Source organism: Amblyraja radiata, chromosome 2, assembly GCF_010909765.2.
Source record: "Amblyraja radiata isolate CabotCenter1 chromosome 2, sAmbRad1.1.pri, whole genome shotgun sequence".
In the NCBI taxonomy this organism is placed as follows: Eukaryota; Metazoa; Chordata; class Chondrichthyes; order Rajiformes; family Rajidae; genus Amblyraja; species Amblyraja radiata.
In genome coordinates, this window is record NC_045957.1 from 113,962,516 (window position 1) to 114,106,694 (window position 144,179).

The 144,179-nt window shown below is 44.2% G+C and overlaps 1 protein-coding gene and 1 long non-coding RNA gene across 4 annotated transcripts in view; both read left to right on the top strand.

Annotated features, from left to right (window-relative positions):
• Nucleotides 1–12,290: 12,290 nt before the first annotated feature.
• mboat1 (membrane bound O-acyltransferase domain containing 1) lies at nucleotides 12,291–99,681 on the top strand. Of its 3 annotated transcripts, XM_033013668.1 has the most exons (13): nucleotides 12,291–12,631; nucleotides 27,353–27,498; nucleotides 48,995–49,072; nucleotides 53,672–53,767; nucleotides 61,056–61,111; nucleotides 64,492–64,546; nucleotides 64,703–64,886; nucleotides 67,344–67,536; nucleotides 69,562–69,665; nucleotides 80,928–80,992; nucleotides 83,353–83,485; nucleotides 91,340–91,491; nucleotides 98,963–99,681. In XM_033013668.1, exons 1-13 carry the CDS (start codon nucleotides 12,542–12,544, stop codon nucleotides 99,126–99,128), a joined length of 1,518 nt encoding a protein of 505 aa, XP_032869559.1. In that variant the 5' UTR covers nucleotides 12,291–12,541; the 3' UTR covers nucleotides 99,129–99,681. The 3 variants fall into 3 exon arrangements, with proteins under 3 accessions (XP_032869559.1, XP_032869568.1, XP_032869578.1); XM_033013677.1 differs by lacking the exon at nucleotides 48,995–49,072 and having other exon boundaries at nucleotides 12,297–12,631; XM_033013687.1 differs by lacking the exon at nucleotides 27,353–27,498 and having other exon boundaries at nucleotides 12,557–12,631.
• A 24,429-nt stretch (nucleotides 99,682–124,110) lies between these two features.
• The window catches only part of LOC116967235, a 25,475-nt gene continuing 5,406 nt past the window's right edge, over nucleotides 124,111–144,179 (top strand). Inside the window, exons 1-2 of the long non-coding RNA XR_004410186.1 lie at nucleotides 124,111–124,188; nucleotides 125,279–125,285. This is a non-coding gene — a long non-coding RNA (uncharacterized LOC116967235). The remainder of the gene's footprint in view (nucleotides 124,189–125,278; nucleotides 125,286–144,179) is intronic.

Consider the following 144,179-nt stretch of genomic DNA (forward strand, 5'->3'; position numbering starts at 1 on the left):
ATATGACAGTCCCACCATCCCGGGAATTAACCTTGTAAACCTATGCAGCACTCCCTCAATAGCAAGAATGTCCTTCTTCAAATTAGGGGACCATAACTGCACACAATACTCCAGGTATGGTCTCACTATGGCTCTGTACAACTGCAGAAGGACCTCTTTGCTCCTATATTCGATTCCTCTTGTTATAAATGCCAACATGCCATTTGCTTTCTTCACTGCCTGCTGTACCTGCATGCATACTTTCATAGACTGATGTACAAGGACCCCAGATCCCGTTGTACTTCCCCTTTTCCCAACTTGACGCCATTTAGATAGTAATCTGCCTTCCTGTTTTTGCTTCCAAAGTGGATAACCTCACATTTATCCACATTAAACTTAATCTGCCATGCATCTGCCCACTCCCCCAACCTGTCCAAGTCATCCTGCATTCTCGTAACATCCTCCTCACAGTTCACACTGCCACCCAGGTTTGAGTCATCTGCAAATTTGCTAATGTTATTTTGAATCCCTTCATCCAAATCATTGATATATATTGTAAATAGCTGCGCTCCCAGCACCGAGCCTTGCGGTACCCCACTAGTCACTGCCTGCCATTCTGAAAGGGACCTGTTAATCCCTACTCTTTGTTTCCTGTCTGCCAACCACTTCTCTATCCATGTCAGCACTCTACCCCCAATACCATGTGCCCTAATTTTGCCCACTAATCTCCTATGTGGGACCTTATCAAATGCTTTCTGAAAGTCCAGGTACACTACATCCACTGGCACTCCCTTGTCCATTATCCTAGTTACATCTTCAAAAAATTCCAGAAGATTAGTCAAGCATGGATTTCCCCTTCGTAAATCCATGCTGACTCGGACCGATCCTGTTACTGCTATCGAAATGTTCGGCTATCTCATCTTTTATAATTGACTCCAGCATCTTCCCCACCACCGATGTCAGGCTAACTGGTCTATAATTCCCTGTTTTCTCTCGCCTGCCTTTCTTAAAAAGTGGGATAACATTAGCATTCACTGACATTCGCTCACTCTCAAACGCATTCAGGCTGTTTGCCACTCCGTTTGACGTGGACATCGAAATTGCACCAGAAAATGTTCAAATTGAACTTATTGAGATGCAGTGCAGCGATTTATTACGATCTAAATTTAATGCAACGGACATATCTCTACTAGAGTTCAACAAGAACTATCTTCTTGAAACTGGTATGTACACCAACTTGGTAGATCACGAGAAAAAAATGACATCAATGTTCAGCAGTACTTACATGTGCGAGCAACTCTTCTTAAAAATGAAATACACGAAGAGTAAATTAAGAAACCGACTGACTGATGCCCATTTAGTTGGCATCTTGCATCTGGCCTCTGCCAGCCTATCACCTAATATTGAGTGAATGTCGAGCGAAAAAAGACACCGAGTGTCACACTGACCGCTATGAGACAAACAAACAGACAGAAAGTCCATCATGGCCATCTCACAAGCAGCCTGTTGTGGCCCTTCTCTGTTTTTGTTGTTTTGAGTGTGTGTTAAGGGTATGTTTTGGTGTTTTGTCATATGTTTTATGTGGGGGAGGAGACGGAGAATAGGGGGAAATGTTTCTTGTTGTGTTGCAATCCGTCCCGACACCGGAGTTTTGATCATCCCGACGAGAGGGTCTGAACATCGGGCCATTGTCACAGGGAGGGCTCCACTGTAGTCGATGCTTATGTTAAATTGTGTTAAATGGTTGTGTTAGATTAAATCGTTTTTTTTGCACAATAAACGCAAAGTTGATATTAAGGTTCTTGAAGGTAGACAAAAATGCTGAAGAAACTCAACGGGTGAGGCAGCATCTATGGAGCGAAGGAATAGGTGACGTTTCAGGTCGAGACCCTTCTTCAGTCTGATGTGGGGAGGGGGGGGGGGGGGGGGCGGGAAGAAGAAAGGAAGAGGAGGGGCCAGGGGGCTGAGGGAGAGCTGAGAAAGGGAGGAGACAGTGAGGGCTACCTGAAATTGGAGAAGTCAATGTTCATACCGCTGGGGTATAAACTGCCCAAGCGAAATATGAGGTGCTGCTCCTCCAATTTCCGGTGGTCCTCACTCTGGCCATGGAGGAGGCCCAGGACAGAAAGGTCGGATTCAGAATGAGAGGGGGAGTTGAAGTGTTGAGTCACCGGGAGATCAGGTTGGTTATTGCGGACTGAGCGGAGATGTTCGGTGAAGCGATTGCCAAGCCTACGCTTGGTCTCACCGATGTAGATCAGCTGACATCTAGAGCAGCAGATGCAATAGATGAGGTTGGAGGAGGTGCAGGTGAACCTCTCTCGCACCTGGAACGACTGCTTGGGTCCTTGAATGGAGTCAAGGGGGGAGGTAAATCGACAAGTGTAGCATTTCTTGCGGTTGCAAGGGAAAGTGCCCGGGGAGGGAGTGGTATGGGTGGGAAGGGAGGAATTGACCAGGGAGTTACGGAGGAGAGGTCTTTGCAGAAAGCAGGGGAGGAGATGGAATGAGATGGAAAGATGTGGCGAGTGGTGGGGTCACGTTGGAGGTTGCGAAGATGACGGAGGATTATTTGTTGAATGTGATGGCTCGTAGGGTGGAAGGTGAGGACTAGAGGGACTCTGCCCTTGTTTACGAGTGGGAGGATGGGGAGAGAGAGCAGTGTTACAGGGTATTGAAGAAACCCTGGTGAGAGCCTCAGCTATAGTAGGGGAGGGGAACCCCTGTTCCCTGAAGATTGAGGACATCTCCGATGCCCTGGTGTGGAACACCTCATCCTGGGAGCAGATGCGGCGTAGACGGAGGAATTGGGAGTAGGGGGATGGAGTCCTTACGGGAAGCAGGGTGGGAAGAAATGTAGTCTAGATAGCCATGGGAGTCAGTGGGTTTATAGTGGATGTCGGTCAGAAGTCTATCACCTACGATGGAGATAGTGAGGTCAAGAAATGGTAGGGAAGCGTCGGAAATGGTCCAGGTGTATTTGAGTGCCGGATGGAAGTTAGTGGTGAAATGGATGAAGTCAGTCAGTTGTTTGTGGGTGCAGGAGGTAGCACCAATGCAGTCGTCGATGTAGCGGAGGTAGAGGTCGGGGATGGGGCCCTGGTACGTCTCAAATATGGATTGTTCGACGTACCCTACAAAGAGGCAAGCATAGCTAGGGCCCATGCGCGTGCCCATAGCTACACCTTGTATTTAGAGGAAATGGGAGGAGTCAAACAAAAAGTTATTAAGGGTAAGAGCCAGCTCCTATAGGCGGAGGAGAGTATCTGTAGAGGGGGATTGGTTGGTTCTCCGGTCTAGGAAGAAACGGAGGGCTTTGAGATCCTCCTGGTGGGGATGGAGGTGTAGAGTGACTGAACGTCCACGGTGAAGATGAGGGGATGGAGGCCTAGAGAACGGAATTCCCGGAGACGACGGAGAGTGTCTGAGGTGTCTTGAACATAGGTAGGGAGGGATTTAACCAAGGGAGATAGGATGGTGTCGAGTTATGTGGAAGATTCTTGTGGGTTGTTTCAATACCAGTGTCTCAAACTAACTCCTATGTTCAGTAGACATAATACTTCTTAAATATATAAATATGTCAAAGTTTATCAACTATGGCAATAGATGTGGCCCTCAACCGCTGACAGACCTGGGATCCGGCCCCTAGGCAAAACCGGGTTGCCGACCCCTGATCTAAGGTTTTGGTCTCACTGAACACTGAGGGATGTGGTTCTGCTTAACAACATGTTAAGCACTTACATAGATACATAGAAAATAGGTGCAGGAGTAGGCCATTCGGCCCTTCGAGCCTGCACCGCCATTCAATATGATCATGGCTGATCATCCAACTCAGTATCCCGTACCTGCCTTCTCTCCATGCCCCCTGATCCCTTTAGCCACAAGGGCCATATCTAACTCCCTCTTAAATATAGCCAATGAACTGTGGTAGAGAGTTCCAGAGATTTACCACTCTGCGTGAAAAATGTTTTCCTCATCTCGGTCCTAAAAGATTTCCCCCTATCCTTAAACTGTGACCCCTTGTTCTGGGCTTCCCCAACATCGGGAACAATCTTCCTGCATCTAGCCTGTCCAACCCCTTAAGAATTTTGTAAATTTCTATAAGATCCCCCCTCAATCTCCTAAATTCTAGCGAGTATAAGCCGAGTCTATCCAGTCTTCCTGAGTGTTTAAGTTGAAAGGGATACATGAGTGGCTTTAATGCATTGTAGTGAGGACAGAATGAATATAAAGAAATATATTTACTGATTGTATTGTATTTCCTATCTCTAACTTATGTACAATGTTTATTTTTGATATAAACAGTGTAAAAGTCAAATATTAGAGGGCATAGTTTTAACATGAGGGAGAAAGTTCAAAGATGTAAGGCAAGGATTTTACACAAGGAGTGGCACTCTGCTCATGTGCTGCCTGTTGGGTGGGGGAAGTGATGGAAGCAAATACAACAGCAATGTTTAAGAGGCATTTAGAAAGGAGCATGAACAGGCAAGGAATGGAAGGTTATAGACCATGTGCAGGCAGATGGGATTAGTTCAATTTGGCATAATGGTCAGCACAGACACCATGGGCTGAAGGGCTTGTTCCTGTGCTGTACTGTTCTGTGTTCTCAATAAACTTCTGTACTTGGGTTCAGAATTGCTCTGGTTCTATCCTCAGTGGCTATGGTCTCGTGTTGAGACCCTTTTTCACGTCTTCCCTTGTCTTGAGATTTTCCTGCTCTGCCTGTCCTCTGCTCATTTTCTCAGTTACAGTGGACTCTCAGGAATCCTCAAGACACAAGAGTATTTTATTGTCATATGTCCCAGAGAGAACAATGAAATTCGTACTTGCTGTAGCACAACAGAATATGTAATCATCATAAAAAATATAACAAAAACTCAGAAAAAAAAGAAACAATATCAGTGCAATAATAACAATAATGTCTATTTTAGTTCAAAGCTTATGAGGTTGTAGTGTTTAATAGCCTGATGGCTGTAGGGAAGAAGCTGTTCCTGAACCTGGACGTTACAGTTGTCAGGCTCCTGTACCCTCTTCCCGATGGCAGTGGTGAGATGAATGTGTGGCCAGGATGGTGTAGGTCTTTGATGATGTTGGCAGACTTTTTGAGGCAGTGACTACGATAGATCCCTTCGATGGTGGGGAGGTCAGAGCTGGTGATGGCCTGGGCAGTGTTCACAACTTTTTGCAGTCAACTCTTAAGTCAAGACCAAAGTTTTTCTGGACTATATACTAATGACAACACGGATGGAAGCCATTCAGCCCATCGAGTCTATTCCAGCTCCCAGGAGTTCACTCCCATTTTGTCCATGTACCTCTTTGAGTTATTCTCTCTCACATATGCCCACCAACTCCCCTTTGGCTCTAATAGACAATAGACAATAGGTGCAGGAGTAGGCCATTCGGCCCTTCGAGCCAGCACCGCCATTCAATGTGATCATGGCTGATCATCCCCAATCAGTGCCTCGTTCCTTCCTTCTCCCCATATCCCCTGTCTCTGCTATTTTTAAGAGCCCCATCTAGCTCTCTCTTGAAAGCATCTTGTTGCCATTAAAGGGTAATCCACACCAAACCAGCTCTAAGACCGCGAGGAGGGGGGCGAAGAAGCGACAAGGAAGAAAGTCGCCTCACTGCCGAGATAGGTGCCTGAAAACGATTTCCCCCTATTCTCCTCCACCACTCCCCCACACAAGACATACAGAGAAACACTAAAACATACTTTTGGACAAAATAAAAAAAACAAAAAAAGTTGAAACACCGAACCCGCTGCAGGCGAGGCAGCCAACTCACAGTGCCACTGGAACTCTATTCTAAAGTCCCTTCAATGACATCAAGTTTGTTGAAATCAATAACTGACTGAAAAATAGACAATAAATATTTGAGACAGTCCTGTTCGAAGAGGCTTTTTTCCCCAGAAAAACAACTTTTTGTTTTGCAAGGCTATTAGAGTGCCGAGTTCCTGGCAAGTGTTAAGTTAGCACAAGAATAATTTAGTCTTTTACTTAGACCCCAAATACATTGTGCAGAGCAATTTGCAGTCTTACAAAACTGCACAGGACACTATAAAATTTAAAAACAATAAGACCATACAGTTTCTTCAAACCAGCTGCCTCGTTGTCTGTTGATCCATTGGAATCACGCTGTGAAGAGATTTCCAAATAAACAGAGCAGATAAACACCATGTCCTTGCAAAATTCTAGCCTGCTTAACTGCTTCATAAGAGCAGTATATCAAAGTTTTTGTTTGAGTGAAACCAGTTTACTTGATTTTCAGTTTGCAAATAAACTTGAAACATTTGGGCACAAGTCCCATCTATTGTATGATAAGAATTGAGCATTGAACACGATGAAGACATTTCTTTCAGGTGGCAGTGACCCAGGAACTAAAACAAACCGAATAACATCAAACCCCTCTCTGGAACGTAAATTCAATTATAACTAAAATAAACTGCTTATATGTAGACAGGTTCAAACTATGATCAGAAAACAAATAGGAAAGTTAATTGCAGGTAAATGCTACGGATTCTAAGGTTAATAAAACATATCATTTCCTGTTCGGTTGCAACCTTTCTTTTGAATGACTGAAAATCGGAACATTATGTTTCATAAAGCACAAGTTGATATTGATATTGATGTTGAATTAACTTCACATCATGCTGTCAAATTTAATTTAATAAAAATATTAATGATATTTTAAAGTAATCTAATCAACTGCAGTGAATAGAAATGACCAAAACGACAAGCAGAGGGAACAAAACAAGAACATTAAATTTAATAACAAGGAACTGTAGTTGCTGGTTTACCAAAGAAAGACACAAAATACTGGAGTAACCGTGCGTCAGGCAGCATCTCTGGAGAACATGGGTAAGTGAGGTTTTGGGTCCGGACCCTTCTTCAGACTGATTGCAGAAGGGGATGGAATGAAAGCTGGAAGAGGGGAGGGGCAGGACAAAGCGTGACTGGTAAAATATGAACACAGGCGAGCGGCGTTTTTGATAGGCAGATTGCTGGACAAAGGCCAGAGATAAATAAAAATTTGTGAGCCAAAAGGATAAAGAGTTACGAATTATGAAGTTCAAAGATAGAAAACTTGCAAATTATGAAGCTGGAGGAAGGCATGTAGGTGGAGTGGGAGGGGGAAACTGGTGCAAGGTCAGCATGGTGGGGTGAAAGAAGAGGAGGGCAATTTGGAGGAGGAATGGGCGTGTTTGTAGAAGTTACCTTAAATTGGAGAATTCAATTGGAGAACTCGGGTAAGTTATTATGGGGAGTGTTGGGGGTTCAGAGATGGGGGCTGTGAACAGTGAGTTTAAAGAGGAAGAGGGCAGCAGGACCCAGTAATTCCATTATAGAGGTTCCCTATTAAAAGAGTGGAACAGTAGAATACGAAATTGTAATAAATAACTGCAAATCTGAAACAAAAAAGAACATGCTAAAAGTATTCAGCAATTCAAACAATATATGTGGAAGCAACTAGTATTTCACAGTAATGACAATAACTGTAATGACAAGACTGACTCATCATAACTGGAAACATTAAAAATTGAAACAAGATTTAATTGCAGAGAAAGGGGGAGATTCACCTCATCATTTTTCGATTCATTTTGCAAGTTTATAACGAGTCGATCAATATTTTTAATTGCTCGTTTGCCTCCAATAAAACTCTTGCTGAACTTAAGTTTTACAATGTTATATTTAAAGGGATTTTAGTAGAATTTTTTTGTAAGCTTTTTTTTCATTGTTTTTGTACATGGTGGGTCCAATGATACTCTTTTACACATACTGTACTAAGCCCAAAGGAAACTATTTGTGTTGACTTCCAAATTTTAATATCAGGTATTCAACTTTGGAAAATTAAAAGCACAAATGTGTACTTCATCATTGTGATATAAAACTCAAAGGAGTTGCAATATACTGAAGAATAACATTTTATATTGAAAATGTCTCATTTTAGGGCCTGCCTTATTTACGCGTCTCATTTATGCGCACGTGATGCACACATGGTGCATGGTGACGTAGGCAGTGATGCGCAGTCGCGCGCGGCGCCCCAGGATTTTGGGATGTACAAAATCTTCGTGCGCCATCTGTGTGACGTGCAAATAATGCCCAAGTGGGACAGGCCCTTAAGGCCTGCAGTCAACTCTTCTCTTGGAGTTGCCATCAAATTTAAGATGAGACCGAGGCTATCTCTCCCTGAGGTGGACATAAAAGATCTGTGTTATTCCTAGACGGCCAATACCTCAAACGATCTTCAATTTTTTTAATGGATTATTATCCGGTCCTTTTCAGACTGGGGATCAAAATGTGGAGTTAAATAGACATTCCTCACAACTCCTGTGAATCAAGTTCAATCCTAACCTCCGGTGCTTAACTGTGTGAGTTTGCATGTTCTCCGTTTGACTGCATGGATTTTCCCAGGTGATTTGGTTTCCTCCTACATCCCAAAGACGCATTGGGTCAATGAAAATTGCACGGAGTGTGTAAATTGTATCTAATGTGTAGTCAAATGGTAGAAACTGGAGGGGATTGATAAGAATGTGGGTGAGATTTTAAAATGGGATTAGCAGAGAATTAATGCAAGTGGGCATTTAATGGTCAGTGGAATGAAAAGCCTGTATAATTCTATGGCTTCCATAATTACCATGTTTCCTACATTACAGCTACAAAACATGATTACCATGTTTCCTACATTACAGCTCTGATATATTTTGGATGGCACAGCAGGTAGAGCACCTGTTCATAGCGTCAGAGACCTGAATTTGATCCTGACATTGGGTGCTGTATGGTTGAGCTTGCACATTCATCCTGCAACTGCATAGGTTCCTTCCAGGTTTTCCAATTTCCTCCCACCTCCAAAGACTTGTGGTTTTGTAGGTTAATTGGCACCTGTAAAATTGCTCCTAATGTGCAAGGAGTGGATTAAAAAAATGGATAACATCGAACCAGTGTGAACGTGTGATGGATGTTTGGGGTGGACTCGGTGGGCCGAAGAGCCTGTTTTCATGCTGTATCTCTAAACTAAACATGCTCCATTATTTGGAAATATGGATTTGGGGCATTCTAAGGTTGTGAATTAACTGTATTTTGCTCATCTATTCCATCTGGTAAAAATGAATAAAGATATACTAATGTAAAGATAATCATTCAATAGATGTCAAGTTTGCAAGTCTCCAGATGTGTCACAATGTTGCACAAAAGTTTTCAAATACTTTCCTTGCCTTTCAGCTTGCCCACTTGACGATGACACTGCAGGTTTGAAGGTTATTGACCCAGGCACTTTGGAATAACCATTTCAGTTGGACATAATTTTGATAGAAAATGCCAGATTGAAAAAAGATAAAAAATGATAGAACAAAAGATTTAGTTTAGTTTATTATTGTCATGTGAACTGAGATGCAGTGAAAAGCTTTTGTTTGCATGCTATTCAATTAAATCAGATCATACTGTACATGAGTATAATGAAGCCATTCACAAGGACACCAGTTATAGTGATTTAGAAGAGTGAAACAATTGTATTGGATGAGAGTGGATTTTCTTCTGGGACCAGTACACAATGGTCAATGGTTCTTTATTTTACAGTGAAATTATTATTTTTTGCATACAATCAGTAAAGAATTGCCATACCTATGCACAATCCCCAATTTGTACCAAGTGTATAAAAATAGTCCACTGAGACCACATGCAAGAGTCGCCAGGTTTTGGACCCATCTTCAAATGGGTCCAGTCCGTGTTCGGTCTCCTGGAGTGGCCCGCTATCCAGTCGATAGTTGCCATGCACTGGCATCATCTATGAATGGAGATGGATATATCTGTCTTCTTCTTGGGTAAAATGGTGAAATTCACTTTACTGATGTACATTTTCCCTGGATATGAGAAATGGTCTAAATTTTCCAGAGACTCATAGTAATAAATTAAGGCATTGGTGTACAGCAAGGGAAGATTGGTAAATTAATGTACTCTTGCAGTTGTTGCATGTAAGACCTAACCGTTTAAATGATTCAAAGAAACGTTAATAAATCTGAACTTGGCTTCCAGATGCGCATGACCATCATCAATTGAGGTTTGATTCTGGAGTGCAACGAATTGTTTGTTAAACAGTTTCCCATTCGTTTTTAACATGGGACAGGAGCAAATTGGTCCGAAGGGTCTGTTTTCACACTGAATGACTCTTTCAGCTCCATTCCAGCAGGAATATTGTTGGTTGTAAAGTACAATATTACAACAAGAAAGAGCAATGATGCAGCATGTTTGGACAATGGTCTTCATTGAGTTTGGCGATATAGTGGAGCCATTAGTTAGGATCATGGCTTTTAGCCATCATGAAATAAACTTAAGATGAAGACAACATGTAGAAACAAGGAACTGCAAATGCTGGTTAACAAAAAAAGACACAAAGTGTAGGTATAACTCAACAGTTCGGGCAGGATCTCTGGAGAGCATGGATAGGTGATGTTTCGGGTGGGACCATTCTTCAGACTGAGTCCTGAACCGAAATGTCACCTATCCATGTTCTCCAGACATGCTGCCTGGCCTTATAAGTTACTCCAGCACTATGTGTCTTTTTTTAAGATAGAGACAGTCGTCTTCATGCATCCCAATTTAGGGATAGTGCTTCCCAAGTCAAGTCAAGTTTATTCGTCACATACACATGCGAGATGTGCAGTGAAATGAAAAGTGGCAATGCTCCCGTGTGGTGGAGTCAAAGTTCCATCAGAACTAATGACTGGAGGAAGGAGGAACTGTAGATGCTGGTTTACACCAAAATAGACACAAATTGCTGGAGTAACTCAGTGGGTTAGGAAGCATCTATGGAGAAAATGAAAAGTTTCCGAGCGATACCCTTCATCAGGCGACTTAAACTATGCTTCTAAACCCAACAGCTGACCCTGTTGCTGTTTTATGTCGCATTTTCTGTCCCATGTTTGTGACAACAGGGTTTCTGGAAGTAACACAAAGAGATGAAATGAGGAAAAATTGCCTTTGCATTCTAATCAGTGTTTGGGTAACCTTTAAAACGGATAATGCAAAACGGGTTCCAAGCTCAGCCAAATCGAGTAATTCGTTTACTTTGAAAGCATTGTCTGAATACAAACAATCTTGTTGTTGTTTTGTGTGTGGTGGGGGGTAAATCGTCTTTTGAATTACCAGGCATCCACAAGGTTGAAATTTCCAAGCCATTTACCGAACTATGTGTGTGATATGTTAAACCGACAATCAAGGGCTTGGCATTTGTACGTGGGAGTTATACTTAATCTACACAATCATTAACACTGGAGTGCTGGCTAAATTCGATTTAAGAAGGGTGCAAGCTTTAAACTCCCTTGGAGGTTTGTCAAAAATGCAATTAATCAGGTAACTGGAGATCGGCTGGTTTACCACAGGTCATCGCAATAGGTAACAGCCCGGGAACTCTCGTTAAACGCTCCAAAGTCTCTTTGGCGGCGCGGTAACCTAGGATACATTTTAAAGCATTCATTCCTGGCAGAGCTCGTTCTTCCTGCGGCCGCTTGGTAAAGCAAAACTTACTCGACATAAAACGTTAGACACAACATTTCTGGAGTAACTCAGCAGGACAGGCAGCATCTCTGGAGAGAAGGAATGGGTGACGTTCCGGGTCGAGACCCTTCTTCAGACTAAGAGTCAGGGGAGAGGGAGACACAGAGATATGGAAGGGTAAGGTGTGAAAACACAGATCCAAGCAGACGAATGATCGAGGAAACGGGGTCTGAAGAAGGCTCTCGACCCGAAATGTCACCTATTCCTTTTCTCCAGAAATGCCGCAAGAGCCGCCGAGTTACTCCAGCAATTTAGTGTCCATCTCTACAACAATATCCATTTGTGTGGCAGCCAGCTCCCACAGTTAGAGTCAAATCTGTCCCATCCATCATGTACCTGTCTTAACTGTTTCTTAAACGTTGGGATCGTCCCTGCCTCAATTATTTACCTCCTCCGGCAGCTTGTTCCATACACCCTTCAGCGGCCGCTCGGCAAAAGCAAAACTTACTCGAAGTAAAACTTCTCCGGGCAAGTTCCAGCCACATTTGGGTTTTTTTATTTCCCTCAGAGATTAAGCCAATTCTCCGTGGTGACGGTGCAATATTTTCATGACACAGACGTCGACTGCGGCGGCGACGGCAACTCGACCCCACAGCGGGCGGGCGGGCGCCCCGCTCCCCCACACACGCCCCTTGATTGACAATCCGGCCGGCCAATCAGAAGGCCAATGGGAGGCGGCGGACGTCAGGGAGCGGCGCGGGATTGGCTGGAGTCGGGTAGGGGGGCGGGACTTTGGGGGAGCCCGCCCTCCCGCTCTCCCGGCCGTCGACGGTTGAGGCTCAGAGCGCGAGCGCTGCTGGTTCGCTCGCTCGCTCACTGGTTGCACGGCGGCGGCGGCAGCGGCAGCGGCAGCAGCAGCAGCTTCGCGGGCATCGTGTGTCAGGCAGGCAGGCGCCCGTCCGTTGACACTCATCCATTGCCGCCCCCCCCACCACCACTCCTCTCTCTCTCTCCCCCGGCTGGCATCCCCCACCCCTCAAGCCGAGCCGCTCAGCTCACCACAATGTAGGATGGCAGAACAGCCAAGCATTCCTTTCAGGACCACCGGTTCCACGCTCTTGCACCCGCTCAGTGTCCTCCTCAAGGTGCCGCTCGACCAGGTAAGGGGAAAACCGCCAGCTACTCCAGCCGAAGGTTGCAGGACATTTAAGTTCATAGGTTCTAGGAGCAGAATCGGCCCATCAAGTCTACTATTCAATCGTGGCAAAGATCTATCTTTCCCATCTCAACCCCATTCTCCTGCCTTCTCCCAATAACCCCTGACACCCGTACTAACCAAGAACCTAAGAATCTCCGGGATAAGATATTTCAAGGAAATTGCGATCCTTGCGGAAAGGGAAGGTTCATAAGTTCATTAGTGATAGAAGCAGAATCAGGCCATTCGTCCCTTCAAGTCTACTCCGCCATTCAATAAATTATGGCTGATCTATCTCTCCCTCTCAACCCCATTCTCCTGCCTTCTCCGCATAACCACTGACACTCTTCTGATCCTTCAGCCCATATTCTCTCCTGGCCATCCAAGTTTACAGTCAGAGCTTGTCTTGCCTTGCATGCATTGGCTTCCTTTGCCGTGGCAAGACCAGCCAGATCGCTTATGTAGGTGTAAGGGCTGGACGGGATGCTGTCTCAGATGAATGAACAGAGGTATTGCTGTGAAATTGGCTCATCTCCAGCAGGTGTAATCAGAAGGTTCCCGACATGGCACTCATGAAAACACAACCTTGTTTCTGACAGAGTGAAACGTCCCAGGAGAGCAGCCAACAAAATTTAACAGGAAGGTCGATTATGGGGACAGAAATTATGAATTTATGATTATGAACTAATGAACAATGGGTTCAACCAACTTCTTGGATGAAATCAAATTATTGTGTCTGGATCATGTACAATTGAGATTAGTTTATCATGGCATCATGTTCAACATTGACATTATGGGCTATAGGGCTGGATTTTTTGATGTGTAGGAAGGAACTACAGATGCTGGTTTAAACTGAAGATAGACACAACAATCTGGAGTAACTCAGCGGTTCAGGCAGCGTCTCTGGATAAAAGGAATAGGTGACGTTTCGGGTCGAGACCTTTCTTCAGACTGTGTCTGATTGAGTCTGAAGATGGGTCTCAACCTGAATCATCACCTATTCCTCTTCTCCGGAGATGCTGCCTGAGCCACTGTTCTCTGTCTCGGAAGGGAATTCAGAGCTAAGGGCTGAAGGCATGATTGATTTTGGTGCAGTAAAGGAAACTGGAAATCGTACAGGAGATAAGTATTGAGGTTGAGAGATTACAGAAGTGGTGAGGCTGGAAGATGGTGGGGGAAAAGAAAAGGGAAAAGCCACATTGGGATTTGAATTTGATGATGAATTTAGAAGTGGTACTGCTGGATCAGGAGCTATTGTGAATGAGTAATTATCAGGGTGGTAGATTAATCTGGATTTAGCCTGAGTTAGGAGAGGGCAACAGAGGTCTGGATAAATTCAAATTTATTTGGGTTAATAGGCAGGATGATGACAGCAAAAAAGATATGAATAAGCAAGCGCAATAGTAACAAAGGTGTGGATTAACATTTCAGCAGGAACTAAGGTCGGAGGAGGGACAGGTGATATTACAAAGATGGTTTTATAATAGACAATAGGTGCAGGAGTAGGCCATTCGGCCCTTCGAGCCAGCACCACCATTCAATGTGACCATGGCTGATCAGCCACAATCAGTACCCTGTTCCTGCCTTCTCCCCATATCCCCTGACTCCGCTATCTTTAAGAGCCATATCTAGCTCTCTCTTAAGATAGACACAAAATTTAAGTATCCAGAGAACCGGCCTCCACCGCCCTCTGAGGCAGAGAATTCCACAAACTCGCAACTCTCTGTGTGAAAAAGTGTCTCCTCATCTCCGTTCTAAATGGCTTACCCCTTATTCTTAAACTGCGGCCCCTGGTTCTGGACTCCCCCAACATCGGGAACATGTTTCCTGCCTCTCGCATGTCCAACACCATAATAATCTTGTATGTTTCAATAAGATCACCTCTCATCCTTCCAAATTCCAGAGTATACAAGCCCAGCCACTCCATTTTCTCAGCACATGACAGTCCCGTCATCCCAAGAATTAACCTTGTGAACCTACGCTGCAATCCGTCAATATCTGGTATATAATGAAGATGGTAATCAAAAATTACGGCAAGATCTTGATCAGTTGGGGAAGTGAGCTGAGGAATGGCTAATGGAATTTAATGCAGATAAAAGCATTTTAGGAAATAACACCAGGGTGGACCTTAGAGTTAATGGCAGGGCCTTAGGGAGTGAGGTGGAGAAGAGGGATCTTGGAGTTCAAAGTTCCCTGAAAGTAGCGTCACAGATAGATACGGTTGCTAAGAAGTGTTTGGGTACATTGGTCTTCATCAGTCAGGGTATTGAGTATAGAAGTCGGGAGGTTATGTTATGATTCTGCAACACGTTGGTGTGGCCAACCGTGGAGTATTGTTTTCAGTTTGGGCGTCCTGCCGAAGGACGTTGTTAAGCTGAAAAGAGTGCAGAGAAGATTAACAAGGGTGTTGCCAGGTCTTGCGGGCCTGAGGTATAGCAAGAGGCCAGGCAGGCTAGGACTTTAATTTCTTAAAATGCATGAGGCTGAGGAGTGATCTTATGGAGGTGTATATTATCACAGTCTTTTATCCAGAGTAGAGGAATCAAGAACCAGGAGGCATATGTTTAAAGGGAGAGGGCAAAGATTTAATGGGAACCTGAGGATCAACATTTTTGCACAGAGAGAGTTGGGTACATGGAATGAGCTGCCAGAAGAAGTAGTTGAGGCAAGTCTAATGACAACATTAAAAGGACATTTGGTTTTGAGGGATATGGGCAAATGCAGCAGGTGGGACTAGCGTAGATAAAGCATCTGGTTCGGCAAGGGAAAATTGGGCAGAAGGGCCTGTTTTTATGCTGTGTGACTCTATGCCCAAAACTAAACACAATACTGCAAGTACAGTCTAATCAGTTATTTGTAGAGTTGTAACATGACATTTCATTTTTTGTACTCTATGCAGAGACCTAGGAAGGCAAGCTTCCAGTAATTACCACTTTAAGGGAACTGTAGCCTTGAACAGCAATATCCATCCTTTGTTCATTAACGCTCTTTATCACCCTATCATTACTGTTTCTGTCCTTTTCTTATTTGTCTTTCCAAAATTCATCATTGCATGCTTTTCAGAATTAAATTCCATCTGCAATGTTCCGGATGACTATGGTTGGCTCTCGGATGCCACCCTAAACTTCAAGAATCATAGTCATCGACAAAATGGTGCAGTACAATTTAATCCCATGTAGATTGCCCGCTTCTAATCATGCTGTTGAAAGTCTGATCACAGTTTCAATCCTCTGGGGCTCAGCTTCTGCAACTACCATTTCTTTCTATTTCTGTTCCATCCAAAAACAATGTGTACATGATTTCGACTTCCTACTTAACACCGAACAAGTAATGGAGTAGTGTTTTTTTTCACTATTTGCAACCCAGGCATACTTTGTGCTAAAAGGTGGTAAATTGTGTCGTTTAGAGAAACAGAATCTCATATTTCGCTTGGGCAGCTTGCAGCCCAGTGGTATGAATTTTGATTTCTCTCACCTCAGATAACCCCAGCATTCCCTCTCTCCATCCCTCCCCCACCCAAGTCGCACTTGGTTCTCATTTTCACCCTACAAACAGCTTACAATGGCCTGTTGCCTTTATCATCATTACTTTTTTGCATATCTTTCATTCATTGTTCTTTATATCTTTGGGGTGAACTGGGGATGGGGACTGGACATTGTGCCTTTCCCCACAGTGGTATCCATTGTGGGGGGATGATTTTTTTTGTCTAATGTAATCCTGTAAGTCTGTGTCCAAGATGGCTGCCGTGAAGAGAGAGTGGACGCTGGCACGAATTGGTTGCCGCTGCTCTCTCTTCACACTGTGTTTTTGATTTTCTGTTTTTGGAATGAATTCTGTTTTTAATTTGTGTCTCTGTGATGTCTTTATTACTTATTTTATTCTGATTATATGTTTTACTATGTAAGGTGTCCTTGAGATTTTGTATGAAAGGCGCCCATTAAATATAAAATTTATTATTTTATTATTATTATATCTCCACATCACTGTCTATATCTCTCGTTTCCCTTATCCCTAACCAGTCTGAAGAAGAGTCCCAACCAGAAACGTCACCCATTCCTACTCTCCAGAGATGCTGCCTGTCCCGCTGAGTTACTCCTGCTTTCTGTGTCTATCTTTAGTTTTATGAAGATTGCCAAGAATAATTTTGTCACACAACAGAACAATTTTTAGAAGCAACATCTCCCCAGTCACCTCGATAATATGATCTAAAAAATATTTGCTCGATAAACATTTTCAAAAGGAATTGGTTGGAAGAGCATGCTTCAAGGTCCATCAATAGATTTTATTGGCAAAAATTTCATGGTATTTAATTTCAACTGGAAGCATGGCCAGTATTGTGGGTGGTGCTCGAAGCTCAATGTTTGCTTTCCATCAGCATAAAAGATCATGGAAACTTAATTGGTGCCAGAAGTAACTTCCGTTCAAACTTTCTCAAAGTTTTATGGTGGCTTGGTCAACAATGGTAAAACCAGAGAAAGCTGTTGAGAGGGACTTCACATCCCAATTTTAAGTCTGAAGAAGGGTCTCGACCTGAAACATCACCCATTGCTTCTCTCCAGAGATGCTGCCTGACCTGCTGAGTTAATCCAGCATTTTGTGTTTACCTCCAATCTTTACTCCTTCTATGCCAATTCCCAATGGCATATATAAATCCATAAATATATGTAGCTTTTTTTTCATTTTTAGAGAGACAGCATAGAAACAGACTCTTTAGCCACTGAGTCCACACCAATCATCAATCAACCATTGACAGACCATTTTCTCATCCACTTCCGACACATTAGCAACTTTACAGAGGCCAATTAACCTCCAAACAGGCACGCCTTTTGGATGTGGGAAGAAGTAAAGAATATGTTTCAGTGCTGCTAAAATAGTCTGAATTTCCGTCTTACAGAAATTTACAGTCGATTTTATTTGATGCATCTTTCCAATGAAGACATTTTAATTGAAACTGCAAATCTGTTTCAGACATGATCATATCCCCCCTCAAAAACTATATTCAAAATATTGCTAGTTCTGAGAAGTGTATTTGTGTATGCCTTGCGCCAAAGTGTCAAATACATCACAAATCTTTTCAATGTTGCCCAATTGCAAATTAAATTTTAAACAAGGAGCTAGGTACAGAATAGTTGAATAATTTGCATTTATTACTGAGTTACTCCAGCTTTTTGTGTCTATTTTAGATTTAAGCCAGCTTCTGCAGTTCCTTCCTATGCATTTATTTTAATATTGGATTGGCAGCTGGTTTGGCTCATTCTTATTGTTTAACAATCTCAGAGCATAAATTTGGAATTGCTGGATTTGAGAATCCTGGTGGAGAAATCAGTTTAGATTTATTATTTTCATGTGTACTGAGGTACAGTGAAAAGCTTTGTTTTGCATGCTATCCAAAGGACCAGTTACACCATACATTCGTCAAACTTGAATACAGTAGATAGGGGAGATAGAGTGCAGAATATAGTTCCCAGCACTATCACATTATAATGCATCAATTCCATAGACAACGTCCAATTTCTACATTGGGGCAGAGATGAATTGGACTGCAGCCTAGCTTATGAAAGGACCGTTCAGAAGCATGATAACAGAAGAAAATAAGCTAGTTAGTTTCTGACATATGACATTGACTCCAGATAGAAGGCCCAGTTTGAGTTTAGGAGCAGACCAGAAATGGAGACGTGAGATATTTTGTGGTAATTCAGTGGAAGAGAAGTTTCAAAAGATGTATTGATCCATTGGGGCAGTGATATTTGTGAAGTGGAATATGGAGAAGGTAGTTGCATCAACTCTGCCAAACTTCAAATAAAAAGGAGGGAAAAGGTATTTCCATCATGTACCTAAGTTTTTGGTAGCCATGATCAATACAGTCCTTGATATGGACAAGTCTGAAATTAGACTTAAAATGATTGTTAAGGAATGGTGATAGAAGTATGAATGCCTTACTCTATAGCAAGGAGGTAAATATACTATCTAGTGATATACGGGAATAACAAATAAAGAATTGTACCATAAAAACACCAAATGTAATCACAACAAGGCTTGAGCATCCATGTTCTCCAGTGATGCTGCCGTACCTGCTTAGTTACTCCAGCACTTTGTGCCTTTTTTTGTAAACCATAATTTGCAGATCTTTGTTTCTACATCCAGATTTGCGTACCTAATATTTCTATTGTCCGCAAACAGGCCATTTCTAAAAACCATGAAGAGTAATGGTGGATACGGCTCCAGGGTTCATCTGCACCATTTGGACATGTAAATTGCAGCCTGGAGCAACTGTGTAGGTTCTTAATCTTCTCTATCCCCATGACAGTAATGCCCAAAGGTTGGTTGTGTGGTTATTCAGAGGAGCCGGGAGCTGTTCTTGGAAAACTACACCAGCTGGTTTTGACAGTCATAATCCCAATCAGTGCTAACCCAAGCCCAGTTCTGTTCAGATTCTGAAACTCAACCAGGTTAGGATTTAGAAAATATTCCTCATGTATACGCTCCGGAAGTCAGTTAAGAAAAATGAGCATGAAGCAGAGGATGAAAAAATGTCCGAATAACATTATCGATTGGAAATGGAGCAATACTAAGATGGAATTGATTGAAAATGGGCCTCATAAGAGGAAGGTGCAACTAAGGGCGTGCAAAGAGAATGATTATTGGCAACCACGTCGTTTATATACATAAAATATTCTTGTGTTTTTTTGATACAGTCTGTTTTTGGAGAACCACATCGTTCTACTAAATTAATATCAATGCCTGTCAAATTCCAGTTAAGATAAGGATTTTGGCTCTATCTGTGTTCATAGTGAAATAAACTTTAATGCACAGAGCCAGGAAATTAGATTATTGGCATAATATTGACTTTTTAGAAATGGTTCCAGGTTTAAAAAACAATGCTGGTAGGGGAAGGGTTTATGATATGTTTTTTGTTCTGCTAGCTTATTTGTTATAAATTGTGATACATTTATATGGAGGTTTAGGGCATCCAAAAGTGCCTACAAATTAAAAAAAATGCTGCAGATGCTGGAAATCTGAAACCGAAACAGAAAATGCAGGAAACTCTCAGCAGGACAGAGATTGATAAACTCACAACTATTGCGTATCAGGGACCGCACTGAACTGACATCTGGCAATAGGAAATACCCGAGAAGACGTTCTCACAACAGAGGTTGCCAGATTTTTGTCACAAGCTCTTTCAAAGTCAGTAAAATGAACTTCTCTGTTTTGCCATCAACCACAAATTCAGGCCATGCTGTAGCAATCATCCAATGTGTATTGATGCAATGACGGATCTCCCCTGTATCAGAATCATGTTCTAAATTGTGGAAGAGAATTGTAAGTACTTTTAATCTGATTTTTTTGAGACGGAAGGAACAGTTTGATTAGTATGGGTGGCAAGGGTTATGGGGATAAGGCAGGAGAATGGGGTTGAGAATAATCCATGTTCTCCAGTGAAAGATTGATCTGCCATGATTGAATGACGGAGTAGACTGGGTGGGCTAAATGGCCTAATTCTGCTACTAGAACTTATGATCTTATGAACATTGACGTAATATTTGTGGCCTGAGTGCAGCACTTTTTATGTAACCTCTCTAATGCAGCAACGGTGTAGTTGTAACCAGTTAAACCGAGTGGGTGAGAAATAGATGATTGAGTTTCCGCTCTATTATTCAATATGCCTTTTGGCCAGGATTTTTGGTGGACTCTGAACTTGACTGTATGACAAAGGAAAGTGGACAGACTTTGATTGTTCTCTGTGGAATGCGGAGGTTGAGGGGAGACCTGATAAAAGTTTATAAAATTATGAGAAACATAGATAGGGTAGATGTCAGAACTTTTTAACCAAGATGTGGAAAAAAATCAAATACTAGAGGGCGTAGGTTTAAGGTGAAAGGGGCAACATTTAAAGGGGATATGCAGGGTAACTTTTTTTATATAGAGGTGGTGTGTGCCTGGAATGTGCTGCCAAGGATGGTGTTTGAGGCAGATTTGATAGCGTCATTTAAGAGACTTTTGGATAGTCATATGGATATCCAGGGAATGGAGGAAAATGCCCTGGTAGATAAGAGTTAGTCTTGGCACCATGTTCAGCACATACATTTTAGGCCGAAAGACCTGTTTTGTGCTGTATTGTGGACAGCATGTTCAATGATGTGCAGCCTCTCCATTACAGTAAGCATCAGCAAATATTCTCCTTCCACCAATGTAATACCTGTTGTAACCTGCATTCTAAAGCCGTTTTCCCTCCCTGCAGGAAAAGACCATGTTTGACCCTATGTTTGATTACGCTGTTATCAACAAAGGAGCTGGGACCTTGGAGATAACAGCTTCACTTGCATTGGCTACATGTTTTTACTACTAGATAGGCACAAAATGCTGGAGTAACTCAGCGGGACTCCAGCAATTGGGGAGATTTCGGGTCAGAAGAAGGGTCTCAACCGAAACGTTACCCATTCCTTCTATCCAGAGATGCAGCCTGTCCCGTTGAGCTACTCCAGCATTTTGTGTCTATCTTCGGTTTAAACCAGCATCTGCAGTTCCTTTCTACGTACGCTTTTACTACTCCTTGGTTGAAGTGCCCCTGCGCTCTTCATTGTTTTGGGACGACACATTGTTACCTGGATTTCAGCCTTTTGACAGTTTTTTACTCGCTGGAGTTTAGAAGGATGAGGGGGAACCTCATTGAAACTTGCCGAATAGTGAAAGGCTTGGATAGAGTGTATGTGGAGAAGCTGTTTCCACTGATGAGAGAGCCTAAGACCAGAGGTCATAGTCTCAGAATTATAGGACGTTCCTTTAGGAAGAAGATGAGGAGGAATTTCTTCAATCAGTGGGTGGTGAATCGGTGGAATTTTTTGCCACGGAAGGCTGTGGAGGCTAAGTCAATGGATAATTTTAAGGCAGAGATAGATAGATTATTGATTAGTACGGGAGTCAAGGGTTATTGGAAAAAGGCAGGAAAATGGGGTTAGGAGGGAGAGATAGATCAGTCATGATTGAATGGTGGAGTAGTCTTGAAGGGCCGAATAGCCTAATTCTTCACCTATCACATTACCTTATGACATTATTTCACATGTTTCCACATTTATCCAGGTCTCTGAAGTGTAATTTTAGTGTGCTGATGGCTTGCTCACCAGCATTTCCTTTGATTGTATTACTCTAGCATTGCAGTGCGGAGTCATGATTTAGTCATGATTTAAGGGGAATCTCCCTTACACGTGGTAGCTTACTAGTCTTCTTTGAGATGGGAGGTAATCATGGGTGGATTGTCATAGGATGAAGGCATCATGTTAGCTTCTGGGAATCTTGTGCACACTCACAGAAAGATCTCTTTGTAGCTATTTATTCTTTCATGGATTGGAAGCCCTCCATTCAGGACCGTTCCTGAATGGTAAGTTGATGGCCACCTGTAGACACCTGTGGGAACCTGGTAGAGTCAAGATTAATTTGTTCTCTGACTGTCCTAAAAACGTAAGTAATTGCCTGCTGGGAAAATAGAGCATTAGTAGACTGCCCGTTGCACTTCTGCTTGGCCAACCATATTGAATTCAATCTGTCTGCAGCACATACCTGGAAGAATCAAAAAGAAAACAAGTTGATGAAGTGGTGACTTTGAAAGTCACCAGATCTGTCAAGCCAATTTTGTTCCTGGTATGCTGCATGTCATAGCCACAGTCTGATTCAACATCTGAGCCTCCTGGACTTTCCCTTTCCCGTGATGTCTCGACCCGAAACATCACCCATTCCTCACTCCAGAGATGCTGCCTGTCCTGCTGAGTTACTCCAGCATTTTGTGTCTACCTCCTGGACATTCGTGCTCAAAGAAGGATCCTAGCAATAGTATCAAAGAAAATGTATAACCCAGAAGGAGACTTCCTGGTCTGTCTGGATGAAATGGAGCTGCTCAACAATGTCCACATTCCAGCCACTGGTCTGTAGCCGTGCAGGCCATGACTATCCAAGTGCTGGTTCAAGTAATTTTTTACTTCTCGTCCACCCTTCCCTTCTGAGAGTTCTCGACCCTGGCCACCATGGCGGTGGTGAGAATGTTCCTCGTAATTGATCTAATCCCTCGACCAATTCGTGGAAACCTGCAATCCCGGTTTTTGAAAATAAAGGATACTCGATCCTCACCTTTACACTCTGATTTAAGGCCATCCACCAACTGGGCATTCCTGTTAATATCTGTCCATCAGGCGTGGAGAAGCAGCTTGTTTGCTGTTATCCTGAGGTGTTGGGCGTGGCCTTCTTCCAGGCCACACTGTAACATGTTTAGCCTGCCTCTTAGCCTGAGGAAAGGTCTCTACCTGAAACGTCACCTAACCCTTTTTACCGGAAATGCTGCCTGACGCGCTGAGTTTCTCCAGCTTTTTGTGTTTATCTTCACACTAGCATAGCTTGGTAGAACCCATGAAAGACACAAAGTGCTGGAGTAACTCAGCGGGTGAGCGGGCATCTTTGGAGGAAAATAATTAGTTATGTTTCTGGTCAGAACCCTTCTTCGTACTCGCATCGTGGTGGAACCCACGATGATGTGGCCATGGAAAGCTGCAAAATAGAGTTAACCTCCCAGATTTGGAAACCAAATAGCAGAATTCTCAAACTATGCTCAAATTTAACACAAGCTTGCCTCCCAAAAACAACTTTGAAGGAGGTCTTTCACAGTCACTCAAGCAGCTGTGGGGCTGCAGTATTTAGTGCTGAACTTGCCTATGAAGCCTTTGGACCATGTCCAGTGTCACAGTGCTTGCCCTCTGATTTCACTGCTACATTGCAGAGAACTCTGGAAGCCCACACACACACTGACTAAGTCCTGAAGTTCAGCTAGTATCAATTTCTAGTGAGCAATACCCTGTGGTGATCATTCAACCTGCCTTTCCAGAGAGGTTTTCTAAACACGGGCAAGTGTGCAGTTAAATGGTCGACGTTGGGTTTCGTACACAATCATTTTAGCACATTGAAATCTCACCTTCAAGTTTGTACAGTTGATCTTGTAACTGGTTGATGTGAGCCTGCAAATAGTAAACCGTTGTCTCTCCTTCCCTGCTTTGTCAGGCCATACATAACAAGGAATCCATTTTGAAAGTCATTTGAGTGACGGCTTACTTTTAAAATTCGGCCTTTTCCTGTAAGGCTTCAATAAGAGATGGATGATGCTGATTTTAATTGTATTGTTGATTATTCTGAAATGTTCAATCCTTTTCAGCAAAGGAGGTGGGATTACACTCTGAATGAATGAATGAATAAATACGTTTATTGGCCAAGTATTCACATTCAAGGAATTTTCCTTGATGCTCCGCCCGCAAGTGACAACATGAGATACGGTGACAGTTGTCAAGTCGTGAGTCTATTGTCATGTGTCCCTGATAGGACAATGAAATTCTTGCTTTGCTTCAGCTTACAGAACATAGTAGGCATTTACTACAAAACAGATCAGTGTGTCCATATACCGTAATATAAATATATACACACATGAATAAATAAAATGATAAAGTGCAAATAACAGATAATTGGTTATTAATAATCAAAGTTTTGTAAGAGCCAGGTTTAATAGCCTGATGGCTGTGGGGAAGTAGCTATTCCTGAACCTGGTTGTTGCAGACTTCAGGCTCCTGTACCTTCTACCTGATGGTAGCAGGGAGATGAGGATGTGGCCAGGATGTTGTGGGTCCTTGATGATACTGCCAGCCTTTTTGAGACAGCGACTGCGGTAAATCCCCTCGATGGAAGGAAGGTCAGAGCCAATGATGGACTGGTCAGTGTTTACTACTTTTTGTAGTCTTTTCCTCTCATGGGCGCTCAGGTTGCTGAACCAAGCCACGATGCAACCGGTCAGCATGCTCTCTACTGTGCACCTGTAGAAGTTAGAGACAGTCCTCCTTGACAAACCAACTCTCCGTAATCTTCTCAGGAAGTTAGGAATGACACATAAAACATTAAACGATTCGCTGCAGCCTCCGGATGTCGTGCTTAGTGGCTAAGCCAAACCAGACCATGATGGAGAAGGTGAGGACAGACTCTACGATGGCTGTATAGTATTGGACCATCATTGCCTGTGGCAGATTGTGCTTCCTCAGCTGCCGCAGGAAATACATCCTCTGTTGTGCCTTTTTGACTGTGGAGTCGATGAAGCCCCCCCCCCCCCATATAAGGTCCTTGGAGATGATGGTTTCCAGGAACTTAAAAGACTCCACATATGTGACTGGTGTTGTTGATGGTGAGTGGGGTGAGGGGAGGGGGAGCTTTCCTAAAGTCTACAATCAATTCCACTGTCTTAAGAGCATTGAGTTCCAGGTTGTTGCGATGGCACCAGACGCCAGCTATGTCACTCCCTGTCTATAGGCAGATTCCTCCCCATCCTGGATCAGTCCAATCAGGGTTGTGTCGTCTGCAAACTTGAGAAGCTTGACAGTGGAGTCAGTGGAGGTGCATTCATTGGTGTAGAGGAGAGGGGAAAGTACGCAGCCTTGCGGTGCTCCTATGCTGAGGGTCTGCGGGTCCGAGATGTGCTTTCCCAGCCTCACATGCTGCTTCCTGTGTGTCAGGAAGCTGGTGATCCACCTGCACTACTCTCTGTACTTATTTATTAATATTGGTTCAACATCCAGTGGTCATTGCATTTGAGAAAAAAATGTCAATATAGCTGTCAAAGTTAGAAAATATAGCTTTTAAATATAAACCGCTCCCCTACTTTCGGTCCGATGAAAGGTTCTGTCCTGAAACAGAGACATAGAAAAATAGGTGCAGGAGGAGGCCATTCGGCCCATTCAATATGAGCATGACTGATCATCTAAACTCAGTACCCCGTTCCTGCTCTTGATTCCTTTATCCCTAAGAGCTAAATTTAACTCTCGAAAACATCCAGTGAATTGACCTCCATTGCCTTCTATGACTGAGAATTCCACAGATTCACAACTCTCTGGGTGAAAAAGTTTTTCCTCATCTCAGTCCTAAATGGCCTACTTCTTATTCTTAAACTATGACCCCTGGTTCTGGACTTCCCCCAACATCGGGAACATTTTTCCTGCATCTAGCCTGTCCAATCCTTTAAGAATTTTATATGTTTCTATAAGAATCCCTCTCATCCTTCTAAATTCCAGTGAATACAAGCTCAGTCGACCCATTCATTCATCATATGTCAGTTCCGCCATTCTGGGAATTAACCTGGTGAAGCAACAACGTCCTTCCTCAAATTAGGAGACTAAAATTGCACACAATACTCCAGGTGTGATCTCATCAGCCCTGTACAAAAGTAGGACCTCCTTCCTCCTAAACTCAAATCCTCTTGCAATGAAGTCCAACATGCCATTAGCTTTCTCAATATAATTACATGAGGCTGCAAGGATTGGAAGGTAGGTATGTTAATCGGGTAGGCTGATACAGGGGGAGGCATGTGTGGAGCAGAAAAAATTGACTAAATATGTAAAGTTTTGTCTCCCATTTGGTTGGCATTGGTTCTTTACTTTTAAAGCTTGATGAGTTTAGGATATTTGCCAAGAAATCCTATTAATTAAATGTTTTATTTTCTCCAGCAAAATACGGTTAAAAATTATTTTTTTCCTTGAGAGAAATATGAAAATTACTATTTATGGATAATTTCATTGTACATTGCGAAATGTACATGGCACTCAACAGAATGAGTCGTCCTTGTACACTTGTTACAACTTCCCCATTGCTCGATATACTGTTCTTGTCTTGGAGCATCATGGGGAAAAGTGAACTGATTTACCCCGTGCAACCATTACTGGCCATTCCTGAGAAAAACAACTCTTCCAACGCCATGCCAAATGGGTCAGTTAATTCTTTCAAATAAGTCTCTTTCTTAATGTTTAATTGTTGCAGCATCCCCACCAACACATCCCATTTCGATCCCATCCTTTAGTGTTACGAGCGAAGCCCTGATCACCTTTCCCCAAACCCTGAATACCCTTAGTCCACCGAGCAGCAAATCCTTCAGTTATCCCTCAGTTGTGATCATGGGCCCTATTCCCCTGCCCCAGAGCATCAACACCCCCCTCCTCCTCTTCCACCTTTAGCCCCTGAACATAGCCTTGACCCTGACTCCTAGATGATGCACTTTCCTTCCTGAGAATGAGTAACAGCCATTTTCAAGAATGACTTCTGGACGTAGAAAGCCAATATTATTCAGCACTTCAAAATCCTAAATGAATGGTAACTCAGATAATTTGATGAGAGAATAGGAAATGAATAGTAACTTTGTGTGCTGTGGTTGCATCATCCATTTCAAATGCGGGTTTCTTATACTCAACAAATTGAGTTACTGATCTGTTTATAAAATCATGAGGGGGGTAGATAGGTTGAATACACCAATGTTTTTATTTCCCAGAGCAGTGGATTCAAGAGCCCACGGACACCGGTTTAAGGTGAGAGAGGCAACTTTTTCCATGTACAGGCTGGTGGGTATATGGAACGAGCTGCCAGATGGAGGTAGTTGAGGCAGGTACGATGATAACATTTAAAAGACATTTGGACAGTTACATGGATAGGAAAAGGTTTAGAGGGATAAGGGCCAAATGTGAGCAGGTGGTACAAGCGTAGGGGAGGCATTTTGGTCGGCTTGGGCAAGTTGAGCCGAAGGGCCTATTTCCACGTTGCATGACTATCAGAAAACATTGCAATAAATAGAACTGGAATCAAATTTCTGACCATTGTTTGCTCAAGCTGCTCCTTTTTTTTTCAGGTTAATTTTACAGTCTGTCAGTTGTTTGCCCTGTTCGCTGCCTTCTGGTTCCGTCTTTACCTCAGTCCCAGTAGAGCGGGGACTGTTGTACGTCATGTGGTCGTTACAATGATTGGTATATATTTTGCTATCTTCTGCTTTGGATGGTAAGTGTAAAAATGGCGCCGTTTATTTTGATCATGCTATTTTCACCATTTAGACTTCCACTATATATTTATGAATGAAATCCCAAATGCAGTTGATACAATACAAAGTACAAAATATTACTACTTTGAACAATTCATTCAAAATGTTTAAATATGAAAAGTGCCAATTAATTACTGGATATGTATTTTATTAATCAGTAACAGGATGCATATTTTCGGTGGTAGCACATGTTCATGTCTTGTGTGATCGTCCAATATCATTGTTATTGGAGAGCTGTGTTGCTCTGGCTCTGAAGCCTTATCCATCTATCTTTCCTCAGGCGTCCAACTAACAGCTGCACATTAATCTGACCTGGCTTTGAGCTCTGGAATTCCCTTCCTGAACTTCACTGTCATCCATTAGTGCAATGTTAATCTAGATGTTTGTCCCCTTTTCATATTCCTTTGGCATTGACTGTGCAACTTGTATCGCCTCATATTTCGCTCAGGCAGCTTACAACCCAGCGGTATGCACGTTGATTTCTCTAATTCCAAGTAACCATTACATTCCCTCACGCTAGCCGTCCTGTTAGTTCTACTGTTCGTATCCATATATCCCTTCATTATCACTCTTTCCCCAGCCCACAATTGGGCCATTATGGGCTCCACCCTTCCTTGGTCATCTGTTGCCGGCCCTGCTATGTTCTGGCCTTTTCCTTCCTCCAGCTCCCTCCCCTCTACTTTCAGTGTGAAGAAGGGTCCTGAGCCGAGACGTCACCCATCCTTTTTCTCCAGAGATGCTGCCTGACCCACTGAGTTACTCCAGCACTATGTGTCTATCTTCGGTTTACACCAGCATCTGCAGTTCCTTTCTACACATTTTGTAACACCTCGAGCTACTTTCCTGTGTTAAAGGCATGTATGAAGTTGCAGACATTTACAGGACACATGGGGAGTATAAAGGATGTGCAAGACTCTGCAGTTGTTGGAATCTTGAGTAAAACACACAATATTGGAGTAACTCAGTGGATCAGGCAGCATCTGTGGAGGGACAGGAGAAGGTGGCGTTTCGGCTCTTTACCCTTCAGACTGATTGGTTTGTTTGGGGGTGGGTGGGGAAAACTAGAAAAGAGAGGTGGTGGCAAGACAAAGCCTGGCAAGTGATAGGTGGATATAAGTGAGGGGGGGGGGTTTGATTGGCAGATGGGTGGAGTAAATGACAAAGTCTAGAGATGAAAAGGAGATTAAATCGGGGTCATGCAAAGAGAGAAGAAGAGTAAAATGCGAAGACAAAGGGAGGGATGTGGGTGGATGAGAATGGTTGGGCGGTGGGTGCAGGAAGAGGGGCGGGAGAGTGGGAGAAATGGGTGCCCACCGAATTGGAAAATTCAGTGTTCGTATAGTTGGCTTGTAAGTTACCCAAGTGGAAAGTATCATGCTATCTTGTTGAGAAACTGGGAAGTGAGTTTAGTTTAGTTCAGTTTATTATTGTCACATGTACCGAGGTGCAGTAAAAAGCTTTGATTGCATGCTATTTAGTCAGCGACAAGACAATACATGATTACAATCAAGCCGTCCATAGTGTATCGACAATGGATAAAGGGTATACCATTTAGTACAAGATACAGTCCAGTAAACTCTGATTAACAATAGTTTGAAAGTCTCCAATGAGGTTGATAGGAGATCGGGACTGCTCTCTCGTTGGTGAGAGGGTTGTTCAGGTTCGGTGTGGAAGTTCCAGCTTCTTGGACTTGCACTGATTATTTAGGAACAAGGAACCATATATACTGGTTTACAAAAGGAGGAAAGAAATAAGACTTTATTGCCATCCATCTCAGTGGGGAATGTGGTGGAGCCTCTGTGGTGGATGTTTATGTTACATTTTATGTAGTTGTGTGTCTTGTTCCTATTTTTGGTATGACTGTATGGCAAATCAAATTCTTTGTATTTTGCAAAAAATACTTTGTACTTTGCAATAAATGGTTAATAAAACTACAATTATAATTACAATTAAAAAAAACACAAAGTGCTGGAGTAACACAGCGGGTCAGGCAGAGAGAGGCATACCTTGCAGAGATATTGAGTGGAATTCACTACCACAGAAGTCAGTGGAGGCCAATTCACTGGATGTATTCAAGAGAGTTGGGGAAAGTTCCTAGGGCTAATGGAATCAAGGGATATGGGGAGAAAGCAGGAACGGGGTACTGATTCTGGATGATCAGCCATGATCATATTGAATGTTGGTGCTGGCTCGAAGGGCTGAATGGCCTCCTGCACCTATTTTCTATGTTTCTATGAGATTCTGCCTGACCCGCTGAGTTACTCCAGCACTTTGTGAGTGATTATTTATGTTTAGGCTTATTATTGTCACATGTAGCGAGGTACAGTGCAAAGCTCTGTTTTGCATGCTATCCAAACAGATCAGATACACCATTCATAAATATAATCATCAAACTCAAATATAACAAATAGGGAGCAATCAGAAATAAAGGAATAATTCAGATTAATAGTTAGTGCATACAGAGAGGTTAGACAAAAGTAGACACAAATAGCTGGAGTAACTCAGCGGGCCAGGGATCATCTCTGGAGAGAAGGAATGGGTGGCATATTGGGTCGAGACCCTTCTTCAGACAATGAACCCTTACTTTGACGAGGTTAGACAAATGTTCATCCAGCCATTTAGCCTGGAATGTGGATTGGATTAAAACAGGTACATCTGAATAAATTAATTAATTGCAAACAGAATGACTTAATTTATAGCATTTTAAGGACAAATTTAAAAAATATCTAAAGATTGAAGAGGATTTATGGCTCCGACGGGGGAATCCAAATATTGTACTGTGTAGCGAGGCCAGACTCGTGAAGTACGCGTGTCTGTCTGAACTAACAATAATAGCTCCAGTTGCTGGAAGGAGCACTGACTAATTGACACACCCTAAAAGTAGCAATGTTACAAAATTTTGAGATTTTAAAAATCAAGTCTGTAATTTATCCCATCAGATAAAGCATAAAAATAAGTTTAATTTGACATCTAATTCACTTTCATATCTCAAGTATTTAAAAAGTTATGGCCATTTTCATACTCGGAAATTAGCATCTTGTTCCCTATTGATTTTCTATGGACATAACAAAAAAGTTGTGATCGTGAACAGTCAAAAGCCCATAACTTTCTTAAAAATTAAGAGAACTGAATGAAATTTTCAGTTATCATAGATTGAAGCATTCTGAAACAAATATAAAATAATCTTACTTGGATGACCTGAAATTAAAGCATATAATTAGTTAGTTACCTAATTGTAGCTAATTTCAGACTTCAATTACTAGATCTAAACATCTATCCATTTCTTAATAAATGATTAACATTTTTAAATAGCCTAAATGTCCAAATAATATTCACAAATAATTCACAATAAAACATGATTTTAAAATCTCATTTACATTAATTTATAGGCCAAATGGAAAGAATTCAGTGTTCAATTGCTGTAAATAAATGCCCATTTAAATCAGCTTTCCAGTGGGTCCCTGTGGAACGCGCTGGTTTAGAACGTTCACATTGCGGTAGATTTGTGCCTCAAATGCCGAGAAAAATACTGCGCGATATAATGGGGCCAAATTGAGCTACTCGCAATATTAAATTTTGTATAAAGATCTTTAGAAGCCCTTTTGAATGTAAAAATATACAACCTACCTTCTGCTATTTTCTTTATGAGACCATGCGGTTGCTGACGGTCGCGGGTTTAAAGATTGATTTTTAAACTACTATAACTATTATTCAAGGCCTTTAAACCTAATAATAGCTTTTGCGACGGGGTCTTCCAGCGATTTTTCGTTAATAATTAACTAGGCTGAACATCTTCGATTTGAACAGCCTAGAGAAAATCGCGTTTTAAACCCGCCCCCTCTAAACGGCGCCAAAATCGCGCACACCCTCAGCGGAAGATTTTCAAAGACGCTTCAGGTAGGCTTTGCAACATACCTACTAAAAGCCCGTGAACGAACCCCCACGGTCACGTGACCGAACCGACCAATGATGAGGGTTCTGACCTCCCCACCCCACCACTAGGTGCCGCTACAGTACCCCCCCCCCAGAACCCAAGGCAAGGAAACGAGCGGGTGTCCGAATGACACCACCAGACCGAGTGGAGACAGGAGGGACTGGCACAACCGGTGCTACAGGCGGAGCAGGGCGAATAGACGGGACCAGCCGAAATGGCAGGACAGGGCCAACAGGCGAAACAGGGCGAACAGGCGGGGCCATCACACTAGGGGGAACAGGCACAAGAGGTGCAACTGGGGAAAAGGGCGTGGCCAGCAGATGACCCCAATGACGGGTTTGGGCCATCACCACCGGGCTATCGACATCCAGATGGGCAGGCTTGAGGTGGGCCACGGACACGATCTCCTCACGATCCTCAACATCCAATACAAAAAGTCGCGACACCAGGCCGCAACACCCGGAAAGGCCGCTGGAGCGGAGGCCGATGCGAGTCCATGCACACAAAGACAGAAGGGCAGTTCTTAAGCACCGGCAGAACATACGCAGGAACGACCCCATGGCGGAAAGTGGGAACGGGTGCCAGGACCACCACTTTCTCACGCAGACGCACCAGCACAGACGAAGCGGGCGCGGGCGACCCACGAGCTGCAGGAAGGAAATCCCCAGGCACCCGCAGCGGCGCACCATACACCAGCTCCGCGGAAGACGTGTCCAAATCTGCCTTGGGAGCCATGCGGATCCCCAGCAACACTCAAGGCAATTAGTCCACCTATCCAGGCCAAAGGGTAATAACCGGTGGTATGATGCAGCTGCGCACCATACAGCGGAGCCATGGCCGACAAGGCAAAGGTGAACTGGGCATCACGATCAGTAGGAATGTCAGCAGGCACGCCACTCGGACACAATTCACAGCGGAGGTGTCGGACAGCGGAACAGCTTCAGGCCACCGTGTGAAACGATCCACAATCGTGAGCAGGTGAATGGCACCACGAGACGGCGGCAGAGGACCCACCAGATCAACGTGAATCTGAGTAAACCGGTGAGGGGGAATCACAAAATCCTGAAGCGGCGCACGAACATGCCTCTGGACCTTGGACGTCTGGCAAGAGATACAGGCCCTGGCCCACGCCGCAACCTGCTTACGAAGGCCATGTCACACAAACTTGGCCGTCACCAATGTAAAAGTCGCCCAGATGGAAGGATGAGCCAGTCCATGAATAGAGTCGAACACTCGCCGCTGCTAACCAGCCGAAACGACAGGTCGCAGCTGGCCGGTGGAAGTATCGCACAGGACTGTCATCCCTGCAGGGCCGAACGGCACATCGGCCAACACCAAACCCGACGCAGCAGTACGATATCCTTGCATCCCGTCACCATCGCGTTGTGCAGCAGCCAGCACACCATAGTCCAAACCCGGGCCAAGGACAGCACAGCATAGACTGCAGGGCAAGACAAAGCATCGGCCACCATCAGCTTGCCTGCCACGTGCCGAACATCGGTGGTGAATTCGGAAACGAAAGCTAGTTGCCGCTGTTGACGAGCAGACCAGGGATCAGACACCTTCGCGAAGGCTAACGTGAGAGGCTTGTGGTCTGTAAACGCGGTAAATGTCCAGCCCTCCAGGATATACCGGAAATGTCGAACTGCCAAATAAAGAACCAAAAGCCCGCGGTCGAAAGCACTGTAATTCGCTCAGGAGGGCGTAGGTGCCGGCTGAAGAAAGCTGGCAGCAACCATCGATAAACTGTTCCAGGACCCCTCCGACAGCAGCATCAGAAGCATCCATGGTAAGGGCAGTGGGGCCAGCGGCCCGCGGATGCACCAGAAACCTGGCCTCCTTGGCACCCTCGGGCCTCCGTTTCGGCGTTCCGCACGAGATTCCGCAGCTTATCGGCCAGGCACAGGAACAAAGGCTGCATGATCCGAGCCGTCGCTGGCACAAAACGATGATAAAAGTTCACCATGCCCACAAACTACTGCAGTCGTTTGAGGGTGAGCGGCCGAGGAAACCACCGAATCGCCTCCACCTTACCGGGAAGAGGTGTAGCGGGGTGACGTGATGCCCAAGGAAAGAGATGGAGCTGAGACCGAACTGGCACTTGGCGGCGTTAATGACCAACCCGTGATCCCGGACACATGTGAAGTGGGGATCCCCATGTCCTCCATCTGTTGGAATTTCTCTCTTGCTAAACGCAACTTGTCGGGCGGGAGGCGGCACGCCAGAGCATGCAGTGGAGGGCCAGCGGTGAGGATGCGATGCACCACCCCATGCTTAGGAGCAGCCGAGTGGAATCGCGGGGTCAGGATCTCCGGGAACTTCGCCAGGATCGGAGCATACGCCACATCCGACACCGATCCGAGGCCGCAGGATGGGGGGCCCCAGAGGAACGATGTGCTGGCCCCGGACGTCCACCATGAGGGAAAAAGCCCACAGAAAATCGGCCCCGAGCTGGGAGGCGTCCGCGATTGTGAAAGGCCACGAATAATGGTGATAATCGAGGACGAAGAAAACTGCCCGAGTCCCTTAGGAGCGAATGGGACTGCCATTAACGGCGGTCAAGTCAGGGTCGCGCTTATCAGCACGGGTATTGAGGCTGGTTGAAGGTATGATGCTGATCTCAGCCCCAGTGTCCACGAGGTAACGAAGCCCAGAATGGCGATCCCTGACGTAGAGGCGATTTCTGGCTGACCACGATAGCCTCTACTGGCGATCGGCCGAGGCATTTCCCGAAAACGAGCAGGGGGCGCGGCATCGGCGAGCCTCCGCACCCCAGCGTTGGTGGTGATAACACCACTGCCGCTTAATGCGAACCACGGCGGTGGACTGCGTGCCAGCGAAGTCATCCCTGGGAGGAACAGCCCGGCGAGGCTGCTGTGACGACGGCGTGGACAGCAAGCTGATGGAACCGCCATCCTGCTGTTTGGCAAGCCACAGCTCGTCCACCCGTTCAGCGAGCTGCAGGGGGTCGGTGAAATCAGACCCAGCGAGAAGCACGCGGATGTCATCGGGCATCTGCTCCAGGAACGCCTGTTCGAACAATAGGCAAGGCTGGTGTCCATCCATGAGCGCTAACATCTGACTCATGAGAACCGACCGCTTATGATCACTCAGCCGTCCATGTGTAGCAGCCGAGCCCGAAGTGCCTCGTACCTGCCAACGGCGGGCTGATTCTGCAGAAACGGCAGCAACCGCGAGGCCGTCTCCTGGCTGAGAGAGCCCACCACGTAGAAGTAGCGGGTCGCTTCCGCGACGATCTGGCGGAGTTCAAACTGGGCCTCGATGTGTGCGAACCACACATGAGGCTGCGCCGCCCAGAAAACAGGCAGTTTAAGTGCAACCGCGTTCTGCTGGGTGGGCGAGTCGTCGAAGTTCTCATCAGCGTACATGGTGAGAAGAAATCCGAAAAACGTTCTGATTGTCGGGGTCACCAAATATACGAGGCCAGCCAGGTCGAGTAAAATGATTTTTATTTTCAATAAAAATGAAACAAAACTCGTGAAGTACGTGTGTCTGACTGAACTAACAATAATAGCTCCTGTTGCTGGAAGGAGCACTGACTAACTGACACACCTTAAAAGCCCGCGAACGAACCCCTGTGGTCACGTGACCGAACTGACCAATGATGAGGGTTCTGACCTCCCCACCACTAGGTGCCGCAACAACTGTTTCTTTGTAGCATTATCGTGGATACAAAGTAAACAATAGCTTACCTACAGACATCTCACTGATATGGTTAATTAGCTTTCAGTTCTTGTTATTTAATGTCCAAGTTTAAAAGAGAAGAACATTGTGGTATTGCAGAGCAATAAAAGCTTACCATTGATAGCCGAGGAAAAGGATATGATATGTGGGAGCAAATGTCATTTACAGGTTCTTGTTTGCAGGAAAGTAATAGTTATTCACCCAATGATTGTCTGCAAGCCTGTTGAACACTAGCTTTTTTGTGAAGTGCTACTCTTGGCAACACTGCTAAATAGGGTGTGAGTCTGCACCAAGATTTCTCACAGAAAGGTTTCTGGTTTTAATTATGTTATTGTCAGTTATTGCCATGTCGAGGGTTATGCCCTTCCAGCAAAAACCTGCAGGATTTATAGTTCATTTTTAGTACACTCTTGACGTTTGTTTTAAATGAAGTTCTTTACTGAATTTTGCAAGAGGAGAATATACAGGCTTGAATGCTATTTTAGCCAAGTGCAAGTGAGCAGGAAATAATTGAAAGCCCAGAGTATATGAAATGATATCTGTAAGGGATAGAAAGGCTTCAAATGGTTCTAATGTGAATGTAGCTGCTCCAGCACTCTTTCCAATAAAGTAGAGAGATTTCCTTCAGCCATGAGAAGAAGCTCTTAACTGATTTTTGCTGGAAGATAGATTCATATTCTGTTATCCATCAAATATAAAAAAATTTGCAATGCATTTAATTTTAACTGGTGTAATTTTAAGGAATGTCGACAAATATAACATTGATATAGGATCCTAAAAGTTGTTTCGGCTTGTTGCTGTTTAGTTTATTGTCACGTGTAACGAGTGTGCAAAGTACTTATGATACAGAGTCATTATATATCATAACAAGTACTTTAATTTGTATGCATACAGAGACCATCGAGATGAGTTCTGTAGACTCATAAGTTAAAACTAAAAAACAGCATGGCTACCCGCATGCCACGAGGTGGTGGTGGTGTGGAAAACCTGACATGGATTATGGATCAGGTCATCAGCTGCAAAACCAAACACGGATCAAATCAGCAATACTGTTTGATCTACATTCCCCCTTCTTGGGCTTTTACCCAAAGGGCAATCATATAGCATGCAGGAGTAATATGTATATAAAGCTATAAAAATTAACTATCATCTACAGTAAAGCAATGGAGGATATACTGCAACATTTCCAGGAATGGTTTCGCCTTTTGCACCCATGGCAAACTTGACCAAAGGCGGGGCACTTCACTCTCTTTGCTGAGTTGCCGGATGACCCGGAGTGTCTCAAGAGAAAGTTTTGACAGTTGTGTAACCCTCAAGCTAATCCAGTCATCGAATGTGTGAAATTTTTCTCAAGATACCAGAATGAGAAGAAAATTATTTAATCTTTTGTTTGTGCTATCAAGAAGACTGCAGGCACTTGCAGATTTGGTGATCTCAAAGACAAATTTATTAGGGACCGGTTGGTATGTGGTCTTTTTAATGACAAACTGAAATGGAAGCTTGTCTGAGATCCTGCAATAACTCTGGATAGAGCTATCGCAGTCTATGAGACTTATGAGCTGTCGATTTATCATTCTCAAAAATGTCAGTTCCATGTTAACCAGGTGAGCTACATGGGGCATATTTTCACAGCTGATGGTCTCAAGGCGGATCCTTCTAAGACTGTGGCTGTTAGCGAAATGTCCACACCCGCTGATGTTGCAGGGATTTCTGGGCATGGTTAATTACCTCAGAAAATTCGTTCCCAACTTCACTGAGATCTCGACTCCCTTGAGGCAATGTACTCACAAGACATTGCCTGGACATGGCACAAACAGCGGCAACATGATTTTGACACTCTAAAACGTCAGATGTCATGCCCACCTACCCTAGCTTATTACGATGCCAATAAACCTGTTACTTTGACCTGTGATGCATCCCAGTACAGCCTCGGTGCAGCATGCCTGCAGGATGAGCAGCCTGTTGCTTGTGCCTCCAGGATGATGATGGACACGGAGACGAGGTATGCTCAGATCGAGAAGGAATTACTGGCAGTGGTCTTTGCATGTGTGAAATTGAACTATTACATTTTTGGCAAGGCTGTTACCGTAGAGACCGACCACCAACCTTTGGTTACCATTTTAAACAAGCCTATACATGCTGCTCCGGCGCGGCTGCAAAGAATGATGCTGCAGCTCCAGAAGTATGATATCTCCCTCACTCTCAGGGTAAGCACATATATCTGGCTGACACATTATCCCGTGCTCCCAGGAGGTCGAGCGCCCAACACACATCAGAAATAGATACATTTGACGTCATGGCAATTGATTTCACTCATCCTTCACATCTGGAGACCTTGGTGATTCGTACGACTGAAGATGCCACCCTGCAGATGCTCGAATTCGGTCATCAATCACGGATGGTTTGGCAATCAGCATTCGCTTCAGCTTGCTGTTCGGCCTTATTTTTTTGTCCGAGACAAACTGGCCATTAAAGGCGGGGTTATCAAAAAGGGCCATAAGGCAGTGATCACGGCTTCACTCCCACAGAAGTACTTTGACGCCATACACGGAGATTCTGAAGCTACAGTGCAACGAGCAAAGAGCATGTTTTTCTGGCCTGCCATGTCAGATTATATACGCCAGAGGGTACAGTCCTGTGTTGTGTGTAACAGCATGGCTCCACATCAACAGGAAGCGCCCCTTTTGCAGCACCTAGTTCCTGACTTGCCGTGGTCTATGGTGGCTACTGACATTTTCGACTGGCGTGACATTTTCGACTCTTCTGAAGAAGGGTTTCGACCTGAAACGTTGCCTATTTCCTTCACTCCATAGATGCTGCCTCACCCGCTGAGTTTATCCAGCATTTTTGTCTACCAGTGAAAAGCTTTTGTTGCGTGTTAACTAGTCAGCGGAAAGACAATACATGATTATAATTGAGCCACCCACAGTGTACAGATACATGGTAAAGGGAATAACGTGAATAAGGTCTAGTGCAAGATAAAATCCAGTAAAGTTCGATCAGAGATCAAAGAGAGTCTCCATTGAGGTGGAGAGTAGTTCAGGACTGCTCTCCAGTTGTTAGTAGGATGGTTCAGTTGCCTGGTAACAGCTGGGGGGAAAACTGTCTCTGAATTTGGAGGTGTGCACTTTCACATTTCTGTACTTTTTGCCCTATGGGAGAGGGGAGAAGGGGAAATGGCCAGGGTGCGACTCATCCTTCATTATGTTGGTGGCCTTGCTGAGGCAGCGTGAGGTTTAAATGGAGTCAATGGAAAGGAGGTTGGTTTGTGCGTCCATAATTCTCTGCAATTTCTTGCGGTCTTAGATGGAGCTGTTCCCAAACCATGCTGTGATGCATCCTGTTAAAATGCTTCAAACCATATTTCTAAGATGGGTGGACCAAAAGACCTAGCACAGTTTGATACTCGTCATAGCATGACCTCTTGCCATCTTGCTGCATTTTGCTTTGGAAGTGGTGCAAGTTTTGGTTTTCCATGCCATCTTTGACCCTGCAAGTACTTGCTCAGTTACTCTGATGCTCACGATGATCCCACATTTTGTAAATAGGTATGTTACAATACTTACCTTCAGCGGCGCTGCAATTCTGCCACTGGCCGTGTGCGCGATTTTGGCGCGTTTGAGGGGGGCGGGGTTAAAACGCGGTTTTCTCCAACCTGGTCCTGGATTATATTTTGTTGGAGTGCAAGCTTTTGCTAAAGAACCGTTCCGACGGCCGTTCTGTGTGTTCTTTTAAAAAATTCGCCCGACAAGTTAATCGCTAGAGTGATTTCAAAATCAGCTTCTGAAGCCGACAACGGGGACGGATTTTACGTAGGGGACAGGTAAAAGGAAGTAGTTTGTTTATATGTATAAAAGTATTTCTTAAGATGCATTTAATTCACATTTTAAGTTGCGAAATGGTGATTTTTTTCCCCGTACGAACCGGCAGTGTTTTTGCTGCCGATAGGGGGGACTAAATCACCGCAACCGCAATGTTTCAAATGGTCGCGTTCCAGAAAAACCCACTTGCAAGCTGATTTAAATGGCCATTAATTTACAATTATTAAACGTTAAATTCCTTCCATTTGGCCTATAAACTCATGACAATGAGATTTAAAAATTATGTTATATTGTAAATTATTGTGTGAATGTTAGTTGGACACTTGGGCTATTTAAAAATGTTAATCTATTCTTAAGAAATGGATAGATGTTTAGATCTAGTAATTGAATTTTGTAATTAGCTACAATTAGGTAACTAACTAATTATATGCTTTAATTTCAAGTCATCTAAGTAAGATTGTTTCATATTTGTTTCAGAATGCTTCAATCTATAATAACTGAACATTTCTTTCAGTTCTCTTAATTTTTAAGAAAGTTATGGGCTTTTGACTGTTCTCGACCACAGCTTTTGTGTTAAGTCAATGAAAAAGCAATAGGAAACAAGATGCTAATTTCCGAATATGAAAATAGCCATAACTTTTTTAATACTGAAGATATGAAAGTGAATTAGGTGTCAAATTAAACATATTTATGCTTTATCTGATGGGATAAATTACAGACTTGATTTTTAAAATCTATTGTAAAGACCAATTATTAGTGTGTTTACAGTGGAGGGGACAGAAGCATCCCTAAGTTATAGATCATTGTGCAAGAACTTAAGAAAGAAGCTTTAGTCCCTAATAAACAGCTTGGACTTCTGTATTGCTAAGTTCCTACAACTTAGCAGTATGAGTTATGGTCAAGCAACATTTGACACTGAGACTCAGTGAAAAATCTTGGGACGCAATCAAACATGTACTCAAAAGGATAGATTTACTGAATACTTCCCAAGAGAAAGGGGATCTATAGTGGTTAGGAGAAGGGATTCAAATCTTTCAAGTCTTTTCTTCCATCTTTCTTGTGTGAAGTGAATATCATTTTATAATACTGATCAAAGATTTACAATTTTTATCTTAACTGCTGTTGTGTTTGATTCAATTTTCCATCATAGGGTGTTATACTTATTCTCATAAGTAAATGGAATCCATTAGCAGGAGTGCAAGAAAATATAAAGAGACAAGGAACAAGCAATTTGTTTGCATACGATTTTTTAATGGAACTATTCAAATTTCACTTTAATTATGTAAATGTGATCTTGTAACGTTTCGGGAAACCCATGTGAAAATAGACAGAGTTGCTATAGCTAGTTATTATTGCTTTGAACAGTAACATCATGAATGCAAATGTACCAATGATAAAATTATGTACGATTTTGTGCACTCCTGCAACCTCCAATGTAGCCATTCTACCATCAAATAGTATTTCACATAAATTTCCCACAAGCTCATGAGAGGAATGCTATATTAAATGCCATGGCAGACGTACTGGATCTCCCAGTTGATCACCATTGCAACTCCTCTTCCCATTCCTATCCTGACTTTTCTGTCCTGGGGTGCCTTTGTTCCCAGAGTGAGGCCACATGCAAACTGGAGGAACAACATGTAATTTTCCACTTGGGTAGCTGACAAACTGACGATATGAATATTGACCCCTCCAATTTTAGGTAACTAACCAACAAATCCTTTGTGTCTTTTTTGCAACATCTGCAGTTCCTTGTTTTTCTATTTTGAAAAAGTTGGGCTTTATACAGGTCCACCACTGATTTTCTGTCAAATGTAGACATAAGGAATTGCAGATGTTGGTTTGCAAAAAAGACAAAGTGCTGGATTAAATCAGCGGCTCAGGCAGCATCTCTGGAAGTTGTGGATAGGCAACGCTTTAGGTCGGGACCCTTCTTCAGACTTCTTCAGAGCTTGAAGAAGGGTCCTCACCCAAAATGTTGCCTATCTATGTCCTCCAGAGATGGTGCCAGAACCACTGAGTTACTCCAACACTTTGGGCCAGAAGGTAGGGTTGAGTTGGAAAGGACTGAGGGATTGTAGTTTAGAGGAATGGTGTGGGGGTTGGAAAGTAACAGCCAAAGATTGAGGGATCAAGAGGGAGAAGCAGACATGTGATGGATGGGGTGTTTGGTTATCCAGTTATTTCTCCTTCTTGACTCTTGCTGATTATTTCTTACACCTTAAGGTTTAAAATTTCATTCCCAGTTGCACAATGTTGTGCGGTCTACTGCCATTTGCACACCACTAGGTATTTGAGCAATAACTTCCATCACAGTCTAACTCAGCTGCTCCTTTTTAACTTTCTTTATGGGAATCACTTCCATCCTTATATCTGAGATTAACAAAAATTGTTTGCAGATCAGAAGTTAACAAAGGCCATTCTGAGAGCAAAAGGCAAACCTATCATCCGAGATCATTTTTCCAGCAGACAAACCTTGATAACTGATAAGAAACATATTTGATACATAACGATCATGCCTTTGAGCTCAATTGTTTAAGTTGTCAGTATGCAGATGTTTTGTATTTTAATCCAATGATGTTTTGGATCATTAAAAGGTCCAAGTGCTCTTGACGTATGTCTTTGGTTGCCTTACAGGCAAAATAGAATGTGAAGTTAAGGGGCCTCAACAGTTTACAAACAATTGTTGGTGGGATTCGCAGGCAATGGTAAATATGACTACATTTGGAAAAGTGCTGTGTGATGGATTTAGAAAGAGGAAATGAGGAATAGGAGTGATGAATCAATGGATTGTTGAACGATTAGAGAGGAAAATTAAGGTGGGGAAAGAAGATGCAAATGACTTGAGTGCAAGTTTTGAGAGGTAACATCGCAGTGATAAAATAAACCCTTTGGGGTAATGAATGGAGCAGGAAAACAAAGTACTGATGATAAATGTATAATAATAATAATAATAAATTTTATTTATGGGCGCCTCTCAAGAGTCTCAAGGACACCTTACAAAAATTTAGCAAGTAGAGGAAAAACATGTAAGGGGAATGAAATAAATAGTAGAGACATGACTAGTACACAAATTAAAGACAGAATTCAATTCAAAACACAATATGAGGCAATTCAAGCACAGATGAAAAGGGAGGGGGACGTGGGGCTAAGGATAGGCAGAGGTGAAGTGATGGATCTTGAGGCGGGACTGGAAGATGGTGAGGGACACGGAATTGCGGATCAGTTGGGGGAGGGAGTTGTATGGCAAAGGGAAGGTTGCATTGGTAGTTTTGGGCATCTAATTACATCGAACTTGAAAGCAATGGTTGCCAATGATTCTTGTCATTGACAAACAGCTTTAATTGCCGCCTGTCCCCGAACTTGCTGTAAACTTGAGTGATATCCCTGTTGTCACTGAAATGCGCACTGCTGGTGATGACAGTGTGCTGTCTGGGACCAGGTTCGGGGACCTGGGATGGGCACCATACATCGACCAAATTGTGACAGAGGCTGCTGGGGGTGGTCGGGGATGGGAGGGAGTGAGACACGTGGAAGGGACACAGCAGAATAAGGGTATGCTGTGTGGGGAGTGGGATGGTAGAGAAAGATGGTAGAGCGGGGATCCAAGGATTGGGGCGATGATGTGTTATGTGATCAGTGTGGTGGTGTAGGACATTGAGGCCAGCATCAGGGACTAAGAACAGGGAGGTCATGGGCACCCTACCTGGCCACTGAGGAGGTAGCTGGTGTGTGGTTGGTGCAGCTGGGGGTGGTAAGTCTCTGAACAATGAGCGGTAAGTCAGCAATACGTCTGGTGAGTCCCTGCCCAGCTAGTGCAGCGTGGACCTATTTGTCCTAGCAGTACCCAGTGATAGCTGTTCCTGGGACATCATGCGTAGGAAGGAACTGGAGATGCTGGTTTACACCAAAGATAGACACAAAATACTGGAACAACTCTACGGGTCAGGCAGCATCTCTGGAGAAAAGGAATAGGTGACGTTTCAGGTCATAAGGGAATAAAAAGGAAGAAGATTGGACTTTATTGCCTTCCGTTGCAGTGAGGAATGCGGGGAATCTGCTGTGGTGGATGTTTGCGCTAACTTTTATGTAGTTGTTTGTCTTGTTGCTTTTTTATTTTTAGTATGGCTGTATGGTAAATCGAATTTCACTGTACCTTAATTGGTACATGTGACAATAAAACTGACCTTGGAACCTTGAAGTGATAGGAGTAGAATTTGGCCATTCAGCCCATCAAGTCTACTTCATCATTCAATCATGGTTAATCTACCTCTCCCTGCAAACCCCATTCTCCTGCTTTCTTCCCATAACCTCTGACACCTGTACTAACCAAGAATCTATTTCTGCCTTAAAAATATCCATGTGACCTGGCCTCCACAGCCTTCTGCGGCAAAGAATTCCACAGATTCACCACCCTCTGATTAAATAAATTTCTCCTCATCTCCTTCCTAAAAGAACGTCCTTTAATGCTGAGGCTCTGGCCTCTAGTCCTAGACTCACCCACAGGTGGAAACAGACTCTCCACATCCAATCTATCCAAGCCGTTCACTATTCTGTATGTTTCAATGAGGTCCCCCTCATCCATCTGAACTCCAGCGAGTAGAAGTCCAGTGCCGACAAAAGCTCATCATAGGATAACCTACTTATTCCTGGGATCATTCTTGGAAACCTCCTCTGGAGTCTCTTCAGAGTCAGCACATCCTTCCTCAGATACAATATGGTGCCCAAAATTGCTCACAGTATTCCAAATATGGCCTTACCACAGCCTTATAAAGCCTCAGCATTACATCTCTGTTTTTGTATACAAGCCCTCTTGAAATATATGCTAACATTGTGTTTGCTTTATTTACCACCGATTCGACTTGCAGATTAAATCTTGGTGAGTCCTGCACCAGCACTCCCAAGTCCCTATGAGTTTGTTTTCTTTTGAAACCCTTCTTCAGATTCGACCACTACTGGACTCTCCCCAGCAACAGCACACCCTTCCTTGGATTTGGAGCCCAAAACTGTTCTGCAAATTCCAAATGTGGTCTTATAAATCTTCAGGACAACATTCTTGTTTTTATTATCTCATCCTCTCGAAATCTATACATCACTAAAAGTCTGATCTTGTTATCTTCCAGTTTACGTGGTCTTTCTATTTGCGCAAAAGTGGTTCGCGATAGCGCTACGATTTTTGCAAGTTCACTCACCGTTCTCCTGTGCTGCGAGTGCACCAAGTTTCGTTCCGATCAGTTGAATGTCGTAAAAGTTAGTGAGGTTTAAAAATCTTAAAAACCACGCGTGCGCAGATCGATCTCTTCTCCTGCCAGTCAACGCTGCGTGGATTAGTCTCTTCCCCTGTGACTACCCGGAACGGTCCTCCTCTTCCTGCGCCATCATGTCTTTATTGGAGCTGAGGATGGACGGCGGAGGTTTCCAACCAGACACAATTTTCGAAGAAACCACAATCAGCCCAGCCCCAAGCAGCCCAGAGTCGGAGACCCAGCCCAGCCCAGAGTCGGAGACCCAGCCGAGCCCAGAGTCGGAGACCTAGCCCAGCCCAGAGTCAGAGATGTCGCCAAACGGAAAGCGGAGGCTCTGCCCCCGGCGGAGGAGAACGTCTAGCGACCAGCGCCGGCTGCAAATCCCCATCGCACCACCAATTCCAGCCACTAAACCTCTGTTCCCCCTCGCTGGCTCCTCCCCCCTCCCCCGTGATACCCCCGTCTCCCACATGCCTCTACCGCCCACCCACACATCCCTCTTGCCCCACAACTCCCCCCCCCGCCCACACACCCCTCTCCCCCCACAACCCCCGCCTGCTCACGGACCCCCTCTGCCCACGCACCCCCCTGCCCCCACACACCCCCTTTCCCACCCACCCCCTGCCTCCACAATTCCCCCAACCCCACAACCCCTCGCCCCCACAACCCCTCCGCCCCCACACCTCCCCCCTTCCCCACACCCCCCTCTTCCTCACATTGCGTTGGGGGGAACGGGTTGCATTGGTGTAACGGGTGAGTGGTGGAATATTGCGTTGGGGAATGGGTTGCGTTGGGGAACTAGGCCTCCCGTGTGACTGGGACCCAACGGGTCCCACTTAGTCTAATGAATGCTCACATTGCATTTGCCTTCCTTACTACCGACTCAACCTGCAAATTAACCTTTTGGGAATCTTACACCAGCGTCTCAAGTCCCTTTGTACCTTCCATGTTGCATGGCTCTATGACTGCATGATTCAGTTCTCCCACATTGACCTGAAATAAGTGATGCATGGGGAATGACTTCATCTTATGTAATAAATTATATCGCAATGGCAAGCTTGATCAACACAGAGAAGTGCTTGGTCACATTTCCAGAGGAACATGAAACAACTTGGAAGTGGCTGCTACTGAATTTCACCTTTAATTTTAGAGATACAGTGTGAAAACAGGCCCACTGGCCCACCGAGTCTGCGTCGACCAGCGATCACTGCACACTAACCCAACCCATACTAGGGACAATTTACAATTTTTACCAAGCCAGTTACCCTACAAACCTATACATCTTTGGATTGTGGGAGGAAACGGGAGATCTTGGAGAAACCCCACTCTGGTCACTGGAAGAACGTACAAACTCCGTACAAACAAGCACCTGTAGTCGTCAGAATCGAACCCCGGTCATTGGGGCTGTAAGGCAGCAACTCTACCTCTGCGTCACTGTGCCGACCCATGAAAATATATCAGTTTACATGTCCCACAAAGTAGGAAGTCTGTTGGTTGGTCTGTTGCTACTCTGGACTCTCTGCAATGTGACTGAAACTTGACTGAGGACTCAGTTCGGAATGGACAGGAACTGTCAGTCCCACCAGCAACATCCACACCCCATGAATGAAAACATTCTTAAAAATGGCAAAATGTGCTGTAACGAGTGTTGGGTGATTGAATTTCCAGGCGGTGCAGAATAAACACAATGATAAAATAGGTTGATAACAGCGATGAAAAACTAACTATGAAGATTGACAGGAGCTATTTCTTGTGGAGCAGGGAAAGCTTTGAGAAGCGTTTTTCTCTCTGGTTGGGGAATCGGTGCGTTTTGAGCTATAAATATGGAACTGGTGTTGAGAGTGTTAGAAAATGGAATGCAGTTGAGCCAGTGACACCTGAGATTATAAAGAGCGGATAAATGAACAGTAGATTATGCCCACAGAGGCATAATAGGATCAAACATATTTTATGCTGTAACTGGATGAATATTTAAAGCAAAATAAATTACCAAGTTCTGGGTGAGATATGGGAATGCAGTTTATTATTGGTTCGTTCTAGCTGAAAATTAACAAAGATTTGTTGAGCTAGTTAGCTTCTTGATGCTGTAAACTCCAATGGTGCTGAATATCAAATATTCCTTTAAATTGGAAAAAGAAAACAGGGTGTGGATTCACTCAAGGTCTCAAGGTTTCAAGGTCAGTTTATTGTCACGTGTACCAATTAAGGTACTTTAAAATTTGAGATACCATACAGCCAAACTATACAGATGATACAGATTACACAAAGTACAGTTGATTATTTGTCCTAACAATCCTTCCAGGAGCACCACTGAAAATGTGATTCATTTTATACACACAATTTGTAATGTTCAACATGCTGTGTTTGTAATGGAGAAATAATCTTGCTGAACTCAAAGCCCCAGAAAAGCATCAATTATAATTTCAAAGATGGCTGTTCTATAATTTGTAGTAAAATTATTATTTTTACTAAATAAACACAGGGTAAGTTGTCAAAGTGCAACCGCCTTTAAAAATTGAGTAGAAGTTTGAACGTTATGTTATAGTTGTACAAGTTCAGTTTTGATCATCCTGCAGCATGGAGGATGCAGAGAGAATTTACAAGGATTTTAGCCAGGAATCAAGGACCTGAGCTATTGGAAGGGGTTGTGTAGTCTTGGACTTTTTTCCTTGGAGCGCATGAGGCTGAGTGATTTTCGAGGTGTATAAAATCATGATGGGAATTGATAGGGTGAATGCACAGTCTTTTCCTGGGGGCGGTGTTACAAGGGAACAGGTTCAAGGATCTGACTAGAAAAAGGCTCACTCGTCTGTTTAGTTGCAAATCAGTTTTATTGGCAAGAGAGGACAAAAACAATACTTGTCTTGGTATGTGCGGGGTCCAGTTTTACAGCCGCACACCTCTCTCTCTCGTTCTCTCTCTCTCGTTCTCTCTCTCTCGTTCTCTCTCTCTCTCGTTCTCTCTCTCTCGTTCCCTCTCGTACCCCTCGTTCTCTCTCTCTCCCTCTCTCTTTCTGCCTCCTCCGTCGGTGAACCCATCTCACACATCAACTTGAACTAACTTCTGGCTTACTGGCGCCTGCCTTTATACAGGTAAGAAATCAGCTGTTGAAATAAGTCCTGGCTAATGGCGCTGCTCCCAAATTCAAACTATAACCAATGGTAGGGGACTGCATCCGAGCAACCCCCCTGCCCCCCCCCCCCCCCCCCTTTGTGAACAAAGTGCTATCGGCGGCAGACTGGCGTGTAAAACAGTAAAGGTAATACAAACAGCGCTGCAGGTTTGGCGCGCTAAGGTTTAAACAGAGCGCTGTTGGCTTAGTGCGTGGGAATTTAAAGAAAGATCTGTCGGCTGCAGCGCTACTGGTTCTAAATATAGCGCAACCGGCTGCAGCGCTATGGGCTTTAAACATAGCACTCTGGCCACAGCGCTATGGGTAACAGACTGTTAGGAAAATTCTCTTATAACAGACGGTGGTGGGCGTGGAAGAATAAAAAGCCAGAGGATTTGGTGTGGGAACAGCTAGATTTAATGGGAACCCGAGGCGCAAGTTTTTCACTCAGAGGATTGTGGGTATATGAAATGAGCTGCCCGAGGACATGGCTGTGGCCGTTACTATCAAAGCATTTAAAAGGCACTAGACATAGACATGGATAGGAAAGATTACTAAGAGATATCAACATGTAAATGGGAGAAGCTGAGCTGGGACATATTGGTCGGCATTGACGAGGTGGGCCGAAGGGCCTGTTTCTGTACTGTATGACTCTGATTCTGACTTTAAAATAATACTTTGATGTCTACAAGCACCTCTATCATTTCACTTTCAGGAGATTCCAATATCGAGGACCAGAGGTTCAAGGTGAAAGGGAAAGATTTAATAGGAATTTGAGGGGTAACTTTTTCAACAAAGGGCAGTGGGTGTATGGAACAAGCTACCAGAGGAGGTAATTGAGGCAGGGACTATCCCAACATTTAAGAAACAGTTAGACAGGTACATGGATAGGACAGGTTTAGAGGGTATGGACCAAACGCAGGGAGGTGGCTGGCGTGGGCAAGATGGGCCAAAGGGCCTGTTTGCACACTGTATCACTCTATGACTTCAGGACATTTCCAATGAGAGAACGCATAACAAACTGTCATAGCATTCTGATAATGACCAAATAATCTTTTAGCAGACATGTTGGGAGGAATAAATGTTGGCCGGTTCTGTACCTGCTTTAAAATAATACTGTAAGATCTTTTCCACTCACTTTAAGCATCCACAAAGCCTTGGTTTAATGTGTCATTTTACAAGTCATATAATTTTCATGTCTGGTGGTAAATTGTTCACAGAAATCTAGGTACCCAACTGGGTTTTCCCCAATTGCTCCGGTTTCCTCCCACTTTCCAAAGACATACAGATTTGTAGGTTAATTAGCTTGTGTAAAAATTGTAAATTGTCCCTCGTGTGCATGATAGTGTTAGTGTCAGGGGATCACTGGTTGAAGCGGACTCAAAGGGCCTTTTCCCGCAGGGCTATGACCTCTGCTGATCCGGCAAAACGGATAATCCAGAAAGGCTCTGGAACCAAGGGAGCTGGAAAATCGATGGTGGACCTGTATTAGCAATCTTTTCCTGAGCGCAAGTGTTCAATAATATGGAGTTGAGATACAAATTGGCTGTTACTGAGTGACAGAGAACTAAATGTCATGTTTTCTGTATTTGTGATTTCAAGCCAAATGTATGACCTTTTTAACTGTTTCTTCTCCAGGTATTCTTTACATATTTTTATAGAAGTTTCTTTATGCTACTTCATTATGACAAAAGCAAGCATCTCAAATATACACAGGTATGCTTTGAGTAAAATCAGTTTGAAATTATTTCCTAGTTTTAAGTCAACCGGGTTACTATTTTACATGCCATAATATGACAATACTTATTTGTTATTTTGATTAATTTTCTACATTCATAAGACCTGACCTGATTTTTGATCTTTGTTCATGTCATAGAAGCAGAATTAGGCCATTCGGCCCATCGAGTCTACTCTGCCATTCAACCATGGCTGATCTATCTTTCCCTCTCAACCCCATTCTACTCCATTTACTTGTAAACTTTGATATCCTCACGAATCAGGAACCTATCAATCTTCATTTAAAAATTTCCCGAAGTCTTGGCCTCCACAGCTGGCTGTGGCTAAAAAAAATCCTCTTCAACTCCTTTCTAAAGATACATCCTCTTATTCCGAGGCTATGCCTTTTGGTCCCAGACTCTCCTACAAATGAAAACATCCTCCACTATCTCCAGGCCTTTCACTTTTCAGGCTAAAGTTTAGCAAGTTTACAAATTATACAAAAGTGGGTGGTTTTGCGGATAGTGAAGATGGTTGTGAAAAATTGCAGCAGGATCTTGATCGATTGGCCAGTTGGGCTGAGGAATGGTTGAATGAATTTATTACAGAGAAATGTGAGATGTGGCATTTTGGGAAGTCTACCATGGGCAGGACCTACTCAGTGAATGGTAGGGATCTGGGGAGTGTTGTAGAGCAGAGATATCTAGGAGTGCAGGTGCATGGTTTCTTGGAGGTGGCGTTGCAGGTAGATAGTGGTCAAAAAGGCGTTTGGCACATTGGCGTTCATCAGTCAGAGTATTGAGTATAGAAGTTGGGAAATCACATTGCAGTTGTATAAGACATTGGTGAGGCTGCATTTAGAGTATTGTGTTCAGTTCTGGGCACCATTTTATAGGAAAGATGTCAAGCTGGAAAGGGTACAGAGAAGATTTACAAGGATCTTGCCAGGATTAGAGAGTCTGAGTTATGGAGAGAGGTTGAGTTGGCTGGGACTCTATTCCTTGGAGCGCTGAAGGATGAGGGGTGATCTTCTTGAGGTGTACAAAGTCACGAGAGAAATAGATAGGGTAGACGCACAGAGTCTCTTGCCCAGAGTAGGTGAATCAAGGACCAGCGAACATAGGTTTAAGGTGCAGGGGAAAAGACTTAATAGGAATCTGAGGGGTAACTTTGTCACACAAAGGGTGGTGAGTGCATGGAACAAGCAGCCAGAGGAGGTAGTTGAGGCTGGGACTATCCCAACATTTAGAAACAGATAGACAGGTACATGGATAGGACAGGTTTGGCGGGAAATGGACTAAACGCGGGCAGATGGGACTAGTGTAGCAGGGACATGTTGGCCGGTGTGGGTAAGTTGGGCTGAAGGGCCTGTTTTCACACTACCACTCAACGATACTATTTGATAAGTTTCGATATACCCCCTCATCCTTCTGAACTCCAGCGAGTACAAGCTCCGAGCAGTTAAACAATCATCAAATGCTAACGCAATCAACCCTAGGATCATTCTTGTAAACCACTTCTGGACCTTCTCCAACGTTAGTCCATCCCTCCTCTGATGTGTGGCCCAAAACTGCTCACCATACTCCAAATGCGGCCTGTCCAGTGCCTTATAAAGCCTCCCTGCTTTTATATTCTAGTCTTCTCAAAATGAATGCTAACATTGCATTTACCTTCCTTGCTAACAATTAAACTTGAAAATTATCCTTTTGGGACTCTTCTACTATCACTCCCAAGTCCCTTAGCATCTCTGATTTCTGAATCCTTTCCCCATTATGAAAATAGTCTATGTCTTTATTCCTACTACCAAAGTGCATGACAGCACACGTTGCCACGTTGTATTCCATCTGTTACTTCTTTGGCCATTTTCCCAACTTGTCCAAGTCCTTCTGCAGAGTACCTGCTTTCTCTCCACTACTTGCCCCTCTACCTATCTTTGTATCATCGGCAAACGTGGTTGTCAATCCAAATGATTACTATACAACATGAAAAGTAGCTGACCCAACACTGACTCTTGTGAAACACCTCTCGCCACTGGCAGCCAACAAGAAAAAGCCTCCTTAATTCCCACTCTTTGTTGTCATCTGTTCTGCCAATCTTCTATCCAAGCTAGTATCTTCCCTCTAATGTTATGGGCTCTCATCTTGTTTAACAGCATCGCATGCGGCATCTTATCACAGGCCTACTGAAAATCCAAGTGACTGTCACTGGCTGTCTTGTTGGGGCTCAGTGTAGGACCTGACTGATAAATGTGGAAAGCATATATTTGTCCATGTATTGTGGAACAGTGAAGAGATTTATATTCATCTCCTCTATTTGACACTGAGATCCATAGATACATAGACAATAGGTGCAGGAGTAGGCCATTCGGCCCTTCGAGCCAGCACCGCCATTCAAAGCAGAGAATTCCACAAATTCACAACTCTCTGGGTGAAAAAGATTTTCCTCATCTCAGTTCAAAATGGCCTACCTCTTATTCTTAAACTGTGGTCCCTGGTTCTGGACTCCCCCAACATTGTGGTCCCTGGTTCTGGACTCCTGCATCTAGCGTGTCCAATCCTTTAATAATTTTATATGTTTCTATAAGATAGCCTCTCATCCTTTCTAAATTCCAGTGAATACAAGCCCACTCGCTCCATTCTATCCATATAACAGTCCCGCCATCCCGAGAATTAACCTCGTGAACCTATGCTGCACTTCCTTAATGGCAAGACTGTCCTTCCTCAAATTAGGAGACCAAAACTGCACACAGTTCTCCAGGTGTGGTCTCACCAGGGCCCTGTACAACTGCAGAAGGACTTCTTTGCTCCTCTCATTATGAAGGCCTACATGCCATTAGCCTTCTTCGCTGCCTACTGTACCTGCATGCTTACTTTCAGTGACTGATGTACAAGGACACCCAAGTCTCGTTGTACTTCCCCTTTTCCCAACCTGACACCATTCAGATAATAATCTGCCTTCCTATTCTTGCCACCAAAGTGGATAAACTCACATTTATGCACATTATACTGCATCTGCCCACTCACCCAACCTGTCCAAGTCACCCTGCATTCTCATAGCATCCTCCTCACAGTTCACACTGCCACCCAGCTTTGTGTCATCTGCAAATTTGTTAATGTTACTTTTAATCCCTTCATCTAAATCATTAATGTATGTTGGAAATAGCTGAGGTCTCAGCACCAAGCCTTGTGGCACCCCACTACTCACAGCCTGCCATTCTGAAAGGGACCCATTAATCCCTACTCTTTGTTTCCTGTCTGCCAACCAATTTTCTATCCATGTCAATACCCCACACCCGATACCATGTGCTCTAATTTCGCCCACTAATCTGCGTGGGACCTCATCAAAGGCTTTCTGAAAGCCCAGGTACACTACATCCACTGGCTCTCCCTTGTCCATTTTACTTGTTACATCAACAAAAAATTCCAGAAGATTAGTCAAGCATGATTTCCCCTTGGTAAATACATGCTGATTTGGACCGATCCTGTCACTGCTATCCAAATGCGCCACTGTTACATCATGAATATCATCTTCCCCACCACCGATGTCAGGCTAACTGGCCTTGTTCATCAGGCTAACTGGTTGAGATCCAGTATTGGAGCTTAAAGAAATTCTCCATAGAGTGACGTAATTTGCTGTACTAGTGTACCTAGTTACCGTGGTAGTGCCATGGTCAAATTATGGAGTTAGGGTTTGAATCTAGGACTTGCATTCTGAACATTTGTAGCTTGTAGATGTTGATCATGTTGGCCTTGGGGCATTGGAATGACGGTAAGTTATTTAGACCCAGAAGCTTTTTACAATTTTTATCCTAACTCTATTTAATTGCCTTCTCCACCATGGTCACTTAATTAGATTATCAAAATTGTATTGAACTGACATTTTTTTATAATGGACGTGCATCAGTTTCAATTTGCAAAAGATGAATTCCAAATTTGCAAGGCCTGTCTCAAATTATTGGACCACAGCCCATCATAGCGGCAGTGTTGGGTAGCTTGTAGAGCCACTGCCTTGTAACGCCGCAAACCTGGGTTCGATCCTGACTTCGGGTGCTGTGTGTGTGGAGTTCGCACAAACGCTCTGACATTATGTGGGTTTCCTCCTACATCCCAAAAATGTGCGGTTAAGTAGGTTACCTTGCCTCTGTAAATTGCCCCCACTGTGAAGGGAGTGAATGCAAAAGTAGGATAACATAGAACCAGTGTGAATGGGTGATCGATGGTCGGCATGGACTTGGTGAGCCAAAGGATCCGTTTCCATGCTGTATGTTTCAATTAATCAACCACTCTTAACGGGAATGTTTTTTCTTTAGCTACCTAATGTTCCTTTTCTTATAAACCAATCACCCTATAATCTTTTGAATCATGGGAGAACTATCCACAGAGCATATGATTTATCCTCGACTACATTGGGTGTTGGTTTTTACTTGTATGAAAACAGTGAATGAAAGTTGATCGTTTCCCCTTAAACCGGATGCCAGAATAGATTTGCAGGAGAGATGAGGAAACTGAGAACATCCCTTTCCAGAAAATAGAGGTGGCTATTATCCTTTCTCTGCATATAATAACACAGTGATAATTGTTTTGTTTCTTGTTCCTTCAGGTATTCATTTGTAGCAGCAATGGGCTATCTCACAGTGTGCCAAATTAGCAGAGTGTATATCTTCAATTATGGGCTGCTCTGCACAGATTTCTCCGGGTGAGTTCTTTTTCAGATATTTCTTGGTTGTGATTTTGTTTTTAAAACATTAGGCCCTTAATATATTCAAGATGCAAGATGATCACTGCCTTCTTATAAGAGAGTTCATAATTTAGCCAGTTCATTAGTGCAACAGCTCAGATGCCAAGAAAGGTGCTTGAGTGAAGTGGGGAGGAATACCTTGATTTCTGCCCTTTTGCTCTGCTTTCTCTTTGGAGGCTTCCATTGTGTTTTCCCACTGCCAATAGTAGGATTTGAAATCTGTTCTGTAATTCCTGGTGTAATATCTTATCCATGAAGCTTCCAGGCAGTTGTTACCATTCACCTACATTTGTAATTGTTCCTCCAAGGCCCCATAAAATATTGAAACCTCTTGTGAAGAGAAGGTGTGGCATTGTGATAACCTGCTAAATTCATTTATTGCCATTTTAAAGATCTTCATGGTTATTTTTACCCTTCATTTCAATCATTGAGCTTCCTGTTCTGTGCCGTCTGTCATGTTGATCTGTTTCTTCTTTTCCTTTATGCTCAGTGGATCCTTTTGGTGAGTTGTGCCTTTTCATGGTTGCTGTATCAGTTGCAAAAAAACATCTGGTGTGCTGTATATTGTGGCATGTTGGCTGTGAGATAACTGAGCATTTATTGAATGTTGTAATAAACCGATATTACTCTTGACTATACTTGTTGTGGATATGGTAAATAACACATTTAACAGCATTTTGTGTATAAATGTGACGGGGTTCATTTATTTTTTGTTGTCAAATGACATTATTCAATATTTGAATACAATAAAACATTAACAACATGCTTCAGCATATGGTTGCAGGTGAGATGAGAAAGATTTAATGGGAATCTGAGGGTTAACATTTTCACAGAGGATGCCAGAACAAACTGCCAGAGGAGGGTTTGAGGCAGGTACTGTAACAACATTTAAAAGACATTTGGACACGTACATGGATAGGAAAGCTTTAGAGGAATGTGGGCAGGTGAGGCTAGTGTCAATGGGGCATCTTTGTCAGCATGGGGTAGTTGGGTTGAAGGGGCTAGTTCTGTGCTGCAGAGTTTTTTCTCTATTGGGATCTAGATAATACTGTGTCATGTATATTGTCTTTCTCTGATTTCTATGAGGGTCAATTGGAGCAGCTCCCTGAGAGTTCTCAGACCCTGAGTGAGAATATGGAGATGAGCTTGAGGTGTTGGTAGAGGGCTTTTTCCGAATGATTGCCTCTCCGTGGATCTCTCTGGGCTTAGATAGTCCTAGAAGGAGAGTAGTCTGGAAACCTCCAGTTTTTGTAAGAATATGCTTCATCCCTCTAGGATTTAAAGAAAAACTGCAGATGTTGTCCAGGAATTGTTGGGGCTCTTTATACACTAATGAAAAATTGCAGACCTCTGAAGACCTTTGTCTAGGTCACTGATGGTTTGCCTCCAATTTATCTTTCATAGAAATTGCATGTGATTAGTGTGATGTAGAAAAATGTGGTGCTACATGATTTAATTTCTAAGCAAGGATGTTTAGCTAGCATAATTAATACTGTTTTCTTTTAATCATACTTCATGTTGAATTATCAGAGAATCGAGTCTGCTCCAGGATGTTTGGCGATTTTTATTTTCTTCCTTGAAGACACTGGGCAACCCTTATTGAGAGTAATATGGAGCTGGGATCATGTGCAGTTTCAGCAAGAATTTTTAACAGAAGTGAACCAGTTTGGGTTTTTTAATAACCTTCTGTTTTCCTTTTACAGTCATTGTTTCTGTTCCAAAGTCACAAAATACCTGGTTTTGCTAAATTCAATTTCTATGGTGAGATTTGAACTTGTATCCTCAGAATAATGATAGCTATTTGGCCACCGTGTCCTTCTGAGGAATATCAGTAAAACCTATAAATGCACTACCAAAACTATTTCAGAAGCACTAAACATAAGATGATTGTTGATTTCTAAAATGTCTGACTTTTTTTTTTGTTCTGTGATATTAGAACAACAACATTACAGCACCAGAACAGGCCCCTTGGCCGACAATATCTGCCGATCTTGATGCAAATACTTATCTACCTGCACATAATCCATATCCCTAGTTCCCAGCATATTCATATGCCTTTCCAAAATCTGACAAATGCCACTAATGTATCTGCTTCATGCCCCAGGCACTCGTCGCCCTCTCTTACAAAAAAACTTGCCCCACGCATATCCTTTAAATGTCGCCCCTCTTACCTTAAAGTATTTGAATTTTAGTATTTGAATTTTTTTCACCCTGGGGAAAAAAGATTCTGACTGTCTGCACTATGCCTCTCATAATTTTATGGGAGTTCTCTATCAGGTCTCCCTGCAGTCTCCGGCATAGCGGAGAAAACAATCCAAGTCTGTTCCATTCTCTGCTAAATGGAAGCAAATCCTGTCCCGAAGAATTCTCTCCACTAGTTTCCCTACCTCTGACATGAGATGAGTGAAAGTACAATTAGGAGTGAAAGTGCAATTTAGAACTGAAAGTGCAATTTTAATCTGTAATTAAACTAAGTGGGACTCGTTGGGTCATGTTCACACGGGAGGGCTGGTCCCCCAATGCAATATTCCACCTCTCCACCAATTCCAATATTGGTGGCCAGTGGGGGGTGGGGGGGCTTTCTGGAGCGCTAGTATGGGTGTTGTGGGCCGAAGGGACTGGTTTCCAGAGGGCTAGTATGGACATTGTGGGCCGAATGGATTATTGGGCTGGCAGTTCAGTCACTCAGACCTGGTGGGCTGCCAGCTCAGTCACTCAGGCCTAGAGGGCTGGCAGCTCAGTCACTCAGGCCTGGAGAGCTGACAGCTCAGAAACTGCCAGAAATTCTGCCCAAAACAGGTGAGAGACTCTGTGAGAGAGAAGGGGGAGAGGGTGGAGAATCAATTTTAGACATTCTCCATCATTTTCTGCTGATCACAGCAATGAAGGAAGAAAGTCTATCCTGGCCTGGATCTCACAGGGAGCCAATGAAGTGAGGGAGAAAAATACTGGGGTGAGGTTTAATACTTGCAGGGGGAATACTTACTGATGGGCCAAAGGGACTCCTCCTGGGCTAGTACAGGCCTGATGGGCCAAAGAGGCTCTTTTAAAAAACAATCTAAGTGAAATCTCAGTGAAAGGCACCTTTTCTGGACTTTCCCTGGCCTGGCACGGGCCTTTTGGGCCAAAATGCTCCTCCTGAGCTAATAAGGGCATTTTGGGCAAAAGGGACTGGTTTCTCGGCTAATAGGGGCCTTGTGGGCGGAAATCTGTGGTTTCAGGCAGGCCAAACAACTCATTTCATTTAATTTCCATTTCAATTTCAAGCACAGGGCAGGCCGAACAACATTGCATTTTCATTTCATTTCCATTTCCATTGCAATTTCAAGCACAGGGCAGGCCGAACAGCTCATTGCATTTTTATTTAACTTCCATTGCCATTGCAGTTTCAAGCACAGGGCAGGCCAAACAGCTCATTGTATTTTCATTTCACTTCCATTGCCATCGCAGTTTCAAGCAAAGGGCAGGCCGAACAGCTCATTGCATTTTCATTTCACTTCCATTGCCATCGCAGTTTCAAGCACAGGGCAGGCCGAACAGCTCATTGCATTTTTATTTCACTTCCATTGCCATTGCAGTTTCAAGCACAGGGCAGGCCAAACAGCTCATTGTATTTTCATTTCACTTCCATTGCCATCGCATTTTCAAGCAAAGGGCAGGCCGAACAGCTCATTGCATTTTCATTTCACTTCCATTGCCATCGCAGTTTCAAGCACAGGACAGGCCGAACAGCTCATTGCATTTTCATTTCACTTCAATTGCCATCGCAGTTTCAAGCACAGGGCAGGCCGAACAGCTCATTGCATTTTCATTTCACTTCCATTGCCATCGCAGTTTCAAGCACTGGGCAGGCCGAACAACTCATTGCATTTTCATTTCACTTCCATTGCCATCGCAGTTTCAAGCACAGATCAGGCCGAACAGCTCATTGCATTTTCATTTCACTTCCATTGCCATCGCAGCTTAAAGCACAGGGCATGCCAAACAGCTGATCGCATTTTCATTTCACTTCCATTGTCATTGCAGTTTCAAGCACAGGGCAGGCCGAACAGCTCATTGCATTTTCATTTCACTTCCATTGCCATCGCAGTTTCAAGCACAGGGCAAGCCGAACAGCTCATTGCATTTTCATTTCACTTCCATTGCCATCGCAGTTTCAAGCACAGGGCAGGCCGAACAGCTGATCGCATTTTCATTTCACTTCCATTGCCATTGCAGTTTCAAGCACAGGGCAGGCCGAACAGCTCATTGCATTTTCATTTCACTTCCATTGCCATTGCAGTTTCAAGCACAGGGCAGGCCGAACAGCTCGTTGCATTTTCATTTCACTTCCATTGCCATTGCAGTTTCAAGTACAGGGCATGCCGAACAGCTCATTGTATTTTCATTTCACTTCCATTGGCATTGCAGTTTCAAGCACAGGGCAGGCCGAACAGCTCATTGCATTTTCATTTCACTTCCAAAGCCATTGCAGTTTCAAGCACAGGGCAGGCCAAACAGCTGATTGCAATGGAAGTGAAATGAAAATGCGATCAGCTGTTCGGCCTGCCCTGTGCTTGAAACTGCAATGCCAATGGAAGTGAAATGAAAATGCAGTTTCAAGCACAGGGCATGCCAAACAGCTGATCGCATTTTCATTTCACTTCCATTGTCATTGCAGTTTCAAGCACAGGGCAGGCCGAACAGATGATTGCATTTTTATTTCACTTCCATTGCCATTGCAGTTTCATGCACAGGGCAGGCCGAACAACTGATTGCCTTTTCATTTCACTTCCATTGCATTGCAGTTTCAAGCACAGGGCAGTCCAAACAGCTCATTTCCTTTTCGTTAAGGGCTAACAAATCATTTATTGCAAGTACATTGCAGACTCACATTTCAGTTGATTCACAGCTTAGAATGAGAATCGTGGCCTCTCCCTCGCGATCTTGCTTAGTGACTGAGTCATGTCCAGGCATCCGGGGTTTCATAGTCCTGTCCTCCACCCCCGGAAGGGGCATTACCTTCATCGCGGTGATTGACAGGCGAGAGGATCTCAAGGTTTTTTAAACATTCATAACTTTTTTTATTTTTCATCGATGTGAAAAATCATCGGGGCCTGCTCAGTGAAGGAGATGGCCAAAAATCATAGTGATATATGGTAGCATTTTTTCTAAAATCAACATACAGTGCAGACAGGGTCAAGATGACACTTTTAATTATATAGATGTTGCAACACTTTAATAACTAATTTGGAAATGATTCTCCCTTTTTGAAGAGCGACTGAAAGTAAAATGTAAAACCGTTCTGAATTTGTTTTGTGGGTGAGATAATATTTTTAAAGCTAGTTTAATATTTCTGTTTAATATGAGATTTCATATCCCCCATCTAGGAGCATTTCATCTAAAATTAAAGTTATAGAAGAAATATCTTGAGTTTCCTCAATGAGTAACAATGTTTAATTTTGTGGTTCTGTGACGTAGAAAAGGGTGTACTTTTGAATTACAGGTACCTAGTTAACGCAACAGGTAAAGTACAGGACGGCTACAGCTTTTGAAAATGTTTTGGGTGTGGATCAAAAATCAGTTAACCTAGAGCTATTTACTATCGATCAATTCTCCAAGTTTCCTTCCAATTCATACACCAGCCTACTGGCCAAATGTGTTGCCGATCCATGTGTGGCTTGGTCTAAATTCTGAAACACCAGACTCAGTAGCATTGTGTGAGTATCTTCCCCCGAAGAACTGCAGCGGTTCAGAAGACGACTCACTTCTCACTTCTGTTAGGGAAGAATAGTAAATACTGACTTTGACCACAATGCCCATGTCTCATAAAGTGATATTAAAGAATGTCCTTAATTAACAAGCCATCACGCTATTCCACCCGGTCATATTTCAGAAAGAGTGCTATGGTTACATTGTTATCTTTTTCCAGCACCCTGGTATTAAACTATTTTACTCGGATGTGGTCCCTTGTTTTCTTTCCTTCTACTTTGCACTTATGGGTGTAATTCAAAATGTCAATGATTATTTCAGTGTCAAAATATGATGTAAAAAAAAACGATTGCATCATTCCAACTGAATTGGCTGTCTCTTTTCAATTTCAGAGAAATGTACCCCAGAATAGCTGTCTTTGTTAAAGGAAGTGATTTCCAAAGTGTTGCGAAATATTGTCATCAGGCTCAACACACAAATAGGGACAGATGAATGCGCTTGAGCAGGGAAATTAAAAGAACAGCAGTGACTTTTAAGATATATCTATATCCAGTTTCCTATCATTTCTAATTCCATTGCCAATTTATATTTGGTTAAATATCTCAAACCCAAATGCCCAATACCTCATATCATACCGTCAAAAAAATTATTAACCATCCATGTGTAAATTGTTGTTTTAAGCACTGTAGATATAAATTGCTGAATCAGAGGATTTTGTAACTTGTATTGTCATGAGCAAGAAAACAAAATGATTAAAAACTGAACTATACATTTTCAGAAGCAAAATATCCAATATGAAACATTGAACAACTACCCACAAAATAATTAATAACCAATGTTCAGTGTTTTGGAATGGTGGTGCCAGTAATTCATAAAGAATAAACCCTGTCAATTACACATTTAAGGAGAGTTAATGCAGCAAAAGTTTAAAATTGGTGGGTGTTGTATGTAACGAGTTCTAGTTCATCAATTTAATGTTATAGTTGAACATTGTGATTGGGTTCTTGGGGATCCAAAATAAATGACTATGGTCATAAGATTATAAGACATAGGAGCAGAATTAGGCCATTCAGCTCATCAAGTCTGTTCTGCAATTTGATCATGGCTGGTTTATTTCTTGCTCTCAACCCCAATCTCCTCGTAATCTTTGACACCCATACTAATCAAGAACCTATCAATCTCCACTTTAAAACTAACCCATGAATTTGTCTCCATAGTCATCTGTGGCAATGAATTCCATAGATTCACCACCCTTTGGCCAAAGAAATTCTTCCATGACTCCCATTCTAAAGGTGCGTCCTTTTATTCTGAGGCTGTGCCCTCTGGTCTTAGACTCTCCCACCACTGGAAACATCCTCTCCACGTCTACTGTATCTGGGCCTTTCATTATTTGGTAGGTTTCAATGAGACCCCCCTCCCTTTTGACAATAAGGTTAAATTGCATTTAGGATATTTGCATGTCATCTTCTGTGAATTTTCAAACTCATTATCTGTTTTATTTAGTTTTTGTTACATGTCAAAAAAAAAGCTGAAGCTATTTTCCTTTCCTTTCTAGTCCTTTGATGATAGTCACGCAGAAAGTCACCAGCCTTGCCTTTCAAATACATGATGGTAAGACCCTGATGATCAGTGATTAGTGTAAAATTTCTTTAAATTTCTCTCTCCCAGTAAGTTATTGTAATTTTATGTGCATGGGAATAACCATCATGGCTAATCTGTGCAATACAACTTTCAGGATGTATTTAGTTTGTAAACTATAGCAACATGTGTTCAAACATCAATGCCTTGGATGCATTTGCAGTGTGACTGAGGATGTGGAAGAGTCTTGTAGTATTGGATGAGTCACCAGGAAACATTGTAATCCTTGGCCTCTTTCCTCACCATTTTTTGGATATGAGACAGACTGTCAACATCTAAAGAGGTGACACAAGCCTGCAGAAGCTGGAATCTTCACCATTAAAAATTAAACAAAAGCACCTGAATTTTTAAAATGTTTTTCTTATTAATAGTTTAGTTTAGAGACACAGCACAGAAACAGGTTTTTCGACCCACCGAGTCGACCGCACACTTACACCATCAAACACACACACACCAGGGACAAGTTACAATTTTACCAAGCAAATTAACCTACAAACCTTTGTAGTGTGGGAGGAAACCAGGGATCCTGGAGAAAACACACGCTGGTCATGGAGAGAACGTTCAAACTCCGTACAGACAAACACCCATAGTTAGGATCAAACCTGGCTCTCTGACACTGTAAGGCTGCAACCCAACGTCTGTGCAACCGGGCCAGCCTAAAATTCCATACACTGTATTTCCAAATTCATTTTTTAAACTAAGTTACACAGTGGAATTATACATTTTCGAGTATAACCGTTAAGTTTAAAAAGAGAATGAGCTGAATATAAAGATCCATGGAGTTTCATGGTAATATATTAAGAAGATCCAGGTGAGTTTCAGGGGACCAACCCTGATGTCTGAAAAGGAACGTAAGAATCTGCATTGGTATATTTAGGGTTTACATTAATGTTGTGGAAGTTTCACATTCACATTGCACATTTACATTCCTTTTTTATAAGAATTGCTTTTGCAGAACAGAAAATTATGATTCACGGAGAATTTTTATTTAATCAAGCTGTAGACCCCAGTGTGCATGTGTATACAACAGAAGTGCTGGCAATCCTCAAAACCAGGTTATGATTAGATGACATTTTACATATATTTCAAGTTATGTCACTAAATTATCATACCTTTAGCCAGGTTTAATGAAATGAATACCATTTTTAATCCAGATTTTGATTACAGTTTGAGGAATGTAATGAAAGTGGTATTACCTGAAATACCAAATGGAAATTAAAAAACCTGTAGTTAATGCAAAAGTGAAATAAAGAAAAGGTTTAAAATAGTCAGCAGGTCAGGTAGCATCTGTCGAGAGAAACAAAGTTAGCATGTTTTGTTTTAAACTAATTTCGTGGAACGTCCTTCGCCTTGAATGTTAATTGGGTTTTTTTTCTATGAATGCTGCATAACCTGCTGAGAGTTTGTATGTTCTGTTTTCATTTCAACCTGAAATACCAGTCACTTTCACATCATGTTGAGCATTAAAACAAAGGAAGAGCAGGACTTAAATTTTAAATTTGGTACATTTGCATCTAATTAGCAACCAAGGTATGGGTCAACTGAAAAATGGCCTATGATCTATTTTGTTTCCTTTAACCTAGTGTGTGTAGGATGGTGTTAATGTGCAGGGATCGCTGGTCCGTGCGGATTCGGTGGGCCAAAGGGCCTGTTTCAACACTATCTCTAAACAAAACTAAATTCTAATTTTTTTTCTAACTTGCTTTCTTGGTGCATGCATTGATGATGCAGCTTCATATTACAGAAAATCATGTTGTGTACCTTTTCCTCTGAATGCACACCGTACTTGCTCCTATATCGTGGGGGTTGCCTGGAGTTCGTATTTTATAACTACAACAAACCTTGGATATGAATAGGTTAATCCCACTGGGGCGCAAAACTAGGGGTCATAAATAGAAACTTGTCAATATCGTACAAGAAATTCAGAAGAAATCTTGTCACGCAGAGAGTGGTCATATTCTGAAAAAAATAATCTCATGGTTGAGGTGGATAACGTTGATGTTAAGGTGGATAACATTGAAGAATCTAGATAATTATTTGAGGATGAAAGGAACAAAAGGATAAGCTGTCAAAAGTTGATGAAGGCATTTGGGAGGTGTCCATATAATCATTAGGCTGGACCACTTGGTCTGCATGCCGGTTCCTGTGTTTTGTATTTTTATTTTCATAGAACATCCAAATGATATTTTGAAATGGAGAGGTTGCCAAGATTCTGAAAGGCAACATACTGAAGTAAATCTGGAAATAATGAACAGATATCAGTTTTCCGTTTCAGAAATATGCTTGTGAGTGATGCAATTTAGATGCTGCACAGTATTTATGGCCTGTACAGATTAAGTTGGAGAGTAGCACTTTGTGAAGATTCTTTCAGCACTCTCGAAGCAGAACATAAAGCAGATTGCCGAGTGGGACTAAAAGAAGCAGGAAGGCAAATTGAGGGTGAATGCTGTTTTGTGGTATATCATATTTATTATAATATAACATTCTGATCTTACATATTTATTTATTTGTTTGTTAGTTTGCTTATATATTTTTTTACTTTGATTCACATCTCCTCGAAAACCCGACGCGCTAATGGTGAAATTTTTACATATTCCGGTAGAGATTTACCTCATGATGTCAAAAATCGGCCTATCTGAAAAATATATTTATTATTATTTCCCGAGTAATTTCTTCGAATTCTTCACCAATCTGAGATATTTTTAAAATCTAACGAGCTGAAGCGAGCTGATGACATCACAATGGCTCTGCTCCTCGCGGCCAGCTGCGCAGAGTTTTCAACGCGCAGTCTGCTGGCCACTGTTTTCCACAAGCTGCGAGTTACATGGCCCAGCCGCCCTCCCCCCCTCTCTCCCCCCTCTCTCTCCCCTCTCCCCCCCCTCTCTCCCCTCTCTTTAAACAATGATGAAACACAGTACCAAAATGACATATAGAGCTTAGTAACTTAGTGTCAAGAAGGCAACCACTCCTTCAGTATCGGCAAGATGAAGGGGCTGTTATTGACTTCAGGAAGCACACTCCCCAGTCAGCCTTTGTGAGGGTCGAGGTGGAGAGGGTCAAGAACTTCTAATTCAAAGGCCCAATTATGACCAACAACTTGTCCCGGACCAACCACATTGAAGCAATGGCCATGAAAACACACCAATGCCTCTACTTCATCAGAAGACTCAGGAAATTTGACATGTCTCCAATGACACTTGCCAATTAGATGCACCATCGAAAACATCTTATACCAATACTGGTGATATGTGGTTGTGAAAGTCTTTTGTGGCTTAAAGTCTGCATTGCCATTAATGGGGCACAGACCATATGTTGGTGTTTTCCACTCATTTCTTCCTTCTGATTTTCAATAGGGATGGGTCGTAAAGATGAAGAACTGACAACTGAACAGCGCAGTCTTGCTGTCAGGTAGGATATGCAGGTCCACACTTAACTTCACTTTTGTATTTTTAATCCAAATTGAACACAAAGTTGCTTCCAGCTCAATTCATTACAATTTAATTTAGTTTAGAGATACAGCATGAATATAACATCAGGGATGAATTCCTATTTTTATATTTACAGTGCAAGGCCTACTTTACTGGAATATTGCAGCTATCACCTGAATTTTCTAGGTATCTTGGCTGGACCAACCTGCAATTTCAGGGACTATATTGCTTTTATTGAAGGAAATCATATAAACATGAAACTAATAGAAGAACATTGGAAGCGAAGAGGCTACACTAAGTTTCCTGATCCTTCACCGCTGGTGAGTATTCACTGCTATTGATTCTGTGATTTGTTTTCTTGGGATTGTGCTTTTTTTTTATTTACAGACATTGTAACTTAATTGGAGAGGTAATGTGTTAAAACTGGGTAATGCAAAAGGTTAAACTTTTTGGGTAGGAAGGAACTGCAGATGGTTTATACCGAAGATAGCAACAAGGAAACTCAGCGGGTCAGGCGGCATCCCTGACGCAAAAGAATAGGCGACATTTCGGGCAGAACCCTTCTCAGTGTGAAGAAGGGTTCCGACCCGAAATGTCACCTATTCTTTTTCTCCAGAGATGCTGCCTGACCCGCTGAGTTACTCCAGCACTTTGTGTTAAACTTCCCAGGACTTGGGCTTGGATTCAACCTAACTTGTGGGCTGCAAGTCTGTTCTTTCTGCAAACTGCATAGTTCAATTGTTAAAATATGTCTGGCGAATCTGAATCCATCTCTCACTGTACATGGAACTATATTTGAAGGCCAGTGTACTGTTTAATGTTAGCAGTGAATGCTGAGATAAAAAATATTGTATTCTCTAATTCATTGGTGAATATGCACATGCTAATGCATGCATGATACATTTGCCACTGATTCGCTTCAGTCTTGGTGATACATCAAAAACAGATCCTTCAGTGTGCTGAGTCCACCCCGACCCATCAAGCATCCATTTTATTCTTGCCACATTGCCATCAACCACCTCAAATTCTACCATTCACCTAAACACTGGGGATAACTTAGTGCCCAATTAACCTGCTGATCGGCACATCTTTAGGATGTGGGAGGAAACTGTATACCTGAGAGAAACCAGCACAGTTGCAAGAAGAATGGGCAAACTTGGCACAAACATACTGCGATCTTCAGATGTGGAATGCCATTCGATTAGATCATGCATGATTTGATTCTTGGTCTCAGCTCCACTTTCCTGCCTGATCACAATAACCCTGGGCTTGCCTCAGTCCAAAAATCCATCTGCCTTGGCCTTGAACACATTGAGTAACGTCACACTCTTGGGTAGAGAAATCCCAAGGTTAATTTTCATTGTACCTGTGCCTTACCATACTTGTGCAGATGACAATAAACTTGAATTGATTGGAGGAGTTTGTCTCTGATTTGTCAAAACTCCAGTCAAATTTATTTTCATCTGCGCAAATACGGTGAGGCAGAGGTGCAATGAAAATCTTGCTTGCAGCAGCATCACAGGTGCATAAATTCAGATAACACGAACAAAAACATAAAATATGCATAAATTATACATAAGCTATACATGGGTACACACATTTTACAAGACAATAAAAAAGACTGCAGCATAACAAGATAGTAGTGCAAAATGTAATTGGAAAGAAAACAAGACGATGGCAGTGCAAGACGTAGTCCGTAGTGTTCTGCTTTCAACGGAGGATTAGGGGTGTATGGTTTGGTTCGAGACGTGATAGTTGTAGGAAATTAGCTGTTCCTCGATTCTGATGGTGTACAACCTGAGGCTTCTGTGCCTCTTGCACGACGGTAGCAGTGAGAAGAGAGTCTAGTTTGGATGGCGTTGAGTGAGAGCCTGTTGTTGCAGCTCCACTCAACCTATTTTACCCCTCTCCTGTGCGCAGACTCATCACAGCCCACAATTGTGCAAAGTAGAGTAGAACATGGGGCTAAGCACGTAGTCTTGAGGTGCACCCGTGTTGATGGTCATTGAGAAGGAGATATTATTATCGAGCCGCACTGATTGAGTTTTGCAATTAGGAAGTCAAGGAATCAGTTGCAGGATTCAAGTCCTAAGTTTTGGAGATTGATTAAGAGTTTGGAGGGATTGATTGTGTTGAATGTCAAGCTGTAGTTGATAAACAGCTGCCTGACATATGTGCTGCAGTAACTCAGCAGGTCATCGAGTCATACAGTGTGGAAACAGGCACTTCGGCTCAACTTGCCCACACCGGCCAACATGTCCTAGCTGCACTAGTCCCACCTGCCAGCATTTGGTCCATATTCCTCCTAACCTGTCCTATCCATGTAAAAGGTCAGGCAGCATGTCTGGTGAATGTGGATAGATGACGTTTTGGGTCGGAACTCTTCAGATTTTAGAGAGTTTTGGGTCGGGACTCTTCAGATTTTACACTGATAATTATCAGCATTTTCTCTTGCAGGCCGCCTTCTCATTGATCGTGGGCTTGTCTCCTGCTAACCTGCTGAACAATCGTGCATCAGAATCCCAGTGTGCACATTGTAGGGCATTCCACTTTATATCCCATTGTTGTTATTGCTCGTCAGTATTTTATTTTTGGTTTCTTAAATATCTGTAACCTCATGACCAAGGTCTCTTGACTCAAAATCGCTTTGTTTTAATGTTAATTTATTGCAATGTTATTCGCTTTTGACTTATTATCCCCACCTAGGAATGTTATTGCTGATGATACAATGCTATCTAAACATTATATATTTTGTTGGATTTGGTTTGTTTTTCTAGAGAGCTGTTGCAAACAAAATGATTATCACCTTCATCTGTACAGTTTGGTTCATGGGAATCACAAAGAATTTACCTATTTCCTATATCGTGGATGATAAGTTTATAAGTGAATCCTCATTCTTCTGGAGACTCTGTTACCTCTTCATCTCAGTACATGCGTCTAGACCCAAATATTATTTTGCGTGGACTTTAGGTAGAGTATTTTGGTCTGTCTGCTTAACTGTACGTTAATGCCATATTTACATTTTTATGATGGATTAAAACTTCTTCAATCTTCATTTGAGCGTCATGGAGAAATAAGAAAAGTCTTTGATTTCTAGCCTATTCTTTTTAAGCTCAGACTGTGGTTTTGGATGGTTGTCCATGGCAGCAAAATAATACATTGTCCATGATATGTTTATAATTTTCCTATCTTTTTATTCCCTCATTTATTGTGAGGGCACTATGGAAAGTTTGCAATTGCCAAGGTTTAGAATCCTTCATACTCATCATAAAATACTAATCAAATAATCTAATAAAATAAAGAAGTCTGGCATAATGAAATTTAGTTAACGTATTTGTCTGCAGTTACATTTTGGATCAAAAGAGATGAGAAAGTAAAAGATGGCACTTTATAAAGAAAAATGCTTGTGTCTATGTAAAACTAGGTTCTCTCACCATGAGCAATACCACAACTGATATGCCTATGTCAAAATAATATATTTGTAAGTAATAATAGAAGTTAAAACTTAATCCTTTTTTGACATTAATCGGAGGAAAACTGTGATTTAACGATATAAACATTGACAAATATTAACACAAGAAAATAGGAGCAGGAATAAGCCACCAGGCTACTCAATCGTGCTGCACCATTTAATGTGATCATGGCTGATCTTTGCTGACCTCTGCCCCATAGCTCTTAATTCCTTGATCTTTCCAATATGTATTTATCTCCACCTTAAATAAATCTAGCAACCTGGTCTTCACCACTAATGGAGAAACCCAGAGATTTAGTACCCTCAGAGAAAAAAATCTCTACACATCTCAGTTTGAAATGACTGGCCTTTTATTTTGTACCTCCATCATGATTCTCCCACTAGTGCAAACTTTTCAACATTTACCCTGTCAAGTCCCCTTAGGATCTTGTATGTTTGAATAAGGTCACCCTCATTCTTCTAAACTCCAAGTAAATCAGACCCAAACTGTTTAGAATCTCTTAATAAGGATAGCCCTTTCATCCAAGTAATTAACCTGGTCTATTCTGCTTGGTGGGGCTCCATTTTCCATGCGCTGTTCAAACTGACCAAGCTCTATTTCCCGTATTCTCTTTAAGGTTACCAGGTTAATTGGTAAATTCCTATAATAGCATGTAATATCTAAAAAAGGTATTGAAAATATGCTAAATTATGAATGCTAGCTAAAATAAGCCAAAATGCTAGAGTAACTCAGCGGGTCAGGCAGCATCTCCGGAGAAAATGCATAGGTGACGTTTCAGGTCGAGACCCATCTATATTAATACAAATGCATTCCATGTCCAGAAAATCTGCTGATCTGGCGCCATCAAAGTCCCAAACTTGCAGGATTATTGGAATTTTACTGTTTTAATATTTGCTAACCCAATGGAGTTACTTAGAAACAATCTCAACAAATTTGAGCGGCACGAAGGCACAGCGATAGTGTTGCTGCCTTACAGCGTCAGAGACCCGGGTTCGATCCTGACTGCGGGTACTGTCTGTATGGAGTTTGTATATTATTCTCACCTTAACCGCGTGAGTTTTCCCCTGGTGCTCCGGTTTCCTCCCACACTCCAAAGACGTACAGGTTTGTAGGTTAATTGGCTTTGCTAAAGATTGTAAATTGTCCCTAGTGTTTCGGATAGTGCTAATATATGGGGATCGCTGGTCAGCGTGGACTGGGTGAGCCGAAGGTCCTGTTTCCGCATTGTATCTCTTAACTAAGCTCAACTAAAAAATTCATTGTTCTAAAATGTATAAAATACAAATTCTTGGTCTATATGGGTCGTGTATGCCCCAGGAGGGGAGGGTCTGGAGGATTCAGAGCTAATAGTGACGGAGGGAGTTTATAACTGTCCATATTCAAGTAAAATCTAAACTTTGGAATTGCATATTTTTTCATTTATAGAATGAAATAAGGATTGTGGTTTAACTGTTCCAATAAATTGATGTTCTTTCGCAATTTAACTTATGCAATAACTATATGGTTTTCTGCTTCCCTTTAGCTGATGCAGTCAATAATGCAGGTGGCCTTGGGTTCAATGGCCTTGATAAAAATGGCAATTTGCGATGGGACTTAATCTCAAACCTGAACATCTGGAATATTGAGGTGAGATTCTTGAATGTAAATTAGATTATGTAAACCAATGCGTAGAAATTAAATAGTCCATTTCTTCTTTTGAGGTGGCAATCATGTAAGATTTGATTATATCTGGGTTAGATTGCGCTAATTATCTCTTTTGGAATGAAATTGTGGCGATTGTAAAATGGCACTGGGCACTTCCATGCACCCCTGACTTTTTTCGACCTAAATTGGAGCTGGGAATTCCATTCTGACCATGGTGGAATAGTTTCCGTGGAAGAGCACATTTCATGGTGGGGGTGGGGTGATCAAGGACCTCTCTGTAGGAGGCAGCGAGATGATAAACAACAATGCCCAGAGCATCTTAAGAGAGTTAACATCTTGCCAAATCCACCCTGTTAAACAATGTATTGGTAGATTGAGACACTCCATGGCTTTTTAGCACATCTTTCATTGTTTTATATCACTGTCTTTATCCCTTGTTTCCCTTTCCCCTGACTTTCAGTCTGAAGAAGGGTCTCAACCCGAAACGTCAACTATGCCTTCTCTATAAAAGGCATGACCTGCTGAGTTACTCCAGCTTTTTGTGTCAAACTTCGGTTTAAACAAGCATCTGCAGTTCCTTCCTACACACTCCAAGGCTATCATCACTGAGATACATAACGCTCTTCAGAAAGACTTTCAATTCCACTCTCTTGCCCAGACAGTTCAGCCCATTCTAGTGAAGACCACATTCATTCTCGGCTTCGACTCCACTGCGACTTCCCAGGCAATCACAGCAGATCTCTGCCATATCTTTCAATTCAGTCTATGGAACTGATGCGCTTCAATGCTGAAAACTATATTTTGCACTCTGTATCTGCCCCTTTGATTTTTCTTTTGTATGAGTTTAATGATAGTATTTACTTATAGTATATCTGATCTGTTTGGATAGTGTGCAAGATGAAAGCTTTTCACTGTACCTCGGCGCACATGACAATAATAAATTTAAAGCTAAACAAGAGCTCCCTGCTGCAATAGAGACTGTATTCATGAAAGAATGGCTTTGTCTATTTTAATATTAGGGAGTCACAAGTGTCATCTTGGCATCGCAAACTATCTTGAGTACAACAGACATGTTGGTGGCCTATAAAGGATCAAATTATGACCCCAGATTTTTTAAGATAGTTTCCACTTCCTCAATGTGCAGCTTGTCATGGATGTCCTTTTACAAATGTCACGTTTCCTGGAAGCCTGCATGACTCAAAAAGCAAATAAAAGCAGCAGATGCTGCAAATGTAGGCAAAATGGGGAAAAAAACACAAAATAGTAGAAATCTTCGCCTGGTCAAATTTCATCTGTAGAATTAATGTTATGGCTTGATGACCTTGTGTTTCCAGCTTGTAAGAGCACATGTGACTCCTTCATTCGGAGTCCATGTTACTGGATTATTTCACAGGCCAACACCATCCAGCAAGTTGGTTGGACAAGAAATTCCCTCTGATTCTGTGATTACTCACACCAGTACACTATCCGACCATAATCTATCAAGAATCACTCAAGTACTTAATTACTTACTGGGATACAAAAAGTGGCAATTCAGCACATTTGGTCCATGCTAATTCTTAGCAATTCCACTAGTCCCATAACCCCTTGCCTGCTTTGTAGTTGCCTTCGGAAATATAGCTTTAATAGTGTGCTTTCTTTCTGAATGCTGAATTGTATCAGCTTGCATCCCAGCATGGTTTGGGAACTTCTCCATCGCAAGAAATTGCAGAGAATTGTGGACGCGACCCAGACCATAACACAAATCACCCTTTCATTTGCTCCATTTACACTTCACATTGCCTCGGCAAGGCCATCAACATAATCAAGGATGAGTCTTGCCCCGGAGTCCCACTCCCTCTTCTCCCCTTTCCCATCAGGCACACCAGATTCTGGGACAATTTCTTCCAAGCTGTTATCTAGCAACTGAACCATCTTATCAACAACTAGAGAGTGTTCCTGGGCCACTATCTACCTCATTGAAGACCCTTGAACTATCTTTAATCTGACTTTACTGTACTTTATCTTGCACTAAATGTTATTCTCTCTATTATTTATCTGCACACTGTGGATAGCTCGATTGCAATGAAGTATAGTCTTTCTGCTGACTGGTTAGCACTCAACAGAAGTTTTTCATTGCACCTCGGTAAACGTGACAATAAACTCAACTAAGTAGTTAAGTGTTCAAGAAGGAAATGCAGATGCTGGAAAATTGAAGGTAGTCAAAAGTGCTGGAGAAACTCAGCGGATGCGGCAGCATCTATGGAGCGAAGGAAATAGGCAACGTTTCGGGCCGAAACCCTTCTTCAGGGTGAACCCGTCTGAAGAATATAGTTAGTGTAAGAAGTGCTGCTGTTGATATAAAGATTTAAAAGAGTGCAGCGATTGTAATGGATGATGGCAGATCCACATCTGGGGCCCACATGTAAAGAGTCGTGTGGTTTCTGCCCAGTGTTCTCTACAGTCACCAGTTTGCCCTGTGGTCAGGAAGTGAAAGCCCAAGCATGGTTACAAAAGGGTGCATTTATGTTTGTTTCTGTCATGGTTACGTTTTTTGAGAAGTATTCACTCACCTCTGGTTTGATGAACATTTGTTTTAATTACATTGTGCATAGATAAAGATGAAGTATTTTGGCATTGCAGCAATTACTCATTTTGACCCTGCAGTATTTTTGCATAAGTGCAAAATTTTATCACTTCGTATAATTTCATTCTCTTTTTGAAACAAAATGGTCATCCAGCATTCAAGTAATAGTTGACTGGAAATTAAGGGCAATTTAGTTGTATGGGAAAGAAAAATGATGTGGAAAATCATACGCAAGAAGCCTCGCATCTTGAAGGCAGATCAGACTTTTAAAGTAAATTATCTCCATATGCAGGCTGTCTGAGGCAAAAGTATTAATTAGAATTTTCGATGTTTCAAGATGTTGTGGAAGACATTCTTGCACGTAGCACAATGTTTATGGAAAACTGAAAAGGAAAATGGCTACCTCGTATGTTCTGTAGATTTGACATGTTAATGAACAGAGGGTCTTGATCACATGCCGTGCATATTTGGATGGCACTTACATGATTTAATCCATTACACGTGATCTGAAGCCCTTTGCTTAGTTTAGGTCATAAGTTTTAGAAGCAGAATTAGGCCATTCGACCCATCAAGTCCACCCCGCCATTCAATCAATGCTGATCTATCTCTCCCTCCCAACCCCATTCTCCTGCCTTCTCCCCATAACCTCTGACACCTGAACTAATCAAGAATCTATCTCTGCCTTAAAAAATATCCATTAACCTGGCCTCCACAGCCTTCTGTGGCAAAGAATTCCACAGATTCACCACCCTCTGACTAAAGAAATTCCTCCTCATCTCCTTTCTGAAAGAACGTTCTTTAATTCTGAGGCTGTGGCCTCTGTTCTTAGACTCTCCACATCCTCTCCACATCCACTCTATCCAAGGCTTTCACTATTCTGTACGTTTCAATGAATAAGATTAGAATAAATAGTGTTGGAATAAAACAGTTACAAAGTAGCAATGTTACAAAATTTTGAGGTTTTAAAAATCAAGTCTGTAATTTATCCCATCAGATAAAGCATAAAAATAAGTTTAATTTGACACCTAATTCACTTTCATATCTCAAGTATTTAAAAAGTTATGGCCATTTTCATACTGGGAAATGAGCATCTTGTTCCCTATTGATTTTCTATGGACATAACAAAAAAGCTGTGATCGTGGACAGTCAAAAGCCCATAACTTTCTTAAAAATTAAGAGAACTGAATGAAATTTTCAGTTATTATAGATTGAAGCATTCTGAAACAAATATAAAATAATCTTACTTGGATGACCTGAAATTAAAGCATATAATTAGTTAGTTACCTAATTGTAGCTAATTTCAGACTTCAATTACTAGATCTAAACATCTATCCATTTCTTAATAAATGATTAACATTTTTAAATAGCCTAAATGTCCAAATAATATTCACAAATAATTCACAATAAAACATGATTTTTAAATCTCATTTACATTAATTTATAGGCCAAATGGAAGGAATTCAGTGTTTAATTGCTGTAAATAAAAGCCCATTTAAATCAGCTTTCCAGTGGGTCCCTGTGGAACGCGCTGGTTTAGAACGTTCACATTGCGGTAGATTTGTGCCCCAAATGCCCAGAAAAATACTGCGGGATATAATGGGCCCAAAATGAGCTACTCGCAATATTAAACTTTGTATAAAGGGATCTTTAGAAGCCCTTTTTAATGTAAAAATATGCAGCCTACATTCAATTATTTGCTTTATGAGACCCTGCGGTTGTTGGTGGTCGCGGGTTTAGAGATTGATTTTTAAACTACTATAACTATTATACGTGGCCTTTAAAACTAATAATAGCTTTTGCGACGGGGTCTTCCAGCGATTTTTCGTTAATAATTAACTAGGCTGAACATCTTCGATTTGAACAGCCTAGAGAAAATCGCGTTTTAAACCCGCCTCCCTCTAAACGGCGCCAAAATCGCGCACACCCGCAGCGACAGATTTTCAACGACGCTTCAGGTAGGCTTTGCAACATACCTATACAAAGCGCACACACAGGAGAAGGCAAGGAGTTCCTACCTCATTCTTCTAAACTCCAGCGAATACAGGCTCATTGCCATCAAACGCTCATATGTTAACCCACTCATTACTGGGATAGTTCATGTAAACCTCCTCTGGACCCTCTCCAGAGCCAGCACATTTTTCCCCAGATATGGTGCCCAAAATTTCTCATAATACTCCAAATGCAGCCTGACCAGCGCCTTATAGTCCAGTACTGGTCCAGGAACGCTGAGGCCCTGTACAAGAAGGGACAAAGCCAGGTGTACTTTTTGAGAAGGCTCCACTCCTTCAATGTCTACAGTATGATGCTGCAGATGTTCTACCAATCGGTCGTCGCCAGTGCCATCAACTTGGACGCCAACAGGATTAACAAACTCATCTGGAAGGCTGGCTCTGTCCTGGGGGCGGAGTTGGATTTATGGGATGTGGTCTTGGAGGGGAGGATGCTCCCCAAACTGTGGAACATCTTCGATAATGCAGCTCATCCCCTCCATGACACACTGGTCAACCTGAGAAGCACCTTCAGCAACAGACTGGTTCCACCAAGATGCAGTACAGAGCGCCACCGGATATATTTCTTTCCTGTGCCTATCAAACTGTACAACCCCTCCCCCTTCTGTCGTGGGATAGACTGAGACCGACTTCCCTCCCCCCCCCCCCAATCTTTGCACATTCCCAATGCTTTCCCCTCGTCACATTAATTTTGTGTTTCATGTATCTTGTGTTTAATGACTGTTGGCAGATTAATTTCCCTCCTGGGATAAATAAAGTTCTATTGTATCTTATCGAGCCTCAGCATTACATCCCTGTGCTTGTATCCTAGTCCTCTCGAAATAAATGCAATCACTGCATTTGCTTTCTTTACTACCAATTCGACTTGCAGATTCACTTTTTGGGAATCCTGAACTAGCATTCCCAAGTCCCTTTGTACCTCCGATTTCTGGATTCTCTCCCCATTTAGGAAATATTCTACGCCTTTATTCCTACTACCAAAATGCATGACTTCACACTTTGCTACACTGTATGCCTCTTCTCTGCCCACTCTACCAACCTGTCCAAGTCCTTCTGCAAAGTCCCTGCTTTCCCTAAACTACCTGCCTCTCCACCTATTTTTATATCATCCGCAAACTTGGCCACAAGGCCGTCAAGTCAAGTTTATTCGTCACATACACATACGAGATGTGCAGTGAAATGAAAAGTGCCAATGCTCGTGGACTTTGTGCAAAAAACAAACTACAAACAGAATGGAACAGAATCACATATTCTTTTACATATTAAATATTGTGGGCAGACGGAGAAAGGGGAAAAAAAACAGCAGAATGGTACAGTAAAGTTAGTCCCTGGTGAGATAGGAGAGTTCATCCCCTCATCCAAAGCATTAATATGCAACGTGAAGACTACAGGCACCAACACCGACCCCTGCGGAACACCATTAGTCACTGGCAGCCAACCAGAAAAAGCTCCCCTTACTGCCACTCTTTGCCTTCTGGCATCCAGCCAACATGCCATCCGTGCTCGTATCTGCCCTTTGATACCATGGGCTCTCATCTCTCCTAGAAGTCTCACGTGTGGCAACTTATCAAAGGCATTCTGAAAATCTAGGTAAACAAACTCTTAGTTTAGTTTAGAGATACAGTGCGGAAACAGGCCCTTCGGCCCACCGGTTCCGCGCCGACCAGCAATCCCCACACATTAACACTATCCTGCACCCACTAGGGACAATTTTTCCATTTACCAAGCCAATTAACCTACAAACATGTACGTCTTTGGAGTGTGGGAGAAAACCGAAGATCTCGGAGAAAACCCACGCAGGTCACGGGGAGAACGTACAAACTCCGTACAGACAGCACCCGTAGTCGGGATTGAACCAGGGTCTCCAGCGCTGCATTCGCTGTAAGGCAGCAACTCTACCACTGCACCACCATGCGCAATCTACTGAACTTCCTTTGTCCTAACAATTACTTCTTCAAAGAATTCCAGCAGATTTGTCTGGCAAGGCTACCCCTTCACAAAATCATGCTGACTTCGGCCTATTTTATCATGAACCTCTAAGTACATGGTAACCTGGTCGTTTATAATGGACTCTAAAATCTTACCAACCACTGAAGTCAGACTAACCAGATAGTTCCCACCATTCTGCTTTGCTCCCTTGTGCAGCGGGGTAATATTAGCAATTTTCCAATCGTCTGGAACCACTCCTGACTTTAATGTTTCTTGAAATATCCCTATTAATGCCTCCACGGTCTCTAAAACCACCTCTTTCAGAACCATAGGGTGCAGTCCATCCGGTCCAGGTGACATCCACCTTCAGCCCTTTCAACTTCCCAAGCACCTTCTCCTTAGTAACAGCTAACTTCCGCCCCCTGACTCTCTTGAATTTAGTTTAGTTTATTATTGTCACGTGTACCGAGGAACAATGAAAAGATTTTTTGGTGCGTGTTATCCAGTCAATGAAAATATTATACTTGATTCCAATCAAGCTGTTCCCAGTGTACAGATACAGGATAAAGGGAATAATGTTTAGAGCAAGGTAAAATCAGATACAATTTAGTTTGAGGGTCTCCAAAGAGGTAGATGGTAGGTCAGGACTACTCTTCTAGTTGGTGATAGGTTGGTTCAGTGCCTGATAACAGCTGGGGAGATACTGCCCTAAATCTGGAGGCATGTGTTTTCACACTTCTGCACATCTTGCTTGAGGGGAGAGGGAGTGACTGTGGTGAGACGTCCTTGATTCTGCTGCTGGCCTTGCAAAGGTTTCTGTGTTGGTCTAGGCTATACAGTTGGTCTCTGCAGTTTCTCATATTCCTAAACCATGCTGTGATGCATCATGATAAAAAGCTTACTACGGCGCATCTGTAGAAGTTGGTGAGAGTTGTTGTTGGGGACATGCTGAACTTCCTAAGCCTTCTAAGGAAGTAGAGGCGTTGGTGTGCTTTCAAATTGTCGTAAGGCTTGCTTCAGTATTACTTAAATCAACTTACTTGAGCAGGTATGAGTCTTTTTGGAGTCCGTCACTGGAAAACCTGCAAGAGGTGGGTCCTCTAAGCCAACGACTATGGTTGTAGGGCCTTCAAGCTTACGACTCTAAGCCTATGACCCTGAAGACCATGACAGGATCGGAATTAGGCCATTCAGTCCATCGAGTTTGATCCGCCATTCGATCATGCATTGATGTGCAGAACGATCTTAGCGTCCAGATTCATATCTTTCAGAAAGTAGATAGAACGGTAAAGAAATGTATGGTATGCTTGCTTCCATTGGTTGGGGCATTGAGTATAAGAGTCAGGAAGTCATGATGCAGCTCTACAAGACTTTGGTTAGGCTGCATTTGGAATACTGTGAGTAGTTTTGGTCACCCCATGTCAGGAAGGGTATGGAGGCTGGGGAGAGGGTACACAAGAGCTTCAGCAGAATGCTGCCTGGATCAGGGTGTATTAGGTGCAAGGAGAGGTTGAAAACCTTGGATTATTTTCTCTAAAACACTGGATCTTGAGGGATGACCTGATAAAAGTAAATGAAATTCTGAGAGGCAGAGGAAATGGGTAGACAGTCAAACCTTTTCCCAGGGAAGGTATGGCTTTAAGATCAGACAATTCAGAGTTTAGTTTATTGTCACGTGTACCGAGGTACAGTGAAAAGCTTTTGTTGCATACTAATCAGCTGGCAGAAAGACAAAACATGATTGCAATCAAGCCATTCACAGTGTACAGATAGGCAAAGTTTAAATGAGAATTGCATGGCCTGGGGTGGTGGTGGAGACAGACACGATAGAGATGTTTAAGGGGCTTTTGGCACACAGATATGAAGGGAGTGGAGGGATATGGATCGTGCAGGCAGATGTGATTAGTTTATCTTAGCATGCTGTTCAGCGCTGACATTGCGGGTTGATGGGCTTGTATTTTTCTATGTTCTACGGAAGGCTGCCCATTGACTTGACCACTGAATCCATACACCTGGGCATCGTGCAGATGACAGGTGTTACACTTTCACCCAGAATATGAGAACAGGTCACTGTGCTGAAACAAGACTGTTGCCCGATGAGTCAGGGGAAGCTCCACACTATTCAGCAGAGTGGGTGTCAAGAGTTGTGGTGATATGTTGTATACTTGACAACCTCGCCAATGTGAAACCTCAGCCCTTGCCACAAACTATGTAACAAACAACTGTGGACGGGGAGGTGCAAGGGAGGAGGCCATCTGCAACTGCTTTTTATCTGAGCCATCCCACTTCACAGTCACTAACCGTCTAATATCATGGCAACACTCTCTCAGCCATTGCAGAATTTTCTTGGCCACTATCAAAGTCGACATAAAATAGATATTCCAAACTAAACGTCCAAATCAAAGTGCGCTAAATTGATTAGAACCATTAATCATGTTCCCTTTTCATGTTCCTCCAATGCATTTCCTCTCTGTTCTGCACTCAGTTCAAGTGCTTCGAGCTTGATTCACAGTGGAGGGTTCCTGACATCTGGTGACCTGGACTGCAAATTTCCAATGGTCTGCCAGTAATGCATCACACCTCTTTGTGTACGGCAGAAAGCTGGGCGAGTTGATCGAGGGGTACAGGCAGAATGTCTATGGTTAGATCAATATGGCTTTCCCACTGAGAGGACTGTCAGTTTAAGATGGTTCCTCTGCAGTCTAAGAGATTTGTTGGGGATCAGGTTGTTAGTCTGCTGTGATAGCCATCCAAGATTGACATGGCTGTTGTTGCATTCACGTCTTCCGAGATGGAGTATGTCGGCAACTCCAGGGGAGAGCAGCTTCGGTTCACAAAGTTAATTCCTGGCATGGCGGGACTGTCATATATTGATAGAATGGAGCGACTGGGCTTGTATACACTGGAATTTAGAAGGTTGCGAGGGGATCTTATTGACACATAAAATTATTAAGGGATTGGGCATGCTAGAGGCAGGAAACATGTTCCCAATGTTGGGGGAGTCCAGAACCAGGGGCCACAGTTTAAGAATAAGGGGTAGGCCATTTAGAACAGAGATGAGGAAAAACATTTTCACCCAGAGAGTTGTGAATCTGTGCAATTCTCAGCCACAGAAGGCAGTGGAGCCCAATTCACTGGATGTTTTCAAGAGAGAGTTAGATGGAGCTCTTAAAGATAGCGGAGTCAAGGGATATGGGGAGAAGGCAGGAACGGGGTATTGATTGTAGATGATCAGCCATGATCGCAATGAATGGCGGTGCTGGCTCGAAGGGCTGAATGGCCTACTCCTGCACCTATTGTCCATTGGCTATTGAGAAGAAGGAAGTGGCGGTGCAGGGGGGAGCAGAAAAAGCGATGGCCGACCGAAAGAAGCAGCAGCTGGTGAGAGGGGAGGGAGCCCCACAATGACCAAGTGTGTCCTGTCAGTGATGTGGGCCTGAAGAAAGCGCTGTACTGTGGGTGAAGGAAGGCGCGCTTGCGAGATGGCGTTGGAAGCCGGGGCTGTTAGCGGCCAGGGAGACGGTGCGAGTCGCGGGTGGCGTCGGCAGGTCCATCTGCTATAACCAAAATCCATTATAAAGAGGTCGGTTAAAACGAGGGTTTACTCTAAGAATTTTATTGTTTCGTTCCCAGTGCATATGACAAGTAAATACTCTTGACTATAACTGTATTTATATGGTCCGAGCTAGCTTTAATTGTTTAAATCCCCCACATCAGATGTAACATGCTACCTATTGTGCTTAGTCTTTTACATTTGAAGACCATACAATTGTAATTAATGCTATGCCGTTCTGCTCTATTCCAAATGTTTTTGTTTTCTTTTTTATTACTTGAAATGGATATAATGATTCCATGTTCCGATGATCTATCTGGTAGTATTGCATAAAGGCAATGAATATTGTTACAGTTGATTTTCCAGTAATTGCATATGTTTTGGAGTTCTACATCAAATTGCTCTGTACATATGTTCTTAGTAAATGCTTACCTGATGAATAAGATCAGAAGTGACAGGAGAAGAATTAGGACATTCGACCCAACAAGTCTCCTCCGCCATTCAATCATGGCTGATCTATCTCTCCCTCCTAACCCCATTCTCCTGCCTTCTCCCTTAACCTCTGACACTTAAATATCATAGAAGAGGAATGGTAGAAATAATATTCTTGTTCCAAAATAATTTAAAAGATTGTTATAGTAAGTTAAGGGCAGCACGGTGGAGCAGCAGTAGAGTTGCTGTCTTACACCGCCAGAAATGCAGGTTTGATTCTGACTACCGGTGCTGTCTGTACAGAGTTTGCACGTTCTCCCTATGACCGAGTGGGTTTTCTCTGGGTGCTCCGGTTTCCTCCCACACTCCAAATATGTATTGGTTTGTAGGTTAATTGGCTTTGGTAAAATTGTAAATTGTCCCTAGTGTGCAGGGTAATGCATGTGTTGGGGTGATCGCTGGTCGGCGCGGACTTGGTGGGCCGAAGGGCCTGTTTTTACGGTGTATCTCTAAATTAAAGTTCAGGGACACATGACAATAAACTCACTTGAACTTGAACTAAAGTCTAAAGTTACTTTTATTGATTGATCAATAGAAATTCCACTTTAAAAAAATATTTTGACATTGATGGTGATAAAGATGATAGAAAATGTCCTTTATCAGACAGTGGTATGGGAACATTTTGCTTTTCCCTGGAGGAAATTCCTGTATTCTATTTACTTACAAATTTCTGCACTTTTATTTTCCTTTTCCAGACGGCTACAAGTTTTAAAATGTGTCTAGACAGTTGGAATATTCAAACTGGAGCTTGGCTAAAGAGGTAAGCAAGCCAATTAGATGCAGTCTTTAAAGAGGTTGTTCAAAATAATACAAGATCAATGATGATCACAATTCCGCATAAATTAAATTAGATACGTCTTGGGGGGGGAGAGGAGGGGGGGGGAAGAGGTGATGGGGAGAGGGGGGGTGATGGGGAGAGGGGGGGGAGAGAGAGGAGGGGAGAGAGAGGAGGGGAGAGAGAGAGAGGGTGCCTTTTTACTTCAACCCAAACAACCATTTGCAGGCAGTGCTTTTTTCTTCAAACTAACCATATTTTCATTTTCAAACCACATTATGGGTATTCACAGCTGTGGAGACATTTGTTCAGTGTCATTCAGAGCTCTGATTGAGGCACACCACTTCCTGGTTTTATAGTCCCTCCCCCTCCCTCCAGCAGGGGCAGCAGAGAGAATGGGGAATTTTCCTGGGGGCGGAGGGGGGCTCTGAGCGAGGTGGCCAAAAATGACGGCCGTAGGTGGCGGCGTTCTCTCGGAAATCGCAGCACAGAAGGCCAAAAGCGGTCAAGAACAGAGATTTAGTAATATACTAGACCAAGTGCAGACCCGTTGGGTCTGTTCCCCCAACGTGCGGTTGTGGGGGGGGAGGCGGCATGCAGCGTCACACACACTAACTATCCCACCCCCCCCGCACTCACGCTAATCACCCCCTTAATATTATATTAATATTATTAATTTGCTCCTTTTACCCCATAACCACCCTATCTACTGATGCATAGCCCCCAACTTGCAGTCACGTCTAGAGAGGGGGGGAGGGGGGGTAGAGAGTGAGGGCAGAGAGAGAAGGGGCAGAGACACAGAGAGAGGGGCAAGAGGGAGAGGGGGTGGCGAGGAGGAGAAGAGGGAGGGTGGGCGAGAGGGGAAAGGTGGGGGTGGAGGGGAGGAGAGAGAGAGGGGGAGAGAGGGGGGGAGAGGTGAGGGGAGGGGGGGAGAGAGGAGAGGGGGGGAGAGAGGAGAGGGGGGGGAGAGAGGAGAGGGGGGGAGAGAGGAGAGGGGGGGAGAGAGGAGAGGGGGGAGAGAGGAGAGGGGGGGAGAGAGGAGAGGGGGGGAGAGAGGAGAGGGGGGGAGAGAGGAGAGGGGGGAGAGAGGAGAGGGGGGGAGAGAGGAGAGGGGGGAGAGAGGAGAAGGGGGGGAGAGAGGAGAGGGGGGGGAGAGAGGAGAGGGGGGGGAGAGAGGAGAGGGGGGGGGGGAGAGAGGAGAGAGGAGATGGGGGGGATAGAGGAGAGGGGGGGAGAGAGGAGAGGGGGGGGAGAGGGGAGAGGGGGGATAGAGGAGAGGGGGGGAGAGAGGAGAGGGGGGGGAGAGAGGAGAGGGGGGGGGGAGAGAGGAGAGGGGGGGGAGAGAGGAGAGGGTGGGAGAGAGGAGAGGGGGGGGGAGAGAGGAGAGGGGGGGGAGAGGAGAGGGGGGGGAGAGGAGAGGGGGGGAGAGGAGAGGGAGGGGAGAGGAGAGGGGGGGAGAGGAGAGGGGGGGGGAGAGGAGAGGGGGGGGAGAGGAGAGGGGGGGGAGAGGAGAGGAGAGGGGGGGGAGAGGAGAGGGGGGGGAGAGGAGAGGGGGGGGAGAGGAGAGGGGGGGGAGAGGAGAGGGGGGGGAGAGGAGAGGGGGGGAGAGGAGAGGGGGGGGGAGAGGAAATGGGGGGAGAGGAGAGGGGGGGGAGAGGAGGGGGGGGGGAGAGGAGAGGGGGGGGGGAGGGGAGAGGGGGGGGGGGGAGAGGAGAGGGGGGGGGGGTAGATTGCCTTTTTATTTCAACCCAAACCCCCCAAACAACCATTTGCAGGCAGTGCTTTTTTACTTTAACCATATTTTCATTTTCAAACCACATTAAGGGTACTTACTCACAGTTGTGTGAACATGTGCTCAGTGTTATTCACAGCTCAGAGAAACGTGACCCTCTGCCTTCCTCCAGCTTGCAGACTAATTGAGGCACACCACTTCCTGGTTTTATAGTCCATCCCCCCTGCTGCCAGCGGGGGCAGCAGAGAGAATGGGGAATTTTGTAAAATCATTAATATCTCTGTCATTTTTCATCGACTGGAAAAATCCTCGGCACACATGCGGCGGAGGGGGGCTCTGAGCGAGGTGGCCAAAAATGACGGCCGTAGGTGGCGGCGTTCTCTCGGAAATCGCAGCACAGATCGCCAAAACCGGTCAAGAACAGACTTTTAGTAATATAGATAGAAGATAGATAGATGGATGCCATTTTGGATCACCATGTGCGTCTAAAACAACTGGTGATTGGCAGATAGCACATAGAGTCAACTTGGTGTTCATGGTGGCTAATAATGCAAAGCAAATCTGACTTTTGTATCATCTTTCTTCTAACATTGTCCTTTTCTATTTTCCTCAGTGTCTGTTACAATCGGGCTCCCTACTTCCCCACTGCTCTAACGTTCATACTTTCAGCATTGTGGCATGGAGTGTACCCTGGCTATTACTTCACTTTTTTTACTGCAATCCCTATCACACTGGCTGCAAGAGCGGTGAGTACCTATCCATTGCATGAAGATGCTTGTCTACTCGTTGATATCATTTCTTATCCTAAGTATTAAATAAACTGCAGGAAGATATTCGCTGATTTTTAACTTAAAAGTAACTCACTGATTTCTGTTAAGTTAGCCATTCTCCTATTGTATACAGAATTGATGATTCAATGACACATTATTGTCACAATTACCTAGGTACAGCCTTTTTAACTGCTGTGTTCCCCTGTTCCCCTTTTTAACTGCTGTTTTTTATATTCTGTATGTAAGTTCCATCTGTTCCTCTTCATCATTCAGTATCCCCCCACTTATTTTCTTTTCCTCCCAGCTGACCAAGCCAGACACGTATTCCTGCAGTCCAATCCTTTCCTCATGTCAACCACATAGCCAAAATTTGTATCATGAGCTAGCTCTCTTTATGCTTCTAACGTTAAAGTCTAAATTATCAATATTTATCTTGCCAAGAGGCAGACATTGATGAGAAACAGATGGGGGCTAAGGTGTGGGTCTGGGGTGATCTGTGTAGGAGGTACTGATTTAATTGATGGTTTATTTGAATATATGTTCATCATGCCAACAAGTGCATGTTAAATTCATCTTGTTGACAAATGTTCAAGATTCTCTGTTAACCAGGGCGTTTCCCCTTTAACAGCATTGTTAACTGCTCGCATAAACCTATGTTAAAGCCACAGTGCATTTTGAATTGTACACGTACACCATGGTTAAATTATCATGTATTCAGCTTGGTCCTCTTTGAGACACAGGAACTTCATATGTCGCCACCCCAAATTGCAATCTTCACCAAACCAGCAAAAAAATATTAAAGCAGGGCTCATTTTATATGGAAGAAGTACACGGAAAGAACATGAAGAGCGCACTTCTTTTCAGCAAGCAAAACTGTTACTCTGATAATGGAAATATAATAGCCCAGTTGATCTGTGACAGGAATTTATTATATGTAATGTAGTTCAATAGTGCTTTATTTGTCACATATGCAACTGTACAGGAACATTCATTTTGCATATATTACATATGCAGGCGCCGCCATTTTTGGCGCCATTATACAAATACTATTACTTTCTTTTTTTTTGTTGCAATTTTAACGCAACCCAATTAGTTTTGACAATTAATCTTGGTCCTAGGGATCACAGTGTAATGTATAATAGTGGTGATTTTAACAACATTTTAATATTGTTGTAAACGGCCATACATCTACTTCACAATAGATCTGCAAATTTACATTGTTTTAGAAAGCTCAAGGGAGAAATGGAAATTCCAAGCACGAGGAATATGGTGGTCGGTTAAAGTTAACAGCAGCATCTTGGCTTTACATAGCGCTCAGTCCCTTACAGAGAAAATATGGAACAGATTCACAGAGCAGTGTGAAGACAGATGTACAACTGTTTGGTCAATCATGCAGTTTTTAGGAAAATAGGTTATTGGAGGGCATTCCAAAAATTAACACGTCGGTAATTGAAGGCATGGTCACCAAAAGCGAGATTTTTTAAATCCACCATGTACATGAAACCAGATCTGACACGTACAAATGTCTTGGAAGGTTGTAAAAGTTATGGATTATGGGAGATATAGATAGTAAAGATTATAGAGATATGGATTGGAAAGTACAGGTCCACACCTCCTTTAATCCAGACAAAATTACAAGATCATACTTGAAATCTAACCCCCCACCCCGGCAGATTTTCCCGGCCGACTTCTGTGGCTGATCCGCGAGTCGAATTCATCCTGTGGCCGTAGTTCCAGAATCTGGCCTTTCCCATCCGCATTCCGAGGCTGACTTTGCATGCCGGTATTTCGGCTCTTCAACGGCCTAGGTGGAATGTTCCGGTACCGTTGGATCTCTCTCGGAGGCCGCAATCACTGTTGGCCTAGCGAAACAGATAATCCAGAAAAGGCTCTGGAACCGAGGATGCTGGATCTGTACTGCAAAACACACTGAACAAATATTGTTAAAACTAAACTTGTTTAATTGTAAATAAATTGGCCAAAGGAGTACGAGAGAAGCTTTTCTGATTTAAAAAAATCTTTTTAAAAATAGGCATTCTGCTTTGTTTTAAATAGATTCTGCTGTGTGTTTGTGGTTAGCTGTGTTTGCTGAAAACTTCTAACTTTTTCATGTCATCCTAAATTCTCATGTCATCCTAGTCAGTCATTTGTTTGAAAGAGAGGCAAAGCCTCAGCAATATTTTCAAGATGTGCCATCAATGGATTTATGATCTTAACAAAGCAATCATATGGTTACATATTATACAGTACTGAAAACTCTGGATTTTTATACCAATCAAGTAGGCTATTTGATCCATCTGGTTTTTGCTGGTTTCTGCTCCACATGAACATAGAAACATAGAAAATAGATGCAGGAGTCGGCCATTCGGCCCTTCGAGCCTGCACCGCCTTTCAATATGATCATGGCTGATCATCCAACTCAGTATCCTGTACCTGCCTTCTCTCCATACCCCCTGATCCCTTTAGCCACAAGGACCACATCTAACTCCCTCTTAAATATAGCCAATGAACTGGCCTCAACTACCTTCTGTGGCAGAGAGTTCCAGAGATTCTCTGTGTGAAAAATGTTTTTCTCATCTCGGTCCTAAAGGATTTCCCCTTTGTCCTTAAACTGTGACCCCTTGTCCTGGACTTCCCCAACATCTGGAACAATCTTCCTGCATCTAGCCTGTCCAACCCCTTAAGAATTTTGTAAGTTTCTATAAGATCCCCCCTCAATCTTCTAAATTCTAGCGAGTACAAGCCGAGTCTATCCAGTCTTTCTTCATATGAAAGTCCTGACATCCCAGGAATCAGTCTGGTGAACCTTCTCTGTACTCCCTCTATGGCAAGAATGTCTTTCCTCAGATTTGGAGACCAAAACTGTACACAATACTCCAGGTGTGGTCTCACCAATACCCTGTACAACTGCAGTAGAACCTCCCTGCCCCTATACTTTCACTCCTCATTGTTTGACATCCTTTCACTCCTCATTGTTTGACCATGTCAGCTTATACAGTACTCTTTTCTCACTTATGTTAATCACATGCCACCAGCACCTTTGCCAGTTGTCCTGAAGACTTGTAGCGATTTCTACTCTGTATCCTATAAGTACCTTGTGAATGTTGAATATTAATTCCCCACTGGATTGCTAATAACTGTCATGTGTTTATGATCCTTAGTTCTGCTGTCCCCTGTAGATACAAATGTTTTCTCCCTGTCTGTCATATTCCAACTGGCTATTACTAAGGAGAAGGTGCTTGGGAATCTGAAAGGTCTGAAGGTGGATAAGTCACCTGGGCCAGATGGGACTGCACCCTTGAGTTCTGAAAGAGGTGGCTTTAGAGATTGCGGAGGCATTAATAGTGATATTTTCAAGATCACTCGAGTCAGGAGTGGTTCAAGACGATTGGAAAATTGCCAATATTACCACTCTGAACAAGAAGGCAGCAAAGCAGAAGAGTGCAAACAGTAGGCCGGCTAGTTTGACTTCACTGAATGGTAAGATTCCATTATAAAGGGTGAGGTTACGGAGTTCATGATAAAATAGGCCGATGTCAGCATGGTTTAGTGAAGGGGAGATCTTACCTGACGAATCTGCTGGAATTCTACGAAGTAAATAGCAGGACAGACAAAGGAGAGTCAGTGGATGTTATTTACCTAGATTTTCAGAAAGTCTTTGATAAGGTGCCATACGTGAAGATGCTAAGGAAGATGAGAGCCCATGGTATCAAAGGGCTGATACTAGCCTGGATAGCAGGTTGACTGGATGGCAGAAGCCAAAGAGTGGCAATAAACGGGACTTTTTATGGTTGGCTGCCAGCGACTCGAGGAGTTCTGCGGTGGTCGGTGCAGGGGCTGCTCCTTTTCACGTTGTATATTAGTAATTTGGATGAGGGGATTGAAGGCTTTGTGGCCAAGTTTGCAGATGATACGAAAATAGGTGGAGGGGCAGGTAGTGTAGAGAAAGCAGGGACTCTGCTGAAGGACTTGGACAGGATGGAAGAGTGGGCAGAGAAGTGGCAGATGGAATACAGTGTAGCAAAGAGTGGAGTCATTCATTTTGGTAGTAGGAATAAAGCCGTAGACTATTTTCTAAATGGGAAGAGAATTCAGAAATTGGAGGTGTAAAGGGACTTGGGAGTGCTGGTGTAGGATCCCCAAAAAGTTAATTTGCAAGTCATATCATAAATGATAGTCAAATCGGTAGTATGGAAGACAAACGCAATGATAGCATTTATTTCAAGAGTACTAGAATACAAAAACAGGGATGTAATGCTGAGTCTCTGTAAGATGCAGGTCAGGCCACATTTGGAGTATTGTAAGCAATTTTCAGCACTATATCTGAGGAAGGATGTGGCGGCTCTGGAGAAGGTGCAGAGGAGGTTTATAAAGATTATCCCAGGAATGAGTGAGTAACATATGATGAGCGCTTGACAACACTGGGCCTGTACTCGCTGGAGTTTAGAAGGATGAAGGGGTACCTCATTGCAACTTTCCAAATAGTGAAAGGTTTGGATAGAGTAGATGTGGAGAGGATGCTTCTACCAGTAGGAGACTCTAGGACCAGAGGCCATAGCATCAAAATTAAAGGATGTTCCTTTACAAAGGAGATGAGGAGGAATTGCTTTAGTCAAAGGGTGGCGAATCTGTGAAATTCTGCCACGGTGGCTGTGGAGGCCAAGTCAATGGATATTTTTAAGGCCGAGATATATAGATTCTTGATTAGTACGGGTGTCAGAGGTTATGGGGAGGAGGCAGGAGTTTGGGGTTAGGAGGGAGAGATTGATCAGCCATGATTGAATGGCGGAGTAGACGTGATGGGCCGAATGGCCCAATTTTGCACCTGATCCTATTCACATCCACTCTATCCAGGCCTTACACTATTCGGTAGGTTTCAATGAGGTCCCCGCTCAGCCTTCTAAACTCCAGTGAGTACAGGCTGTCAACGTTCATCATATGTTAACCCAACCATTCCTGGGATCATTGTCGTAAATCTCCTCAGGACCCTCTCCAATAGCAGCACATCCCTCCTCAGTTATAGGGCCCAAAACGGCTCACAATACTCCACACGTGATCTGACCAATGCTTTATAAAGCCTCAGCATTAATTACATCCTTGTTTCTGAGCAGGATGCTTCAGAAGCAACAGGTGTGTGGTAAATCCACAGTGCAATCCCTTTGCCTGTTTTCAGAGATGATACAAATTTGCCTGTTGTGTTTCTGAAGCTGAAAACTATAACCTTTTAGACCCCCCGTCACTACAACCAGCTGGCACAGAGGCAAAGTAAATTTACAGGAACTCCTTTGCATTGGAGAGGTCATGGTGTGTAGGTTGTATGGTGATAAGGAACTGAACTGCAAAGATTCTGGTAGAAACACATTAAGGATACATTAATGTGCTGATAAAAGTGGAGGCCAAGTCACTGGATGGATTTAAGAGAGAGTTAGATAGAGCTCTAGGGGCTAGTGGAGTCAAAGGATATGGGGAGAAGGCAGGCACGGGTTATTGATAGGGATGATCAGCCTTGATCACAATGAATGGCTCGAAAGGCCGAATGGCCTCCTCCTGCACCTATTTTCTATGTTTCTATGTATGGATAGCCCAAGGGTCACCAAAGAGGTAGATTGTAGTTCAGAACTGCTCTCTAGTCGTGGTAGGATGATTCTGTTGCCTGATCACAGCTGGGAGGAAACTGTCCCTGACTATAGATGTATGTGTTTTCATACTTCTAAACGTTTTGTCTGATGGGAGAGGGGAGAAGAGGGAGTGGCCAGGTTGCGACTCATCCTTGATTATGCTGCTGGCCTTGCCGAGGCAGCATGAGGTCAATAGAAGGGAGGTTGGTTTGTGTGATGGTATTATGTTATCATGGCAGCTGCTGTTCAAAAAGTCAGGAACTGGTTTGATACTTGCACAAGCTTGTGAAGCTGTGAGAATGAGAAAGGGAGAGGAAATCCAGAATGGAGAAAAAAAATACAATGGCCTCCAGGAGAAAGCAGTGGTTGATATAACTTGGCTTCTACTATTAGTTAACTAGTAAGGTTCATAGCTACACATTAACCATGTTCCCTGACCCCGATGAGTGCAATACGGTAAAGCCTCGCGATAATTCAATTCAATTCAATGAACTTTATTTATCCGTTAGGAACTTTGGAATAAATGAACCTCTATATAATGGATTTTGGTTATAGCAGATTGAAACTCACGTTGCACCATCCCATCCCTGCACCAGTTCTTCCAGTTATCCACTGATCTGACTGTGCCTCCCAGCCTGTGAATTCCCACTTGTTTAACCACAACCCAAATGCCACGTTTCTTCCCTCCCAGCCTTGGGTTGAACTTTAACCACCTCAGTTGGTTATAGTGGACAATCAACCGTTCCTTGTTAGGTAACAATACAATTTTCAATATTGTTGAGTGTTTCTGGGCCTTTACTGATGTCAAATTCACTATAACTTGTTACGTTCTTCTGCTAGTTACCTTGAATGGCTCCTGATTCCACCTGTTCTCCACCCATCCCCCACCCCTTCATCAGGTGCATCGGACCAGCCTTCAGGGATTAATCGGGGAGGAATAAAATATTGTTATCCCAAGCTCCAAATCTAAGTACAGTCTCCCAAGCCTCCAAAAATCTTTCCATCTCCATTCATTTTCAGTGGAATTTTCGAGTCATACTACATGGAAAAAGGCCCTTCAGCCTAACTCATTACTGCCAATCAAAATGCCCGTTTAAGCTAGTCCCATTTTTATGCATTTGACCCATAACCCACCAAACCTTTCATCCATGTACCAGTCCAAATGTGTGATAAGTAAGGTAGTTTGACATGTTGGATGCCAACTATTCCCTTTAAGACCCTGAGTTATTTGTGCTGGCTACATGTCTAAGTGCCATTGATCTGTGAGATTGTACTGCTCACAATAGTCACATGCACGGTTGAAAAGATGTTGTCTAGCTGGAAAGGGTGCAGAGAAGATTTACGAGGATGTTGCCAGGACCTGAGAGCCTGAGCTGTCGGGAGAGTTTGAGCAGGCTAGGGTGAGGGATGATCTTGTAGAGGTGTACAAAATCATGGGAGGAAGAGATTGGGTAAACACACAGAGTCTTTTGCTCAGAGTAGGGGGATATAGGTTTAAGGTGAGGGGGGAAAGAGTTAATAGGAACCTGAGGGGTAACTTTTTTACACAAAGGCTGGTGGGTGTATGGAACAAGCTGCCAGAGGAGGTAGTTGAGGCAGGTACTATCGCAACCTTTAAGAAGCATTTAGATAGGTACATGGATAGGATAGGTTTCGAGGGATATCGGCCAAATGGGACTAGTGTAGATGGGGCATGGACGAGGGCCGAAGTGCCTGTTTGTGTGCTCTATGACACCGCCCCTGTTTCCCATTGCTTGGTAAAAGTGTGCAAGCCCTGTTGTGCTAGAATTGTGATTGAAAATTAGATCTAAATGCTCCATCCATCATAGTTTGCGAACGTCATGAAAAGAGCTAATGAATTTCTAGGCCACTATTATGTGTGTTTTAAAGAAGCCTATGAGCATTGGGACCGCATACATTTCCAAAATGTTTTGAAATAATAAAAGACATGAACTGGTGGAGTAACTCGGCGAGTCAGGCAGCATCTCTGAAGAACATGGATAGGTGACGTTCCAGGTCCCAAAAAGAGCTCTGACCCCAATGTCACCTATCCATGAACCCCAACGATGCTGCTTGACCCGCTAAGTTACTCGAGCACTTTGTCTTTTCTTGCAAACCATTATCTGCAGTTCCTTGTTTCTCGTAAGGTTTGAAATAGTTTCGTTATTAATGAATTTTGTTCTGAACCTCTTGCTTTTTTCCTGCCTTGTAGATGAGGACCAACTTCAGACATTACTTCCTTTCTTCTAAAACAAAGAAAGTTGTCTATGATATTCTCACTTGGACTTCGACTCAGCTGGCTCTATGCTATATTGTAACACCTTTCCTTCTACTGGCTACGGAGCCTACTATCAAATTCTACAGGTAAGTCAACCTAACGGGTCAGGCAGCATCTCTGGAGAAAAGGAACAGGTGACGGTTGGGGTCGAGACCCTTCTTCAGACTGTGTCAGACTGTGTCTGAAGAGTCCATTCTCAGTCTGAAGAAGGGTCTCTTCCCGAAACGTCACCTATTCCTTTTCTCCGTAGATACTGCCTGACCCGCTGAGTTACTCCAGCAATTTGTGTCTATCTTTGGTGTAGACTGCAGTTCCTTCCTGCACAAGTAAAAGTCAACCTGCTGTTTGATTTTTGGATTTCACCTTTAAACTCCAAAAAGCATTGGATTTATAGGAAAATCATAACTGCAAATATTTGTAATCGTCCTCTTACTTTTCACAGTAACGCGGATAATTTATCATTTGACTGACCAAGGATGGGACATCTTTTTTTAGATTGTGTATGGGGAAACTTAACTGCATATACCCAGAAAATCTGAGATTCTGACCTGGTAGAATTGTGATGCATGATATATATGATTGAAACCAAGTGTATATGTACAAGGAAAGTGAAAAATGTTTCTACTTTACCTGGATGGATAAATATTGTCAAGTTCATTAATGACTTTGAGGAAAAGATCAACACCAGGTTCAGTTAAATTCGTGACAGTTTGCACTTTTGTCATGTGAAGTATAAATTAGATTAGATTAGATTAAACTTTATTAATCCCCTTATTCAGGGGAAATTCTGATGTCCTTGCAGCACACTAATAAAAATACAACATAGCATTCAAAAAGAAGTTCAACACAAAAACATCCCCCCACAGTGATTCCCACTGTGGGGGAAGGCACAAAGTCCAGTCCCCATCCTCTTGTCCACCCAAAGTCGGGCCTATTGAGGCCTCCACAGTCGCCGCCACGGCGCCCAATGTTCTCGCCGGGTGATGGTGCTCCGGCGTCGGGAGAACCCCCAGCGGCTTGGGGTGCCAGGAATGGCCGCCTTCGCACCGGAGACCGCAGCTTCCAAGCTAACAGACCGCGCCGGACGGAGCTCCGCACACTGGCGATCTCAGCGAGAGATCCCAGGCTCCGGGATGTAAAGTTCAGCGTCGCAACTGGCCGCTCCACAGAACCGCGGCTCCACAATGCTCTTATCGGCGGTCCCAGCATACTGGAGTCCCAGCGCGGCGACCCAGGAAAGGCATCGCCCGCTCCGCAATAGCGCTCCAGCGCTGTGCCGCCGCCAAAGCCGATGTTCTGCGCCGCCGCCAAAGCCGATGTTCTGGCCAGGTCCCCTCAGGGAAACGTCGCTCCAGGACCCGCTGGTAGGCCGCAAGGACAGGTCGAAGTCGCTGCTCGGAGGAAGGCAACCCCTCCGACCAGGTAGGGACTCGAAAAGCAGTTTCCCCCTTCCCCCCCACCACCCCCCACACATAAAAAGATTAGGCCCCCTGACTGCACACTCAACGTACTAAAAATAATAAAAAAGAAGGGGAAAAAAACGGACAACTGCAGGACAGGCAGCCGTTCAGGACAGCGCCTCCTCCAGTATATAAATGTGTGCATTGATACACTTAAGGAGGCCATAGTCCCAGCACTCCCATATTTTCCACAATGAGATAGTTCAATTGTGATTCTTTTTTTTAATTGCGCCCGAGTTAAAGCTTTTTGATAACCAAAGTTGTTAATGGAAATGGGTCAACGAGTATTTGGAGCAACGTGGATTTGGAGCTGGGTCAGTAAAGTCTTGACGAGCTCAAAAACGTTTCCTTCTTCCTAAATTTCCATTGCTCTCCAGTGGCTGGCCACTAGAGGGAGTGCCATGCAGATATTGACCTTGGCCACAGATAGACATAAAATGCTGGAGTAACTCTGGAGAGAAGGAATGGGTGATGTTTCAGTTCGAGAACCTTCTTCAGACTCCTTCAGAGTTCTTCAGACTCTGAAGATGGGTCTCGACCCGAAAATTTCCCCCATTCTTTCTCTCCAGAGATGCTGCTTATCCCGCTGAGTTACTCCAGCATTTTGTGTCTATCTTCGATTTAAACCAGCACCTGCAGTTCCTCCCTACACACTTGACCTTGGCCATAATGCTTCACACTGTTGAATAAACACAAGTGTCTGCAATTTGTACTGTTGAAATTCCAAGTGTTATTGTCCACATGCTAACTCATTCACATCATTATTTTCAAGCTCTTCCATGGCCTCCACTTCTTCCAGACTTGCCTGGATCTAGTGGATCCCAGTTTTCACTGGCTCACAATTGATGACAAAATCTTCAGTTTGCGAAAGCTCCAAAATTCACTGCATATCCCTTAAACATCTCATCCTCTCCAACTCTGCCTTTTTTTCAGACACTTCATAAAACCTTCCTCTTTTGTCTCCTAAAGATTTCAGAGCCCAATTTGTTTGATCATATTCTTGTGTATTTAATTGTACTATTGGTGTTAGGATAGCCAGGTGGCGCCGTACATGGCACCCTCTCCAACAGCCTCTCTGGTCTTTTTCTTCCTTTGATGTTTTGGTCTGGATTACGTATGTTTTTAGTGTACTTTTAGTTTTTATATTATGTGGGGATGGGGGAAGCTTGGGGGAAAACCTTTTTTATCTCTTTCCTCGACGGAGATGCGACTTTTTCATCGTATCTCTCTCTGCACTGTGGCTTTAACATCGTGGAGCTGCCGGTCCCTTTGTTAGGGATCGACTGCGGGACCTCCAACCGCAGGAGCTTCGACCGCCTCGATCGCGGGAGCTTCGATCGCGCAGACTGCGGGGGCCTCGATCGCCCTGACTGCGGAAGTTGCGATTGCCCCGACCGCGGGAGAAAGGGAGGAAAGAAGGTGTAAGTTATTTGCCTTCCATCACTGTGGGGAATGTGAGGTCGCCGAAAAAACAAGATGGATGTGCTGCCTGCACTGATGACGAGTCGGAGGGAGTGGCGTGAATGCAGTGGTCTCTGTGTTTTGTGGGGACATTGCTCCATGAGGACATCCAGGAGTCTAGTGCGAGTGTGGACGGCTTTCTGACTGTTCAGGCAGACAGGGACTGCAGAGAGAGTGACAGCGGTCGGTACAACTCTGGTCACATCACGGTGAAGGAGCGTGTGTGTGGCCCGGCTCATTGAACTGATGGCTGTGGGTCTTCGCTTATGCTGTGCGCCCTGGGGATTCTCACACGCCATTGTGGCTGTTTAAGTTGATATTTAATTTTTATGTGGTTATGTATCTTGTTGCTTTTTTATATGACTGTTGGGAAATCAAATTCCTTGTATGTTTACATACTTGGCTAATTAAATGATTACATTATTTCAAAATTACCTGCACAAGTTGGACTCTGTAAGATTCTTGTGATAAAAGAAAATGTAAACTTGCTCAAGAATTACAGTAATGTTTTGTTCAGTTTTGTTCAGTTTCCATCTGATGGTTGAAATTGTTCGCTTGAATCTGAGGGGAAATCGAGGCTTGCCTATAACTAAATTGTCAATGTGTAAAACTGTAAAAGTACAGGAAGATGTTGTTGTAGAGGAGACTAGTTTAACTGTCATCATCTTCAGCACAGACAGTGTGGACCAACGGGTCTCTTCCTGCGCTGTAGTGTTCTATGGTGTATGTTCTAACACCCTTAATCCAGGCAGCATTCTGGTAAACTTTGCCACCTTTCCTACACCTTCTCCAAAGATTCCACATCCTTCCTGCAGTTGGTTGAACCGAACTGCATGCAATACTCCAAATGCGGCCTAACCAAAGTTTTATATAAAGCTCCGACATGACTTCTCGACTGTGCCCTCAATGATGAAGACAAGCATATCACATTCCTTCTTTACCACCTATCTACTTGTGTTGTCACTTTCAGGAAGCAATGGACTAGGGCCCCAAAGTCTTCTGTATATCAATGTCGTTAAGGATCATAACTGTATATTTTCCCTTTATGCTCATTCTCCCCATATGCAATAACCCAGACTTGCTTGGAATAAACTCCATCTGCCATATGACTGAAGGAGAAGAATAAAAAATATCCTTGATGGGTAGAAGGCAGGAGACTGGGGTTGAGACGAAAAAATAGATCAGCCAAGATTGCATGGCAGTGCAGACTCAATGGGCCGAATGGCCTAATTTTGCTCCTATGTCTTGCGGTCTAAACCGAAAAACCAGCATAACTGGGATGTGTGGGAAACTGAAAGATCAGGGGGAAACCCACAAATGAACGGTTAAGAGGGAGACAATGCAAACTCCATACAGACAGCATGGAGTCACTGGAGCTATGTGACACCAGTTTTACTGGCCATCCAGTGTGCCCTGCCATGAGTTATGGTTTCTGATGGCATTGAAACATGCTCTGTCTCAAACTCAAACATGGAGATGTCCTGGGTAGCCACCTAAGTTCATAAGAGGTCCCAGAGAGCAATCTAGTCTCCCTAAAAATGGTCATGGACACATCTTTATTAGGCATTGGAGTGGCATTTAGGCCATTTGGCCTATCGAGTATTATCTGCCATTCGATCATGGCTGATCTATTTTTCCTTCTCAACCCCATTCTCCCCGTAATCTTTAACGTCCCTACTAATCGAAAACCTATCAATCTCCGCTTTAAAAATACCCGATGACTTGGCAGAAGGCAGATTACTATCTAAATGGCGTCAAGTTGGGAAAAGGGGAAGTACAACGGGATCTGGGGGTCCTTGTACATCAGTCTATGAAAGTAAGCATGCAGGTACAGCAGGCAGTGAAAAAAGAGAATGGCATGTTGGACTTTATAACAAGAGGAATTGAATATAGGAGCAAAGAGGTCCTTTTGCAGTTGTACAGAGCCCTAGTGAGACCACACCTGGAGTATTGTGTGCAGTTTTGGTCCCCTAATTTGAGGAAGGACATTCTTGCTATTGAGGGAGTGCAGCGTAGGTTTACAAGGTTAATTCCCGGGATGGCGGGACTGTCATATGCTGAGAGAATGAAGCAGCTGGGCTTGAACACTCTGGAGTTTAGAAGGATGAGAGGCTATCTCATTGAAACATATAAGATTGTTAAGGGTTTGGACATGCTAGAGGCAGGAAACATGTTCCCGATGTTGGGGGAGTCCAGAACCAGGGGCCACAGTTTAAGAATAAGGAGTAAGCCATTTAGAATGGAGACGAGGAAACACTTTTTCTCACAGAGAGTTGTGAGTCTGTGGAATTCTCTGCCTCAGAGTGCGGAGGAGGGAGGTTCTCTGGATGCTTTCAAGAGAGAGCTAGATAGGGCTCTTAAATATAGCGGAGTCGGGGGATATGGGGAGAAGGCAGGAACGGGGTCCTGATTGGGGATGATCAGCCATGATCACATTGAATGGCGGTGCTGGCTCGAAGAGTCGAATGGCCTACTCCTGCACCTATTGTCTATTGCCTCCACAGCCGTCTATGGCAATGAATTCCACATATTCACTTCCCTAACATATGGGCTGTCAAATCATTTGCCAGGTATTATTAGTGTACCTAAATGCTAAAAAACAAGATGTATTTTATTTTGAGGGAGATTTTTCCACATGAACTCCCCTCCATGAATGCTTATGTTGAGATTGATTGAATACAAGCTCATTATATCTGCACTCCTGGATTCTAAGTAGCTCTTCAATAGTGGGCCACACTTGGCCTATATGCACTGGCTGTTTGTGAAATGTTATTTTTACTCCTTGTCTACTGGATGGTGTTGTTGTCCTGCTAGATGGCTCTGTTTGTTTAGGCTATTGCGGGGAATTTTAATTTTGACGCGGCTTGATACAATTGTGAGATCTTGAAAAAAGTAGTGATCCAAGTTGATTAAATGTTTAAGAAGGTACTGTAGTTGCTGGAAAATGGAAGATAGACAAAAGTGCTGGAGAAACTCAGCGGGTGCGGCAGCATCTATGGAGCGAAGGAAACAGATCCAAGTTGATTTCTGACTTAATGTAGAATCCAGCAGGGCAAGTAAAATCATTTTCAGCATTGAATATTTAGAACTGGCTGACCTTCAAGTTTCTGGCTAAAAAAAAATGGCGTTTGAAATGAAAACTGAGCCCAGAACTTGATTTCAGCCTAGCCAATTCCAATTTAGATTATTTTTGGCCAGATGTGAGCATCTCCTTGTAACAGCTGCCAGATTCAACTCACTCACATTGCAGTACTGGTTAAAAAGCAAACTCAAATATAGACACATTGCATTGGATTATTTCCACAATTCTGTTATGTTGTGCTTTGCACCGGTTTCTATTCTGTATCCTTCATTTGAAATCTGCTGAAATATATTGCATGCAAATATGGTATATCTAATAAGTTTCTAAGGACATAAATTCGGGAGTAGAATTAGGCCATTTGGCCCATCAAGTCTACTCCGCCATTCATTCATGGCTGATCTGTCTTTCCCGCTCAACCCCATTCTCCTGTCTTCTCCCCATAACCCCTTACACTCTTACTAATCAAGAATTTGTCTATCTCTGCCTTAAAAATATCCATTGATTTGGCCTCCACAGCAATGAATTCCACAGATTCTCCACCCTCTGATTAAAGAAATTCCTCCTCATTCCTTTCTAAAGGTACATCCTTTTATTCTGAGTATATGACCCTCTGGCCCTAGACTCTCTCCCACTGGTAGAATCTGTCCTTCCATATTGAAGTCAATTTGGTAACAATCCCTCCCCCCCCCCCCCTTGCAACCAAACTTTGACATCTCATCCAGATACTTGCATGCATGCCCAGACATTGAACCATATACGATTAAACCATAAGAGTAAATTGTCCTTGTTTGACTCTTGGTTGTGAATTTTCCGATAGGAGTGCATTGGATTTAACGGATTATGATTTGGGTAGAGAAATTGTGCCAGATCAATTTTTTTTTTACTCTCTAACTTGGGGGCCAGCCAGTTATAGTATCGCTTGTTGCTTGCGGCATAGATAAACTTGCTCAAGCCAAGGCAATTTGAACGATGCCTTCCTTTACTTTACAATTACTTTACAATATCCTGGTCACAAGTGTGATGGTGAACTATAAAAGTATTTCCATAATCATATTGAATGGTTCAATGATGCTTTATTTGTCACACATGCAACTACACAGGGAAATTCTCTTAGCATATATTACCATGTTTTGGTGCCATTTCCAAAGTCCAGTTGGCCCGCGTGCTCGATGTGTTGGAGCAGTTCCCGCGAACCAATGTCCCTCTCCTCGTCCAGCCATCTTTGGTGCCCGGGTGGTGCCTCTTGCAACCGACCTTGAAGCCGCTGGACGTATTGCCCTGGTTCACCCTCCTACCGGCCCTTGCTCCTTGCGTCCGACGTCTCCAGCTACCTCCCGGTTCCGGCGACCAACGAGCTTTTGGACAAGTCCCATTACGGATGAAGTAATGTCACTTTAGCTGTTCATAGATAATTCAGAGTAGGAAGAATCATTTGGTTGAACATTAAAACAGCAAAGTCGTTATGGTGAGTGCCATCTGGATAGTGCAATTGTACTTAACTTGGTGCTGTACATACATTGAATAATTTTTTTTGTCTCTCTTTTGACTTTGTAGGTCAATGTATTTCCATTTTCACATTCTGTGCGCACTTGTGCTACCAGTTCTGACCATCAGGAAACTGAAGATTGTTGAAAAGATGGCAAAAATCGACCTGACTTCTTTGAGTGCCAACTCCTCCCACTCAGCCTCCTATCACCTGCAGTCCAAGAAGGAGCAGTAGAAATGAAGTATGCTGGACATGTGAAATGCCAGTGAGAAACTGTTGAGTGAGGAAAGCAAACCAAAAAAAAATCCAGCGGTTTGCATCTGAATGATCTTAACCACAAAAATGCCCTGGTGATGATTGAAGGAATTGAGTTGATTAATGAAGAATGTGTATGTGCATATGTGTGGTTTTAGAGTAATCTCTGCTTTGTGCAGCCACTTATTACCAACCCTGCCCTAGCCACACCATTGAACCAGGATCATTGGGGTGACTATGGAATCCAGGGATTGCTGATATTTGCCAAAACTTGTTGTGTTTTTGTTTGCTCAAAATGATATGTTTGTCCCATTAATTTTTGGACACTATTTTTACACAATGGATGAAGTATATTTATATAAAGACCTGTGCAAGTGATATAATTGTTCCTGGACCATACTGTTGCTCTGAAACCTATCCTTTTATTCAATACTGATCTTCCTTTTTATACGATTGACCCAGCCATGAAGCCATTTATACTATTGGCCTTCTTACACTAGCAAACAATAAAACCTTTGGTCATAAGTTCAAATGTATTGATTTAATAATGTAATACCTTCTGAGCCTCAAGGCTGTATGTGGTATGTTTTGCCAAGTCATGGTTTGGAAGGAATAGGGAACTTTTTTTTTTGGTGGGTCTCTCCTCTTCTGGAGTGAAGCTCCTTGATGGATTCATCACTGCTTTCATCCCTCAATCTAGCTGGATGAAAGTGAATGTCGAAGAAAGTGCAGGGGGATGGTTGTAACTCGTTACACTTACAGCCTTAGATTGTATGATCAATGAGTTTCTGAGGTATACCGACAAAGTGATTGAGACCAGAACAAATACTTCCACAGATTGCACACAATACGACTTCAACAAACTTGTAATAATTCCGTGTTCTGTTTTGTTTATACAATTTTTGATAAAAAATCAAAACTGCTTGTGAGAAAGCTTTATCTACGTGTATCCTAATAGATTTTCTATTAATCGAAAACTGGATGTTGCCAATATATATATTATGTATAGATATCTTTTATATATATATAAAATAAATAAATAGCTTTTATATATATATATATAAAAGCTATTTATTTATTTTATTTTGTGTCATGCGTGTTGTCAATTTGGTCTTTTACAAACCTGTTTTTGAAAGCAGGTTATTTTTTGTGTGTGACTGAAACAAACTGACTTCCCTGTTCTTAGACTTTAGACTTTAGAGATACAGCCCACCGAATCCGCTCTGACCAGCGATCGTCGTACATTAACACTATCCTACACACGCTAGGGACAAATTACAATGTTGCCAAGCCACTTAACCTACACAACCTTCATGTCTTTGGAGTGTGGGAGGAAACCCGAGCTCCCGAAGAAAACTCACGCAGCTCACGGGGAGAACATAAAAACTCTGTGCAGACATCACTCATAGTCAAAATCGAACCTTGGTCTCTGCCGCTGTCTGGCAATAACTGCTGCGCCACCATGCCCCCCTATCCTTCTCTCGAGGATAACTAAAGCTTTAACGGGTTCTTCTCGGAATAACTGCGGCTAATGTGGGAAATGGCTGCAACATTAATAATAATAATAATAAATTTTATTTATGGGCGCCTTTCAAGAGTCTCAAGAACACCTTACAAAAATTTAGCAGGTAGAGGAAAAACATGTAAGGGGAATGAAATAAATAGTAGAGACATGACTAGTACATTGTGCAGAATAATTCAAGGGAAAAGCTGAAGCAGCACATAAGGGAGAGAAAATTTAATGTTTTTTTTTTAATTAATTGCTAGCATGAGGACCCCGAATAAAAATGTAATACCCTGTACCTAAATATGCTTTACCGGAGTGGCTTGTTAAAGTCATTTGAAAGAACTGTTCAAAAATCAATCACATTGCTGTGAGTGGTATTGGATAAAAGATAGACTAGTGAAGAAAGGTAGATTTACTTCCCAATGTACCCGCTGGAGATTTGAGACAATTTGAAGGTCTTTGGTCATCATTATCTATTTATCAAAAACAAAATATTATAGATGCTGGAAGTAATAAAACAGAATGCTGGAAATATTCAATAGGTCAAACTGCATCTGTGGAGAGGGAAACAGTTAATATTTCAAGCCAATGACCTTTCATCAGAACTGCTTGATGTTACATTACAGGTTTTAAGTTCCACAGCAACAGGCCCTCTGGCCAATCAAGATGCACCATCCAAGCTCGTCCCATTTACATGTGCCTGGACCTTATCCTATCTTATCCTACCTATAATACCCATCCAACCACCTTTTAAATGTTGTCATTGTATCGGCCTCAACTACTTCATTTTGTTCAATATACCTACCACCCTCTGTGTGAAAAGGAGGGGGCACAAGGTGGAGCATAGGAGAGACTGAATGACACAAGTGCTGGTTATGCCAATAGTAAGAGGGAGATAGTTATGTCTGGGGAATTGTAAGTAGGAGATGAATAATTACAAGAAGGAAAACAATAAAGACTGAACGTTGAAATGTGAGCTAATTGATGGAGCATGCAGTAATGTCAGGTGAATGAACATTAGGGTTGGACTCCAATTGGTGTGAATTGAGTGGCGGAGGTCGGACAGGCCCAAGGTGGGTGCCGGAGGTCGATCGAGTGCGTGCTGCCGAGAACAAAGGGGGACCCGGTAGGGATGCAGAGAGCAAAGAGGGGGGGGGAGTCGGAGAGCAAAGAGAGACCATTGTGGACTACATTGAACATTTTGTAACTTTGTCGGCACCCAATGGCGACTTTGCATACTTTGTGTAAGGTGTGCCAAACAAAGATAAGGACGTTCTTTTAGGAAGGAGATGAAGGGAAATTTCTTTAATCAGAGGGTGGTGAATCTGTGGAATTCTTTGCCACAGAAGGCTGTGGAGGCCAAGTCCGTGGTTCTTTTTAAAGGCAGAGATATATAGATTCTTGATTAGTTCTGTGTCAGAGGTTATGGGGAGAAGGCAGGAGAATGGGGTTAGTAGGGATAAATAGATCAGCCACGATTGAATGGCGGAGTAGACTTTGGGCCGAATGGCCTAATTTTACTCCTATCCCATATGACCCTTGGTCTCCTAATTTGAGGAAGGATATTCTTGCTATTGAGGGAGTGCTGCAGTGGTTCACCAGGTTAATTCCTGGGATGGCGGGACTGACTGATATAATGAAAGAATGGATCGACTGGGCTTATATTCACTGGAATTTAGAAGGATGAGAGGGAATCTTATAGATACATATAAAATTCTTAGGGGATTGGACGGCCTAGATGCAGGAAAAATGTTCCCGATGTTGGAGGAGTCCAGAACCAGGGATCACAGTTTAAGAATAAGGGGTAGGCCATTTAGGACTGAGATGAGGAAAAACTTTTTCACCCAGTGAGTTGTGAATCTGGAATTCTCTGCCACAGAGGGCAGTGGAGGCCAATTCACTGGATGTTTTCAAGAGAGAGTTTGATATAGCTCTTAGGGTTAATAGAATCAAGGGATATGGGGAAAAAGCAGGAACAGGGTACTGATTTTGGATGATCAGCCATGACCATATTGAATGGACGTGCTGGCTTGAAGGGCCGAATGGCCTACTCCACCTATTTTCTGTTTCTATAACCTTATAATAAAGTATTAATCATCAATTGTTGGTTGGTGAATGATGGTATATATCTTGATCTAAAGTAAGTTGCGTGGTTAATGATATGCAAAATTGAAATGTAAACTGAATCAGGAGATGTGGAGTCAGTATGGATAGAACTAAGGAATTGTAAGGGTAAAAATACCCTAATGGGACATCTACAGGCCCCCAAACAGTAGCCTGGACAAAGGGTGCAAGTTGAATCAAAAGTTAAAATTGGCATGTAATAATGGTAATTCTACAGTTGTTATGGGAGATTTCAACATGCAGGTAGACTGGGAAAATCAAATTGGTATTGGTCCCCAAGAAAGGGAGTTTGTCGAGTGCCTCCGTGATGGATTCTTAGAGCAGCTTGTATTTGAGCCTACCAGGAGGAAGGCAATTCTGGATTTAGTGCTATGTAATGAACTGGATTTGATAAAGAAACTTGTGGTTAAGGAGCCATTAAGAGGTAGTGACCATAATATGGTCAAGTTTAATCTACAATTGGAGAGGGAGAAGGGTAAATCGGAGGTGTCAATGTTACAGTTGAATAAAGGGGACTATGGAGCCATGAGGGAGGAGCTGGCCATAGTTGACTGGAAAGATACCCTAGCAGGGATGACAGTGGAACAACAATGGCAGGTATTTCTGGGAATAATACAGAAGGTGCAGGATCAGTTCATTGCAAAGAGGAAGAACGATTCATAGAAACATAGAAAATAGGTGCAGGAAGAGGCCATTTGGCCCTTCGAGCCAGCACCGCTATTCATTATGATCATGGCTGATCGTCCCCAATCAATAACCCGTGCCTACCTCTCCCCATATCCCTTGATTCCACCAGCCCCTAGAGCTCTATCTAACTCTCTCTTAAATCCATCCAGTGATTTGGCCTCCACTGCCCTCTGTGGCAGGGAATTCCACAAATTCACAACTCTCGGGGTGAAAACGTTTTTTCTCACCTCAGTCTTAAATCACCTCCCCTTTATTCTAAGTCTGTGACCCCTGGTTCTGGACTCACCCAACATTGGGAACATTTTTCCTGCATCTATCTTGTCCTTTTATAATTTTGTTTTATAACTTTATAATTATAAATTTATAATTTTTTAATTCCTGCACAGTCCTTTTATAATTTTATATGTTTCTATAAGATCCCACCTCATCCTTCTAAACTCCAGTGAATACAAGCCTAGTCTTTTCAATCTTTCCTCATATGACAGTCCCGCCATCCCAGGGATCAATCTCGTGAACCTACGCTGCACCGCCTCAATTACAAGGATGTCCTTCATCAAATTAGGAGAGCAAAACTGTACACAATACTCCAGATGTGTTCTCACCAGAGCCCTATACAACTGCAGAAGAACCTCTTTACTCCTATACTGAAATGCTCTTGTTATGAAGGCCAACATTCCATTAGCTTTCTTCACTGCCTGCTGTACCTGCACGCCAACTTTCAGTGACTGGTGTACAAGAACACCCAGGTCTCGCTGTACCTCCCCCTTACCTAACCTAACCCCATTGATAATAATCTGCCCTCTTGTTTTTGCCGCCAAAGTGGATAACCCCACATTTATCTATTATATTGCATCTGCCACGCATCTGCCTACTCACTCAACCTGCCCAGGTCACCCTGCAACCTCTTCACAGTTCACACTGCCACGCAGTTTGTGTGATCCGCAAACTTGCTAGTGTTGCTCCTAATTTCCTCTTCCAAATCATTAATATATATGGTAAACAGTTGCGGCCACAGCACCGAGCCTTGCGGCACTCCACTCGCCACTGCCTGCCATTCTGAAAAGGACCCGTTCACTCCTACTTTGCTTCCTGTCTGCCATCCAATTTTCCATCCATGTCAACACCCTACCCCCAATACCATGTGCTCTAATTTTAGTCACCAGTCTCCCGTGCGAGACCTTATCAAAGGATTTCTGAAAGTCTAGATACATTTCATCCATTTTACTTGTCACATCCTCAAAAAATTCCAGAAGATTAGTCAAGCATGATTTCCCTTTCATAAATCCATGTTGACTTGGATTAATCCTTTTACTGCTATCCAAATGCCACATTATTACCTTTTAATAATTGACTCCAGCATCTTTCCCACCACCGAAGTCAGGCTAACTGGTCTGTAATTCCCCGTTTTCTCTCTCGCTCCTTTCTTGAAAAGTGGGATAACATTAGCTATCCTCCAATCCACAGGAACTGATCCTGAATCTATTAAACATTGGAAAATGGTCACCAATGCGTCCAGTATTTATAGAGCCACCTCTCTGAGGACCCTGGGATGCAGACCATCCGGTCCAGGGGATTTATCATCTTTCAGTCCCATTAGCCTACCCAATGTTATTTCTTGCCTAATTAAAATTTATTTCAGTTCCTCTACCCCCTTAGATCCTCTGTCCTCCAGTACATCTGGGAGATTGTTTGTGTCTTCCTTAGTGAAGACAGATCTGAAGTACCTGTTCTAAGGGGAGTAAGGGGCAACCGTGGCTGACAAGGGACATCAGGGGCAGTATAAAAATAAAAGAGAAGTAGATGAGTGGGAAACAAGAGGATTACGTAATGTTTAAACAGCAACAGAAGATAACTTAAAAGGCAATACAGGGAGAAAAGATGAGGTACGAAGGTAAGCTAGCCAAGAATATAAAGGAGGATAGGAAAAGCTTCTTTAGGTATGTGAAGAGGAAAAAATTAGTTAAGACCAAAGTTAGACCCTTGAAGACTGAAAAAGGTGAATTTATTATGGGGAACAAGGAAATGGCAGATGTTGAACAGGTACCTTGGATCCGTCTTTACTAAGGAGGACACAAACAATCTTCCTGGTATACTAGTGGCCAGAGGATCTGGGGTGACGGAGGAACTGAAGGAAATCCACATTAGGCAGGAAATGGTGTTGGGATGACTGATGGGACTGAAGGATGATAAATCCCCAGGGCCTGATGGTCTGCAACCCAGGGTACTTTGGGAAGTGGCTTTAGAAATCGTGGATGCATTGGTGATAATTTTCCAATGTTCTATAGATTCATGATCAGTTCCTGTGGCTTGGAGGGTAGCTAATGTTATCCCACTTTTTAAGAAAGGCGGGAGAGAGAAAACAGAATTATAGACCAGTTAGCCTGACATCAGTGGGGAAGATGCTGGAGTCAAGTATAAAATATGAAATTGCAGCACATTTGGATAGCAGTAACAGGATTGGTCCGAGTCAGCATGGATTTACAAAGGAGAAATCATGATTGACTAATCTTCTGGAATTTTTTGAGGATGTAACCAGGTAAATGGGCAAGGGAGAGCCAGTGGATGTACTGTTCCTGGACATTTCAGAAACCATTTGATAAGGTCCCACTTATGAGAGTAGTAGGCACAATTAGGGCACGTGGTATTGGGGGTAGAGTGCTGATATGGATAGAAAATTGGTTGGCAGACAGGAAACAAAGAGTAGGGATTAACAGGTCTTTTTCAGAATGGCAGGCAGTGCCTAGTGGGGTACCGCAAGGCTCGGTGCTGGGACCGCAGCTATTTACAATATACATCAATGATTTAGAAGAAGGGATTCACAAGTAACATCAGCAAATTTGCAGATGACACAAAGCTGGGTGGCAGTGTGAACTGTGAGGAGGATGCTATGAGAATGCAAGGTGACTTGGACAGGTTGGGTGAGTGGGCAGATGCAGTTTAATGTGGATAAATGTGAGGTTATCCACTTTGGAAGCAAAAACAGGAAGGCAGATTACTATCTAAATGGTGTTCAAAAGGGAACTGCAGATGCTGGAATATCGAAGGTACACAAAATTGCTGGAGGAACTCAGCGGGTGCAGCAGCATCTATGGAGCGAAGGAAATAGGCGACGTTTCGGGCCGAAACCCTTCTTCAGACCAGGGTTTCGGCCCGAAACGTCGCCTATTTCCTTCGCTCCATAGATGCTGCTGCACCCGCTGAGTTCCTCCAGCAATTTTGTGTACTATCTAAATGGTGTCAAGTTGGGAAAAGGGGAAGTACAACGGGATCTGGGGGTCCTTGTTCATCAGTCTATGAATGTCAGCATGCAGGTACAGCAGGCAGTGAAGAAAGCGAATGGCATGTTGGCCTTTATAATACGAGGAGTTGAGTATAGCAGCAAAGAGGTCCTGCAGTTGTATAGGGCCTTGGTGAGACCACACCTGGAGTATTGTGTGCAGTTTTGGTCCCCTAATTTGAGGAAAGACATTCTTGCTATTGAGGGAGTGCAGCGTAGGTTCACAAGGTTAATTCCAGGGATGGCGGGACTGTCATATGCTGAGATAATGGAACGGCTGGGCTTGTATACTCTGGAGTTTAGAAGGATGAGAGGTGATCTTATTGAAACATATAAGATTGTTAATGGTTTGGACACGATAGAGGCAGGAAACATGTTCCCGATGTTGGAGAGTCCAGAAGCAGGGGCCACAGTTTAAGAATAAGGGGTAAGCCATTTAGAATGGAGGCGAGGAACCACTTTTTCTCACAGAGAGTTGTGAGTCTGTGGAATTCTCTGCCCCAGGCCGGTTCTCTGGATACTTTCTAGAGAGAGCTAGATAGGGCTCTTAAAGATAGCGGCGTCAGGGGATATGAGGAGAAGGCAGGAACAGGATACTGATTGGCCATGATCACATTGAATGGCGGTGCTGGCTCGAATGGCCTACTCCTGCACCTATTATCGATTCAACATTCTTATTTATACCTACCCATCTAAGGTTGTGGAATCTCTTGGCTTTCTGCATCAAGTTTTTTGGGGCACTGAGCTGCTCAGCCATCTTGTCTTCGAAAGGCAGGTACTGTCACAATGTTTAAGAAACATTTTAATAAGTTAAAAATGGATAGGCTAGATTTGGAGGGATTTGGGCCAAAAGCAGGTAGGTGGGACTAGTGCAGATGGGGCATTTTGGTTGATGTGGGCAAGTTGGGCCGAAGAGCCTGTTTTCACACTTTATGACTACGATTATGCATCTGGAATACATCACCATCCTGTTACCATTTGTTTTTCTTCTCCTTCATCTCACATCCATTGGTTTCATAAATCCACATGCTTTTACTCCCACTTCACACTGTTTCCCACTGCTTCCTCAGCCAGATTTACTTGTGGATGATTTCCAACCAATGATCTAGCCACAAAGCATTTGCTCAGAAGAGATATTCCCTTGCAAACACGAAGAGCACAGCGTCCATCCTTCTATCAAAGTCTATCCTTCATAGTAAAATTGGAACTGTATCTCCATTGTCAAAATATGTAAATGCTACAAATTTCAAAAAGCAGTTAACATAAGTACATGTGTAAGAAGGAACTGCAGATGCTGGTTTACACCAATACAAAATGCTGCAGTAACTCAGCGGGACAGGCGGCATCTCTGGAGAAAAGGAACAGGTGATGTTTCGGGCCGAGACCCTTCTTTAGACCCGAGTGCATGTCAATCTTAGAAGCTAAAGTTAATGCCAAAGAATATTGAAACATTTCAAACTTTGTCTTCAGACGAGCCTCATTTTTATTAATAATAGTTTAGTTCAGTTTGGAGATTCAGTACGGAAACAGGCCCTTTGGCCCACCGAGTCCACACTCGGGATAAGGGAATGGGGGTACCTAAAATGTGTATTAAATTAATTTCTAAATTAATAATATGAAAACCAAATTATATTTGATTTGATAACTGGACTTAAATGATCGCCTTCATTTACAAGGGGGGGAAAATACATTGTGTCTAGAAGACTGTCCTTACAGTCACCACTAGAGGGCTCTGCCCCTATATGTATGTTTTCGGAGAATCAGTCCGCATCCATCTTAAAGCCGACTTACTGGCTCAGTTCAACAGGAGTGGATTGTGAATTATTATCCGTCGAACACTACAGGAACGGGGTACTGATTGTGGATGATCAGCCATGATCACATTGAATGGCGGTGCTGGCTCGAAGGGGCGAATGGCCAACTGCACCTATTGTCCATTCTTCAGTCTGAAGAAGGGTCTCGACCCGAAACGTCGCCTATTCCTTCGCTCCATAGATGTTGCCTCATCCGCTGAGTTTCTCCAGCTTTTTTGTCTACCTTCGATTTTTCCAGCATCTGCATTTCTTTCTTAAACAAAGGAACCGGAGCGGTACATGGATAGGACAGGTTTAGAGGGACATGGGCCATTGTGAGCAGTTTTGGGTCCTATATCTGAGGAAGGATGTGCTTGGCACTGCAGAGGGTCCAGAGGAGGTTTACAAGAATGATCCCAGGAATGAGTGGGTTAATGTACGATGAGCATTTGTCTGCACTGGGCCTGGACTTGCTGGAGTTTGTAAGAATAAAGGGGTGGAATCCTCATTAAAACTTTCCCAAATAGTGAAAGTCTTGGATAGAGTGGATGTGGAGAGAATGTTTCCACTAGTGGGAGAGTCTCGGACCAGAGGGCACAGCCTCAGAATTAAAGGCCGTTCTTTTAGAAAGATGGGGAGGAATTTCTTTAGTCAGAGGGTGGTGAATCTGTGTGACTTGATGACTACCCTCCGCCAGCCCTGCCCCCTCTCTTCCCTAGTCGTTCCCCACGGGCTCGACCATCCCACCCGGCATCACGGTCCCACCCGGCATGAACGAATGACCGGGTGGGGGTCATAAAGGACACTGCGGGGCATCAGCGGGAAGTGAGTGTGACTGAGGCAGCCATGTTGGTGCGGGGCATTTGCAGCAAGTGTCTGACTGAGGGGAGGCTGCTGCCATCTTGGTGCCGGGCAATTAGTGGAAGTGACTGTGACTGAAGAGTACGGAAGACATCTTGTTGAGGGGCGTTTGTAGCAATGGCGACCATCTTGGTGAGGGGCATCAACCACATTTTGTATTAGAGTTGTGGTATTATGGAATAATAGTGTAAGGAATGCCTTTATTTTGTAGTAACCGGAAGGGGGCGCTGCTGCCAGTGGTCAGGTTGCAGTGACGGCATCCGGCCTGAAGTTGGTGCTGTGGGCGTAACCGGATGTGACGTGGTTACCGGGGGGTGTGAGGGAATGCCCGGGCATGCACACGAGGCTGCTGCTGCTGTACAGAGTTGCTAAATAAAGACAGACTCCAATTACGTCGTTGTATGAGCCTTATTATAAGAACAACTTGACATGGTGTCAGAAATGGGAGCGTAAAAAAAAGAAGAAGAAGGGGAAGGTGTATCGTTTTGGCGGGAAATGGGAGACGAGCCGGCGGATATGGCGCAACCTACACCAACTGCTACGTTCACAATACAACCTCCAGAACCATTCGATTGGGAGCGTTGGATCAGGAGATTCGACCGCTTTCGGCTTGCAAGCAACTTAAACGCGACGTCGGCAGAAAACCAGGTGAACACGTTAGTGTATTGCATGGGCGATGAAGCCGAAGATGTGCTAAAGGGGCTAACGCTAACTGCAGATGAGAGGAGGATGTACATGGATGTCAAGGCGGGCTTTGATGCATTTTTTTGGCCTAAAAAGAATGTAATCTACGAAAGAGCCAAGTTCAATCAGCGTGTGCAACTGCCAGGAGAAACGGTGGATTCCTTCATCACTGCTCTATACGGATTAGCTGAACACTGCAACTATGGACAGTTACAGAACGAGCTGATCCGCGGCAGGTTAGTGGTCGGGCTGAGAAACGTCTCATTGTCAGAAAAGCTACAGCTAGACAGAGACCTAACCCTTGGAACTGCTATAACAAAGACAAGGCAGTCTGAAGAAGTTAGACGACAGCGGTCTGACTTAAGAGGAGAAAATAGCGGTGCTAGCAAGTGCTCTAATGTTGATGCTGTGCATGCTAAAAGCTACAGAAAACCCAAATTTCCCTCAAAGCCTCAGCCACAAGCACAAACACCAGGCAAAAATAAACTTAATACACGGCCACAGCCAGGTTCAAAGGCCTGTTATAGATGTGGAAAAATGCCCTTGCATGGAAAATTGGAATGCCCTGGTAAAGATGCTGTGTGTCACAACTGTGGCAAAAAGGGACATTATGGCAAAGTGTGCAGAAACAGTGCAAAATCTCTGAATGATGTCACTACAGAGGAAGAAGAGAGCTTTTTCCTGGGAGCCGTGGATGCTGGAAAAGACCCGTGGACGGTGCAGCTACAAGTGAGACAAAAAAAAGTGTGCTTTAAAATAGACACTGGTGCTGATCTCACCGCCATGCCAGCCGAGGTGTACCATGACATTACAGGGGGGCATGATGTGAAGCGCCTGGCTGTGTCGACACGGCCATTGTTTGGGCCAGGGGGCAATGCACTCTCTGTCCTGGGTGTAGCCAGAGAAACACTGCGCAGAGGCAAAAAGACAGCCATAAAGAACATTTATGTAGTAAAAGACCTGCACACTGCACTGTTGGGAAGGCCTGCCATAGAACGGCTTCAGCTTGTGTGCAGGGTTGACGGCATCACCTTGGAATCAGTGAAACAACAATATCCGAAGCTGTGTAGCAGCTTGGGTCTTGTTCGGAGGCCATACTCAATTAAATTGAAGCCAGAGGCTGTGCCCTTCTCTCTCCACACACCACGCAGTCCCTCTGCCGCTTATGGGAAAAGTGAAGGAGGAGATAGACCGTATGGAGAAGATGGGCGTAATCACCAAGATTGAGGAGCCGACTGATTGGTGTGCTGGGATGGTGGTGATGCCGAAAAAAGCAGGTGATGTTCGCATTTGTGTAGACTTCACAATGATGAATGAATCAGTATGCAGAGAAAAGTTTATCCTGCCTTCTGTCGAGCACACTCTGGGCATGCTAGCTGGCGCAACAGTATTCAGCAAATTAGATGCCAACATGGGCTTTTGGTAAGTACCATTGACAAAAGAGTCTGCCAAATACACCACCTTCATCACGCCTTTTGGGCGCTACTATTTTAACCGTCTACCCTTTGGCATATCATCAGCCCCCGAGCACTTTCAAAGGATGATGATGACAGAAGTGACCGGTGGCCTGGAGGGGGTACTGTGTCACATGGATGACATCCTGGTCTGGGGACAGACGCAGGAGGAGCATGATGTGCGGCTACATGCGGTGCTAGAGAAGGCACAAAAGGCCGGCATTACGCTCAACATGGACAAATGTGAGCTCACACGCCACACAGTCAGATTCCTGGGTGATGTGATTTCAGCAGATGGAGTGAAGCCAGATCCAGAGAAGACGAGAGCAGTACAAGAGATGGATGCACCCAAAAATGTCAGCGAACTCATGAGTTTTCTGGGCATGGTCAATCAGCTGGGCCGCTTCTTGCCTAACCTGGCTGAAAAAGACAGTGCTACGAGACCTGCTGTCCAAGAAGAACCACTGGTACTGGGGGACAGAGCAGCAGGCCGCCTTTGATCAGTTAAAAACAGAGCTGTCATCCACACCAGTGCTCACATTGTACAACCCAAACAGTGCTCTAAAGATCTCTGCTGATGCCTCTTCCTTTGGCCTGGGGGCAGTCCTGCTGCAGAAGAGCAATGCCATGTGGTCACCTGTGGCATATGCGTTCAGGTCAATGACACCAACAGAGCAGCGCTATGCTCAAGTAGAGAAGGAGGCATTGGCTGCAACGTGGGCATGTGAAAGGTTCAGCTGTTTCATCCTGGGAAGACCATTCGAGCTGGAAACTGACCATTAGCCGTTGGTGAGTCTGCTGGGAGGGAAAGCTTTGGATGACCTCCCACCAAGAGTCCAAAGATTTAGGATGAGACTCATGAGGTACAACTATACAGTCGATCATGTCCCTGGCAAAAGCCTGTGGACAGCCGACACCTGATCTCGTGCTCCTCTGAGAGCCGCAAGAACACACACAGACACAAGCCTATTAGAGGACACCAACATCTATGTAGACTCTGTCATCAGCAACTTTCCTGTCAGTGGAGATTATCTGAGCAGCCTACATGAGCACCTGAAGGCAGACAGCACATGCTCTGCACTGATGGAGTACTGCACAGACGGCTGGCCCGACAAAAGCCAACTGCAGGGAGCGCTGAGACATTACTGGGCTGATAGAGCAGTGCTGACTGTGCACGATGGGCTGCTGCTGCGGGGCACGAGGCTCGTCATCCCATCAGCCTTACAAGGTGATGTGCTGCAGAGACTACATGAGGGACACCTGGGGGTGACAAAGTGCAGGGGCCGGGCCAAACAGACGGTATGGTGGCCAGGACTCAGCAGCCAGCTGAATGACATGGTGCTGAAATGTAGAACCTGCATCCAAGAGAGAAGGAACATCAAAGAGCCGCTGATGCCAACGGAGATGCCAGACAGGCCTTGGCAAACCTTGGGAGCTGACCTGTTCACGCTGAAAGACAAGACTTATCTACTATTAGTAGATTATTTCTCAAGGTATGTGGAAGTTGCGCTGCTGTCACCCACAAGGTCCACAGATGTGGTGGTGCACCTGAAATCCATGTTTTCTCGTCATGGAATTTGTGAATTTCTTAAAAGTGACAATGGGCCCCAGTTCTCAGGTAGCCACTTTAAAGCCTTTGCAGCAGAGTATGGCTTTGTGCACATCACGAGCAGCCCCAAGTTTCCTCAGAGCAATGGGGAGGCGGAACGCGCTGTACAAACCGTGAAAAACCTGCTAACAAAGGCATCAGACCCATATCTTGCATTGCTGGCCTACAGAGCAACCCCTCTACAGAACGGCTATAGCCCGGCCGAGCTGTTGATGGGGTGCCGCCTCCGCACTACAGTTCCTGCCCTTCCAACCCTGCTGAATCCAGTTTTGCCTGACCACAACGCGCTGGGGGCCAAAGAAAGGGAGAAGAGGAGGAACGACGCAAGATCCTTCGACAAGAGGCACGGAGCGAGAAATCTGGAGCCACTCGTACCTGGGGAGGATGTGTGGATCACCGATGCACGAGTCCAGGGCACAGTGCTATCTACTCACAATACCCCTCGCTCTTATATCGTCCAGGTGCCTCTGGGCACACTGAGGAGGAACCGGCATCACTTGGTGCCGCTGCAGACCAACAGTGGGGTAGTCGACGCTGATGAGCCACCGGTGGGAGAAGATTCACCTACACCAGAGCCAGCTCCACCAGTGACAACATCACCCAGCAGAGAGGGCCCCACCACAGAGACTGTGCGGACCAGGTGTGGGAGAGAGGTTAGAAAGCCGAAGAGACTTGATTGGTGATTTATTGATTTGTTTTCTACAGTAAAGAGAAAGAGAGTGAAATGTGATTGTGAAATTGTTCTGCTAAACCTGTTACATTTACCTGAAACCTGAGAGTTTAAGTTTTGAAGAACACAGCTTGCTAAAGTAATAGTTCACAGTATGGTAACGCGTAAGTTATTTTATTTCTATTTTGCATGCTTGAAACAGGGACAGATCAGGGACAGGTCTTCCAGCAAAAGGGCAGAATAAACCCCTTAAGACCTGCAGAGACAAAGGTAGTCCACCCTTTGTTCTCAAAGAGAGGGAGTTGTGGTATTATGGAATAATAATGTAAGGAATGCTACACTATTTTGTAGTAACCGGAAGGGGGCGCTGCTGCCAGTGGTCAGGCTGCAGTGACGGCATCCGGCCTGAAGTTGGCGCTGTAGGCGTAATCGGGGTGTGTGACGGTCCCACCCGGCATGAACGAATGGGGGTCACAAAGGTCACTGCGGGGCATCAGCGGGGAGTGAGTGTGACTGAGGCAGCCATCTTGGTGCGGGGCATTTGCAGCAAGTGTCTGACTGAGGGGAGGCTGCTGCCATGTTGGTGCGGGGCATTTGCAGCAAGTGACTGACTGAGGGGAGGCTGCTGCCATCTTGGTGCAGGGCATTTAGTGGAAGTGACTGTGACTGAAGAGTATGGAAGACATCTTGGTGAGGGGCGTTTGTAGCGATGGCGACCATCTTGGTGAGGGGCATCAACCTCATTTTATATTATAGTGTGTTATATTGTGCTGAGGTGTGTTGTAGTGTATTATATTGTATTTGGGTGTGTTAAACATCATGTGTGATAGAGTATTATATTGCATTATGGTGCGTTATGTATTATAGTGCATTATACCTTTATTCCTTGGAGCGCAGGAGGATGAGGGATGATCTTATAGAGGTGTACAAAATCATGACAGGAATAGATTGAGTAGATGCTCAGATTCTCTTGCCTGAGTAGGGGAATCGAGGACCAGAGAACATTGGTTTAAGGTGAAGGGGAAAGATTTAATAGGAATCTGAGGTAGACAAAAATGCTGGAGAAATTCAGCGGGTGAGGCAGCATCTATGGAGCAAAGGAATAGACGACGTTTCAAGTCGATACCCTTCTTTACACCAGGAACGTCGCCTATTCCTTCGCACCATAGATGCTGCCTCTCCCGCTGAGTTTCTCCAAGTTTTTTTGTCTACCTTCAATTTTTCCAGCACCTGCAGTTCTTTCTTAAACATAGGAGTTTGAGGGGTAACATTTCCACACAGCGTGTGTGTGTATGGAACGAGCTGCCGGAGGAGGTAGTTGATGTAGGGACTATCGCAATGTTTAAAAGATACTTCGACAGGTACATGGATAGGACAGGTTTAGAGGGACATGGGCCATGGTTAGCAGTTTTGGGTCCTATATGAGAGGAAGGATGTGCTTGGCACTGCAGACGGTCCAGAGGAGGTTTACAAGAACGATCCCAGGAATGAGTAGGTTAATGTACGATGAGCGTTTGTCTGCACTGGGCCTGGACTCTCGAGTTTTGGAGAATGAGGTGCTGTCCTCATTAAAACTTTCCCGAATAGTGAAAGGCTTGGATAGTGGAGAGGATGCTTCCACTAGTGGGAGAGTCTCGGACCAGAGGGCACAGCCTCAGAATTGAAGGCCGTTCTTTTAGAAAGGAGATGGGGAGGTATTTCTTTAGTCAGAGGGTGGTGAATCTGTGTGACTTGATGACTACCCTCCCCCAGCCCTGCCCCCTCTCTTCCCTAGTCGTTCCCCACGGGCTCGACCATCCCACCCGGCATCACGGTCCCACCCGGCATGAACGAATGACCGGGTGGGGGTCACAAAGGACACTGCGGGGCATCAGCGGGGAGTGAGTGTGACTGAGGCAGCCATGTTGGTGCGGGGCATTTGCAGCAAGTGACTGACTGAGGGGAGGCTGCTGCCATCTTGGTGCCGGGCAATTAGTGGAAGTGACTGTGACTGAAGAGTATGGAAGATATCTTGGTGAGGGGAGTTTGTAGCAATGGCGACCATCTTGGTGAGGGGCATCAACCACATTTTGTATTATAGTGCGTTATATTGTGTAAAGGTGTGTTATAGTGTATTACATTGTATTTGGGTGTGTTAAAAATCATGTGTGATAGAGTATTATATTGTATTATTCCTTGGAGCGCAGGAGGATGAGGGATGATCTTATAGAGGTGTACAAAATCATGACAGGAATAGATCAAGTAGATGCACAGAGTCTCTTGCCAGAGTAGGGGTATCGAGGATCAGAGGACATCGGTTTAAGGTGAAGGGGAAAGATTTAATAGGAATCTGAGGTAGACAAAAAAGCTGGAGAAATTCTGCGGGTGAGTCAGCATCTATGGAGCAAAGGAATAGACGACGTTTCAGGTCGAGGCCCTTCTTTAGACTGACCTTTCTTCAGTCTGAAGAAGGGTCTCGACCCGAAACGTTGCTTATTCCTTCGCTAGGGTACAGAGGTTTACAAGACGATCCCAGGAATGAGTGGGTTAATGTACGATGAGTGTTTGTCTGCACTGGGCCAGGACTTGCTGGAGTTTGTAAGAATAAGGGGGTGGGATCCTCATTAAAACTTTCCAGAATAGTGAAAGGCTTGGATAGAGTGGATATGGAGAGAATGTTTCCACTGGTGGAAGAGTCTCAGACCAGAGGGCACAACCTCAGAATTGAAGGCCGTTCCATTAGAAAGGAGCTGGGGAGGAATTTCTTTAGTCAGAGGGTGGTGAATCTATGTGACTTGATGACTACCCTCCCCCAGCCCTGCCCCCTCTATTCCCTAGTCGTTCCCCACGGGATCGACCATCCCACCCGGCATCACGGTCCCACCCGACATGAACGAATGACCAGCTGGGGGTCACAAAGGACACTGCGGGGCATCAGTGGGGAGTGAGTGTGACTGAGGCAGCCATGTTGGTGCGGGGCATTTGCAGCAAGTGACTGACTGAGGGGAGGCTGCTGCCATCTTGGTGCCGGGCAATTAGTAGAAGTGACTGTGACTGAAGAGTATGGAAGACATCTTGGTGGGGGGCGTTGGTAGCAATGGCGACCATCTTGGTGAGGGGCATCAACCACATTTTGTATTATAGTGTGCTATATTGCATTATATTGCATTATATTGTGCTGAGGTGTGTTATAGTGTATTATATTGTATTTGGGTGTGTTAAAAATCAGGTGTGATAGAGTATTATATTGTATTCTGGTGCGTTACGTATTATAGTGCATTATAACTTTATTCCTTGGAGCGCAGGAGGATGAGGGATGATCTTATAGAGGTGTACAAAATCATGACAGGAATAGATCGAGTAAACGCACAGATTCTCTGTCCAGAGTAGGGGAATCGAGGACCAGAGAACATTGGTTTAAGGTGTAGAGGAAAGATTTAATAGGAATCTGAGGTAGACAAAATTGCTGCAGAAATTCAGCTGGTGAGGCAGCATCTATGGAGCGAAGGAATAGGCGACGTTTCAGGTCGATACCCTTCTTTAGACCAGGAACGTCGCCTTTTCCTTCGCTCCATAGATACTGCCTCACCCGCTGAGTTTCTCCAAGTTTTTTGTCTACCTTCAATTTTCCCAGCATCTGCAGTTCTTTCTTAAACATAGGAGTTTGAGGGGTAACTTATCCACACAGATGGTGTGTGTATGGAATGAGCTGCCGGAGGAGGTAGTTGATGCAGGGACTATCACAATGTTTAAGAGATACTTGGACAGGTACATGGATAGGACAGGTTTAGAGGGACTTGGGCCATTGTGAGCAGTTTTGGGTCCCATATCTGAGGAAGGATGTCCTTGGCACTGCAGAGGGTCCAGAGGTTTACAAGAACAATCCCAGGAATGAGTGGGTTAATGTACGATGAGCGTTTGTCTGCACTGGGCCAGGAATTGTTGGAGTTTGTAAGAATAATGGAGTTTGATCCTCATTAAAACTTTCCCGAATAGTGAAAGGCTTGGATAGAGTGGATGTGGAGAGAATGTTTCCACAAGTGGGAGAGTCTCAGACCAGAGGGCACAGCCTCAGAATTAAAGGGCGTTCCTTTAGAAAGGAGATGGGGAGGAATTTCTTTAGTCAGAGGGTGGTGAATCTGTGCGTCTCTGTGACACCCTCACCCAGCCCTGCCCCCTCTCTCCCCTTGTTTCTCCCCACGGGATCGACCATCCCACCCGGCATCACGGTCCCACCCGGCATGAACGAATGACCAGCTGGGGGTCACAAAGGACACTGCGGGGCATCAGCGGGGAGTGAGTGTGACTGAGGCAGCCATGTTGGTGCGGGGCATTTGCAGCAAGTGACTGACTGAGGGGAGGCTGCTGCCATCTTGGTGCAGGGCAATTAGTGGAAGTGACTGTGACTGAAGAGTACGGAAGACATCTTGGTGAGGGGCGTTTGTAGCAATGGCGACCATCTTGGTGAGGGGCATCAACCACATTTTGTATTATAGTGTGTTATATTGTATTATAGTGTGTTATATTGTGTTAAGGTGTGTTATAGTGTATTACATTGTATTTGGGTGTGTTAACAATCATGTGTGATAAGAGTATTATATTGTATTATGGTGTGTTATGTATTATAGTGCATTATAACTTTATTCCTTGGAGCACAGGAGGATGTGGGATGATCTTATAGAGGTGTACAAAATCATGACAGGAATAGATCGAGTAGACGCACAGATTCTCTTGCCAAAGTAGGGGAATCGAGGACCAGAGAACATCGGTTTAAGGTGAAGGGGAAAGATTTAACAGGAATCTGAGGTAGACAAAAATGCTGGAGAAATTCAGCGGGTGAGGCAGCATCTATGGAGCGAAGGAATAGGCGACGTTTCAGGTCGATACCCTTCTTTAGACCAGGAACATCGCCTATTCCTTCGCTCCATAGATACTGCCTCACCCGCTGAGTTTCTCCAAGCTTTTTGTCTACCTTCAATTTTTCCAGCATCTGCAGTTCTTTCTTAAACATAGGAGTTTGAGGGGTAACTTTTCCACACAGAGGGTGTGTGTATGGAATGAGCTGCCGGAGGAGGTAGTTGACGCAGGGGCTATCACAATGTTTAAGAGATACTTGGACAGGTACATGGATAGGACAGGTTTAGAGGGACTTGGGCCATTGTGAGTAGTTTTGGGTCCCATATCTGAGGAAGGATGTGCTTGGCACTGCAGAGGGTCCAGAGGTTTACAAGAACAATCCCAGGAATGAGTGGGTTAATGTACGATGAGCGTTTGTCTGCACTGGGCCAGGAATTGTTGGAGTTTATAAGAATAATGGAGTGGGATCCTCATTAAAACTTTCCCGAATAGTGAAAGGCTTGGATAGAGTGGATGTGGAGAGAATGTTTCCACAAGTGGGAGAGTCTCGGACCAGAGGGCACAGCCTCAGAATTAAAGGCCGTTCTTTTAAAAAGGAGATGGGGAGGAATTTCTTTAGTCAGAGGGTGGTGAATCTGTGCGTCTCTGTGACACCCCTCACCGAGCCCTGCCCCCTCTCTCCCCTTGTTTCTCCCCACGGGATCGACCATCCCACCCGGCATCACGGTCCCACCCGGCATGAACGAATGACCAGCTGGGGGTCACAAAGGACACTGCGGGGCATCAGCGGGGAGTGAGTGTGACTGAGGCAGCCATGTTGGTGCGGGGCATTTGCAGCAAGTGACTGACTGAGGGGAGGCTGCTGCCATCTTGGTGCAGGGCAATTAGTGGAAGTGACTGTGACTGAAGAGTACGGAAGCCATCTTGGTGAGGGGCATTTGTAGCAATGGCGACCATCTTGGTGAGGGGCATCAACCACATTTTGTATTATAGTGTGTGATATTGCATTATAGTGCGTTATATTGTGTTAAGGTGTGTTATAGTGTATTATATTGTATTTGGGTGTTAACAATCGTGTCATAGAGTATTATATTGCATTATGTATTATAGTGCATTAGAACTTTATTCCTTGGAGCGCAGGAGGATGAGGGATGCTTATAGAGGTGTACAAAATCATGACGGGAATAGATCGAGTAGATGCTCAGTTTCTTGCCAGAGTAGGGGAATCCAGGATCAGAGGACATCTGTTTAAGGTGAAGGGGAAAGATTTAATAGGAATCTGAGGTAGACAAAAAAGCTGGAGAAATTCAACGGGTGAGGCAGCATCTATGGAGCAAAGGAATAGACAACGTTTCAGGTCGAGGCCCTTCTTTAGACTGACCTTTCTTTAGTCTGAAGAAGGGTCTCGACCCGAAACGTTGCCTATTCCTTCACTAGGGTACAGAGGTTTACAAGACGATCCCAGGAATGAGTGGGTTAATGTACGATGAGTGTTTGTCTGCATTGGGCCAGGACTTGCTGGAGTTTGTAAGAATAAGGGGGTGGGATCCTCATTAAAACTTTCCAGAATAGTGAAAGGCTTGGATTGAGTGGATGTGGAGAGAATGTTTACACTGGTGGGAGAGTCTCGGACCAGAGGGCACAGCCTCAGAATTGAAGGCCGTTCCATTAGAAAGGAGCTGGGGAGGAATTTCTTTAGTCAGAGGGTGGTGAATCTGTGTGACTTGATGACTCCCCTCCCCCAATCCTGTGTGATAGAGTATTATATTGTATTATGGTGCGTTATGTATTATAGTGCATTATAACTTTATTCCTTGGAGCGCAGGAGGATGAGGGATGATCTTATAGAGGTGTACAAAATCATGACAGGAATAGATCGGGAGACGCACAGATTCTCTTGTCAGAGTAGGGGAATCGAGGATCAGAGGACATCGGTTTAAGGTGAAGGGGAAAGATTTAATAGGAATCTGAGGTATGCAAAAAAGCTGGAGATATTCAGCGGTTGAGGCAGCATCTATGGAGCGAAGGAATAGGCGACGTTTCAGGTCGATACCCTTCCCGATGTTGGGGGAGTCCAAAACAGGGGCCACAGTTTAAGAATAAGGGGTAAGTCATTTAGAACGGAGATGAGGAAACACTTTTTCACACAGAGAGTTGTGAGTGTGGAATTCTTTGCCTCAGAGGGCGGTGGAGGCTGGTTCTCTGGATACTTTCAAGAGAGAGCATGATAGAGCTCTTAAAGATAGCGGAGTCAGGAGATATGGGGAGAAGGCAGGAACGGGGTACTGATAGTTGATGATCAGCCATGATCACATTGAATGGCTGTGCTGGCTCCAAGGGGCGAATGGCCTACTCCTGCACCTATTGTCTATTCTTCAGATTGTCCCTTCTTCAGTCTGAAGAAAGGTCTCGACCCGAAACGTCGACTATTCCTTCGTTCCATTGATGTTGCCTCATCCGCTGAGTTTCTCCAGCTTTTTTGTCTATCTTCGATTTTTCCAGCATCTGCAGTTCTTTCTTTAACATAGGAGTTTGAGGGGTAACTTTTCCACACAGAGGGTGTGTGTATGGAATGAGCTGCCGGAGGAGGTAGTTGACGCAGGGACTATCGCAATGTTTAAAAGACACTTGGACAGGTACATGGATAGGACAGGTTTAGAGGGACATGGGCCTTTGTGAGCAGTTTTGTGTCCCGTATCTGAGGAAGGATGTGCTTGGCACTGCAGAGGGTCCATAGGAGGTTTACCAGAACGATCCCAGGAATGAGTGGGTTAATGCACGATGAGCGTTTGTCTGCACTGGGCCTGGACTTGCTGGAGTTTAGAAGAATGAGGGCGTGGGATCCTCATTAAAACTTAGAATAGTGAAAGGCTTGGATAGAGTGGACGTGGAGAGGATGTTTCCACTAGTGGGAACGTTCCTTCAGAATTGAGATGGGGAGGAATTTCTTTAGTCAGAGGGTGGTGAATCTGTGTGTGACTCCGTGACTCCCCTCCCCCAGCCCTGCCCCATCTACTGGACAGCGGTGGTTTGGTCCCTCCTACTGGTGGCTGCTGTTTGCACCAAAGGTGAGGGAGGGAGGGATGAATGGAGGATGGAGTTGAGCGATGGAGAGGGAGGGAAGGATGGAGGGGGAGAGGGATGGAGGGAGAGAAAGGATGATGTGTACAGATGTGGGAGAGGGGAGGAGGGATGGAGGGAGGTGGAGTGAGAGAGAGTGAGGGGGAAGGTGGGAGAGAGAGAGAGGGATGGAGGGAGAGAAAGGATGATGTGTACAGATGTGGAAGAGGGGAGGAGGGATGGAGGGAGGTGGAGTGAGAGAGAGTGAGCGGGAAGGTGGGAGAGAGAGGGAGGGAGAGAGGGATGGAGGGAGAGAAAGGATGATGTGTACAGATGTGGAAGAGGGGAGGGAGGGGGAGAAGTAGTGAAGGAGGGAAGGAAGGAGAGAGAGAGGGAGGGAGGGAGAGAGGGAGGGAGAGGCAGGGAGAAGGTGATGCAAACAGAGACAAGGAGACACTTTCAGTCTGAAGAAGGGTCTTGACCCGAAAGGTCACCCATGCCTTCTCTCCAGAGATGCTGATGCTGCCCGTCCCATTTAATTGACCACCATCGCTAACTGAGACCCCTCTCTGCCCCATGTGATCCACAGAGACCCACCATTCACTGTGTAGGTCCTGCCCACGTTCACCTTCCCCAAATGTGACGCCTCTCACTTCTCTGTATTAGGGAGGAAATGGGGAGGTGTTTCTTTAGCCAGAGGGTGGTGAATCTGTGGGATTTTGTGCCACAGAAGGCGGTGGAGGCCAAGTCAGTGGGTGTTTTTGAGGCAGAGATAGATAGACAGATAGATTGTTGATTGGTACGGGCATCAGGGGTTGTGGGGAGAAGGCAGGAGAATGGGGTTAGGACGGGGAGACAAATCACCCGTGATTGAATGGCGGAATGGACTCGATGGACCGAATGGCCTCATTCTGCTCCCGGAACTTGTGAACCGATCGAGATCCTGTCGCCATCCAGGCGGATGTGAGGGTGGGGGTTGTACACATGTTTTATTCTGGTAGTCAATGCAGATGTGCTGATTTAATGTTTATTTATGCTCTCTCCCACCCTCCCTCTCTCTCCCCTCCCTCTCTCCCTCTCTCTCCTCCTCCCTCCCTCCCTCTCTCTCCGTTTCTCCCTCCATCCCTGCCTTCCTGCCTCTCGCTCTCCCTCCCTCTCTCTCCATCCCTCCCTCTTCCCACAGCTAACAAGCGCAAGACATCGATTGAGACCAAGGAATAGTGATGGAAAATGACTAAACGATCTTACTAAATCCACCACTTTTCGCCATTGATAAAGATGTTGCCTCCATCATGCAGGTGAAGCGGGAGGTGGGAGATGGGGGGGGGGGGGGTTAAGGGGATGGGTTGGGGGATGGTGGGGAACAACTTAGATTAATTTTCTAACTCTTACCCCCTTCTCTCCACATCTATCTCCCTCTCTCCCCCCTCTCCCTCTCCCCTCTCTCTCTCCCTCTCTCTATCTCTCTCCCCTTCTTTCTCACTCCTCGCTCCTTCCATCTCTCTCTCCCTCTCCTCTCTCCCTCTTTCTCGCTCTTTCTCCCCCCTCTCTCTCCCCCTCTCTCTCCCTCATTCTCTCCCCCACTCTCCCTCTCCTACTCCTCTCACTCTCCCCTCTCTCTCTCTCCTCCTCTCTCCCCCTCTCTCTCCCCCTCTCTCTCCCCCTCTCTCTCCCCCTCTTTCTTCCCTCCCCATCTCTCTCCCCTATCTCTCTCGTCTTCTCTCCCCCTTTCTCTCCTCCCTCTCTCTCTCCCCCTCTCTCTCCCCCCTCTCTCCCTCTCTCTCTCTCCCTTTCTCTCCATCTCTTTCTTTCTCTCTCTCCCCCCTCTCTCTCTCCCTCTCCTCCTTTCTCTCCACCTCTTTCTCTCTCCCCCCTCTCTTTCCCTCTCTCTCTCTCTCTATCACTCCCCACCTCTTTCTCTTCTCTCACTTCTACATTGATAATGACGGTAAGGAGAGAGAGAGAGAGAGAGAGAGAGAGAGAGAGAGAGAGAGAGAGAGAGAGAGAGAGAGAGAGAGAGAGAGAGAGAGAGAGGGAGAGAGGAAGACTTTAGATTAATTTAGTTTAGTTTATTATAGTCACGTGTATCGAGGTACAATGTGAAGCTCTGTTGTTGGGTGCTATCCAGTCAGTGGAAAGACTATACAATCGAGCCTCCCCTCTCACTCCCCTCTCTCTCTCTTTGTCCTCCTCAGAGAACGACCTTGCACACTACGCGCTCACGGTCCACGGCCCACGAATGACGTTCCTCTATTGGCACCAACTTGGAGAAAGCCGACCCGTCAAATGTCGTTGGAATCTTGAGCAGGTACAGGGCCGGGGGAGTTGGGAGGACGGCAAATTTGGGGGCAGAGGCAAAGTTTTTTCCCCCTCATCTTATCCCCTCCCCTCCCCAGACAAAATGACTTCACGGTGGCCATTTTGAGCCGCCCATTCCCTCACTCTCAAAATGGCCGCCTCAAAGCAGGTTGGAAAGTGTCGTGGGAGGGCTGGATCAGAGAGGGAAGAGGTGGGGGGAAACACGGATCACACTCCCTTCACCATCTTGCCCGCTGCTGGGGCAGTGTAGGGAGAGGGAAGGGGGAGGGGAGAGAGGAGAGGGAGGCATCAGCGGGGGCGGCCATTTAAAGCCGCCCATTCCCTCCCTCACAAAATGGTCGGCTAATGGCCTGTTTCCGTGCTGTATCTCTAAACGGGATTCTGTCCTGGTCCAGGCCTGGGATGGCAAGTGGCACCTCTACGCTCCAGATTCCCACCATCATCTTCTATGTCGATGGAGTGATCTACGAACCAACCTTGATTCTCGACAGTGGGCTCTTCCACCCGCATCGTCCTAGCCCACGCCTCCTCATCGGAGCCTGCTGGAACGGTGAGCTACAACAACCCTTCTCCCTCCTTCACTCCTTCTCTCTCCCACCCTCCCTCCCTCACTCTCTCTCCCTCACTCGCTCACCCTCCCCCCCCTCTCTCTCTATTTAACCGAGGATAGACACAAATGCTGGAGTAACTCAGCTTCTGGAGAGAAGGAATGGGTGACAGGTCAAGACCCTTCTTCAGACTTCGATTTCAACCAGCGTCTACTGCAGTTCCTTCCTATATTCCCTCTTTCTCTTTCCACCTCTCTCTATCGCTGTCTCTGTCTCTGTCTCTCTGTCTCTCTCTGTCGCTGTCTCTCTGTCTCTCTCTGTCTCTCTCTCTCTCTCTCTTTGTCTTTCTCTGTCTCTGTCTCATTCCCTCTCTCCCTCCATCTGTCTCTGTCTCTCTGCCTCTCTTTCTCTCTGCCTCTCTGTCTCTCTGTCTCACTCTGCATTTCTGTTCAGTTCTGGGCACCGTGTTATAGGAAAGATATTGTCAAGCTTGAAAGGGTTCAGAGAAGCTTTACAAGGATGTTGCCAGGACTCGAGGAGCCTGAGCTACAGGGAGAGGTTGGGACTGGCTGGGACTCTATTCCTTGGAGCGCAGGAGGATGAGGGGTGATCCTATGGAGGTGTACAAAATTACGAGGGTGATAGACACAGGTAGACGCACAGAGTCCCTTGCCCAGAGTAGGGGAATCAAGGACCAGAGGACATAGGTTCAAGGTGAGAGGGAGGGGGGAATATTTAATAGGAATGTGAGGGGCAACTTTTCCACACAGAGGGAGGGGAGGGAGGGCAGGAGGGAGGGAGGGAGGGAGAGAGGGAGGGGAGAGAGTGAGGGATGGGGAGGGAGGGAGTGATGAGGAGGGAGGGAAAGAGGAATGCCAGGAGGCTGACGGACTCCGTTCTCTCTGCAGGTACTGTGGACTCTCCCCCTGATCGCTTCCTGTGTGGATCTACTGGCGGGAGTGACCATACGTGCGGCGAGTATCAATTCTCGAGAGATGCTGGGGTGTCTGTACCCCTGCAAAGAGGACCTCGATTTCAGCAACTTCGAGAGCCTGGGGAGAAAGGGATGAAGGTAGGAGGGGGGAGAGGAGAAGAGGAAAGGAGGTCAAAGTCAATTTTATTCGTCACATGCACCGAAGGTGCAGTGAAATGAATTTGCCAGCAGCGATACACGTAAAAACAACACACAATACACAATAAGATTGAACACAAACATCCACCACAGCATTCTTCACTGTGGTGGAAGGCAACAATCTTCAGCCAGTCCTCCTCCTTTGTTCACCCGTAGTCGGAGCTCTTCTCTAGCGATCCCCGGCCACGTCCGCGGCTAGAAGCTCCGTAGACCACAGCCCCGCGATGTCAAAGTCACCAGGCCAGTGATTGGAGCATTCCTTTCTGGCGACCCTCGGCCAAGGTTCGCCCGCTGTGCGATGGAAAAGTCCACGCTGCGCCCGCTTCTGTTGCTCCAGGCCCGACTCCGGGAAAGGCCGCTCCAATCCGCGAGGCCACGAGGGAGGCGACATGGAAAAAGTCGCCTCTCCGTGGAGGAGGCGACCGAAAGCGGTTTCCCCCTTTTCCCTTCCCACCGCCCCCTCACACAAGACACACCGAGAGACACCCAAACTAACATTAGACACGCAAAAACCCCCCACAAAAAAGTAGAAATAATGAACATGCTGCTGACAGGGCAGCCGACTCACAGCGCCCCCACCGATCAAGGGGGGAAAGGGGAGGGGAGGAGAGGAAAGGAGAAGCGGGGGGAAAGGGGAAGAGGGGTGTGTAGGGTCCTTGGAATGTGTGAAATGCTTGGATGATGTTTGAAGTGCTCTCTCCCCTTCTCCCTCTCCCAGCTCTATCTCTCTGCCTCTCTCTCTCCCTCCCCTCGCTAGATCCACGTCAACCCATCGCAGACGCTCCTGGACTTTAAAGGAGATGACGTCGGGAATATAAACCACGCCATTGAACACGTGATTTACTGAAACACGCTTCGCTTTGCTACACCGGGCGTACGTCCCTTCCAGCTCACCACCGCCGTAAAGTGAGTCTGTCCCATCTCTCTCTCTCTCACGCGAAAATGTTTCAACACCCCGTCACACTAAAATGGCCACCAATGTCTTTTATGTTTACTCAACCGACAGCCATTTTACGCCCATCTACCAGCAGCCATTTTAACCTTGTGTGATGCCAGCCATATTAACTTCATTGTGACGGTGGCCATTTTAACTCCGCGGTCATGTGGCGGCCATTTTAAGCACCCAGTGGTGATGGCAATTTTAATTCCACCGTAACAGCAGCCATTTTAGTTTAGTGAGTTTTGTTTCGTTTATTGCGTGCTATCCAGTCAGCTGAAAGATTATACATGATTACAATCGAGCCGTCCACAGTGTACGATAAAAGATAGTCAAAGGGTTTCCAATGATGGAAGGTCAGGCCCGCTCAACAGTTGGTGAGAGGACGGTTCAGTTGCCTGATAACAGCCGGAAAGAAACTGCCCAGAATCTGGAGGTGTGCGTGTCTTCACACTTTACCTCTTGCCTGATGGGGGAGGGGGGAAGACGGAGTGACTGGGATGAGACTTGTCCTTGAATAATCAGCTGGCCTTGCCGAGGCAGCGAGAGGCGTAGATGGAGTCGATGGAAGGATAGTTGGTTTGTGTGTGTGATGGTCTGGGCTGTGTACACAACTCGCTGCGATTTCTTGCGGGTCTTGGATGGAGCTGTTCCCAAACCGTGCTGTGATGCATCCCGATAAACCGGGGCAGTCAGGAGGGTCATCCTGAAACATTCCCTGAATCTCGAGATTCGTGCGTATGTGTACGTGTATGTACGTATGCGTACGTGTACGCGCGTGTGTGTACGTGTGTACCTGTGTGTACGTGTGCATACGTGTGTGTACGTGTGCGTACGTGTGCGTACGTGTACGTGCGTGTGTGTACGTGTATGTACGTATGCGAGGGGACAGTGTGGACAGGGCTTCTGTGTTTAACCCTTTCTCTCCCTCCGCCTCCTCTATCTCCCCCTCTGCCTATAAATCTCTCCCCCTCCATCCTCTCTCCCCCTCCATCCTTTCTCTCCCTGCGCCTCCTCTCCCCCCTCTATCCTCCCCTCTCTCTCCCCCTCTCTCTCTCCCCCCTCTCTCTCCTCCTCTCTCTCTCTCCCCTCTCTCCCCTTCTCTTCCCCCTCTCTCTCTCTCCCCCCTCTCTCTCTCTCCCCAACCAGGTCAATGTCCTCCATTCTCTGGGTTCTCCAGCCAAGCCCAGCCACCTCCAGTCGTGTCACCAGTTTGTCCATTCCGCTCGCCGGCTCCACCATGAGATGGTTGGTCACCGACTCGCCGCCCCACACCGCTCCGGTCAGTTCCCGCGAGATCCAACCGGGGGTCGTGGGGGTCAAAGGGTGGGCTTGGGGGCCATCTACCGGGCCACCAGGGAATCAACGGAGGCACCGGGTGGTTGGGGGTCAATTGGTGTTATGAGGGGTCAATTGGGGTCATCAGGGGTCAATTGGGGTCATCAGAGGTCAATTGGGGTCGACGTAGGTCATCTGGGGTTGACAGGTCAATCAGAGTCACTGGAGGGGCAATAAGGGTCAACGGGGTCATTTGGAGTCAACTAGGTCACGGGGGGTTCAATTGGTGTCACCAAGGGTCAGCTGGGGTTACTGGACCTTCCTAGGGGTCAAGGCGGGGTCACCAAGGTTCACTGGAGTTCAACAGGAGTTGTGCATTTGGGAAGAGAGTGCTCGCATCATCGTGAATCCTATGGGGTAGAGAGAGGGGGAGGGAGAGAGAGAGAGAGAGAAAGGGGGGTAGAGTTGGGATCTTATTAACCTTTGACCTCTCTCCCCATAGACCCCAGACCTACGAGCTGCGGCAGAGGTCGTCCGAGGTCGCGGGAGGACATGACCTCGTGAACCTTGGCCTGGAGGCGGCGGCCGATCGCTGGTACTGACTGACCGACCCCTGACACCACGTGACCCCGCCTCATCAACGTGACCCTTGACCTAGAGACCACCACGAACCAGGGACCTGTGACCCCTGGTCTCCCCTCCCCCCTCCCCTCCCCTCCCCCCTCTCCACTCTCCCCTCCCCTCACCTCCCCTGGAGAGAAGGAGTGAAAGACGGAGGGAGTGGGAGGGGGAGGGAGGGAGAGAGAGGGAGTGAGAGAGGAAGGGGGGGCGAGAGAGAGAGAACGAGGGAGGGGGAGACGGGGAGGGGGAGTGGGGGGGAGGTAGACGGGGGGGAGGTGGGAGGGGGGCGAAGAACGAGGGGGAGGGAAAACGGGGGATGGGGGGCGGGAGAGGCACATGTAGGGGATGGGAGAGACAAGAGGGGGGGAGCAGTACAAGAGGGGGGGATGTGAAGAGACGAAAGAGGAGGGAGGTGAGGGAGGGATGGGAGAAGGGATGGGAGAGAGAGAGGGATCGAGAGAGATCGGAGAGGGGGAGGGACGAGAAGAGAGAGAGAGAGTTGAGAGATGGAAGACGAAGCCGAGAGAGAGGAGTGAGAACGGAGAAAGAGGGGGAGAGAGGGGTGAGAGAGGGAGAGAGAGGGAGGGGAGGTAGGGGAGAGAGAGAGAGAGGGGATGGAGGGATGGAGGGAGGGAGAGAGAGAGAGAGAGTGAGAGAGAGAAAGAGAGGGGGAGAGAGGGGGGAGAGGGATGGAGAGGGAGGGAGAGAGAGAGAGAGGAAGAGAGAGGGGGAGGGGGCGGGAGAGAGAAGGAGGGAAAGAATGAGGGGGAGAGAGAGGGGGAGGGAGAGAGGGAGGAGGCAGAGGGTTCAAGTACATTATGGTCAGGTGTAGTGAGGTACAGTGAAAAGTTTTGCTGTGTTAAGCAGACAGATCAGACATAAGTGAACGTAAATACAGTGCCCTTCAAAATGTTTGGGACAAAGGCCCATCATTTATTTATTTGCTTCTGTACTCCACATTTTGAGATTTTTAATTTAAAATCACATGTGGTTAAAGTGCACATTGTGGTACATTTTGGTTTCACCATGTAGAAATTGCAGCAGTGTTTATTCATAGTCCACCCATTTCAGGGCACCATAATGTTTGGGACACAGCAATGCCATGTAAATGAAAGTAGTCTTGTTTAGTATTTTGTTAAACATAGAAAACATAGAAAATAGGTGCAGGAGGAGGCCATTCGGCCCTTCGAGCCAGCACTGCCATTCATTGTGATCATGGCTGATCGTCCCCAAATCAATAACCTGTGCCTGCCTCCCGTATCCCTTGATTCCACTAGCCCCTAGAGCTCTATCTAACTTTCTTAAATCCATTCAGTGATTTGGCCTCCACTGCCCTCTGTGGCAGGGAATTCCACAAATTCACAACTCTCTGGGTGAAAACGGTTTTTCCCATCTCAGTCTTAAATGACTTCCCCTTTATTCTAAGACTGTGGCCCCTGGTTCTGGACTCGCCCAACATTGGGAACACTTTTCCTGCATGTAGCTTGTCCAGTCCTTTTATAATTTTATATGTTTCTATAAGATGCCCCCTCATAGTAGCTTCTTGAGATAAACATTTGTTGCAGATGGGGGATACATTTGGGAAGATTTTGTTCAGTTTAGTTTTCGAGTAATATAGTCTATGTAATATTTTAAATTGAATTAGAATATGTCTTACATTAATCGAAGTTATGTACATATAGAAGATATTTATCCCATCTGTCTTTGGAAATTTTAAACTTAATTCCTGTTTACATTCTCTTCTAATTGAATCTGACGATGGAATTTCTATATTTAGATGAATTATATTAGATGTAGAATCATATGTAGAATGATAGTATACAAGTATGATATTATATTATTTGATCCTGCGTTTCAGTTCATACCTTCATCTAATATACATCTGGTATCAGAGTTTGATATTCGTGTGTATATTTTTTCAAATAATCTCGTAAGTAAGCTCACCAATGCTCTCTTTCTTCTTAATTATGTTCTTAATGAAACTAAAATGTGTAAAAATAGCCTTTATTAAAATCTGGCAATGTGCACTTTAACCACATGTGATTTGTTTCTATTACAAATTGTGGAGTACAGAGGGCAAATAAATAAATGATGGGTCTTTGTCCCAAACATTATGGAGGACACCTCATATTGTTCATTACTGTGGAGTGAGGGAGAGAGGATGTTGTGAATGAGAGAGAGAGAATGAGAGAGGAGAGGAAGGAGAAAGGGGGGAGCGGATGGTGTGAATGGCGAGAGGGAAGAGGGAGAGAGAGAGATATTCTAGAGTGATAGTGTGGGAAAACAATCCCTTCGGCCTAACTCGCCCACAACGGCCAACAATGTCCCAGCTACCCTAGTCCCACTTGCATGCGCTTGGTCCATAACCCTCCAAACCTGTCCTATCCATGTACCTGTCTAACTGTTTCTTAACGATGGGGATAGTCCCAGCCTCAACTACCTCCTGTGCAGCTTGTTCCAAAAACCCACCACCCTCTGTGAAAAGTTACCCCTCGGATTCCTATTAAATCTTTTCTCCTTCACCTTGAATTCAGTGCATTCAGAAAGTATTCAGACCCCTTCACTTTTTCCACATTTTGTTACGTTACAGCCTTATTCTAAAATGGATTAAATGATTTTTTTATCATCAATCTACACACATATTTCAGTTATTTCTGTTAAATGACTTTGCAAGAATTCTAAACACCTGCTTTCGCTTTTTATTATGGGGTATTATTTGTACATTGTGGAAAAAAATGTAACATTGATAATTTAATCTATCCTCTCATGATTTGTAACACTCTATAAGATCTCCCTCCATCTACTGTCTTTCTCCTCGGTAAATACTCATTGAGGACCTTGCCAATCTCCTGTGGTCCACACACAGGTGACGCTTTGATTCCTGTGAGGTCCCACTTCTCTCTAGTTACCCTTTTCCATTATGTATTTATAACCAATTAGAGGGGGAAAGGATGGGGGAAGGGGGGGAGGGGGTGGGGAAAACCAGGAGGGGGAGATGTGGGGAATGGGAAGGGAGGGGGGAGGAGAGAGAGGAGGTTGTAGAGGAGCAGAGAGAAGGGAGGAGAGGGATTGGTAGCAGGGGAATGGGAGGTTAGGGTTATCTCTTTATGCTCAATCGGAGAGGATCTCTCCCTATATCTAGTTCTGTCAAGAAGAGAGTTAAGAGAGAGAGAAAGAGAGGCGAAAGAGAGAGACTAGAGAGGTTCAAGAAAGAGAAGAGAGATCGAAGAGAGACGAGAGAGGAAGACCAAGGAAAGAGAGAGAGAGCTAGCGAGAAAGAAGAGAGAGAAAGAGAAGAGGAGAGGAAGAGAAAGAGGAAGAGAGAGAGAGAGGAAGAACAAAAAGAGAGAGGAGAGAAGGGAAAGAGAAGAGAGAAAGAGAGAGGAGAGAGAGAAAAAGAGAGAGAGAGATATGGAGAGAGAGAGAGTTAGAAAGAGGGAGAGAGGAGAAAGAGAGATGAGAGAAAGCGAGAGAGAGAAAGAGAGGAGAGAGAAAGAGCAGAGAGAAATGGAGAGAGAACTCGACAAGCTCGCACGCGATACCCCTCCCTCGAGAGAGAGATCTTTTCTCTATCTCTTTCATCTAGTCTCCCCTCGCTCAAGCAGTCTACTCAAAGAAAATCCAGTGTACGTTCATTGAATACAAGTCCTATCCTCCCTAATCACATCCACGATCCTCTACTTGCCTCCGCTCTAATCCACACTCCTCCCACATCCTCCCCTCTCCTCTCCTCCCCTCCCCTCCCCTCCATTGTCCTCCCCTCCATTGTCCTCCCCTCCCCTCCCCTCCCATTGCCGTGTATCTTCACATTGTGTGATTGGCTTTCCATCATGGCCTGAATTAAAAACACGGTGAAATTGACGTGGCCTCACGCCTCCCCTCTGCTCACACTCGTCTGGTGCACTATCAACCGGCACGTCCGCTGCCACACACCCACTGACACGCCAATGCACGCCCACTCACTAATACTCATTGACACACCAATGCACACTGATACACACACTGATACACACACTGATACACACATTGATACACACCAGTGCACCAATCACTGGCATAGACAATTGACACACCAGCACACACCCATTAATACACTTTCACCAATGCACAGGGATACACACTTCAACACACCAACGCACAATCACGCACACACCAACGCACTACCTGAGACCACATACACACTCACCAATGCACACTGGCACACACTCGTTGGCACGTCAGTGCACAAGGACTGATCCACTTGCACACACACTCACAATCACTGACACACAAATATTGATGCAGCAACACAACCCGCTAGTGCACACTCACCAATGCATGCTGATACACACTTATTTACACAATTATTGATACATACTGTAGATTGGCTATTGCATGCTAGCCAATCATAGTGCTTGTTAGTAGCCCCACCTAGTACGTGCTTTATAATATCGAGCTGGCCTCCGTCAGGCAGTAGATGGAGCAGCTCGGAGCTGTAACGTACTGCACATCCTATGCTGTGTACGTGCTTTAATAAAAATGGGTTGTATCTTAACGTGTGTTTGTATCACCTTGTTACACATACGTTTGCATGCCAATGCACAATCACGGGTGGACTCTCATCGACACACCAGTGCACACTCAATGATGTGCAAATACACACCCAGTGGCGGACTGGGTCTAAAAATATTGGTTGCCAGGAGACAAAGGGGGCCCACTTCATCAGGGGCCGACTTGCCATCGGGCAAGCTGACACCCTGGCCAGTCCGCCACTGTACACACCCACTGTTACACACCAATGCACAGGCACCAGGACACACATTTGCACACTCTGACACACTTACTGACGGCGACTGACTCACGGGAGGGAGGGAATGGGGGAGGGCGGGTGCACACAAGATATCGAAACTAACGACACACAAGATATTTCACCTACTTTGCTATGGGAATCTTTCAAAGCATTTATTAGAGGAGTTATAATTTCATATCAAGCTTTTCAAAATAAAAATAATAAGAACGAACAAAGACAGAAGAACAAATCAGACTATTGGATATAGATAACGCTAAAGACCCAACTATGGATAAACATAAATATCAATATTGAAATTTAATTAAATTAAATTCTATCAGCTAAAGTTATAAGATTATTCCAAATCACAAAACAGGAACATTTCGAATTCGGGGATAAACCGCACAAACTTTTGTCACGCCAATTGAAAAAACGGGAAAATTATACCTAATGATATTAATAAAAGATTCGCTCAATTTTATCAGAATTTATATACATCTAAAACATTAACAGACAATACCAAAGTTACAGAGTTCTTGGATAACTGTAATCTCCTGAATCTTGAGTTGAAGGAACAAGAGGAATTGGGAGCAGAAATTTTAATCAAGGAGATAGAAGAAACAATAAACTCATTAAAGAATGGAAAAACACCAGGACCAGACGGATTCAGTAATGAATTTTATTAAAGTTTTTACGAGACAATTACACCACGTTTACATAAAATGTATACATATGCTTTTAAAGAACAAATTTTACCAGAAACACTAGCAGAATCAACGATTACACTAATACTTAAAAAAGATAAAGATATAGAAGAACCCGGTTCATACAGAGCCATTGCACTGTTAAATACAGATCAAAAAATATTAGCGAAAATATTAGCTAGAAGACTAAGTAAATATGTCAGTAAATTAAGAAATGCGGATCAAACGGGGTTCATACCCAAGAGACAATCATGTAATAATTTGAGACGCCTGTTCAATATAATGCACTTACATAAAACAGAAGAACAAGACTTATCAATTATCTCATTGGACGCTGAAAAAGCATTCGATCAAGTTGAATGGGACTACCTGGTTAAAGTATTGCAAACATTTCAAATGGGAGAGAATTTCATCTCATGGATAAAACTATTATATAATAAGCCTACTGCTAGAATATTAACCAACAATATATTGTCTACGAAATTTCATTTATCAAGGGGCAATAGACAAGGATGCTCACTATCACCGTTACTATTTGCTCTTGTAATAGAACCTTTAGCCGAAAGAATCAGATAACTACCGAACATCCATGGTTTTAATACAAAATATTCAAATAATAAAATATCTTTATACGCAGATGATGTACTATTGTACATCACAAAATCCCAAATTAGCATACCAAACATATTAAACCTAATAGAGGATTTTTGATCTTTTTCAGGAAACAGAATAAATTGGAATAAAAGTGAAATTATGTCAATAAAACCCAGAGACTCAACACACCTCTTAAAATTCCCTTTTAAAATTGCTACAGAAAAATTTAAATATTTGGGAATTGAAATCACTAGAAAATATCAAGATATGTTTAATGCAAATTACAGCCCCTACTTAAATTAAACGCTCTAATAAAATTTTGGAAAACGCTTCTGATGTCTTTAATAGGTCGAATAAATGCTTTAAAATGATCTTTCTACCACAAATTCTATATCTATTCCAGTCAATTCCAATATACCTACCAAAAAAGTTATTTAAAAAACTGGACTCTGAGATTACAAATTTTATATGGGACTATAAATCCCATAGAATACAAAGAACACACCTGAGTAAACCTAAAGAATTTGGTGGATTAGCACTTCCTAATTTTTTGTATTATTACTGGGCAGTAAATATCAAAAATGTGATTCACCTGTTGGACAACTCTACCCAGCAGGTGGATTGGATATTAATGGAGAGAGAGGACTGCTCCTCTTTTAATATAGGAGCGATCGTCCTCTCACCAACGAACCTGAATAACATAAAATACAATAAAAATCCAATTATACACAGTACAATTAGAATTTGGAAACAAATAAAACTTACCCTAAAATTAAGAAATCTATCGCTTCTTTCTCCAATAGTTAATAACCCGTCGTTTAAACCTTCTATTACAGATAAATCATTTACACACTGGGAAACAATACGAATTAAAACATTTGGAGGCATGTACGAAACTGGAAAATTATTATCATTCCAACAACTACAACTAAAATACAATTTGAGAAATAATCAATATTTTAAATATTTTCAAATATGTGATTATTTTGAAAATAAAGACACAAGATTATCATAACGTACCCAGATTTACTGGACGAAGCAATGAATACAAAGGCTGAATCAGCCAATTTAATATCGCACTTGTATAACTTCATTCTAAATATAGAAATACCAGCATCAGATGGAATTAGAAGAGACTGGGAACAAGAACTAGCTATAAAAATTTCGAAAGAGAGGTGGGATTAACATTTGCTATATGTGCATAAATGCTTGATTAATGTAAGACACACTCTAATTCAATTTAAAATCTTACATACACTATATTACTCAAAAACTAAAATAAGTAAACTTTTTCCTAACGTCTTCCCCATTTGTGATAAATGTCTATCCCAAGAAGCTACTATTATCGCATTCATTCGTTTCCTGTATAAAAATCCCAACATTTTGGACTGAAATCTTTGAAATCATCACAAAATTATTTAAAATAAAATTGATACCAAAAGCAGAATTGATTATTTTTGGAACAATGGAAGGCAGCCCTGAACTAACTGTGTTTCAAAAGAACCTATTTAATTATGGTTTAATAATGGGAAAAAACTTATACTGTACTTAAATTCTGGAAAAACACCCCTATACCAACAATAAATATGTGGATTTCAAATATGTTCGAAACATTACACCTGGAAGATATGGGACTCCTTCTAGCAGGCAAATCAGACCACTTCCAAAAGACTTGGTCTGCATTTATCGACTTACTACAAGTATAAGGTGCAACAGAACTCTGAAAAGAAATGGTTTCAGGACCTGGTGAGGGGGGAGGAAAAATATGAAGTTGGTATATCCCTTCCAGCTCTGTTTTCTACTTTTAATAATAATAATAATAATAATAATAAATGTTATTTATGGGCGCCTTTCAAGAGTCTCAAGGACACCTTACAAAAATTTAGCAGGTAGAGGAAAAACATGTAAGGGGAATGAAATAAATAGTAGAGACATGACTAGTACACAAATTAAAGACAGAATTCAATTCAAAACACAATATGAGGCAATTCAAGCACAGATGAAAAGGGAGGGGGACGTGGGGCTAAGGATAGGCAGAGGTGAAGAGATGGGTCTTGAGGCGGGACTGGAAGATGGTGAGGGACACGGAATTGCGGATCAGTTGGGGGAGGGAGTTCCAGAGCCTGGGAGCTGCCCTGGAGAAGGCTCTGTCCCCAAAACTGCGGAGGTTGGACTTGTGGATGGAGAGGAGACCGGCTGATGTGGATCTGAGGGACCGTGAGGGTTGGTAGGGGGAGAGGAGGTCAGTGAGATATGGGGGGGCCAGATGGTGGAGGGCTTTGTAGGTGAGGACCAGGATTTTGTAGGTGATCCGGTGGGAGATGGGAAGCCAGTGAAGTTGTTTGAGGACTGGAGTGATGTGATGCCAGGATTTGGTGTGGGTGATGAGTCGGGCAGCAACTTTTAACATAGCTTTTGTTTCTTTTTCTCTTTTTTCTTTCCTAGGGCTTATTTCTTAACTCTTTTCTCTAACTCTTCGCGCCTATGGGTCTGTTTTCTTGATCACTTTTTCACACACTCACGGTTCTCTCTCTATTTCTTTACCTTTCTCTTTTTTTAAAGCTTAAAAAATGAACTGGTACATGAAATGTATTAAGTTATATTCGGCTTGTATTATTGTAATGTACTATACTCTGCTCACACTCGCTCTTGCACACAGTATCTGTGGCAGTCTGTGGAATTCTCTGCTTCAGAGGGCGCACGGTTTTCTGACGCCCGAAAATCTGCACCCGCATCGCTGCCTTTGCACCAGTGTGTGCCACGGGGGGAGAATGCGGCATCGCTGAGTGTATGTGTGTGCATCGGAGCTTTGAATTGGTGCGTCTGCAACCATGCACCGGAGCATTGTAATGTCGAGCATGCACTGCTGCCCTGCACCAGCAAGCGTGCACTGTTGGCCAAATGCATCGAAGAACATGCACCGCTTTGCATTCGATGTCAGTGAGGGCGCTGCGAGTTCGGCTGCCCTGCCAGCAGCATGTTCGATATTTCTACTTTTTTTGTTTTTTTTGGTGTGTCTAGTGTTAGTTTGGGTGTCTCTCAGTGTGTCTTGTGTGGGGGGTGGTGGGGAGGGGAAAGGGGGGAACCGTTTTCGGCCGCCTCCTCGACGGAGAGGCGACTATTTCCATGTCGCCTCCCTCGCGGCCTAACAGCTTGGATTGGAACGGCCTTTCCCGGAGTCAGGCCCAGAGCATCGGCAGCAGGCGCAGCGTGGACTTTCCATTGCGGAGCGGGCGAACCCTTGCCGGGGGTTGGCAGAGAGGACTGCGCCGATCGTTGGCCTGGTGACTTTGGCTTCATGGGGCCGTGGTCTGCGGAGTTTCTAGCCGCGGGCGTGGCGTGGACTTACCATCCGGAGCCTGGGATCCCTTGCCGGGGATCGCCGGAGAAGAGCTCAGACCGCCGGCATGCCTGCGGCCTATAACATCCTGAAGCCGCGGTCTCCGGTAGTCTGGAGCAAACCAGCTTGGTTCAGTGAGTCAATGAAGAACTATCTCCCGACTAACTTAAGCCTCCAGGCACAAATGTGTACCTTTTAGTTACCACAATGAAAACATGTTTTTGCTGTTTACATCTGGTAAGGTTACACTTCCTTTGATTCCTCTAGTGGTAAATGCATTTCTTGATGTCAGTGGGCAGACATTATAATTCCATCATTGTTCAGGACAGAAGCACACGGTATTGGGGGTTCAGTATTGATGTGGATAGAGAACTGGCTGGCAGACAGGAAGCAAAGAGTAGGAGTAAACAGGTCCTTTTCAGAATGGCAGGCAGTGACTAGTGGGGTACCGCAAGGCTCAGTGCTGGGACCCCAGCCATTTACAATATATATTAATGATTTGGACGAGGGAATTGAATGCAATATCTCCAAGTTTGCGGATGACACGAAGCTGGGGGGCAGAGTTAGCTGTGAGGAGGATGCTAGGAGACTGCAAGGTGACTTGGATAAGCTGGGTGAGTGGGAAAATGTATGGCAGTTGCAGTATAATGTGGATAAATGTGAGGTTATCCACTTTGGTGGCAAAAACAGGAAAGTAGACTATTATCTGAATGGTGGCCGATTAGGAAAAGGGGAGATGCAACGAGACCTGGGTGTCATGGTACACCAGTCATTGAAAGTAGGCATGCAGGTGCAGCAGGCAGTGAAGAAAGCGAATGGTATGTTCGCATTCATAGCAAAAGGATTTGAGTATAGGAGCAGGGAGGTTCTACTGCAGTTGTACAGGGTCTTGGTGAGACCACACCTGGAGTATTGCGTACAGTTTTGGTCTCCTAATCTGAGGAAAGACATTCTTGCCATAGAGGGAGTACAGAGAAGGTTCACCAGACTGATTCCTGGGATGTCAGAACTTTCATATGAAGTAAGACTGGATAGACTCGGCTTGTACTCTCTAGAATTTAGAAGATTGAGGGGGGATCTTATAGAAACTTACAAAATTCTTAAGGGGTTGGACAGGCTAGATGCAGGAAGATTGTTCCCGATGTTGGGGAAGTCCAGGACAAGGTGTCACAGTTTAAGGATAAGGGGGAAATCGTTTAGGACCGAGATGAGGAAAACATTTTTCACACAGAGAGTGGTGAATCTCTGGAATTCTCTGCCACTGAAGGTAGTTGAGGCCAGTTCATTGGCTATATTTAAGAGGGAGTTATATGTGGCCCTTGTGGCTAAGGGGATCAGGGGATATGGAGAGAAGGCAGGTATGGGATACTGAGTTGGATGATCAGCCATGATCATATTGAATGGCGGTGCAGGGCATTCGAAGGGCTGAATGGCCTACTCCTGGGTTTCTCTAATACCCTTTTAAATATACAAACCCCATCATCAGAAGTAATTAGAAGAGCTTGGGAAGATGGACTTGGCCTAACAATTTTAAAAGACAGATGGGAAGAAAGCCTTCTATACATACACAACTGTTCTCTTAACGTTAGGCATTCGCTAATACAATTTAGAATACTGCACAGACTCTATTATTCAAAGTCTAAACTGAATAAGATCTTCCCAAATGTTTCTCCTATTTGTGAGAAATGTCTCGTTCAGGAAGCAACTATAACTCATTCCTTTGCCTCTTGTATAAAGTTACATAATTTCTGGAGAGGAATTAAAAAAAATAATTCTAAAACACTTGAAATAAAATTGAACCCCGACACGGAGCTGATCACTCTCGGTACGTCTGTCAGAAGCCTGTTCTGAGCTATCACTATTTCAAAGACGTTTCCTCAATTATGGCCTGATAACGGCGAAAAAACTAATACTTAAATTTTGGAAACACACATCAGTCCCTACTGTTAAGATGTGGATTACAAACACGTCCGAGACGCTACATCTTGAAAATATTAGATCTGTCTTGGCAGAAAAACCAGATCATTTTTCCAAGACATGGACACCCTTCACCGAATTCTTACAAGGATAGTTTGGCGCAACACAATTTTGGATTTAAATCTAATTATGGGTTGGGTGAGGTGGGTGGGGAGGGACGAGAGGCAGGTATATCACCACTTTTCTCTCTCTTTTTCTTTTTGTTCTTTTTTTTTCATTTTTTCTTATTTCTTTCTTTCTTTCTTTCTTTTACCCACTCTTTGGCTGCACTACGTTGGTCGTCTAGGGGTCCTAGTTTTGCACATCTCACTTTTTCTCTTTCTTGTTCTTTCCCTTTTCTTTTCCTTTAATTCAAAGCTAAAAAGTGCCGTGCGATGTAAGGCCCTGCTCCAGGTCGGTTTAAAATCGATATAAACCCCTCGATTCGGGCAGGAGAAATTTGCCGTTGCGGGAGCTCCGAAAAGCGGTCTCCCACCAGGGACCCGCGAGCTCCCGATGCTACCGTCCACAGGGCCTGCAACCGAAGCCTCCGAAGTCGGGTCGTAGCCGCGAGCCACCAAAGTGCTCCACGCTCCGGTCAGCCAGCTCAGCGATGGTGAGTCCGCAGGCTCTGCGACTGGAGCTCCCAGGTCTATTCCGGTTGGAGGCCACCAGCTCCCCGATGTTAGGCCCCAATGACAACGGAGACATGACAGGGAAGAGATTAAAACGTTTCCCCCCCCCCCCCACATATACAGCTAAAAATAAAATAAAACTTAAACCAAAAACATACACCTAACAGGATAAAAAGAAAGAAAAGACAGACGGACTGCAGTCGAGCCACTGCCACAAGGTGGCTCCACACCGAAAAAGTGTAGGAATGGAGGAGAATAAACCGAAATGTCTACTGCAAACACCAAGGGACCAAAATTGTTGCACAAATAATTCCATATATTTCTAGTATAAATACACAATATAAGGATCTGCAGTGTACACAATAAAGTGCTAGAATGGAAAACAGTTTTATCAGCAATTTCAATGTACGCAACACTTTGGAACAGATTGGAGAATTTTCTGTTAGCGAACACTTTGCCATTTGTGCTAAATATGCAGTCATTAAATATTAATTCTGAATAAAAGAAATGTAAATATTTGTTCATTTGATAGAGTCGTTCTTCTATCTACAGATGCTCTACTGTCAGTATCAACATTTTCATTTTCCTGAAGACCTTTTTATTAAGATTAGAAAATAGGTGCAGGAGTAGGCCATTCGGCCCTTCGAGCCATGGCCATGTGTACATGGACTTCAGTAAGGAGTTCAACATGGTAGGCTGCTCTGGAATGTTAGATCACATGGGATCCAAGGAGAGATAGTTGAATGGATAGCAAATTGGCTCCATGGAAGGAAGCAGAGGGTGATGATGGAAGGTTGCTTCTCGGACTGGAGGCTTGTGACTAGTGGTGTGCCTCAGGGTTCGGTGCTGGGCCCGTTGCTGTTTGTCATCTATATCAATGATTTGGATGAGAAAATACAGGGCTGATTAGCAAGTTTGCTGATGATACAAAAGTGAGTGGTTTTGCAGATAGTGAAGATGATTGTGAAAGATTGCAACAGGATCTGGATTGATTGGCCAGGTGGGCGGAGGAATTTAATACAGAGAAGTGTGAGGTGTTACATTTTGGGACGTTGAACAAGGGCAAGACCTACACAGTGAATGGTAGGCCTCTGGGTGGTGCACAAGAGCAGAGGGATCTCGGAATACAGGTGCATGGTTCCTTGAAGGTCGAGTCGCAGGTAGATAAGGTGGTCAAAAAGGCTTTTGGCATTTTAGCCTTCATCAGTCAGAGTACTGAGTAAAGACGTTGGGAGGTCATGTTGCAGTTGTATAAGACGTTGGTGAGACCGCATTTAGAATATTGTGTTCAGTTCTGGGCACCGTGTTATAGGAAAGATATTGACACGGATTTTGCCAGGACTAGAGGGTGTGAACTATAGGGAGAGGATGAGTAGGCTGGGTCTCTATTCCATGGAGCGCAGGAGGATGAGGGAGGTTCTTATAGAGGTATACAAAATCATGAGAGTAAATAATTCCATTAAATAATCTAGTTTCGAATTATGGACAGTTTCCATTTAGATTGACTACCGAAAGTTTTACTTATCTAGGTATTAAGATCACCAAGAAACACAAGGATTTATTTAAAGCTAATTTTCTGCCTTTAATTGACCATATTAAACAACAGTTTACTAAATGGTCACCAATGTACTTATCCTTAATCGGCCGAATCAATGCTATTAAAATGTTCATTTTACCGAAATGTTTGTATCAGACGATACCAATTTTTATTGCCAAATCGTTCTTCGATATTATAGATTCCAAAATGTCTTCATATATATGCCAGAAAAAAAATTCCGGACTAAGTAAAAAATACTTACAGAAATCAAAATAGACGGTGGTTTGGCATTGCCGAACCTTAGATTCTACTATTGTTCAAGTTCAAGTGTTCAAGTGAGTTTATTGTCATGTGTCCCTGTATAGGACAATGAAATTCTTGCTTTGCTTAAGCACACAGAAAATAGTAGGTATTTACTACAAAACAGATAAATGTGTCCATATACCATGATATAAATATATACACACATGAATAAATAAACTGGTAGTGCAAATAACAGAAAGTGGTTGCTAATAATCAGAGTTTTGTCCGAGCCAGGTTTAATAGCCTGATGGCTGAGGGGAAGTAGCTATTCCTGAACCTGGTTGTTGCAGTCTTCAGGCTCCTGTACCTTCTACCTGAAGGTAGCAGGGAGATGAGTGTGTGGCCAGGATGGTGTGGGTCTTTGATGATACTGCCAGCCTTTTTGAGGCGGCGACTGCGATAAATCTCCTCGATGGAAGGAAGGTCAGAGCCGATGATGGACTGGGCAGTGTTTATTACTTTTTGGAGTCTTTTCCTCTCCAGGGCGCTCAAATTTCCGAACCAAGCCACAATGCAACCGGTCAGCATGCTCTCGACTGTGCACCTGTAGAAGTTAGAGAGAGTCTTCCTTGACAATCCGACTCTCCGTAATCTTCTCAGGAAATAGAGGCGCTGATGAGCTTTTTTGATAATTGCGTTAGTGTTCTCGGACCAGGAAAGATTGGCCAGTCAATGTTCGTTATCTAACATTTCGGACAAAAGATTTAGAAGATACCCAATGTCCAGGATGGATAAACCTAGAACGTGATTCCTTACAAGGGCTATCATTGGCTTCTATTCTATAAGGGCCTCGTTACCTTTTACAATTACGAGATTGAATAAATATACGACTAACCCAATAATAAGACATACGTTTCAAATATGGTTTCAATTTCGTAAGTTTTTTGGACTAAATCATTTTATCTTATCGAATCCTATCTTATCCAATTTTCTCTTCCAACCTTCTAGTACTGATCAAGTCTTTTTGTTATGGAAGAGGAAGGGATTAGTAGCTTTTCGTGATTTGTTTTTGGATGATTGTTTTATGTCTTTCAAACAACTCTCCAATAAATATAATTTACCTAACTCACACTTTTTTAGATATTTACAAATTAGACATTTTTTGAAGGCTACTCTACCCTTTTTTCCGCTACCACATCAAACCGAAATTTTGGATTTTTTTTTACATTAGAACCCTTATCAGAAAGGATTAATAACGACTATTTATGTTGTTTTTGAAATTACAAATAGATACATTTGATAAAATTAAGAATGACTGGGATAGAGAACTCCAAATTTCTCTATCTGTAGAGAAATGGGAGAGGGTTCTTCAATTAGTTAATACTTCCTCAATGTGTGCAAGACACGCTTTGATACAATTCAAGGTGGTTCACAGAGTTCATATGTCAAAAGATAAGTTGGCTCGTTTCTATGGTCATATAAATCCTACTTGTGACAGATGTAACTCTGAAGTGGCCTCACTGACCCATATGTTTTGGTCCTGCCCACTTTTGGAAAAATATTGGAAATAAATTTTTGATACTATTTCTGTAGTTTTAGGTATTGATTTACAACCTCATCCTATTACTGCAATTTTTGGGCTACCAATGTTAGATTTTATTCATTTGTCCCTCTCCGCCCATCGGTTGATTGCTTTTACCACACTAATCGCCAGAAGATCTATTTTATTTAAATGGAAAGACTCCAACCCTCCGACCACACTCCAGTGGTACTCTGAAACGATATCATGTTTAAATTTAGAAAAAATTAGGAGTGACATTGTTGAACCCTTGGTTAAATTTGATAAGTCTTGGGGA

What these genes read in the sequence shown, in the direction of transcription:
- mboat1 (XM_033013668.1), top strand. Translation starts at nt 12,542, where the DNA reads ATGGCAGAACAGCCAAGCATTCCTTTCAGGACCACCGGTTCCACGCTC. An exon ending in AGCATCTCAAATATACACAG is followed by an intron (nt 49,073 to 53,671) that starts GTATGCTTTGAG and finishes TTGTTCCTTCAG; the next exon opens with GTATTCATTTGTAGCAGCAA. An exon ending in CCTACTATCAAATTCTACAG is followed by an intron (nt 91,492 to 98,962) that starts GTAAGTCAACCT and finishes TTGACTTTGTAG; the next exon opens with GTCAATGTATTTCCATTTTC.